The sequence below is a fragment of the Schistocerca serialis genome, chromosome 4 (assembly GCF_023864345.2).
Source record: "Schistocerca serialis cubense isolate TAMUIC-IGC-003099 chromosome 4, iqSchSeri2.2, whole genome shotgun sequence".
NCBI classification, from domain to species: Eukaryota; Metazoa; Arthropoda; class Insecta; order Orthoptera; family Acrididae; genus Schistocerca; species Schistocerca serialis.
This window is the reverse complement of record NC_064641.1, coordinates 128011781-128120098: the sequence shown is the minus strand read 5'-3', so window position 1 is coordinate 128120098 and position 108318 is coordinate 128011781. Positions and strand designations below refer to the sequence as shown.

Genomic DNA, 108318 nt, shown 5'->3' with positions numbered 1-108318 from the left:
AGAGGGCACTCTCATGATGTCAGGTGATGATGCAAGTACCGTAATCCAAGATGGTGGCACCCAGTGTGTTCACCATGAGATTAAGACTCCAACTGACTTAGTACATATCGTCGCCGCCAGAGGGCGCTACCGTGACGTCAGATGATGACGCAAGTGCCGTTATTCAAGGTGGCTGCATACATTTTGTTCGCCATGTGCTCTAGGACACAGCCACTGCACGATCCCATTACGTAATCCAAGATCGACGCTCGCAGTACATCAGATGCACGTCACCCCTGTAGTCAAGCACTGAGAGAGAGAGAGATGCTGTAATGCTTTCTCTCTCACATGTCTATAACAGCGTGTGCCGCGCGTGTAGATCCTGCGGGCGCCACAGATAGTCTTCTACTCACCTAGCGTATGTAACTGAACACATGTGACACCCACATCGCGCAACTAACGTATCAATTACCTAAGCACTTAATTCCAATTAAATTTTAATGATATTCCATACATGAATGTACTATTTGGATATTCAATTATCAAATGAGAATTTTCACATTTTCCTACTAGGAGTGCAGTGTTCATTCATGACATAGGACCCCCCACCCCTAGAATGCTGCACTCCTATTGGCTACTGCATTAGTCACGTGATTCTATGTCATAGAACCCCAGATGATGTCCTGGAGGGCGAAAATGGCGCGAAAATGACTCAGCCTGCTCTCGGTTGCTGTATAGAGTAAGGAAGGACTGCACTCTAATTATTTTGAAACAATTTATTTACGGATGGAGTATATTTATTACACTGACACAAAACACACGCTCTAACATGCTTGGGGCCATCTCACACAGCCCACAGACCTGTAAACTACTTCTAAATAAAGCTCTCCAGACATAGAAAAAACTCCTAAATTAACCAAATAATTTCAGTACACAGTTGCAGACTACACCTAAATAATGCAGCACAGGGATGTAGGGATGTGTGGACACGCTCAGTATTCGTAAACTGTCCAAATAGCACATGGCACAGCCTACAAGCCCACTCGCAAAATAATGCAATCAACACGCGCAAGCACCCTCCGCCAACCACTGTCCACCGGACCGCGAAGTAATGCGGCCATCAGCTGTCAAGCCACGCACAGGCCCCAGCTCAGGTCCCGTAAGCATGAGGCGACCACATCCGTTTCATACTTGCTTTCTGAGAAATTCCTATCCAAATACGTGTTCACCTAGACAGCTCCTGGAGCGACCGGCCAGGGACACACGCGCTGTCACAGTCGCAAGCTGCCGACGAACGCAGGCGAAAGTTGCATCTTGGCGCCATTGATGACGTGTCTGGATGGGAGCGAAGACTTATTTACAGACCGCATACGGTCCAAGCTTGGCCGCACGTGCGGGTTCGTCGCTACTCTCGCTCTAACTGCGGTCCGGTGAAGACACTGCAGAAATCCATTCCAGAGTAGCACAAGCTGCTTTCTGCTTAGCCATTCTAATAGACCATGCATGACGTGTGGTTAACACTTTGCCGCGCGTAGCTACTTACCATCGCAAGTGCATCTAGCAACGTTCTCAGTGTTATACTGAAGCCACATTGCTATCTAAAATAATAACCAAGTCGAACTCTAATAAATTGCATAGTCCCCCAGAAATACTTAACGTGCGCTTTTGTAGGAGTTTTCGTGTTGTCTCAGCTTGTATGCACGGAAATTCTTGCCCTAACAGAACCTCTTTACGAAAATAACGCACAATAACGTCGAATGCAGTCCTCCTCGCGGACCTAACGACGTACCCGCTCCATCACATGCTACCCTGGCTGCTCTCAACATACGCAAATGTTCTCACCCCTATGTAGAGGCTCTTATATCCCAGCATAAAGGATGTGAATAAATCGAGCATTATCATTGGCTATTATCGAATTTACTCACCGAATTACTGATACCGCAGGTATCGAAGCACTGTCCGCCTTTTTTCTTTCTGCAGACGAGATTTTACACAGATCGCCATATTGCACTGACAATTAAATCATACAAACTACCATACATATCGTCAAATACCGAAAGACTCTTACAATGCAATATACACCACAGTAACACACAATATACGCCACAGTAACTTTACAATACAATATATACACATTTTACACAAACAGTGCAGTTATCTTTAACATCTGTATAGCAACCAAAAAAATTACTGTATGCCTACGCTTACACAGGCTATATGTCACGATGTTCCCCTGTTCTAGGAAAGCACCATCCACCTTTCCTTTCTTTCTACAGACGTGGCATTCAGCCGCAATAAACTATTTTACACTGATCGCTATATTGCACCAACAACTAAACCTCACAAAGTGCCATACATATCGTCAAATACGTAGACACCTACTCATTTACACTGTCCTCCCACTCATGCCAGGAGCTTGAATATTAGTGCATGAAACCAATCTCCAACTCAGCAGTATATCAACACGTACCCTGTCGATGTAGTAAACATACAATTCGTATCCTACGCCATACAAAATCACCCCTTTTACATCAGAAAGCCCTCAGTCAATCGAAGTCACTCTTAGAACTGATGTGCAAAGACAGACTCGTTTCCCCCTCAGGACAAGCGCGCTACTATTTCTGGTCTGGACCTGGCTGCTTGCTTGCATTTCTACACCCATCTCCAGACTCTGGGATTACAAGAACACAAGTATTTCCGCATTGTCTGCCATAATATTATATCATTTTCGCTGTACTTCTCGATATCAAGCAACATAATTCCGAAGATATAGACTGGAAATTATTTCTCTACAAACCCTAAAGTATAGCTAAGTGGAGCATGCTCTATACCACTTACTAACTAGAAACAAACAGGTAAAATATGATATTTCCACCCGCGAATACCGATTTCGCTCATGTAACAGATTCCAAATCATCCACATAATTTACAATCCAACTAAGGTCTTTCCCATGTCTAGAGAACAGACAAACCTGTCTTCCACATGCCAGATGCACCCACCACAATCTATCTTCTCTCAACTAAATAAATGCCCAAAATGTGCAGAAACATTCAACCAAACAATTTACATGGGAGGGAATACCAGTTCAGCGCAAACGCACGTCCATACACAATCTTCTCAAATTTCCACTTGATCACGAAAGCCGCCAACACATACTAAGTATTAGTTCGCTATTCGATCGTCTAGAGACGTCAAGGTTGACTCAGATACTTTCCTACACTCCAACAGGCCTCCGCATTTGGACAGCTACTGCCGTTAATGGGAAACGTGAATCATTCCCACCACAGGCCACACATACACGCAATTATTCCAGAAAACCGGTCACATACAGGGCGTTTCAAAAAGAAAGAGCAGATTTCAAACATTTATTTCTCAAAAACTACAAATGATAGAAACACAATTCCAACGGTCCTTCACTCAATATGAGTACCAAATGTTACACAACAAATATCAAAACTGTACCTCAATATGAGCACCATTTGTTACACGACAAATATCAAACCGGTATCTCATTTCTTGCCACACACGACGCAACTGGTCTTTAGTTACCGAATTCACGGCCGCAACAATTCGATGTCGTACCTCTTGAAGAGTAGCGGGCATAGGTGGGACATAAACACAGTCCTTTATGTACCCCCACAAATAAAAATCGCAGGGAGTAAGGTCTGGTGACCTGGGAGGCCACAGACGATGACATTGATCTTGTGCTCCTGCTCTTCCAATCCACCGTCCTGGAATGGTGTTATTTAGGTACCGTCGTACAGGTTCAGAGAAGTGTGGTGGGGCGCCATCTTGCATGAAGATGAAGTGATTTGAATCTTCCTGAAGTTGAGGAAATAGCCAGTTTTCTAACATGTCCAGGTAAATGGTTCCTGTGATAGTTTTCTCCATGAAAAAGAAAGGTCCATAAACTTTGTTTACCGAAATTGCACAAAAGACGTTAACCTTTGGTGAGTCTCTTTCATGTTGAATAACGTCCCTCGGAGTTTCACTCGCCCAAATTCGTACGTTATGCCGATTAAATTTACCAGAAATGTGAAACGTTGATTCATCTGAAAAAATTAATCGTTCGGCAAAATTGTCCTCTTCCATGTCCTGTAGAATTGCAGTTGAAAATTCGAACCTTTTGTTGTGGTCGTCAGGACGCAATGCTTGCAATAACTGCAGTTTGTACGGCTTCATGTGCAGACGGTTACTCAGAACGCGCCATACCGTTGTTTTAGACATGTTTAGTTCGTGACTTGACCGTGCCGTGGATTTTCTAGGGCTCCTTTCGTAAGCTGCACGGACACGCTCGACATTTTCATCCGATGTGCGTGGACGACCCGTGCTTTTTCGCTTGCAGATGCAACCATCTTCTACGAATCTGTGATGCCACTCATAAATTTGCTTATGACGAGGCGGCTGTTTGTTGAATTGACGGCGGAATGCACGTTGCACACCAACAATGGACTCTAACTTTGCAAATTGCAGCACACAAAATGATCGTTCCTGTGGTGTCGTCGCCATTTTCCTACAAACAAACGCCAGCGCCACTGCGGATTTGCATGGAACTTCTGCGCGGACCATTGAAAAACTTTGAACCTTTCTCTGACAAGAAACGTTTGAATTGTGTTTCTATCATTTGTAGTTTTTGAGAAATAAATGTTTGAAATCTGCTCTTTCTTTTTGAAACGCCCTGTATATGTTTTATCATTATAGTTACAATTACATGTTACGATCGCGGTCTCAATTGAACGGCATTCGACAATGAGCGAAGTATCGGAAATACATCCTCTTGACGGCTGTGGCTCTGGAAATGGAAATTTCTGTACCATCCTTACGACTGGACATAGTCATTTCCTTTACACAAACACAAACAAAACCTGATGCTCAAATGCGAACATATCACACACCCACCAGTACTACTAAGTATAGAACTTTGTCAATAACTGATTGCCTACAATACAAAATAATACTGTCCAAAAATCAACAATGGAAGGGCATATCTCTTAGGTTTTTCTTGCAAGTGCTACCACTGTGTTTTAGAAAGAGAGACGCAATTGGCCAGATGTTAAAGAAAAAACCTGATCCCAACAACTACTGCATGTTACTGTCACAAGCTATCTTGGTTCTATAGGTGCACACAAGTATCCAGGTTAAAAGTTATACCCTGTTTACAAATCAAGGTACGACATTACTTCTGAAAGAGGTTGTTTCTTTTTTTCTGGACTTATACCATGACAGTTATTGTAGAAATGTGTATTATCAGCCCCCAATGCAAACTCGGGATAAAATTACTGCATTTTGAAAGTGATTCGGCTAAGGAACATAGTATGTAACCAGTGATTGCGACTCCCTCACACCGCCCCCAACTAGATAATTCTATAGTATTTGTAGCGCATTCGGTCTCAATACCATATCAGAGATTCTGCGATATATCCACTGAGTTATAGGCGATGACTGATTGAGAAGGAACACAAACAATAGAACTAGATGATGTAGTGATTGTGGTCATAAGAAGAAAAATGTACAGTGGCTTCTCAGATGTCTAGTGTTACGCTATCTGCTAGAAATGATGTCCATTATTTGGAATCAGATCTTTCCATTCAAGCACATACCTGTGTTGGATCACACCTACAAGTGAATCATATTTCTACATCTACATATACACTCCGCAATGTTCCACTCCCAAACAGAACAAGGAAAAAATGACTGCTTATATGCCTCTGTACGAGCCCTAATCTCTCTTATCTTATCTTTGTGGTCTTTCCGCGAAATGTACGTTGGTGGCAGTAAAATTGTACTGCAGTCAGCTTCAAATGCTGGTTCTCTAAATTTCCTCAGTAGCGATTCACGAAAAGAACGATTCCTTTCCTCGAGAGACTCCCACCCGAGTTCCTGAACCATTTCCGTAACACTCGCGTGATGATCAAACCTACCAGTAACAAATCTAGCAGCCCGCCTCTGAATTGCTTCTATGTCCTCCCTCAGTCCGACCTGATAGGGATCCCAAACGCCCGAGCAGTACTCAAGAATAGGTCGTGTTAGTGTTTTATAAGCAGTCTCCTTTACAGATGAACCACATCTTCCCAAAATTCTACCAATGAACCGAAGACGACTATCCACCTTCTCCACAACTGCCAATACATGCTTGTCCCACTTCATATCGCTCTGCAATGTTACGCCCAAATATTTAATTGACGTGACTGTGTCAAGCGCTACACTATTAATGGAGTATTCAAACATTACAGGATTGGTTTTTCCTATTCATCGGCATCAATTTACATTTATCTATATATAGAGCTAGCTACCATTCTTTACACCAATCACAAATCCTGTCCAAGTCATCTTGTATCCTCCTACAGTCACTCAACTACAACACCTTCCCGTACACCACAGCACCATCAGCAAACAGCCGCACATTGCCATCCACCCTATCCAAAAGATCATTTATGTAGACAGAAAACAACAGCGGACCTACCACACTTCCCTGGGGTACTCCAGATGATACCCTCACCTCCGATGAACACTCACCATCGAGGACAACGTACTGGGATCTTTTACCTAAGAAGTCTTCAAGTCACTCACATACTTGGCAACCAATTCCATATGCTCATACCTTAGTTAGGAGTCTGCAGTGGGGCACCGAGTCAAACGCTTTCTGGAAGTCAAGGAATATGGCATCCATCTGATACCCTTCATCCATGATTCGCAAGATATCATGTGATACATATTTCTGGCAATCTGATATCTCAAAACGAGTTCCCTTCCTCGAACCTGTCTGCTACACTAAAATTACAACCTGGTTTTAGCCACTCCCTACGCATCTTGCAGCCACGCCCATTTCTGCAGCTTCACGCATGTGATTGTTCCATTTTAAGTCGGAATTGAGCAGAAGTCGGAGAAAGACACACCCACCACCTTCCGCAACTCGTGTAGAAACAGAACGATCTGAGTTACTGCAACAGGACCGTGTTTTGACCATGTGGTACGTCTCCAACCTAGATACAGACACTACAGATCTGCGTCCAATCAAATCTATCACCCCAACATGCTATCATCGTTATTCTCTACCCCCAAACAGAGAAAAATTACGAACTATAAAAGCTCATTGGATATAGAACTCACCTAGGTGCCATTGCTCCGAATGAAGATGCAAAGCTGCAGGTGTGTCCAGCGCGGAGAAAGAGATTTCACAATGCTTCCCCAGAATAGTCCAGCATGCAGCCCTCCAAGCATTCCTAACGGCATACACTGTCCCTAACCGAATTTACACCTCAAACTGCTGCTACTGCTGCCAGTGTGGGCACGATCCTATTCAATATACGGGCACCGCAGAGGCCACTTTAAAGTTTGACCACCTATACTCTAAGCGAATGATCATATCCCACAGACTTTACTAAGTCGCAAAAGACTTTCCATCTGGTCCTGTTTAGTTGTTTCAAACACTGTTTTCTAGCACACTTTTGTACAATGCCAAACATTTCCTTTTTTGTGCCATGACTTCGAGACCTGTGTCACGTTCTAAACTGACATTAAGAAGTTCTGATCCATGGCCTTTTGCAGGAAACTAGACGTTGCATGGTGTAAATCATTTTCTTACGGCGGATAGCATAACATGTAACATGTCAGCTGATTTTAAATAAAAGACAGTTACAACGTAAGCAAACTGGAAGAGTTTTACGGTGTTGGCATAGGTTTCCAAACTACAGTCCGAAGGTGATTCACGAGCTCTACATTTAGACTCCTCTCTCACACTGACAGAATAGCTGATAGCTCTGCGTTCCCTTCCGACTGATTCCTCGTATTGCACTCATGTACGTGATCACTATTTCGCTGCTAGCAACCCCCAGAAGTTGTCACCAATAAACAGAACTCATTCCCCAACTCAAACAAGCGTTGTCAGTCAGTCATAATGTGGTAATCAACAGCGCACCAGTGAACAGATGGGGTGGAAAAGACACCGCCGATGTACTGTAATAATAAGCAACACAGTTGATAGCACGAAGAATTTTAGCAATTTTACAGCAGCTCCTACACAGCCAATGATGTGACAGCATGTCTCCCCTAGTTTCAATATCATAGCAAAACCACCCCTTCTCTACTTTGCGAGTACCATTGCGAATGTAGATAGATGACTTCTCAGTATGTCCATTCAGTGTTAATTCTCGAACACATAAATCATCAAAGTATACCAGACATTGCTCTACATATTTCTAACCCCTCGAGCATAGTGCCTAATTTACGGTCTACCTCTCTGCGTATGAGAGTCACAGAGCATCCGTGCTGTCTTAGGGTAAAATTAGAGAGTGAAAGACCCTCCTCACACTGTCACTGACCAACACACCCTGCAGCACCGTTACCAAATTAATCTGCATCCGATCAGAAGAAGACCACTACACTCCCTGTCCAAGTGCGCGAGATTGCTCGAGATGCAACCATGTCGAGGAGCTTAGCACTCCTTAACGATGTATAGTAACATATTCCAAAGTGCCATATTGTAATAGCACACAGCTAAGAAGAACAAGAAAAGATTAATTTTTATATGTGATGGAGCTCCAGATGGATAGAGTTCGACGCATTTTACGTAAATCAACCAAGCTATAAAGTCTAAAGTATTGTTATAGAGTCTAGGATCGGTACCTGAAAGGTTATTGGTAAGAGAGAGAGAACATAAACACAGGCGCTCCTAAGGCTACAACGTTCTGCACTTAAAACGGGCCTATAATGTTAGATGTATGGAATGTAGCGTTGTTAATATTCCATGTGAAAAATATATTTCAATCAAATGACACACATCCTTCTTCCCCGTTTCTCTACGATAAACTATATTCTCGAACCGTAAAACGAAAAACAAACTACTTACGTAAAACACTTGCCCTGCGTTACGCAACCACAATATAGCTTTCCAGAGACGTATAGTGTCCACTGTTCACATCATGGTTCAGAAATTATATGATGCCTGCATGAGATCTATATAAAATGATCGTTAGTAGCAAGGGACACATCCTACAAGGAAACATATAAACGCTTAGCAGCAGTGTCCGACATGTGAAAATTACAAGTCATTCGGTCACTAACTCTGTAAACAGCACATCAGTCAGGCAGATGTGTACATGGGGATTGCAGCGCCTCACAAACTCCTATCACTGACTTAGTTATGATGCTGAAGTCTTGACTTTACACCCAAGATACGATAGGGAGCATCGCATAAATCAAAGTTCGTTTAGAGGAATATGTCAAGTTTCATCACACATGATATAGAAGTCCTCTGATGACCGGCAGGTTTACCATTAATGATCGCAAGTAGACAGTGCTTTAAACCACATACAGAACACATGGCTGTATACGAGTAGAACACGGACTATGTCACATGACTTATGCATCCAGACAGAACAACAGAAAACAATAGACCTGCAGCAACTTCTCCTTCTCTAGACGGCATCAGTCAACTATTAAATTGTACCTCGTTACAGCTCCATCTCAATCGATCTCCCCATCCACTCTCTGTTACCCTTTAATGCCGATGCAAGTAAGTTTACAGATGAATGGTTCACTGTCCTCCCGAAACCATAAAATACAGCAGTGTATCACTGGTACCTCAATAGACATACAGTATAATACTGCCTCAATGCGAAAAAATTGACTCCCTCCCTAATTCCCCTCATTTCAATGTCGACGTTTCAGTTAGTGGAGGTAGCCCAATTTACCTTCTACCCACCAAAATTCAAACTTGCCGCCAACACCCGCCATCTTGGGTAAAGGTACTTGCGTCATCAGCTAACGTCATGGCCGCCATCATGGATGACGTCATGCGCTGTTGCTAAGTCTACACGACGCCATCTTGGAAGACATCATCGTCGCCATCTTGGATACATCTGGCAACAATCCAGAGTGTCCCAGAATGCAGGTTGCCCCAATACTCACATTTTCTGCTCTTGGCTTCCCTCCCGTACATCTGCACCAACATTCCTTGTGTCTCTATGGCAGTTTTCCACAATTTGTAACAGAACTTGATGCTTACACATTGCTCCTTTCCGCTGTGACACTTCCTCTCACACTGAATACGTTCAAATGGTCGCAATCTGTTTGCACAGCTAGTCACATGCAGTGTATGCCATGTGTCGATTCTCCTCAAATCTCTGAAGACCCATGTGCATGCATGCACACATGCGCCAAGTTGCCGTTCAAAAATGACACCATGTACCGAACTTTTTAGACACACCACATATACTGTAAGCCCTAAGGGTCCTATCACTCTCCCTTGGGTACTCCGGAAATTACTTTTACATCTCTCTATTTTTCTCTGTTACGAGAGACGTCCTCCCCACATGAACCATAGACCTTGCCGTTGGTAGGGAGGCTTGCGTGCCTCAGCAATACAGATAGCCATACCATAGGTGCAACCACAACGGAGGGGTATCTGTTGAGAGGCCAGACAAACATCTGGTTCCTGAAGAGGGGCAGCAGCCTTTTCAGTAGTTGCAGGGGCAACAGTCTGGATGATTGACTGATCTGGCCTTGTAACACTAACCAAAACGGCCTTGCTGTGCTGGTACTGCGAACGGCTAAAAGCAAGGGGAAACTATGGCCGTAATTTTTCCCAAGGGCATGCAGCTTTACTGTATGGATAAATGATGATGGCGGCCTCCTGGGTAAATCAAATAGGGGTAATGCAGGAGTAGGTTTAATAATGAATAAAACAATAGGAATGCGGGTAAGCTACTACAAACAGCACAGCGAACGCATTGTTGTGGCCAAGATAGACACTAAGCCCACGCCTACGACAGTAGTACAAGTCTATATGGCAACTAGCTCTGCAGATGACGAAGAGCTTGAAGAAATGTATGATGAAATAAAAGAAATTATTCAGATAGTGAATGAAGACGAAAATTTAATAGTCATGGGTGACTGGAATTCGGTAGCAGGAAAAGGGAGAGAAGGTGAATATGGATTGGGGGTAAGAAATGAAAGGGGAAGCCGCCTGGAGGAATTTTGCACGGAGCACAACTTAATCATAGCTAACACTTGGTTCAAGAATCATAAAAGAATGTTGTATAAATGGAAGAAGCCTGGAGATACTGACAGGTTTCAAATAGATTATATAATGGTAAGACAGAGATTTAGGAACCAGGTTTTAAATTGTAAGATATTTCCAGGAACAGATGTGGACTCTGACCACAACCTATTGGTTATGAACTGTAGATTAAAATTGAAGAAACTGCAAAAAGGTGGGAATTTAAGGAGATGGGACCTGGATAAACTGACTAAACCAGAGGTTTTACAGAGTTTCAGGGAGAGCATAAGGGAACAATTGACAAGAACGGGGGAAAGAAATACATCTGAGGGATGAAGTAGTGAAGGCAGCAGAGGATCAAGTAGGTAAAAAGACGAGGGCTAGTAGAAATCCTTGGGTGACAGAAGAAATATTGAATTTAATTGGCGAAAGGAGAAAATATAAAAATGCAGTAAATGAAGCAGGCAAAAAGGAATACAAACGTCTCAAAAATGAGATCGACAGGAAGTGCAAAATGGCTAAGCATGGCCGGCCGAAGTGGCCGTGCGGTTAAAGGCGCTGCAGTCTGGAACCGCAAGACCGCAACGGTCGCAGGTTCGAATCCTGCCTCGGGCATGGATGTTTGTGATGTCCTTAGGTTTCACTAGTTCTAAGTTCTAGGGGACTAATGACCTCAGCAGTTGAGTCCCATAGTGCTCAGAGCCATTTGGCTAAGCATGGATGGATAGAGGACAAATGTAAAGATGTGGAGGCTTATCTCACTAGGGGTAAGATACACTCCTGGAAATGGAAAAAAGAACACATTGACACCGGTGTGTCAGACCCACCATACTTGCTCCGGACACTGCGAGAGGGCTGTACAAGCAATGATCACACGCACGGCACAGCGGACACACCAGGAACCGCGGTGTTGGCCGTGGAATGGCGCTAGCTGCGCAGCATTTGTGCACTGCCGCCGTCAGTGTCAGCCAGTTTGCCGTGGCATACGGAGCTCCATCGCAGTCTTTAACACTGGTAGCATGCCGCGACAGCGTGGACGTGAACCGTATGTGCAGTTGACGGACTTTGAGCGAGGGCGTATAGTGGGCATGCGGGAGGCCGGGTGGACGTACCGCCGAATTGCTCAACACGTGGGGCGTGAGGTCTCCACAGTACATCGATGTTGTCGCCAGTGGTCGGCGGAAGGTGCACGTGCCCGTCGACCTGGGACCGGACCGCAGCGACGCACGGATGCACGCCAAGACCGTAGGATCCTACGCAGTGCCGTAGGGGACCGCACCGCCACTTCCCAGCAAATTAGGGACACTGTTGCTCCTGGGGTATCGGCGAGGACCATTCGCAACCGTCTCCGTGAAGCTGGGCTACGGTCCCGCACACCGTTAGGCCGTCTTCCGCTCACGCCCCAACATCGTGCAGCCCGCCTCCAGTGGTGTCGCGACAGGCGTGAATGGAGGGACGAATGGAGACGTGTCGTCTTCAGCGATGAGAGTCGCTTCTGCCTTGGTGCCAATGATGGTCGTATGCGTGTTTGGCGCCGTGCAGGTGAGCGCCACAATCAGGACTGCATACGACCGAGGCACACAGGGCCAACACCCGGCATCATGGTGTGGGGAGCGATCTCCTACACTGGTCGTACACCACTGGTGATCGTCGAGGGGACACTGAATAGTGCACGGTACATCCAAACCGTCATCGAACCCATCGTTCTACCATTTCTAGACCGGCAAGGGAACTTGCTGTTCCAACAGGACAATGCACGTCCGCATGTATCCCGTGCCACCCAACGTGCTCTAGAAGGTGTAAGTCAACTACCCTGGCCAGCAAGATGTCCGGATCTGTCCCCCATTGAGCATGTTTGGGACTGGATGAAGCGTCGTCTCACGCGGTCTGCACGTCCAGCACGAACGCTGGTCCAACTGAGGCGCCAGGTGGAAATGGCATGGCAAGCCGTTCCACAGGACTACATCCAGCATCTCTACGATCGTCTCCATGGGAGAATAGCAGCCTGCATTGCTGCGAAAGGTGGATATACACTGTACTAGTGCCGACATTGTGCATGCTCTGTTGCCTGTGTCTATGTGCCTGTGGTTCTGTCAGTGTGATCATGTGATGTATCTGACCCCAGGAATGTGTCAATAAAGTTTCCCCTTCCTGGGACAATGAATTCACGGTGTTCTTATTTCAATTTCCAGGAGTGTAGATACTCCCTACAGGAAAATTAAAGAGACCTTTGGAGAAAAGAGAACCACTTGTATGAATATCAAGAGCACAGATGGGAACCCAGTTCTAAGCAAAGAAGGGAAAGCAGAAAGGTGGAAGGAGTATATAGAGGGTCTATACAAGGGCGATGTACTTAAGGGCAATGTTATAGAAATGCAAGAGGAGGTAGAGGAAGATGAAATGGGAGATATGATACTGCATGAAGAGTTTGATAGAGCACTGAAAGACCTAAGTCGAAACAAGGCCCCGGGAGTAGACAACATTCCATCAGAACTACTGACAGCCTCGGGAGAGCCAGTCCTGACAAAACTCTACCATCTGGTGAGCAAAATGTTTGAGACAGGTGAAATACCCTCAGACTTCAAGAAGAATATAATAATTCCAATCCCAAAGAAAGCAGGAGTTGACAGATGTGAAAATTACCGAACCATCAGTTTAAAAAGTCATGGCTGGAAAATACTAAAGCGAATTTTTTACAGAGGAATGGAAAAACTGGTAGAAGCCGACCTCGGGGAAGATCAGTTTGGGTTCCGTAGAAATATGGGAACACGTGAGGCAATACTGACCCCACGACTTATTTTAGAAGCTAGATTAAGAAAAGGCAAACCTACGTTTCTAGCATTTGTAGATTTAGAGAAATCTTTTGACAATGTTGACTGGAATACTCTCTTTCAAATTCTAAAGGTGGCAGGGGTAAAATACAGGGAGCGAAAGGCTATTTACAATTTGCACAGAAACCAGATGGCAGTTATAAGAGTCGAGGGACACGAAAGGGAAGCAGTGGTTGGGAAGAGAGTGAGACAGGGTTGTAGCATCTCCCCGATGTTGTTCAATCTGTATATTGAGCAAGCAGTAAAGGAAACAAAAGAAAAATTCGGAGTAGGTATTAAAATCCATGGAGAAGAAATAAAAACTTTGAGGTTCGCCGATGACATTGTAATTCTGTCAGAGACAGCAAAGGACTTGGAAGAGCAGTTGAACGGAATGGACAGTGTCTTGAGGGGAGGATATAAGATGAACATCAACAAAAGCAAAACGAGTATAATGGAATGTAGTCGAATTAAGTCGGGTGATGTTGAGAATATTAGATTAGGAAATGAGACACTTAAAGTAGTAAAGGAGTTTTGCTATTTGGGGAGCAAAATAACTGATGATGGTCGAAGTAGAGAGGATATAAAATGTGGACTGACAATGGCAAGGAAAGCGTTTCTGAAGAAGAGAAATTTGTTAACATCGAGTATAGATTTAAGTGTCAGGAAGTCGTTTCTGAAAGTATATGTATGGAGTGTAGCCATGTATGGAAGTGAAACATGGACGATAACTAGTTTGGACAAGAAGAGAATAGAAGCTTTCGAAATGTGGTGCTACAGAAGAATGCTGAAGATTAGATGGGTAGATCACATAACTAATGAGGAGGTAATGAATAGGATTGGGGAGAAGAGGAGTTTGTGGCACAACTTGACTAGAAGAAGGGATCGGTTGGTAGGACATGTTCTGAGGCATCAAGGGATCACCAATTTAGTATTGGAGGGCAGCGTGAAGGGTAAAAATCGTAGAGGGAGACCAAGAGATGAATACACTAAGCAGATTCAGAGGGATGTAAGCTGCAGTACGTACTGGGAGATGAAGAATCTTGCGCAGGACAGAGTAGCATGGAGAGCTGCATCAAACCAGTCTCAGGACTGAAGACAACAAAAACAACAAGAGAGACGTGTTGAGTCCTATCTACAAGGAAGTGTTGAATCCACTCGCAAACTTGGTCCGATACAATATGATCCGTTGTCTACACCCTTTGGATATCATGGAGGAACAGAGCGAGCTGTGTTTCCCAATATCTCTGTTTGCGGGATCCATATTGATGTCTATAGAGATTTTCGTTCTCCAAAAACGTCATAATTCTTGAGCATAAAACCTGTTCCATAATTCTACACTAGATAGATGCCAACGATTTAGGTCTATAGTTACGTACATCTATCCCACGACCCTTCTTGAAAACGAGAATGGCTTGCCCTTTTTTTCCGAATGACCTGCGCCTTTTTCCAGACGCTAGGTACCCCTCGTTGCTCCAGCGAACTACGATAAATTGTTGCCAGAAGCGTAGCAACTTCTTGCGCATAATCTTTGTTGAATCTTGCAGGTATCATCTGGTTCTGATGCATTCACACTACTAAGCGATTGTAATTGCTCTCCTACTCCGTGAATGGGTATCTCAGTGCCTACCATTTGGACGTTCGTACGATGATTGACGTCTCAGACCGTATCACGATCTTCCGCGGTGAAACGATTTTGGAAGACCGAATTCAGTATTTTGACCTTCTCTCTGTTATCTTCCGTTTAGTTGCTAGTATGGGAACTGAATGATAATAAATGATTTCGGACAGCTTAGGGTTTTTACTCCTGTAATATGTTTTTCAAGTCACTAGCACTTTGTAGAAGCGGGAACATCCGTCTGGCTGCTCTCGGAAATGTACAAGGGCAAGTGACTGACTTCGAGCTGTCATTGCTCGGAAATAATGCGCTGCACCGTGAAGTAATAATCACGGAATATGTGATCGGAGACTCTTCGAGCGCCCATACTCCGATTGGTTGGGGTTGGTTGTGGAATTTGGGGAAGGGGACCAAACATCGAGGTCATCGGTGCCATCGGATTAGGGAAAGATGGGGAAGGAAGTCGGCCGTGGCCTTTCAAAGGAATCATCCCAACATTTGCCTGAAGCGATGTAGGGAAATCACGGAAAACCTAAATCAGGTTGGCCGGACGCGGGTTTGAACCGTCGTCATCCCGAAGGCGAGTCCAGTGTGCTAACCACTGCACCACCTCGCTCGATCCGACACTGGTTGTTCCATGCATCGTACGATACACGTGGAGGGAAATTTCAGGTCATCTAACGTGCCTAAAGAAAATTGTTTTATGTAAATGAAACAGTGCTACATCCGCCTCTGTAGTTAGTTTATCAATAAAACGTTTAGTGCTTATGTAAAAATATTAAAATATCTATTTTGGCGTTTGCGCATGTTCTCCGCTATGCACTCTTTCTCATTCGATTTTGAGGAAACTATTCGATAAAAAAAGACAATTTTTCACGTCTTAGAATCTGATATCACAGCTTGATAACTAACCGGATTTCATTTCGCTGTTGTCTATAATTACTTCGAAATTAAGTAAAACACAGTGCATGTTTTGACAAGTTTGCAGTTGAAAATGTAGTCGCTGGTCAGTATATCGGGTGCATGTTAGGTCATACAATGCTGCGTGCCAGATGAAGGTCAAGATACTTTTAACGCTGGCAGGCCAGACACCCCTCTGGAAATTCTCGAGTAAATTTCTATATGTAAAAGGCAATGTCCTGGCTAAGTGACTCTTCATCGCCCAGTCCAAACAGCTAAGGACAGAAACTTGACATTTGAAGATGTCAACAAAGTTCCTGGGTCTACTTGTTAATAGCAATCTAAACTGGTCCTTAAACATTCCTTACCTATATATAAAAAAAAAACTAAGCTCAGCAATTTACGCAATTCGTGCAATTGCTTGCTTCAGTGACTTAAATACCTTGAAAGCTGCCTATTTTTGTTATTTTCGTGCCCTGATGGCCTATGGAATTATATTCTGGGGAAACTAGCCAAAGGCAAGCAAAATCCTCATAGCCCAAAGAAGAGTCATTAGGATTCTGTGTGGTGTCAATTACAGACATTCCTGCTGGAAACTCTTCCAAGAGCTGAGAATACTCACAACAGTATCACAGTACATTTTCTCTCTCACGTGTTTCTTGTGTAAAAACCATTCCCTTTTTTAAATGAACAGCATGTATCATAACTATGACACTAGGGTAAAAAATGATCTACATCTTGAACAAAAGAATCTAAGTATGGTACAAAAAGGAGTACACTACTCTTGCACAAAAATATTTAATGCTCTCCCTCAGGCAATAAAAATGTCAGTTACTGATCCACCTACTTTTAAAGATCAACTTAAACAATATCTTCTAAGTAAAACCATTTACTCACTGGACGATTTATGTATGAGAATATGTGAATTGATTTTGATGTATTGTAAGTCTGTTCAATGTAATTTGTAACTTTTTACAAAAAAACAATTCTTGTAAACATTTTTTCTATGTAATATATTATTCATTGTACAACCTATTATTATAAACAAATGTCTCAAATCTATGTAAATGACACGTTCTACACCCAAGCGATTTATCGCTAATGGGTCTACAGAAAATAAATGAAATAAATAAATTATGCTGTAGGTGTCGTTTAAAAAGGGACTTTTCGAAATTCCAGCTCTAAGGGAGTGAAATAGTGGATGAAGTTTTTTTAAAAAAAACATCGTTATTAAGGCAGTTTTGAAGCTAGACCTACGAAAATTGGTATTCGATTTCTCAGTTAGAAATAAAATAATACGTGTTTCAGCATTTCTGGAAATTTAACCCTATGAGGATGAAATAGTGGGTGAACGCTTTTTTTAATATATCATTATTGAAGAACTACTGAAGTATTTTTAAAAACTCCGTCTATGAACAATGGCATTTGACTTCTCGGTTACAAATTAAAAAATACGTGTTTCAGTGTCTTTGGAAATTGAACACGTAAGGAGACAAAATGGGAAATGAGATATTTTATGAAAATATTTTATTATGAAACCATTTATAAAGCTAAATCTATGAATATTTTAAATTTGGCTTCTCAGTTAGAAATAAAAAAAATACGTGTTTCACTGTTTTTGGAAATTCGAGCCCTATCATCGCCCGGCCCAAACCGTTAACGATAGAAACTTGGAAGTTTGGAGAGGGTGTGGATCTTACGCTATAGGCATTGTTTAAGAAAGTATTGTGTGAAATTCAACGCCAAAGGGGTTAATAGGTAATGAAAGGCTTTTTGAAAGTATCTCACTATTAAGAGAATTTTGAAGCTAGAACTATGAAAACTGGTATTTGGTTTCTCGGTCAGAAATAAAAAAATAGGTGTTTCAGGATTTTTTGGAAATTCAACCGTTATGGGGATAAAATAGTGGGTGAAAGATTTTTTTGAAAATAAATAATTATTAAAGAACTACTAAAGGATTTTTAAGACTACATCTATGATAATTGGTATTCGACTTCTCGGTTAGAAATAAAAAAAAACCTGTTTCAGTGTTTCTGGAAATTCAATCCCTCAGGGAGTGCAATAGGGGATGAAAATTTTTAAGAAAATAATTCGTTACATTAAAAAAAAATTTAAACTAAATTTATGAAAATTGTTATTTCATTTCTCGGGTAGATACAAAGAAATATTTGTTAGGGGATGAAAGTTGCTATGCAAATAACTCCACAAGAACGCAAAAGGCATGATTAACAAAGACTGTGGACTTCAGCTAGCAGAGTCATTCGGGAAAGACTATGCTTATATGGCCTTAATTAGCGTGAATTCAATTAAACTAAAACAAAAAATCTCTGCAAGTCATACAGTCTACGCGAGCGAAGCAGCGGGCGCTGAGATAGTACGTAATATATTTGCAAATTGTCTGTGATTAAGTTGCCAGCGACGCGCCATACGCGTGATTAGTATTGCCGCTTGCTGAGACTTGTTGCTTGTGATTTGCTGACGAGTCATATTTTGTGAAATAATATTTTGTCGGCAAGTTTCGGCATTTGCTGTTCTTTGTATTGGACTATTCCTTGTCATATACAATTGCATATGCCTTGTTTTGTCCTTCAATAATGATGGTATTTATGTGATCGTTAATTTACTTTCGATAGCAGTGTTACAGTTTCTTTCTCTGTTTTGCTTTGTAGTCTATGTGTGTCTGGTTATGTGTGTACATCATCAATCTTCAACGAGAAAGGTAGCGCTTAAGCGTTCTTAAGAATTTTAGTCCATTATCCGTTATAGGACATGAAAGTGAAAATTATGCAGGTTATGAATAACTGAAATAAGCAACACTTTCGTACATTTTCCGTGAAAATGTAAACTGTGCGTCGTACAGAAATGATGAAAGACGGACGTAAAGTGCAATATAGGAATGCTAGACAATCGAATTTTGATCTTCTGATCTAAATAATAAAGCCGACAAGGATTTGAGCTCTGGGTAAGGTATAGCCTGGATTTTGAAAGGTCGTCACAAAAAACTAAAATTCATATAAAAGGGACTTACGCGCATGTTTTCGTAGCGCGAACTGTTAATATTTCCGCGCGGTCAGGACAGATGAATGTCGCAGGGCGTCAGAAATAAGCACGAAACGGGCCGCAATACAAGTTATTATGGCGGAAGGAAATGGGGAGAACGAAAAGCCGTTTTCCCATAGCAATCTGCCTCGTAAGAATGGAGAAATCGAAGGAGAGGTGGAAAGTGAAGAAGAAGAGAACCCTATTAAACTAGACCTAGGTTTAGGTAACGAACATAAAGTCGACAAAAGAGCTGTTTCGGAACAAGTTCGAGGGACAGAACATCATTCATCCACAACAGGTTGAGTGTGTCTTCTATCACCAAGATTTGTTTTATTTTGTTTCCGAAATAGTCACCAATATCGCGCAGTGTTTTAACCACTCCACTAACATTTAGTTTAGTGAAGAGAGTGTTAAGAAATAATGAAAAGCTTAAGACGGGAGCTGTCTAATCTTTATTAGGAACCCCCACGTAGGTTTACTATTGTGTTAATACACCGTTCTAAATGCTTTCAGGTTCTAGCGACACGCCAAAGAGAGAGGAAAATCCATTTTCGTTCAAGCACTTCTTGAAAAGAGACAGCGGAAGTACCAGTTACCAGAACACAGGAGCTAGACCGAAGATTTATAGAACAACTCCACCAAATAACTTCGAAGATAGAGGCCAAGAGGGGGTTTCGACAGAAAGAGATTCACCATCGTATAATAGAAATGCTTCATCAAGAAGCGTTGGTAATCCTGAGTTGTCATCAGTTTTACCTGACTTTGTTCAGGATCATTTGATCATGGAGCAATGTTATCTTAACCACAGCAGTAATATAAGTTCACCACACATTACTGCTAATCTAGAGAGCTTTCCAGATTTTACATTCAAGAATACTTCACCAAGAGAGTCAATAATATCTGATAGTGCAGGTAGAGAACAGAGAGAATGGGAAGAACCAAAGACTAATGAATCCAGTTTGGTGTCAGACATTCAGTGTGACCTGACTGGTATACCAGAACAGGCAAAATCCAGAATTTGTACGGTGCCTCTAGATTTGCCAAATTTTAGCCGGAATGTAGTGAATGGCACAAGTCGACCCCTAGTTCCTGGTGATGTGTTACCATTTGATTTACCTCTGGTTGGAGAAGCAAGTGGCGATTCATCTGTAGCAGCAGATTCATTATCTACTAGAAATGGTGCATCAGTTGCTGAAGTGGGTGTATCTAAAAGTTTACCAGACTTTCTTTCTGATGGTCCTATTCACAGTGGTAGGCATAATGATACAGAAGCTTCAGTTAGTTTGACATCTGAGTTTTCAAGAAACAGTATTTCAACTCCACATACACCTGAAGGACAGCTGCAGAGGGTAAGTTGCTTCAGACAAAACTGTTTATTGACAATAAAACAAATAAACTATTTCTGTCATTGGCAGACTGCAAGTGGAATTAACAGTTTGTTATGTAATTATTATTGCTCCAATTCAGGCTTGCTGTCGTTGAAAATAGAACAATTCCTGTAGTGACTGTAGTAGGTTGTGGAAAATAAATGAAAATTAACAATTTCCTTTGTTAAATATGTTTCAAATATGATTAAAATAGCATGTGTGATTGTGATGGTACCTTATGTAACTTAAGACTGAAGATACCAACTGCTGCTTTGTAGTTCTTGTGTGTGAAGGGGTTTTCCTTCCTCCCCTGCTCTCCCCTGGTGTGATCTGTAGCAAAGTCAGTAGATTTGTCATTGTGACATTTAGTACGGGTTCATGAAGCAACATGTGAAACCTACTTAGTGATTGGTTCAGCTGTTTCAAGTTTCAGACAGAATTCATCATTGCCAACATTCACTCCATATTTTATGTACTTTTAATTGTAAATAACTAAAATAACAAGGGGAGAAGGGCATAATGTTACTCACATATTTTATGTACAGCTTGGATGCAATATGCCCTATTGATAGGTAGTTTAAAGGAATCAGTGAGATAGAGCGAACAGCAATGTTTCTGATAATGAAGAATGTAAACTAACCTCCACAGGCTATTATCTTTCTCAAGCTGTGGTGCATTTTCTAAATTAGAGCAGTTAGCAAGTTGTAGGTACTACAGCAACATTATTATTACTTATTACTCAGCCGAAAAACCAATGTATTATTGGCTTTCTGGTTGCCATGCTACATTGCCAGTATACATGCAACACCACACAAATTAGCAATCACTATGAAAATTTTAGCCAGTTAATAGTTTGTGTAAGTCACTATTGCTGAAACCCTTGTAAGTAGTTTATGCATATTTTTTGTTGTTGTCTTCGGTCAAAAGACCGGTTTGATGCAGCTCTCCAGTCCCTTCAGCTCAGTTTTACCCCCCCCCCCCCCCCCCCCACACACACACATACACACTTCTCTCCATTATCAGATTTACTATCCCTTTTTTATCAGGATGTGTCGTATTGACCTTTACATTTCATTGTAGTAACGTAGTTAGTTACTGTAGTTAGTTTCATACTCCATGCATCATTTGCATGATAATAATGATGTGGAACGAGTCATCATCATCATCATTATTACTAAATATACAGATGTGAGTCAGTAATTCCTGCCCACTGCCTTGAATGCATTACAGTAACAGAAATTTTTCTGGGATTACAGAAGTGTCCGATTCCACCCGTCTGCTTTGACCCATGTCATCATCAATATGGCGGAAATGGCTATTCTAAGCGTCTCTATAAATAAGACAATAACATCTCCCTCCAAAAATACAATCAAACTAACAGGACAACTGCGGGAAATTGGGGGTTTTGGGGTGAGGACAAGTTAAATATAATATAAATAAAAAAAAGAACACAATGATCCCAAAACACAAAATGACGAACAAAAAGAAGGAAAAAAATGTGCTGTAAGAATAATACATGGTGCTCACTGATAATCATCTTGGAGATATTTGTATAAGGAGTTTGGCATTCTGACCACTGCTTCACAGTATATTTATTCTCTCAAGAAGTCTGTTGTAATAATCCACTGCAGTTAAAAAGGAACAATGATGTACATGATTAAAATACCAGAAGGAAAAGTTACATTCATTACTCTACATTCATGTTGTCTTTAGGAGTTCCAAAATGTAGGCCACCCTGTTTATTATTCCCTCACCGTGTGTTCTTATCACTGGTGCAGTACCTCAAAATGTGTGGAACTGATTGCGTTTCATCTTTTTAAAAGTGAGAGTGGGGTTATTCGCAGAAAAACAGTCACTGATACTTTTAAGAACTTTATGATGTCTTTTGTTTCTGTTGGTGTGCTTGGATTGATTACAATATTAGTGTCGATTGATTACGATTCAAGTGTCATCTGCAAAAGGAACTAATTCTTCTTTCGTATTAAATGGAAGATTATTTACATATATGAGTAACAATGATGGACCCAAGATTGAGCCTGAGGGAACTCCATATGTGATATATCCCAGTCAGAGGCATCTCCCCTGATTACATTGGAGAATTACTAAATACAACTTTCTGCATTCTTTTGGTGAGATATGCCACAATCCATTGGTTCACTATACCATCAGTTCCATAAAATCTCTGTTTGTCTAGGAGGATATTGTATTTCACACAGTCATATGCCTTAGATAGGTCACTGAAAATACCAACCAGTGCTATATTATTGCTTAATGCTTGCAAAATGTGGTGAGTGAATGTGTAAATGACATTCTCAGCCAAGCAACAGTTTTGAAATCTGAACTGTGATTTACTAAGGATATTATTGTTCCTTAGGTGGGAAACTATTCTAGACTGCATCACATTCTCAAAAATTTTGGAAAATGATGTTAGTGTTGAAACAGTATGGTGGTTATTGACGTCTTTCGCTATCACCTTACTTGTGGAGGGGTTTAATGACGACAGATTTTAGTCTCTCAGAAAATTGCTTCAAATAAGTTAAGCATTATATATTTCAGCTAAGACAGGGCTTATTAAATGGGAACAAACCTTTTGTACTCTGCTGAAGGCACCATCAAATTCTTATGAGCTTTAATTTTTGAGGCAACATATAATTTTCTTAATTTCAGAGGTAGAACTTTGTGATAAATTCATATCATCGAATTTTATGGGAGTTGCCTTTTTTCTTGAACTGTTCGTCCCTGTATTTTGTTCTATTTAACAACTTGTTGTTATACACATTTGCTGCCTGCAACTCATCATTTGTAACTCTTCCATATAAGTTAATAGGAATGTTTTCCTTTTCTTTGCTCGGTTGTCCTGTCTCTCGTTTCACTACATCCCGTATAGCCTTAAGTCTGTTGTTGGAATTAACTGATTTTTGACATAATGTGTACATTGTTTGATGTATTAATAACTCTTCTTAATGATTTTGAATAATTTTTGTAGATTGCAGCTACTATAGGATCTTCACTTATATTTCATTCCTCTCCTGATCCATGTTTTTTTACATGGCTGTTTAGTGGCCTTTGTGATTATCTTGTGCGGAAAGCTATTTCAAATAATGATATGAATTTTTGATGGAATAAATTAAATTTTAAGACAGTGTTTGGTTCGTTATAAATTTCATCCCAGGTCGCCTCTTGTTAAATGTTCTTAAAAACATTTGTTCTGGAGTCACTAATTCTTCATATTTCCACTGAGGCGTATCTATACTATAGGGCACTATCTCATTTAACATAACTGTTTATCAAAATCAGTGAAAGCATTTGTAACTGGATTACAATTATTTCCTTGCTTTGAACCTCATCAGAGGAAACATTGTCCGCAGCTCGTGGTCTTGCGGTAGCATTCTCGCTTCCCGCGCACGGGGTCCTGGGTTCGATTCCCGGTGGGGTCTGGGATTTTCTCTGCCTCATGATGACTGGGTGTTATGTGTTCATCATAACTGACTCGCAAGTTGCCCAAGTGGTGAGGTAGGGTTCTGCTGTCTTTTTTTTTTTTTTCCTTGTTGGAAAGTTAATTATTGATATTAAATTGAATAAAGTTTCCAGAGCATTTTTCCTATCATAACCCTTTAGAAAATTTACATTGAAATCGCCATAGATGATTATCAGTTTCCTGCTATCTGACAGGTAGTGCAGTAGTAGTGAATCTAAATTTTATATAATCAGTTCAAATTTTCCTAGTGGGGCTCTATATACAGTTGCAATTAAAACTGAAATACTTTTCAGCATGAATTCACAAACCAATACTTCTGTGTGTTGATGACTACAAAATTGACCTGCCTCACTGTTTATTAGATTAGATTAGATTTACTTTCATTCCAATTGATCCGTAGTGAGGAGGTCCTCCAGGATGTGGAACATGTCAGAAAAACAACAATACATGACAAATATCTACAACTAAAATAAGTAAGCTAATGTACCAATCCACAGGTCCCAAGTGGAATGATCGTCATTTTTAATGAACACTATATGAGAGTCATTTTACAAATACTAATGCACTGAATTTAAAATAAAGTTTTTTGTTTATTTATAAGGTAATAAACATGTAATACAACTACTATAATACTTACTTACAATGAACACATTACTGCACTGAAATGGTGCAGAAGTTAGATTGTATATCTGCTTGTGTCTGTGTATGTGTGGATGGATGTGTGTGTGTGTGTGCGCGAGTGTATACCCCTTTTTTCCCCCTAAGGTAAGTCTTTCCGCTCCCGGGATTGGAATGACTCTTTACCCTCTCCCTTAAAACCCAAAAAAAGAAAGATGATGTGACTTACCATACGAAAGCGCTGGCACGTTGATAGACACACAAACATACACACAAAATTCTAGCTTTCGCAACCAATGGTTGCTCCGTCAAGAGAGAGGGAAGGAGAGGGAAAGGTTGCGAAAGCTAGAATTTTGTGTGTATGTTTGTGTTTGTTTGTGTGTCTATCGACGTGCCAGCGCTTTCGTATGGTAAGTCACATCATCTTTATTTTCAGATATCTATATTTTTTTTCCCCACGTCGAATGTTTCCTTCTATATATGATGTGACTTACCAAATGAAAGTGCTGGTAGGTCGACAGACACACAAACATACACACAAAATTCAAGCTTTCGCAACAAACTGTTGCCTCATCAGGAAAGAGGGAAGGAGAGGGATAGACGAAAGGAAGTGGGTTTTAAGGGAGAGGGTAAGGAGTCATTCCAATCCCGGGAGCGGAAAGACTTACCTTAGGGGGAAAAAAGGATGGGTATACACTCGCGCGCGCACACACACACACACACATATCCATCCACACATATACAGACACAAGCAGACATATTTAAATATGTCTGCTTGTGTCTGTATATGTGTGGATGGATATGTGTGTGTGTGCGCGTGTGTGTGTGTGTGTGTGTGTGTGTGTGTGTATAAAACAAAGATGATGTGACTTACCATATGAAAGCGCTGGCAGGTCGATAGAAACACAAACAGACACATACATACACACAAAATTCAAGCTTTCGCAACAAACTGTTGCCTCATCAGGAAAGAGGGAAGGAGAGGGAAAGACGAAAGGAAGTGGGTTTTAAGGGAGAGGGTAAGGAGTCATTCCAATCCCGGGAGCGGAAAGACTTACCTTAGGGGGAAAAAAGGACGCGCGCGCGCGCCCGCGCGCCCACACACACACACACACACACACACACACACCTCCATCCACACATATACAGACACAAGCAGACTTTCCCCCTAAGGTAAGTGACTTTAAATCCTTGTGAAGATTATTCTTATTTCTAGTATTGATTCCATGAATTGAGCTGTTGGTTTGAAAAAGTGATATATTTTTAATGACATTTCATTAAGGAATAAATATATTGGGAAGCAGTAGTTAGTATCCCTAGTTCCCTAAACAGGCTTCTGCTGGATGTTCTTGAGTTCACACCACATATAACTCTTACTGCATGTTTTTGTGCCCGGAAAACTTTAGCTTGGCTTGATGAATTACCCCAAAAAATAATCCCATATGACATTATGGAATGAAAGTAAGCATAGTATGCCAGCTTTTTCATTTTTATATCCCCTATGTCTGACAAAATTCGCATTGCAAACAGAGATTTGTTAAGACGCTTCAGCAGTTCTGTGGTGTGCTCCTCCCAGTTGAATTTATTATGAAGCTGTAATCCCAAGAATTTAACACTGTCCACTTCTTCTATCTTCTTGTCATCGTATGTTAGACATATACTCTTGGGACACCCCTTATAAGTTCTGAACTGCATGTAGTGTGTTTTTTCAAAGTTTAGTGACAAATAATTGGCTAGGAACCAGTGATTAATGTCCACAAATATTTTATTGGCTGATCTTTCTAAGACTACACTTGATTTGCTATTTATTGCAATGTTTGTATCATTGGCAAACAAAACAAACTTGGCATCTGGTAATGTTACTGATGAAAGGTCATTGACATACACAAGAAAAAGTAAGGACCCCAAAATGGAACCTTGTGGGACCCCACATGTAATTAGTTCCCAGTTGGATGATGCCTGATAGCTTGATACATGTCTCTTTCCTAATAACACACTTTGTTTCCTGCCAGAGATTTAAGATTTGAACCATTTTGCAGCATTTCCTGTTACACAATAATATTCTAATTTATTTAAAAGGATATTGTGATTTACACAGTCAAATGCCTTTGACAGATCACAAAATATACCAGTTGCCCGCAATTTTTTGTCTAATGAATTAAGCGCATTTTCACTGTAAGTGTAGATAGCCTTCTCAGTATCAGAACCTTTTCGAAATCCAAACTGTGACTTTGACAGTATGTAATTTGAGATAAGATGGTTATAAAGACGACTGTACATTACTTTTTCGAAAATTTTTGAGAATGCTGGCAACAGTGAAATTGGACGGAAATTTGATGCTATTTCTTTACCTCCCTTCTTAAACAGTGGCTTAACTTCAGAATATTTCAGCCATTCGGGAAATATTCCACTGATAAATGACTGGTTACACAGATAGCTTAATATGTTACTTAGCTCAGAATCACATTCTTTAATTAACTTTGTTGATATTTCATCATACCCACTAGATGTTTTTGATTTTAAAGATTTTATGATGGACATGAGGGGTAGTGAGGGTCAAATTCATATTATGGAAGTTGCTTGAAATTTCTGGTCTGAGGTATTCCATAGCAGCATCTACCGAACCTGACAACCCAATCTTTTCTGTAACAGTTATAAAATGTTTATTAAAAAGTTTTGCAATGCTATACACATCTGTCACCAATGTATCATTTACTCTTAATGCTATTTGTTCCTCTTCATGTCTGGTTCTACCGGTCTCCTCCTTCACTATATCCCATATTGTCTTTATTTTGTTATCTGATATGACTATCTTTTCCTTGTAATATATTTGCTTTGACATCCGTATTGCAGTCTTTAATATTTTGCAGTATTTCTTGTAATGTGCTATAGCATCAACATCGGAACTGTTTCGGATTGACAGATACAGTTTTCTTTTTGTTTTACAAGATACCCCTATTCCTCGAGTAATCCATGGCTTTTTTGTAGACTTTGCTCTAACCTTGGTAAGTTTTGGGGGAAAACAGTGGTCGAATAAGGTAAGCACCTTATTAGCAAAAGTGTTATATTTTTCATTCATGCCATGAGCACTGTAAACATCAGTCCAGTGAATGTCTGTGAGGAGTGTCCCAAAATAATAAATTTTTGACTTATTGATTACTCTCTTGAGCTCAGATTTAACAGATTTTATATCCTGTTCAGTATTAACATTTAACAGAAGGAACTGCATGTCATGGTCTGAGAGGCCATTGATTATTGGTTTTGTAATATCATTTTGTTCATTGGACTTTTCTATAAAGATGTTATCAATGGCTGTTTGTGAGCAAGTGGCTACCCTAGTGGGGAACTTTACAGTGGGAATTAAGTTGAATGATAGTGTTACTAACTCAAATACAGTAGTTTCTGTTTCTGAACTTATGTTATGTCTTAATATATACAACTACTCCTCATTTTCCCACATTAGTTCTGCGTGATTAAGATGCTAGAGTGTATAATTTTCTATCTTTAGCTTCTTGAACATTATGGTTATGTGGTATTCAGATAGGCAGATGAGGTCCCTCTTTCCAGAGTTCTCTGAATTTTCTATACAAGCAAGCAGTTCTTCTGCCTTATTACCGTGGCCTCCAATATTATGATGACATAAGCTAACCTTATTTTTCTGTGCATTCTTAATCATTTTGTGTGACTCTTGTGTTATTTTAACTTCTTTCATTACAGAATATGTGAATACTGATTCTAACCTAAAAAAGATATCTCTGTAACCACAGAGATTTTGCATTGTGTGATGGTGGTCCCTTACACATTTTCTGCAAGATGCTCAGCCAATCTATCTGTCTCTTTCTTATTGAAGTGTAGGCCATGTGTAGTTCTGTTCTCTCAAAATCTTTTGTGTAGAACCTCTTAATTAGATATATGCCCATCAATCCTTCACCATTCTCCTGCAGGAGCACATTGCAAAAACCTTCTCTCTTCTTCTTGTCTATACTGCTGATTGTACAAGTTCACTTCTGTATAAATTATCCTCCAGCCGTTTCTGTTTTGCAAATTTGCCTTGTACTCTATTTGTATCTTCTTCATTTGTTGGATTTTTAAGTTTTCTCCTTTCATCAATTTAATTATCTCTTGTGTTATCCAAGGGTTCATACTTTCTATGTGCCTAGTTGTTCCTCTATACTGTCTTCAGCTCTTAAACTATTGAGTCCTCTTCTATTTCATTTCTTTCTCCTGTGCTGTTTCTGTCAGTCATTGTCTAATGTTCCTTTTGAAACTGTCAATAATGTCTGGTTGTTAAATTTTATCCTGGCCCCACCTCTAATTTCCTACTGGTGCACATTTTGTCAGCTTTAATCTGCTTTTAAAAACCAATAAGTTTCGGTTGAAGTCTACATATGAATCTGGAAACTTTTTGCAGTGTAAAATCTGGTTTCTGAATCAGTTACTGTTATGTAAACTATTTGAAACTTAGTGTTTCCACGCCTTTTCTGCGCACACAACCTCCTTTCAGATTTTTAAATAAAGCATTAGCAATGATTAAATTGTGGTATGTGCTCTTTGCCCGTTAATTCTTTTCCCCCTAACTATGTTCTCCTTTTACAAATCACATCTGGAGAGTATGGAAAGTGCATACATTTGGTGAACATATTTTTTATAAGAACTCTTGTCTTTTTGTAAGCAATTGAATATTTGTAGTTCAGGTCGACAAGCTTTGTATATCTAAGTTCCCACTTAAATCTGTATGAATGCACTTGTGTGACAAGATGAAACTACTTATACTGTAGTTGTCAAGGATCATTAACACTGATTTAAGAAATGCTGAATCGTTCAGTATAATGGCTAAGCCGTGACCCCCGACATTATCAAAGTGACTGACTTGAGCAACTTGTCATAAATACAGTGCAGCAGCTGTGAAGGGATTCGTGCAGCAGTAATAAACAAATACCAATTTTATCATTAAAATATTTTCAAAATAATCAATATGCAGCTAATGGAACAGCTGCATGAATTTGGAGGTTTTGTGAAGGGACAACCCCCTCCCCCATATATAAAAAGACCAAAAAATTAAAAAATTCCATTAACCTCTCATTATGTAAATCTTCCAGAAGACACCACAAAGTTGGCATCAGTACCTTCAGTTAACCTATATAGTTACAATGAACTCCACGATACTATCTATCAATGAAATAATGTTAACTGCAGCTAAATAAAGTGCTGGTACCTATGTAGTCTCTTAATCTTTGTAACTAAAATTAACTTCGTGGTGTCTTCTAACAGTAAAAAAAAAAAAAAAAAAAACCAATAATATTAGCAGAGAAACAAAATAACAGGCAATTATAAACATGCATCTGGTATTATTAAATGTGAATCAACATATCTTAAAAGTATAAGTAGCTACAAAAATGCCATTGTGCAAAAAAAAAGACAAAAAATAAAACATTGTTCAGTTACTATTAACTCTATTGATCCATTAGTCGTTTAACTTTGTCTTCTTTGAAAGTTGTACTGTTCAGTTCTTGTGATCCAGCCAATTTGTGATCCACTGTAATTTTGTCAGTTCATCTGAATTCTCCACAGCTCTTCTATATTTCATTTATGATGAAAATTTGGGTTTCTTAAGATGAGAGCTCCACCTTGGACAAAATATTTGCTTTCTAAATGTGCTCTTCTCACACACCAGTTTTGTCACACACTGTGCATATGTGACATCATACGCAATATTCATCGCGAGTCAAAGCTGACATCCAGTATCAGATTCTCTGTTTGCCCCTAAACCCCTAATTTAGATTCGGTGTATTGTGTGGTATTACGCCTAATTGTGGCAGGCAGCCTCCAATGTCTGACTGTTGTCATCATCACATATGGCCAAACATATCTTAACAAGATTCTTGACTAATAGTATTAGTATCAGCCACCAAAGCAGGATCAGATGGAATAAGAGTAACAGATATGCAATTTTAAATACAGGGTGAAACCTTTCATTTTCGATTTTTCAGAAAAGTTGTTCATCTGCAGAAAGGGTGTTTCTGTTTCAACAGTCACCTGACTGGTTTGATGTGACCCACCACAAATTCCTCTCCTGTGCCAACCTCTTCATCAGAGTATCACGTGCACCCTGAATCATCAATTATTTATTGGATGCATTCCAATTTCTGTCTTCCCATGCAGTTTTCACCCTCTACAGCCCCCTCTAATGCCAAGGAGATTATTCTCTGATGTCTGAATATATTTCTTCTCCTCCTCCTCATGTGTTCCTTTCTTCTGCTCATTTGTCCACAATTGACTACCTTCCTCAGACATTTTTTTCCTTAAATTAAGGCTTATGTTTGATACGAGGAGATTTCTCTAGGCCAGGAATGCCCTCTTTACAGCAAGGGATTGATCAGGTAAAAATAGAGATAAGCTATAAACAAGCTCAGGGAATAGAAGTGCCATTCTTGGTACACTATTTGGAGTTATATAGTGCAGGAAATGATTCAGAAGGGATAATACATAAATTGTAAAGTTTGTAATTATGGAGATATATTACAGAGCTGTTGGTAATCTGTGTCTCAAAGATGAGAGCTAATTCTAAAGAAATAGTAAGGTTCACTTGGAAACAAAAGATAAAGAAACAATATTTTGTGGAGTACAGGAAACTGAAACATTATAGATATTAGAAGGAAAAGAAGTGCTACCTAAGTACATCTCTCAGTTGGGCATAACAGATTTGTAATCCATTGTGCTCATCAGATACTCCCTGGCAGTACCGAATCCTCCAAGGAGCTGCCGCTCCCTGTATTTGCACTGATGATCCCTTCTTTTACACTTCAGAAAGGGAGAGGCGGCTCCATGAGAAACTGAGTTTTCTGGGTGCTGCTGCTGACAATTGCAAGTTATGCTATCAAACTGTTGTGCCAAGAAAACAGGAAATCCAGTGGCCTACCTAAGAAGATGAATGACAACAGAACTGTGAAACATATATTAAATTGAGGTCAACAGCAAATGCTGAATGTGTACTGGGAGCAGTCTTGCATCTAGAGAGACTGTGGGAACATAAATGACCTAGTAGATAGTGTCGGAAGTTCCATGCGGCTTTTTGCGGATGATGCTGTAGTATACAGAGAAGTTGCAGCATTAGAAAATTGTAGCGAAATGCAGGAAGATCTACAGTAGATAGGCACTTGGTGAAGGGAGTGGCAACTGACCCTTAACATAGATAAATGTAATGTATTGCGAATACATAGAAAGAAGGACCCTTTATTGTATGATTATATGATAGCGGAACGAACACTGGTAGCAGTTACTTCTGTAAAATATCTGGGAGTATGCGTACGGAACGATTTGAAGTGGAATGATCATATAAAATTAATTGTTGGTAAGGCGGGTACCAGGTTGAGATTCATTGGGAGAGTCCTTAGAATATGTAGTCCATCAACAAAGGAGGTGGCTTACAAAACACTCGTTCGACCTATACTTGAGCATTGCTCATTGGTGTGGGATCCGTACCAGATCGGGTTGACTGAGGAGATAGAGAAGATCCAAAGAAGAGTGGCGCGTTTTGTCACAGGGTTATTTGGTAAGCATGATAGCGTTATGGAGATGTTAAGCAAACTCAAGTGGCAGACTCTGCAAGGGAGGCGCTCTGCATCGCGGTGTAGCTTGCTCGCCAGGTTTCGAGAGGGTGCGTTTCTGGATGAGGTATCGAATATATTGCTTCCCCCTACTTATACCTCCCGAGGAGATCACGAATGTAAAATTAGAGAGATTCGAGCGCGCACGGAGGCTTTCCGACAGTCGTTCTTCCCGCGAACCATACGTGACTGGAACAGAAAAGGGAGGTAATGACAGTGGCACGTTAAGTGCCCTCCGCCACACACCATTGGGTGGCTTGCGGAGTATGAATGTAGGATGTAGATGGTATGGGTACGATGGATTCAGGTGAGTTGACTGATGGAACCAAGTCGCTACTCTTATATTCCTAGTTTATTCAGTAACTGTATTTTTTCTCTAGTGTAATAATTTGGCATGCACCATTGTGGTGTTGCAAAATAGTCAGATGTTTTCCGAAACCTACGACTATATTTGGGGTTTGCCTAAGAATCTGGTAGCAAATATTTAATAATGAAATATTCACAGTTGGGGTGGAGTAGCAGCATAGAGCTTTAGAAGACAGTGCTTTAATGGAGAGCATCACAGCAGAGTGCAGAAGAAAGGGATTGGTTGAAAGGAAACTCTCTTCATAGAAAAGCTCCATTAAAACTTAGATCCAGTGAGTGTATTGAATACAGGCAACATCCAGAGATTTTCTACTACTCAAGCATCTACAAAATTTGAATGTCATTGTAAAAAGCTTTTAAAAATAATTGCACTTAGAAAAGAAATTTGGGATGCTTTTACAGTTGGCAGTATATTGTTAGTTAGTTTTATGTTCCATGGATAATTTTGCACATTAAATCATTATGATGTGGAACAAACCATTTTACATCCAAATCACAAATTAATTTGTAAACATGGACTACGGCTACATGCTGAACGTTTGAGTTTTATGTATACTTGAAAATCCAGGATGGACTGTAACAGTATTAGGAAAAGGATATTGGCTACTCACCATATAATGGGGATGGTGAGTCACTGATAGGCACAACAAAATGACTGTCAGAAAGTGAGCTTTTGGACAACTAGGCCTCCCACTTTCTGACAGTTTTTTTGTTGTGCCTGTCTGCAACTTAGCATCTCTGCTGCATGGTGAGTAGCAACTATCCTTTTCACAATATTTTTATACTTATTGGTTTGGTGTATACGTTCTTAGCATTTTTCTGTGAGTATAATAAAGACTTCACTATTTACAATAGTCTGCCAATGCTGGGGTAACTTTGCAGTTCCACAGCTGTAGAAATCACATGGTTGTGAGGCAAAGGACTCACCAAGACATGTTTGGAGCACATTTTCATCCAGAAAAGAAGTTCCTTGATGATTATTCAATAGAGAGGGGAAAAGCTGAAAATCTGAGGGTAATAAATCAGGTGAATAAGGTGGGTGCAGAATGAGTTCCCAATCCAGCTGCTGAGTAGTGTTTTTTTGACAGCCTAGCAGAATGTGTGCAGGTGTTATCGTGGAGTAGCATTATTTAGTGCAGTCTTCCTGGTCATTGTTCTTGGTTTTCGTCTGCAGTATGCGTCTGTTGTTGACAGTAAATGTCAGCAGTGACGGTTACAGCTTGTTGTTTGTGCTCAGCCATTCTATTCTTTCCCTTACGTTAGCATAAAGAGCCCATTTATTGCCACCATTAATGACACAGGATAGGAATGGTCAGTGTTGTTCACAAGCCAATTGATGAGCAAGCAGAAATACACGTATGGTGACCCACTGATATTGGTGATTTTTGGTCTAGAGCATGTGATACCCACACATCCAATTTTTTAACTTTCCCATTACATGCAAATGCCGCACAATGGTGGAATGATCACAGTTGATTACAGTTGCCAGTTCTTGGTGTACTGACGTGGATCATTTTGGATTAATGTGTTTAAACGATCTTCATCCAACTCTAAAGGTATTCCTGAAAGTGGAGAGTCACTAATGTCAAAACGATCCCCCTTAAAATGAGAAAAACATTTTGTCTTTCTCTATCCAATGGCATTATCCCCACACACGGCACAAATGTTTCTGGCTGCCTGCAATGTTATTATTTGGATTTTCTCTGTGTCCTTTGTCAGTTCTTGTCTCTGGCTGCCGAAGGCAGTGGTCATTTTTGTGTGTGTGTGTGTGTGTGTGTGTGTGTGTGTGTGTGTGTGTGTGTGTGTGTGTGTTTTGTCCAATCCAGAAAAAGGCCTTTTTGCCAAAAGTATACTCGTTTAGCAGTCTTTCTGTTGTGGCTGTCAGTGACTCAGCATCTCTGCTATATAAGGTCTGTTCAAAAAATTCTAGAATTTTGTCCACAAAATTTTTCAGCATTTACCTTGTACTTAATGTGTATGGTCTCCCTCAAAATACTCTCCCCCGCAATTGATACACTCCTCCCAACACCATTTCTACTTCCTGAAGCAGTCTTGGTACATCTCTTACTGGATCACTTGAAATGCAGTCCACAAATTTTCTTTTATCTCGTCTATCACTGCAAATCTTCGTCCTTTCAATAGGGTTTTCAACTCAGGGGCCAGTCTGGAGAATATGGAGGATGAGACAGCACGGTGATTTCGTGTCCCCCCCCCCCCCCCCCCTCCCCCTCTGCAACAGAAACCCCTTCTGCCTCACTCTTGCTTTCTGAAACCACTGACTATTGGAATACACACTGCATCGGTCACTTTTGGAAGCCAGCTGGCTGTGTTTCACATCCAAAGCTTCTTTCATAGCCAGTCAAGAGCCAGACATCAAAGAAGTGGTGCGAGATATCTTCAAAATGATTATATGCTCTGCAGAAGCGATGACACCCTAGTCATCAGGCTTCGTTACCCCTGCTGGAAACCTGTGCCATGGCGGTCTGAAGAAACAGCTGCAGCAGTCAGAGAGCAAAGAATGGTGCTTCAACAACATGAATGCTGTCCTTCAACAGAATGTTCAATAACATTCAAGAGACTTCAAATGGAGTCATGGTGTTTAATAAAAAGGAGGAAGTAGGAATGTTGGAAACTGTACATAACATCTTTGAAGACCCATGCCCATCCATCTCGAGTATGGACTAAATTCTGCCACATTTATGGCCACCAACTGTCCATAGCAGTTTCTGGCATCTCCTGCAGTGGTGACATCTGTACTGATAGCATGTCAAAAATTCAGAGTAGGTATTAAAATCCATGGAGAATAAATAAAAACTTTGAGGTTCACCGATGACATTGTAATTCTGTCAGAGACAGCAAAGGACTTGGAAGAACAGTTGAACGGAATGGACAGTGTCTTGAAAGGAGGATATAAGATGAACATCAACAAAAGCAAAATGAGGATAATGGAATGTAGTAGAATTAAGTCGGGTGATGCTGAGGAATTAGATTAGGAAATGAGACACTTAAAGTAGTAAAGGAGTTTTGCAATTTGGGGAGCAAAATAACTGATGATGGTCGAAGTAGAGAAGATATAAAATGTAGACTGGCAATGGCAAGGAAAGCGTTTCTGAAGAAGATAAATTTGTTAACTTCGAGTACAGATTTAAGTGTCAGAAAGTCGTTTCTGAAAGCATTTGTATGGATTGTAGCCATGTATGTAAGTGAAACATGGACAATAAATAGTTTGGGCAAGAAGAGAATAGAAGCTTTCAAAATGTGCTGCTTCAGAAGAATGCTGAAGATTAGATGGGTAGATCACATAACTAATGAGGAGGTATTGAATAGAATTGGGGAGAAGAGGAGTTTGTGGCACCACTTGACAAGAAGAAGGGACCAGTTGGTAGGACATGTTCTGAGGCATCAAGGGATCACAAATTTAGCATTGGAGGGCAGCGTGGAGGGTAAAAATCATAGAGGGAGACCAAGAGATGAATACACCAAGCAGATTCAGAAGGACGTAGGTTGCAGTAGGTACTGGGAGATGAAGAAGCTTGCACAGGATAGAGTAGCATGGAGAGCTGCATCAAACGAGTCTCAGGACTGAAGATCACAACAACAACAACCATGCCCTTGCTGAAAGTTTTGCGGCACATGTTGCCAAAGTGTCCACATGCAGTAACTACCATCCAAATCTCTTGACCCGGAAATTTCTGATGGAGAAAAACTGTGCTAAAGGCCTCACATTGTACAATGTTACTTTTAGTGGATGGGAGTTCCACAGTGCTTTACCAGGGTGTTGAGAAACTGTGTCAAGACCTGATAAAATCCACAGTCAAGTACTTAAACACCGTACCAACCACAGGATAAAATATATCTTCAGGTGTTTTTGTCATTCTTGGTGAGAAGATTAATTTCCATCCTAGTGGTGGGAGAGTATTGTTATTCCTATCTTGAAACTGGTAAAAGACCCACAAATTTTGGCTAGTTAGCAACCAATTTCGAAATGGCTTTTGGGCACTCCAGCTCACCATAGACGAACTGGTACATCTAGAATCTGTAATGTGCAATACTTTTGTGCATTGCCAACACATGATCCTTATGTTCTTTGGTCTGCACCATCACAGCCTGTTTATACGGCAAGAGTGGAGCCTCCAGGATAGCTTACGCATATTTATCCAGAATTTCCTATCCCTCTCAATTTTCAGGATCTGGATAAATTTCAGAATGTTTGGCCTTTTATTTGACAATAAGTTAACATGTTTGCCAAAAGTGCATGTTACCTTTTGCAATGGCAAATTGTGTAAGGAAGTTTAACACCACCAGATTTCTCAGCAGCTCCTTGTGGGCTGCAGACTGCTCAGTACTTCTGCGATTGTACAAAAACTTTGATCTTATCCTGCTTTGACTATCGATAGTGCTGCCAACCTGTAAGCAACACATGGGTACTGAACTTGTTAGAGCCTGCCCACCACAGTGGTGTGCATTTGACAGTAGGAGCCTTCCGTACAAGTCCTGTAGATAGCCTGTGGGTGGAGATGGTATCCTACCTCTGAGTGCAGACGCTAGAAACTCTTCGTGAACTATGCTGTTACTTTCTTTCAGGTGCATGTTAGTTGAATTGGCTTGACAGCCAGTAATTCAAACTGTTTACAAATTGTCCAAAATAGGTAGATCAGCTGGGGTATGAGTGGAGGCTCTGTGCAAAGACTTCGAACTGCCTTCTCTTATTTGTGAACATAGTGTTCCTCTAGGTACCCCTGACGGTGTGTACTCAGTCCAGTGATTCTGATGATCCACTTCTGTGGCCCTAAGGAAAATACAGACCTCATCATTCTCAGAACTCCGTTCCATTCAGTTCTCCATGACCACGCCAATTTGAAATGCATCTACACAAATGGATCGAAAGTTACTGACAAGGTTGGCCCAACTCTTAAGGGGGTATGAGAACTATATGTTACTGCCAAAGTGGGAAATTGACCAAGCAGAAAGGGGCTGACCAAGTCAGGAAATGGCCAGTATCACTGTAAATTGACTGGCCAATGTTTGATCTTTTCTTGATTTTGAGATTTGACCAGCCAGTTCGTGAAATGGCATGGACCCGATGGCCAGTGTCTGAAGAAGAAGAAGAAGAAGAAGAAGAGCCGATCTGGAGCAACTGTATAGTTTCAAACTTTATACAATCTATTATTTGATTAATCTCACTTATTACAATCTGTCATCACTTAAACAACAATATGAACTTTTATGACATTTGGGAATTGCACAACTATTTCAGTATTGGATGAGTTCATATGATTTCAAACTTTATACAATCCATTCACGTTATCAATCTGATTTATTACAATTCATCATCACTTATTACAAAAAGATAAACTTTCATGACATTTGGAACTGTACAATAGTGTCATTTGCAGTGATTTGGTGCACATTTAGTAGTACCAAGAGGAACACTATGTACACCAGGGCTGGCCAAACGCTGCACAGTGTGCAGGCATGCGGAAGTGCTGCACATGTGCGCACGTGTGCGACAGCGACATCTGTTATTAGATATATGTCCTAAATGAACGGCGGGGCGCCACTTCCTGTTTATGTGGTACAAGCAAGAGCGCAACATACCCAGTCTCGTTTACCCCTGGTAACCGTAACCTTAACAGAGAAGTACTGTGAAATGGCAGGTACTGTGAAAAAAAAAAAAGGACGGGAGATCAATGTTCTCAGTCGTTTAAAAATGTTTTGTAGCCGTTGGTGAAAACTCAGTGTTTGCTATGGTGCCGAATAATAGGCAGCCAGCGTAAGTTTCCAATTGAAAGACACTACAATACATATCACAAAGACGAGTGTAGTGTACTCAACAGTGAAGAACAGCAAGCAAAATTAAATGTCCGTAAGAAAATGGATGAGACACGTCAACTCGATTATCATTTCTCATGACCAGTGATAAACGTGTTTGAATTTATTCCTTTTATAATTAAAAATTATTGTTTACTAACTGTGCATTGTTGCCTCATTCAATTCCTTCTTACATTATTATCAGGAAAGTTGGTCATTAAACCGATTGTTCCAATGAATACTTACATTTAGGTGTTTTGTGTGTGTGTGTGTGTGTGTGTGTGTGTGTGTGTGTGTGTGTGTGTGAGTGAAGGGCTACGCTCAGCTGAAGTCGATAAAACGTAACATTCATGTAATTGTCGGTTATTGTGCAGATTTCAGACGGAACTGATGAAAGATGTAGCAACAATGGTATTGAAATAACAGGTGCTCATCGAGAGGTCTGCGGTTATCATTCTGTTCAGAGGTCAGTAGACAGAAATTATGTGGGTGTAACTGAGGGCACCGAGAATTAGTTATAGGAAACCTTGCATTAAACTTCCTGGCAGATTAAAACTGTGTGCCCGACCGAGACTCGAACTCGGGACCTTTGCGTTTCGCGGGCAAGTGCTCTACCATCTGAGCTACCAGAGCACAACTCACGCCCGGTACTCACAGCCTTACTTCTGCCAGTATCTCGTCTCCTGCCTTCCAAACTTTACAGAAGCTCTCCTGCGAAACTTGCAGAACTAGCACTCCTGAAAGAAAGGATACTGCGGAGACATGGCTTAGCCACAGCCTGGGGGATGTTTCCAGAATGAGATTTTCACTCTGCAGCGGAGTGTGCGCTGATATGAAACTTCCTGGCAGATTAAAACTGTGTGCCCGACTGAGACTCGAACTTGGGACCTTTGCCTTTCGCGGGCAAGTGCTCTACCAACTGCATACAGTTTTAATCTGCCAGGAAGTTTCATATCAGCGCACACTCCGCTGCAGAGTGAAAATCTCATTCTGGAACCTTGCATTAGTTTAATGTTATTTGAAATCATGAGTAAGGTTTGTTGGAAGTCGCTAAGTGCTCTCTTTTTTAAATACTAGATCAAAAATATTACGCATATTTACGTGCTGTCAGTCAAGCTGCCTTAACCCATGGTTGTTAACTGTATTACTTGTCTTACTGGATTAAACTGTTAACATAAAAGTAGACGTCGCAATGAGTAGACTGTGATAGTGTTTTAAATGTTTAATATGCGAAATACCTTCCCATGGTTGGCTTGCAAGATGTGGAAAGAGCACTAGAATGCGCCGGTACAGAGTATCCCAGCAAGTGGATAAAGCGACATCTGTGCGTAGAAACATGCACTACATGAACGGTGACGGCTGCGGCGTGCACGCTGTGACCCGGAAGTTGCACATTTGCAGGAGCACCGCACGCGTGCAGAATTTCTGGCCGGCCCAGATGTACACAGATTAGAAAGGGAGTTCAAAGTCCTTGCACAGAGCTTTTGTACCCTTGGCCACCAGTCAGTGATTTGTAGGAAGAGATGGTTTGTAATGATATTACTCCTATAACCACCAATTCCAGCATGAGCAGTTTCCTGTGCAGAAAGAAAAACTCACTTCTGGAACACGATTCTTCATTCCTACCCCATAGAAAGCACCCTTGACATTCATGACAACTGCAAGAATGTTCTGGAATCACCGTGCCTATGTCAACATCTTGTATATAGACTCGAATATTGTCACCAACTTTTGCTGGTGGGAACTTTGCATCTGAATTTTTAAGTATTTTTGCACCTTGTATTTGCAAACTGACAGGAGATCCTGACCCCTTTTTCCTGCTTTCTTGTTTATTTTGATGTAGTCTGCTAGTAATTTCTTTCCGTACCTTTTGTCCACTTTGTTATTTAAACGGACATCTTTGATGCATTATGCACAACAGTGTGCTGCTCTACACTGTTTTTGAGACACTACACATGTTATTTTTGCATTGTTACTGTCAGACATTTGGTATGTAGATTCCGATGGTTCCACTGTCATAGCAACAGCTTTGTTATTGGGGGGAGTTCCTGCATTTATAGCATCCTCCAGTTCTTGTTCAAATTTTTCAAGATCTTCATCTGTCACTATGTTATCCATAACCTCTCTGAGTAGATTTGAGGTACTCAAACCTACCATTGTTTACAACTAAAAATGGCCTCATACAGCTTTGCTGGTAATCTCTTGAACACCCTCCTTATAGTACAAATTAGTCCCCATGTGATTACTAAATGTTTGGTCCACATTTCAGCAACTGGCAGAGAAGGTTGCGAAGGCCGGCCTTGCATGTGGGGTTTCAATGAAGCTCATAAGTTGCAGCATTGTCCCCAAAACTGATTGTGGCCCTTTGGTTCTGAGTCGAGTGAAAGGACTGAACCAGTGACTTCGAAGGTTCTGTGACGAGCTAGGCTGTGTCTTCCTGGACTTGGGCCATAAGGTTGAGAACTGTAAGGTCCCCCCTAAATGGGTCAGGTGTGCATTACACATTAGAGACTGCTACTCGGATAGGTGACTGTGTATGGGGTGCACTCAAGGGTTTCTTATATTATGCAACTCTCCATCCAATCCAGATAACAATAGCTGTAGGAAACCCAGAAGTATCAATATAAGATCGAAAGAAATGCCTCCAACAGGCAAGAGTTTTAAAATCCTAATGGAAAAGTGCCAAAGCGTTCACCACAAAGTGCCAGAATTTGAAGCACTCATGAAAAGCTCACAGAATACTAGGTACAGAAAGCTGGTTGAAACCTGAAATTGATATCAGTGAGATTTTTGGGTAAAACTGAAGTGTATATCGTAAGGATGAGCAAATGGGAAATGGAGATGGTGTATTTGTCACAGTAGACAAGAAAGTTAAATCCACTGAGATAGAAATTGAAGCTGCATGCGAGATTGTTTGGGAAAGACTTAGTATCAGATGTGGGCATAAAATGATAATTGGATCCTTCTATCGCCCACCAGACTTGTCTCCTGATGAAACTGAAAACCTTAGAAAAAAACCTCATTCACTTGTATGTCAACTTCGCCAATCATACTGTAATCATCGATGGAGACTTTAATCGTCCAACAATTAATTGGGAAAATTACGGTTTTGTTAGTGGCGGGCATGATAAGACATCCTGTGAATCATTACTACATCCACATCTAAGTGTCTTCTCTAAAAACTACCTGGAACAGATAGTTAGGAACCCCACTCATGATGGAAATACATTGGATCTAATGGCAACAAATAGACCTGACATCTTTGAGGATGTCCAGATCAAAACTGGCATCAGTGACCATGATGCAGTTGTGGCAACAGTGACTATCAAAGTATAGAAGACTCCTCAAACAAGCAGGAAGATGTATATGTTCAGTGAACTAGAGAAAAAAAAAATCAGTTGTGTCATATCTCAATGAGGAACTCGAAATGTTCAGCACAGGTCAAGAGAATGTAGAGATACTCTGGCTCAAGTTTAAAAGAATAGTTGACCATGCACTGGATAGACATGTACCTGGTAGAACAGTTCATAATAGGAGGGAACCTCCTTGATACACATTCATTGTAAAGAAACTTCTAAAGAAACAGAGATTACTGAGAATAGGTGTAAAATAAAGTGTAGGGCTATTGGTGGAGAGATGCTGAATGAATCACATTTGGCTGTCAAAAGAGCAATGTGTGACTCGTTTAATGACTACCATAGCAGAATATTGTCAAGTGATCTTTCAGAGAACCCAAAGAAATTCTGGTTGTATGTGAAGGCTGTTAGTGGCACCAAAATTAGTGACCAGTCCCTAGCAGATGAACTGGAATTGAGGGTAGCAAAGTGAAAGGTGATATGCTTAACTCCATTTTTAAATGATCCTTTACAAAGGGAAACCCAGGAAAATTGCCCCAATTTAATCCTTGTACCACTGAAAAGGTGAATGAAATAAGTATTATGTCAGTGATGTTGAGAAAAAGCTGAAATTGTTAAAATTGAACACAGCTCGAGGCCCTGATGGAATCCATTTCAGATTCTATACTAAATTTGCGGTTGAGTTAGCACCTCTTCTAACTATAATTTGTCATAGATCCCTCGAACAAATAAACTCGTGCCCAGTCCTTGGAAAAAGGCACAGGTCACACCCATCTATAAGAAGAGTAGTAGAAGTAATCCCAAATACTACTGTCCAGTATTCTTAACCTCAATTTGTTGTTGAATCTTAGAACATATACTGTACTCAAACAATTTTAATAGTAAAATCAAACTTTTTGCAGATGTTGCCGTTGTCTGTAATGAACTACTAGCTGAGAGGATCTGCATAAATATTCAGTCAGATCTTAATAAGATTTCAGCATGGTGCAGAGATTGGCAACTCGCTCTAAATGTTCAGGAATGTAAAATTTTGCACTTCACAAAATGAAAAATTGTAGTATCCTGTGACTATAACATCACTTAGTCATTGTTGGAATCGATCAACGTATACAAATACCTGCATGTAACACTTTGCAGGGATTTGAAATGGAATGATCACATAGGTTTAGTTGTGGGCGAAGCAGGTAGTAGACTTTGGTTTATTGGTAGAATACTGGGGAAGTGCAATCAGTCTGCAAAAGAGATTGCTTACCAATCACTCATGCAACTGGTTCTAGAGTATTGGTCAAGTGTTGGGACCCATACCAGATAGAACTAACAGGAGATATTGACTGTGTACAAATAAAGGCAGCTCAAATGGTCGCAGGTTTGTTTAATCCATGGGAGAGTGTCACAGAGATACTGAAGGAATTGAACTGGCAGACTCTAAAAGACAGAAGTAAACTAGCCGTCTATTACCTAACAAAGTTTCAAGAACCGACTTTAAATGATTACTCTAGGGATATATGACAAACCCCTACGTATCGCTCATGCAGGGATCGTGCAGATAAGATTAGAATAATTACTGCACACAGAGACATTTGATGAATCATTCTTCCTGCACTCCATACGTGAATGGAACGGGAAGAAACGCCAATAACTGGTACAGTGGGGTGTACCCTCTGCCATGCACCCCAAGGTGGTTTTCAGAGTATAGATGCTGATGTAGATTTAGATGGTTGACAGTGCACGAGTTATTGGCTACCGCAGGCAGCCAAGTTTTTCCTTCCATTAAGGGATCCTAACTGTTGGAGGTAATGTATTTGTGTTGATGGAAAATGTGTAGAAAGAAGAGGCACTCCATTTGTGTTGGTATGCATCTGCAGTAAAGCTGTGTTAAGATATGCCAAGAATTTTTTTCTTCTGGCAAAGCTTTCTTCTGTCCAGTGGTGTGACAGTATTAGATTTTAGAAGTTTCAATTTAATTTGTGGTATGTTATTAGATACTTTTCTGGAAATGTCTTACTAATCGTAATTTTGTGTTCCTCTGTGTGTGCCAAATTTATTTATTTATTTATTTATTTTGCATTTTTCAGGTAAATTATAGTTTAGTTTAATAAAAGTCGTTATATCTTTTCTTTCAATGTGAATATATTTGACTTATGTTCAAACTTGTCTCAATTGCAGTTGCAATTAGAAAATGAGAGGCTCCAGAGGGAAATAGAAACGTCAAGGAGACAGCTCTTGGAACAGACACGGAGGTAAATATGTATGTATGTTTACCTGACTTGCATTTGTGAAAAGTAAACAAACTTGTACATTCATTTGCTAGTGTACTAGAAAAGAGCTTTCTGTTTCAGAGAGCATCTATTGAATTTGTTATCCTACTGTTAAAGTTGAAGGCAATGATGGTTGTGTGGAAGTTAAATATCCCTTCCTTGATCAGTTAATGCAATCAGTACATTGCATTTAAACAGGGAATGCTTAGGATATAAAGTATGATTAACATTGCTGCTTTTAAATTCTGGTTACTTTCACAACAGTTACTACATTCTCATGTTTATTCAGTATGAGAAAATTGTGACATTGGATTGTACCTTTAATGTTAATTTTATTTATGTAAAAGAGTTAAATATGTTACACCATGATCTACAGAGAAATCTGAATTAAGAGCATAAACCTAAGTGTGAACTCATATGTGGAATTTATTTCCTTCATTGGCTAAATGATGACTGTCTGTGGAGATTGATTTCATTTGTCAGTAATGGTATCTGAAATGCAGCAGCATGTATTCTGGAATTTCATTATTATTATTATTATTTCTTTCTTGTCTCAGACGTTATGTCTGGTTAAAAATGGAAGGTGACGCGGACCTTTTAACTGTACGGTATATGTTACATTGCATTTAGGAACTTTCGGGTAATTGAACAAGTGTCAATAATTACAGATTTCTGTAGTTGTATATATAAGTTTGGATGTAGCTGTATTGCATTGATGTACTGGTGGATATTGTGTGGTATGACTCCTGTAGTTGATAGTATAATTGGTATAATGTCAACTTTATCCTGATGCCACATGTCCTTGACTTCCTCAGCCAGTTGGATGTATTTTTCAATTTTTTCTCCTGTTTTCTTTTGTATATTTGTTGTATTGGGTATGGATATTTCGATTAGTTGTGTTAATTTCTTCTTTTTATTGGTGAGTATGATGTCAGGTTTGTTATGTATGTGGGAACATGTTGTTTTATAAGTTTATGTTGTAAGGCAAGCTGTTGATGTATTATTTTTGCTACATTGTCATGTCTTCTAGGGTATTCTGTATTTGCTAGTATTGTACATCCACTTGTGATGTGATCTACTGTTTCTATTTGTTGTTTGCAAAGTCTGCATTTATCTGTTGTGGTATTGGGTTATTATTATTATTATTATTATTATTATTGTTTTCATCATCATTATTATTATTGTCATCGTTGTTGTTGTATCTGTTCTTTAGTTGACTTCATTAGACCTCATCCAAAATCCAACGACACTGTTGTGGGGGAGATTTGGTGCAAGCTCATCCATTTTTAATCAAGGAACCAACCAGTTACTTTTTAGTGTATAGTGTAGAAGCATACACTTAAGGTGGTAAACAAAACGTATATACCAATGATTTTACCTAATGGTTTTAAATTCATATGAGTATTATTGAATTTTAACATGTGAATCCTGTGACAGGAAGGAAGCACATTATTGATTCATAAGTTGTAGTTTTGTTTCCAGAACTTATCTCATTCATGGTACGGTTTAAAAACAAAGCCCCACAAGGTCTCCATGTCACATGTGTATCAGGTGTTGCGAAATTGTTCATATCATATTGTTGTTCATATTACAAACAGAGGTATTGTGTCCAAATTGCCGTATAAGTGCCTGTTGAACTAAAACTACATTCTCTCTTCACACCGAGCGAGGTGGCGCAGTGGTTAGCACACTGGACTCGGATTCGGGAGGACGACGGTTCAATCCCATCTCCGGCCATCCTGATTTAGGTTTTCCGTGATTTCCCTAAATCGTTTCAGGCAAATGCCGGGATGGTTCCTTTGAAAGGGCACGGCCGATTTCCTTCCCAATCCTTCCCTAACCCGAGCTTGCGCTCCGTCTCTAATGACCTCGTTGTCGACGGGACGTTAAACACTAACCACCACCACCAACACCTCTCTTCACATTTGTTGAAGTACACTCAAGTTACAGTCATTGGCAGTAACCCCAGCCTCAACAATAGTATACCCATTTCCTACAAGGTAGTGTGTGCAAACAATCAACTCGATATTGGAGCTCCACTCTTTGATGTGGTGGTAAAATTGTGTACTTGTGTTCAGAGTTGGTGAAGATAATAGGCTCATGAAATCTGGGAAAATAGAAACCCCTGTTCATACAGATAGTCTGTGATAAACAGTGTGAAGAAAGTCTTCTGATTTTGCAGATTTTAATAATATTTTGATAATCATGTCTAAGATACTGACTTTAAGAGTATAATACCTTTTTTTACCATGCTGGCTGTGGGCAAATTTAAATAATGTCTATGTATGTTTTTATTGTTAGGGTTCAGACATTGGAGAAGGAGCTGCAGGCTATGCAATCAAATGAAGCTGAAGGCAATGCTTCATTGGAAAAGGCTATTGAACAGGTGGAAGATGACTTGAAAAGAACTACGGTACAAGATTTTTCTCTTTTTGGATGATGTTACAAATTATTACTGTTGGACAATGCTTCACATACTTTTTAATCCATCTTCTTCTAGAGGAGAGCTGTTGCTGCTGAGAATGCTGTATCAAGACTGAAACAAGAAAATAAATCCCTACAGGTAAGTTTCAATATCGTAAGATAAACTGACAGTTCTAGTAAGAAATTGTATTTCAAATAAATGGATAGTGTCAACAACATTTTTTGCAACAATAACAAGTGTGTGTGTGTTTTTTTTTAAATGTTTGTCTTTATTCCAAAGCATCATCAGATATAATTGTAAAAGTTGTATTATGCATACATTTTGATTGGTTAGTTATTTACATTTTCTATTATTTTAGTTGTGATCTTTTGCTATAGTGTATAACGAGTCTGTTTTACAATCATAGTAAACTTTATCGGTAAATAATTTTGGAACATACTTAACACTTACATAATTTGTTAAGTTTTTTCCCCACTTACATCTATCATTTTAAATTTCTCTCTAATATTGCCATCCAGTAAATTCTGTACATCACAGTATATTTGTTGAATACATCTTTCATTTCTTTTCCACACTAAGGCTGAGGATGTATAATGTAAAGTATTTCTCGTTCATATTTACAAATGTTACTGTTGTTTTCAACCTGTGTTTGACGTTTTCAACAAACTTCATAAGGAAGTTAATGTTCTGTAAGGCTGAAGTCAGTGTGCCCAACCATTTAAAGAGCTGTTTACAAGAGACTCTGCAGGGGACACCACATATTATCCTTATACATGCTTCTGTGCAACAAACTGTAATGTTAAAATAGTAAGATATCTGTGTCTTCAGAGTTCTTTGGAGTACATTAAGAGGGAGTTGAATGGAGAGAGTATGAGTAATGAATTAGCATGAGTAATGAAATAGATTGTGGTCAGAAGCTATCAAAATAGCCTGAATATCAAGCAAATAAGAAGAAATCATAAGTTTACATTAATCATTTTCTGCTTAATGGTGAGTCAAGACTAGAGTGCTGAATGGAGTATTGTGATTGCTGGAAGTTAGTGCTAAATATAGGAACAAGAAGAAAAGGCGTATGTTTATATACATCATTTGTGGCCATTGGTAAGTGTTATGTGCAATAAATAGTTTGAGTTAACTGTTATGTGTGAAAAGCTTATTACTCTGAATATTCAGAGTATTGAATGATGGAATACATGATGAATCAGTACTTACTATCACACATTAATGCCATGCAAAACACTTCTCTCTTCAGGGACATGTTATCCCAGATTTCTTCTTCTTTTTCTTGTGCCTTTGTCTCACATTGGCACAGGGTCAGCATGGCTATGAACGGATTTGGCATGATTAATTTAAGAGGTGGTCAGATGCCCTTCCTTATGCCACCCTATTATCCCCTCACCTCCTCTGAATGGAATATGTATACCCAAACTGTCTACATGTTGTGTTATTCGTGTGAAAATGAGCAAAAGCTCTCTAAATGTTTGCGAATTGTGTAACTGAGGTGGGCTTGGGTACCAGCCTGGTATTCACCTAGTGGATCATGGGAAACTGTCTAAAAGCCACAGCCAGGCTGTTCGGCACACCAACCCCCACATCGTTAATCTACCGAGCGGGTTCAATCCAGACCCAGCACACCTCCTCATCCCAGTAGTAGTCCTTTAATGCACATGACTGTCCAGGTGGGTCATGTTAACCGATAATATAATACCACAAGACATATGTGAATGAAAATACAAAAAGTAATCAAAATTTTTGATATTTTGATATTTTCATCTCCAGTATCACATATTACCCAAAACTGAAAAGTTACGAGGTTTAAACATTTAAGAAAATCAATAATATGATTTCCAGTTCAGCTTCTAATCAAGCTCTAATAATTAACACAATGAGATGTATAATCTAGAATGGACTTCTCAGTGATGCCCAAAATATAGATGTACTACATTTTTCAAATTCACCACCAAAAATTAATGTGTGGGATGGATTCCAGCTGCTAAGCATGTAGTGACTTGTCTTGTTCGTATCCAAGCCCTAGTTTGTCAAATACATGTCAGTCTTATATGTGCCAAGCATCTATCAAACATGTTTAAGAGCTAAACATATTTCTACTACACTTTATTTTATTTTGTTTCATTTATTGATTTCACTTTGTGCATTATTTCTAACCATGTGGTTAGTCTTTGATCAGTTCTGAATTGCATGTACAGTGTTTTATATAAATTCGGTGACCATCCATTTGCAGAGAATCAGTCATTAATTTTGTAGAATATATTACTTACATTTTCAAATGCTAGGCCTGATTACAACACTTCTGTAATTAGCAGATAAAAGCATTCGTGGTTGTGGTTATCCATGGATTATCTGCGGATCGGCAATAAGTGTTCTGTTGTTAAAAATTAAAGGATAATGTTGATTGTATCATTTTATAAAATGATTTTATAACTCATTTTATAAAATTGTTACCTATGGTCAGTGAATGAAACTTCACAGATGGGCACTGCACATTTGTTGTAATGTTAGTTGAAAACTTGACATCTGTCAGAATTCTTGAATATTTGCAAGATCCAGGTAAAGCAGAAGTCTCTTTCTGCCCTTAGCTTCTGGCTATAACCACGTAAGCTGCACTCAAGGGTCATACACGTAGTGACTTTGTGTTGCTGCGACCATATCTTTAGTGCAGTTGCTGAAGCACGTTCTGGATGTGGCTGTGAATGTGAGGTTGGTGATGCTGTAAGGTTTGGCTGACATAACATAAGGCTCCACTGTGCCAACACATTTGATTGTTCAGGTCAAGTGACAAAGTGATGGCAAAGTGCCTGCCCAATTTATTTTTCACCACCAGACATCTGCTTTTCTAATGGAACTTTAAAATTACAGTTCTTTTATTTCTTATTTCCATCCTATAACCAGTTGCCATGCATCTAATTTCTGTTACTTTTGTAGCAGCAGAGCTCAATTACGCAATTTCAAAAAACAGCCACAATGTGATAATTGGCTCTCGTAGGACAGGCTATTCTTTACAATTTTCATTTCATAATCTCACTCCTGCTTGTTAATCACATATGAATCAGTCTTTTGTTCTCGTCCCATCCAGTAAGTCTTCCCTGACTCGGTGTTCTGGGTGATTTTTTTCTGAACTCAACCTCTTTTCCTAAACGTCACCAGTCCTTTTCCTTCACCCCTTTTCCTTCCCCATCAATTCTTCTGCCAGAAGGAGCCACAGGCTCTGAAAGCTAGCAAACTGTAATACCTTTTATGTGTGTCTTCTCCTGCCATCACTTGGTGAGTAGATTTCTTTCCTGTGTTTATTTATTTTCCTGTCCAGTTAAATGAGAACTTCTCATGCCAATCTTCAAGGAAGTGATTGTTAAATATGTTAGCTACTTGGCTGCTGTTATTTACTGTTTGGTTGTTTTCTTTAAAACATTTAACTAAATTCCTCGTTTATCTCTTAAATATTGACCATATAGATTTCATTTTATTATCTGAACCATTAATTCCCAACTTTATACAGACCTTTTTGGATATTTTTAATCAATTTCCTGACATCAGCAAAACATTGCTTGAAATATTTAATTGGCCCTATGTCTCGGTTTGTTCTAACCATTTCAAACAATTTGCTTTTCCTTGTACATGATATTTGATTTATTCCAGTTGTTAAAGAATTATAGAAACTCATCTATAGCTACATTAAATTTGAAACTGATATATCACATTATCATTACATACATTGCTTCAGTCAGTTTCCCATAAGCCTGCCTGGAAACTTTCTGATGACTGCTCATTAATTACTGTAACTGGTTGCATGGTATCCATGTAATCAGTTACTTATTATGGCTAAGTGTGCATCATGATCAGAGAGGTCAGTCACTACTGGATAAGCACTTATGTCATAAATTAGGCGTTCCCCCACAAAAATGTTGTCTATTGCTTTATTGTCTACTTTCTTTTGTCTGCTGGGTGGCAGAATAATAACTCAAATTTTTGAGATAATATCTGGAAGTTTCACAGTGGAGATCTGTATACTGTAATCCAGTGCCAGCAGTTCACAGACCCAGGCTTACAATTGTTGACCTGAGCATCAACTAAGAGTTTCAGCAGATTTTGAATCTGTTTTAACTGTGTTGTTTAGTTCTCTAACATTGTGCTATATCACAATAAGCTTATTCAGATGAGTTTCTTTTATGTGTGGCACTTCATCCATCTGTAGCTATTTTAAAGCAGTTTTAATGAGAGACCCATGTTTGAAAGGCTTACTCTCATGCCCTTAATAACAGAGATTCTACCAGTGGTGACAGTACCTCCCTTGTACTTTCAACTATTCATTAAGTTAACTATATTTTTCTGCGTACTAAGTTGTAAGCTGTGTCTCATTTCCCAGTAACAGCAACTGGCACAGAATCAATGCGAGTGACACCTTACGCCACTTTGTCCATACAGAGTAGATCGTGCTGTTGTGGAACCTTAGTAAATCCCACGTTTATTTGTGAGATTGCAGCGTCTAGCTTATCCTAGTCACACCTGATACTCTATTCTTGGCTGGCCAGGCAGTTGCCTCCTCCCCAAACTATCATTACCTGGTCCTCTACTCAAATCTCAAGTCAGTGTCTCAAAATCTTCTATTATCAAATCTTATAATCCTGATGCAGTGTAGCATGTTGCATGTAATTGTGGTACATTTGGAAACCATAGTATGAGAAAAGACAGCTACTCACCATATAGAGGAACACTTGAGAAGCAGACATGTCTGTAGAGAGGCCTGTGCCCCCATGCAGAAGAAGAAAGCAATTTGGGGGGGGGGGGGGGGCACGAGAGAGAGAGAGAGAGAGAGAGAGAGAGAGAGAGAGAGAGAGAGAGAGAGAGAGAGAGAGAGTGATGTCTGTGAGATGGACCAATATTTTGGCAAGTTGACGTACATCCACCTTTGAGCCGGTCCTGAGGATGGCAACAAGTGATCTTGCTGAAATATCGTTCCATCCACATGGCAACACCCAGCTGATTACCTAGGAAGAGTTTCAAGTCGTCATACATCAGAAAAATAAAAACCCGCACTAAAGGTAGGAATGTCTTCCTCAAGAAAACAGGAAACAAGGAAATAGTTGTATTAATGCAGTAGTTGAAAACCACTACATGCAGCCTCTACAATTGCTCATCTCAAATTGTATGGTTTCTGTATCAGTCCAGATGAATAATGAGGTGACTCCTTCCAAAGTCAGATCTTTGACCAACTGTTGTGAAAGATGTGCATGTGTCCCATTCCTTATGAGACCACTATTGTTAGCAGTACTGAAAAAATTTCTAAATGGACTGACATAGTTCAGATTCCACCTCACTATGGTGTTCAACATGTTCACAACTGTGTAAGTCTCTATATTTTTAATCTCGTTTGTTTGTCTTGATTGGGACCCTGTTAGTTGCAGGGTGAAGCACTAACTTTCAGAGTGGATGGTCACTTATTGAACTCTAGCCCATAGGTGTCATGAATTTAATTAATGACTCCATACCATCTTTAACTTTCAGTTTGTAGTTTATTTTCAACAGGGAGTATATGTTTCGTTATTAAATTCAATTTTAACCTCCTCATGCACCATCACACCAATGTTGTCAGTTGGAACCACTAACCCTAACCTCCAGTTTTTGAAATAATCAGACTGCCATGTACAAAACCCCTTCCTGATTCCCCCCTGCGGGTCCGGGGTAAGAATAGGCCCGAGGTATTCCTGCCTGTCGTAAGAGGCGACTAAAAGGAGTTTCAACCGTTTCAGCCTTCCATGTTATGGTCCCCCTTGGGGTTTGACCTCCATTTTTCAAAAGTCTACAGAAGTACAAGCCTTTTGGGGAAGGACACCTTACATGGTGTGCCACTGGTCCTAAGTGCACTAAGACCTTGGCACTCAGCCTTGCACCGGCATTGTAACCATACCCACTATTCCTCAAATTGGGCCTAAACGCCTGATGGGTTGTCCAAGTTACGCCCATAATGCATCTCCATCTGCACCAGCGATCATGATGGACTTTCCATGGCACCAGAAATCCAGCACGGTAGCCAGCCCGTTGTGGTGGGGTCGTCATGTACCCTCTAGGTTGTAGCCCCCTGACAACACAGGGATCGTACTGCCGATACCTGAGCTGCACCCTCCCCACGTCGGCCAAGGAGTAGATGCCCGTCTCCTTGGGGCATCAGGACTCCCAGCAATGGTCATCCTGCCAGGTGGCCCTTGCTGCGGCTGGGTGGCGCCCGTGGGGAGAGCCCCTGGTCGGAGTGGGTGGTATCGGGGCGGACGTTTCGCAGATGAAACGTCAACACGTATCAGGTCGCTCTGCGGCCGAGTCTTTCAAAAGAAAAGGTACCGTTTCTAGTTCTGGTTCTCCTGCCCTTTCCCCCTTGGCCACTCCATGGGAGGAGGGACAGGCCCGCCGGCTTGGGGCGAAGTACTTCCCCCGCTATTTGGTCTGTTCTCGAACTGATGGGGGGACGTTCGCCACCTCCAAGCCCATGTTCTTTGTTCAGCACATTGAGGACGTCTTCGGGGAAATCGAGGCTCTCAGCAAGATGCGATCCGGGTCCGTTCTTATCAAGACCACCTCCGCCACACAGTCGGCGGCGCTCCAGGCGTGCGACCGCCTAGGGGGCATCCCAGTATCCATTGTCCCACATCTGGCACTAAATAGGACGCAGGGGGTTCTTTTTCATCGTGACCTCCTGCTACAATCTGATGAGGAGCTCAGGGCCAACCTGGAGCGCCGCGGCGTGTATTTCGTCCGGCGAGTCCAGCGCGGCCCCAAAGACCGTCGCATCGACACCGGGGCCTTTATCCTCACCTTCGAGGGGGACGTTCTCCCGGAGAAGGTCAAGGTGATGTGCTATCGGTGCGACATGCGACCTTACGTCCCGCCTCCTATGCGCTGTTTTAGGTGTTTGCGCTTTGGGCACATGTCATCACGGTGTGAGGCTGAGCCCCTTTGTGGCGATTGTGGACGTCCTCTTCGTGAGGAACATACATGCACCCCACCACCTCGGTGCATTAATTGTCCTGGCGTCCACTCGCCTAGATCCTCAGACTGCCCCGCCTATCAGAAGGAGAAAAAGATACAAGAAATTAAAACTTTGGATCGGCTCTCTTATTCTGAGGCCAGGAAGAAATATGACCGCCTTCATCCCGTGCCATTGACCACTTCGTTTGCCTCAGTTGTGTCCACTCCTTCCGCGGTATCCTCACCCCTATCCTGTCCCCCCTCCGCCTCCTCCGCCCATCAGGGGGCTCTGCCTCTGCCTCCGCCTCCCAAATTCCTCCCTTCCAAATCCTCCTCCCCCGTGGCCCCCACCCCCTCTGCCCCAGGGGCCACCCTTCCTCCTCCTCCTCCCCCCCCCACGCCACCTGAGAAGCGATCCTCTTCTCAGGCGTCCATCGGGGAAACGTTCCGGACCCCAGCTTCCGAGGTCCGGCGTTCCAAAACGGACCCCGCGCGTGAGGACCTTCTTCGGGTCCAGCCCACCATCCCTGTGCCTCCTCGGCCTTCCAAGAAGGCCTCAAAGAAGAAGTATCTATCCCCCTCTCCACCCGGGCGCGTTTCGTCCGACGGTTCATCCGTGAGTCACTGCTCCCGGCCGTCCTCAGTTTCGCCGGGACGCTCTGCTGCCAGGCGCTCCGCCGGCCTTTCGTCGGCAAATGATGCAGCCCCTCCTACACAATCAGGGACAGCGGCCGCAGCTGGCGATGAGTCGATGGAACCGGATCCGCCTCCCGTCGGTTGTAGCGTTGTTCCCTCGCAACCTGGCCCTCCACGGCCGTCGAGGTGACCAGCTCTTCCCCCGTCTCATTCCCCCAACTTTTTGACTAGCGATGGCGTTGTTTCATTGGAACATAAGAGGTATTCGATCTAATCGGGAGGAATTACAACTGCTCCTCCGCCTGCACTGTCCGCTCGTCCTTGGTCTCCAGGAAACCAAGTTGCGCCCGACTGACCGTATTGCCTTTACCCACTATACCTCAGAGCGGTATGACCTCACCCCTGTGGACGGTATCCCAGCTCATGGTGGGGTCATGTTGCTCGTTCGGGACGATGTCTATTACCATCCCATCCCATTGACCACCCCACTCCAAGCAATAGCTGTCCGCATTACTCTTTCTGCTTTTACTTTTTCAGTTTGTACCATCTACACTCCACCGTCATCTGCTGTTAGTCGGGCTGACATGATGCACCTGATCGTTCAGCTTCCCCCGCCGTTCTTATTGTTTGGCGACTTCAATGCCCATCATCCCCTTTGGGGCTCTCCTGCATCCTGTCAAAGAGGCTCACTCTTGGCGGATGTCTTCAACCATCTCAATCTTGTCTGCCTTAATACCGGCGCCCCGACTTTCCTCTCGGACTCTACTCATACCTACTCCCACTTGGACCTCTCGATCTGTTCTACCACTCTTGCCCGTCGGTTCGAGTCGTATGTCCTTTCTGACACCTATTCGAGCGACCACTTCCCCTGTGTCGTTCGTCTCCTGCACCACACCCCATCCCCATGTCCTTCGAGCTGGAACATACTGAAAGCTGACTGGGGACTTTACTCCTCCCTGGCGACCTTTCCGGACCACGATTTTCCCAGTTGTGACAGTCAGGTCGAATACCTCACGGCTGTTATTATCAATGCCGAACGTTCCATTCCTCGTACTACTTCTTCTTCCCGTCCCGTTTCCGTCCCCTGGTGGAACGAGGCTTGTAGGGACGCTATCCGTGCTCGACGACGTGCTTTACGCACCTTTCGCCGCCATCCTACATGGGCGAATTGTATTGAATACAAACGACTCCGAGCGCAATGCCGTAGAATCATCAAAGACAGCAAAAAAGCTTGTTGGGCCTCTTTCACCAGCTCCTTTAACAGTTTTACTCCCTCTTCCGTCGTTTGGGGTAGCCTGCGCCGGCTGTCGGGCATTAAGGCCCACTCCTCGGTACCTGGCCTGACCTCAGGTAATGAGGTCCTTGTTGATCCTGTGGCTGTCTCCAACGCCTTTGGCCGCTTTTTCGCGGAGGTTTCAAGCTCCGCCCATTACCACCCTGCCTTCCTTCCCAGGAAAGAGGCAGAAGAGGCTCGGCGACCTTCCTTCCACTCGCTGAATCTAGAAACTTATAATGCCCCCTTTACTATGCGGGAACCCGAACGTGCGCTTGCACTGTCCCGATCCTCTGCTCCGGGGCCAGATGCCATTCATGTTCAGATGCTGGCACACCTTTCTCCGGCGGGCAAAAGCTTCCTTCTTCGTACCTACAATCGCGTCAAGTCCCCAGGCGTTGGCGTGACGCTGTTGTTGTTCCTATACCCAAACCCGGGAAGGATAGACACCTTCCTTCTAGTTACCGCCCCATTTCTCTTACAAGCTGTGTCTGTAAGGTGATGGAGCGCATGGTTAATGCTCGGTTAGTCTGGATTCTTGAATCTCGACGACTACTTACTAATGTCCAATGCGGCTTTCGTCGCCGCCGCTCCGCTGTTGACCACCTTGTGACCTTGTCGACATTCATCATGAACAACTTTTTCCGAAGGCGCCAAACGGTAGCCGTGTTCTTCGACTTGGAGAAGGCTTATGATACTTGTTGGAGAGGAGGTATCCTCCGCACTATGCACAGGTGGGGCCTACGCGGTCGCCTGCCCCTTTTTATTGATTCCTTTTTAACGGATCGAAAGTTTAGGGTACGTGTGGGTTCCGTATTGTCCGACGTCTTCCTCCAGGAGAACGGAGTGCCTCAGGGCTCCATCTTGAGCGTAGCCCTTTTTGCCATCGCGATCAATCCAATTATGGATTGTATTCCACCTAATGTCTCAGGCTCTCTCTTTGTCGATGACTTCGCGATCTACTGCAGTGCCCAGAGAACATGCCTCCTGGAGCGCTGCCTTCAGCGTTGTCTAGACAGCCTCTACTCATGGAGCGTGGCAAATGGCTTCCGGTTCTCTGCAGAGAAGACGGTTTGTATCAACTTTTGGCGATATAAAGCGTTCCTTCCGCCATCCTTACATCTCGGTCCCGTTGTTCTCCCATTCGTGGACACAACTAAGTTTCTAGGGCTCACGTTGGACAGGAAACTGTGTTGGTCTCCACATGTCTCTTATTTGGCGGCCCGTTGTACACATTCCCTTAATGTCCTCAGAGTTCTTAGCGGTTCATCTTGGGGAGCGGATCGCACTGTCCTGCTTCGCTTGTATCGGTCCATAGTCCGGTCGAAGCTGGATTATGGGAGCTTCATCTACTCGTCCGCTCGGCCATCCCTCTTACGCCGGCTCAACTCCATCCACCATCGGGGGATACGCCTTGCGACTGGAGCCTTCTACACTAGTCCTGTCGAGAGTCTTTATGCTGAAGCTGCCGAATTACCATTGACCTACTGGCGCGACGTACTGCTGTGTCGGTATGCCTGCCGGCTGTTGTCTATGCCCGACCACCCCTCTTACAAGTCCTTCTTCGCCGATTCTCTCGACCGTCAGTACAGGTTGTATGTGTCTGCCCTGCTGCCCCCCGGAGTCCGCTTCCGTCGCCTGCTTCGACAATTGGATTTTGCCCTCCCTACCACCTTCAGAGAGGGTGAGAGCCCGACACCACCTTGGCTCCAGGCTCCGGGTCATATTTATCTCAACCTCAGCTCACTCCCGAAGGAGGGTACTCCGGCTGCAGTGTATTGCTCACGGTTTGTCAAACTTCGTGCTCGCCTTGCCGGTCACACCTTTATTTACACCGATGGCTCCAAAACTGACGATGGTGTCGGCTGTGCCTTTGTCGTCGGGGCCGCCACCTTTAAATACCGGCTCCTCGACCAATGTTCGAGCTTTACGGCCGAGCTTTTTGCTCTCCATCAGGCCGTTCAGTATGCCCGCCGCCACCGCCATTCATTGTACGTACTTTGCTCTGACTCACTCAGTGCTCTTCAGAGCCTTGGAGCTCCCTATCCGGTCCATCCCTTGATTCAACGGATACAGCAGTCCCTCCATTCTTTCGCTGATAATGGTGGTTCTGTCAGCTTTCTGTGGGTTCCCGGACATGTTGGAGTGCCTGGGAATGAGGCTGCGGATGCTGCAGCCAAGGCTGCAGTCCTCCTGCCTCGGCCAGCCTCCCACTGTGTCTCGTCATCTGACGTTTGTGGGGATGTATGTAAGAGGCTTGTGTCGTTGTGGTGGGATGCTTGGTCATCCCTCCGAGGAAACAAGCTCTGGGCAGTCAAACCGCTCCCAACTGCTTGGACAACATCCTCCCGACCATCTCGGCGCGAGGAGGTCCTTCTGACCAGGTTGCGGATTGGGCATTGCCAGTTTAGCCACCGCTACCTGCTCTCCGGTGACCCGGCCCCGCAGTGCCCTTGTGGTCAGGAATTAACAGTGCGCCATGTTTTATTGTCGTGTCCCCGTTTTAGTCAATTTCGTGTTGTCCTGTCCCTGCCATGTACTTTACCGGATGTTTTAGCTGATGACGCTCGAGCAGCTGCTCGTATTCTGCGTTTTATAACTTTAACTGGCTTGTCCAAAGACATTTAACCTTTTTACTTATTTTATCTGCATCTTTGTCAGGTTCTTCTGGTGTCCCCCATCCCCTTGAGTTTTAACAGATTCCATGTGCTCTAACAACAGTGACTGGGCGCTAATGACCTCAGCAGTTGAGCAAGTCATTTATTGGTCTCTCTATCAAACACTGGGTGAGCATAATCTGGATAATTTGCACCCCTTTTTAAGAAAAGCTAGTTTTCTGCGAATCTCAGTGTTTATGGCATCATATCTACTGCACTGTGTGTTGTTCGATGACATAATTTTGCAGATACATTCAATGGTAAATGTGGATACTGTCTGAAAAATTTGTTGTAAATAGAGTTAGTTAGTAGTAAAGAAGTTATAAATTAAAATGCCATGCCTCATGCCGAAGTTTCACTGCATGAATAGCGAAAATGTTGTAAGGGGTAAACTTCATTTTTTCCATTCATTGTTTTGTGGGTGGTATCAGTGAGATAATGTTTTGGAAAGGGTTGAAATTGTGTGTGTTGTTGGAAACTAGGTTTTCCCATTCTCAAATACTGGATGAATACAGTCTGGGTAATTTACGCACCTGTAGTTACGCTGCCTGAAGACTTATACTGTTTCTTACTTCAGTACTTGTCTTATTGTGTTAAACCTTTATTGCAAGATTATACCTCTTAATGTCCAGATTATGACAGCATTTTGAATTTTTAAATTCAGTCAATAATTGTACAAAATACTGACAGTCAAATTCTTGTTACTCCTGGAAGCCATTAGATAAGTGACTGGCAGCTGCAGCTGCGCACCATTGTAGCCACATAGTAATATAGAGACATTTTAATTGTATCTGCACTCGGAAGTTCTAGACTAAATGATGTGCTGCATGTTACAACATGTACAAAAGATCAGTATGGCAATATTTGCTGTTTCAATTTTGTTATCACTAAACAGCATATGAATGTATGTAGGTACTTGAAAATGACCTGAGGTCAAAATTATGCCAACCACATTGCATTGTGCTGGGTAATATACAGATAGGCATTTGTTGCTTTTTGTTATATTTACTGTGTGCATGTATTCAATTTTAGCCATAAGAACATCGTTCCTGATTGATTTCTTTTCATACATCATGTTATACGATCTTTACAAATGTTGTTTTTATACTGTGTCATAATTGTATGTAAGTGTACAATACGTTTTTCTGTTTTTCCTTGTTTCATTCAATCAAAATAATTGATGGTTTCCTAAAATGGTGAGCAAAAGATCCTGACTCTTTTTGGGATAAAAATGTGAAATTCTTGAATCCAAAGAAGCTGCTAGGTGTCATAGAGGAGAAGATAATGTGCCTTCCTATTTATCATTTCCTTCAAAGTGGAAATAGGCACCAATGGAAGAACGTAATATGTGTGCCTAAATCAGTACAGGGCCACCGTTACGCTGCTGCTGCTGCTGCTGCTGCTGCTGCTACTACTACTACTACTACTACAGCTTCACACTGGAAATAACATGGTCCAGATACTATGTTTTCCCTGATATTCGATTCATCATACAATAAGGAACAGTGTCCAAATGAAATTGTCAGACTAAATTACATATGTTCATTCATGGACAGTTGAAGTTTTGTGCTGCCCACTATGATGAAGCCTCTCATTTGTACAGACCTCACGTACAAGAGATTTAGTAATAACAGCTTGCTACACCACAATGTTCCATTTATATAGTTCCCATCACGGTTTTGGTGAACACTCGAGTTCTTTGAGCCACATAGTGAAATCAACAGTCTCTTTTGACACTGTTGTTCGTACTAGAGTTAACAATTGCATTTAATGCATACCTACCTCTTATAAGTATATTTAAATTAGTTGATGATATTTTCCTATGCATTATTTATGCAGTCATCTCAATGGCTACTATTGCTTTTATGTGAGGAAGTTCAGTGAAGTAAACTGATCGTGTTTTGTAGGATGAGATTCTGCAGTTGAGGCAAGAGAACCGGGAGCTGAGGTACGGTGGTGGTGCGGCAGCAGCCAGTGCTGCCAGTTCTAGTTTTCTCAGCACGGAGGAACAAGCACAGAGGCTAGCGCAGGAACTCCGATCTGCTGCAGGTTCTGCTGAAGCATCACTTCGGTATGTTTAGGCCATTAATTATGGATATGCTGAATTGAATTTAGAAGTAAATAGAAAATTAATCATCTGTGAGTTACGTGTAAATTTATATTCCGCAAGCCAGCTTAAAAGTTTGTGGCAGGGGGAATTTCGGGTCCCATTATAATTTTGCCCTTTTTCCTTTGTCATTTGTGAATGACCAATCATCTCTACCACCTCTAATTCCGTAAAGAATCAAACTTTCATGTAAAAAACATCATAGGCCCATCTCCTTAACTATGTGTCACCCAATGATTGTTATATACGATCTCTGGAACTAGGCAGACGCGCGTATATGAAGCTCTCACTAAGTTAAGTGATTAATATTGAAATAAGAGCTAATTTAGTTAATATTACATTGTAGACTAGTGTATATACTTCTTCTGTAGGCTATCTATTGAAGGTTTCGCTTTTCTGACCATGTTTAGATTGAAATGGAAGTACGAGGGTAATCCCAAAAGTAAGGTCTCCTATTTTCTTAGAAGTACATAGACATGTTTATTTCTACAATGGTTTATATCTGTTTACAGCTTGAACATTTAGCTATTTTTTGACACAATCACCATTTCTGTTGATGCATTTTTGTAGACACTGTGGCAGTTTTTGTATGCCCGTGTCGTACCAGCTCGCCGCCATGCTATTCAGAAAGTTATGAACCTCTTCTTTCACCTCGTCGTTGGAGCTGAATCTCTGGGACCACACATAACACTGACAGGCACTGTGAGACTCTGAAAAAACTTAAACGGGCAATTCAGAACCAGAGAAGAGGAATGTTGAGCAAGGGCATACACATTCTCCATGACAACGCTCGCCCACACATCGCTCGGCAAACCGTTGCTCTCCTGCAACAGTTTCAGTGGAACATAATCACCCACCCACCCTATAGTCCTGACTTGGCGCCCATTGTCTACAACCTATTCCCAATGTTAAAAGAACATTTGGCTGCAAAGCGATTCAGCTCCGATGACGAGGTGAAAGAAGAGGTTCATAACTTTCTGAACAGCACTGGCAGGAAGCTGGTATGACATAAGCATACAAAAACTGCCACAGCGTCTACAAAAATGCATTGACAGAAATAGTGATTACGTCAAAAAATAGCTAAATGTTCAAGCTGTAAACTGATGTAAACCATTGTAGAAATAAACAGGTTTATGTATTTATAAAAAATAAAAAAAAAGTGACCTTACTTTTGGGATTACCCTGGTATTTCCTAAAAGGCCGGTAGTCGCTACTTCTGTTTGCGTTTTTAGGCATAAATTTCGTGCGAGTGTGATTTTTGGTTTTGGCTAGTTATCGCTTCAAGGTCAAATTAATTCATGTTGGTCATAGAGAGTTTAGGTAGTTAAAACTTTTGGAAGTAAGTTTAAAACTTTGTTACGTTAGTGTTTATTTATGGATTAGTAGGCTACAGGTTACGAAAGTACTGTGGTCTTGTGCCAACTTATTCTCTGCTTTTGTGTTAAGTTTGTCTATCAAACCATGTGCGACAAATGTGGTGGTTGCCGCAAAAATTTGAAAGAGGGAGTGTTCCGTGTAGACTGTAGAAAGGACAGAAAACTCGCTGAACAGGAGGCAAAAATTTGTGCCCGTAAGGCTGAATTAGTAAACATGAACTTGGAATTATTTAGGTTAGGGGAGGAAAAAGAGACTGGGAACTGGGAAAAGGTAGCAAGCAAAGGGCAAAAAAGGGAAACACTTGAAAATACTCCAGAAATTCAATTAGTAAATCAGTTTGGCTTGCTATCTGAAGTGGAGGAAGCTCCCCATCCAGATGTAGTTGAAAGTAGGTTGAAGCAGAATATTAGCTTAAAGAAAAAAGTCAGGTTGGAATCAAACCAGAATAGGAAAAGAAGAGTTCTTCTTATAGGCAGCAGTCATGAGAGGGGTGTGGGCCAGCAGTTTTGTGAAACCAAGTGCTAGCCTTAGCCAGGTGACAGAAAACTTAGGTCAGCTATTTAGGGACTTTGAGAAGGAAGGTCAGGTAACTATAGTTGGAGGAGCAGGAAACAGCCTGGCTATGAATCCAAGATACAGTATTAGGATTGACCTGGATAAAATAGGAGCAGAAACTGAGCACACAAATGTGGGGTTTGTGGAGGTCTTTCAGCACCATGATCAGCACTGGGTAAACACTGCTGTAAGGCATGTTAACACTGAGCTAAACAGGGTGCTCCAGACACCGGCAAAATCTCACATAAGTGTTGTTCCAGTAACTGCTATTTGTACGTGGGGATACACTACACATGGCCTGCACCTGAATAGGATGGGGAAAAAATAAGTTAGCTTCTCTATTAACAAAAACTGTAAGGGGGTCCACAGTCACACAAGGGGTGATCCCTGTGGTTAATGGGTCCAGGCAGACAGGATTTTTAGGTTAAAGCCAAAGTCCAGATAGATGACAATCAAGATAAATAGAATAAAAGAAACTTAATGTACAGTAAATAGGGGTAAAGCTAAGGGCAGTATCAACTTCCTTCATCAAAATATCAGGGGAGTAAAAAATAAAGTAGATGAGCTATTAGTGTGTTTAGATGACATCAAAAATAAGAATGAGATTGATATACTCTGTCTGAACACCATGTAACTGTGGGCATGGATAGTGTCAATATAAGTGGGTGTAATTTAGCATCTTACACTTGCAGATCTAGGATGGATAAAGGAGGAGTTGCCATTTTCATAAAACAAGGGTATAAATGCAAAACTAAGTAAGCAAATTTTGTGTTGATAAGCACTTTGAGGTTTGTGCATGTGAACTCTAGCTAGATAATGTTGTATTGATATTATCAACAGTGTACAGGTCCCAATTAGGAGACTGGGAGCTGTTCATAAAAAAAATTGACTCCCTATTAAGCTGTCTGTCAGACAAAAAGAAGAAGTTATTACTCTGTGGTGATTTCAGTGTAAACTTTCTAAGTAATTCTGATAGGAAAAGTGAACTAGAAGTGTTATTAACAATATATAACTTAGAATCAGTGATAAATTTCCCTACACATATAGCTCAGTACAGTTGCATGCTAATAGATAATGTATTTGTACAGAAAGAGGACGTAAAACAAATACATGCTTTCCCTGTGGAAAATGGATTGTCAGAGCATGATGCACAACTGATTAACTTACAAAACCTAACAGGGTGTACAGTTCGGAAACCATTAAGTAAAAGTATGAGATTGCTCAATCCGGTATCTATAGAGCACTTCAGAGAAAGCTTAAGAAATGTTAATTGGGGAGATGTATATAATGAGCCAAATGCTAATGATAAATGCAATATATTTCTTGATAAGCTTATATCCCTTTTTGAACATTGTTTACCAAAGAAAATTAGTTAATGTAATACCACACACTTTTCAAAGAAACCTTGGATTACTAGAGATATTAAAGTGTCTTCAGAAAGAAAAAGAAAACTATGAGACAGCAAGAACTAGTAAAGATCCAGAAGCAGTTTTACACTATAAAAATTATTGTAACATACTGAGAAAAGTTGCAAGGGAATCAAGAAATATGTATGTCAGAGAAGAAATTAACAACTCCGACAATAAAATCAAATCAATATGGAATGTTGTTAGAAGGGAGACAGGAAAAGTAACCAGTGGGGTAGGTAGTATTACTATTAAAGAGAATGTGACCATCCTAACCAACAGTACACAAGTAGCTAATTTATTTAACAACCATTTCTTAAGTGCAGGAGAAAAAATTGGTAAGAACAGGTCAAAAGAAAAAGCCAGGCACTACACGGAAGAGTCTGTTTCGAAAAAATTTTGTCAGTTTTACCTAACAACCTCTTGTGAAATAAGTAAAATCATTAAATCTTTGAAAAATAAATGTTGTGTTGGAGTAGATGACATCTCTAATAAGATATTAAAACAATGTGGAGCAATTACAGCTTATGTTCTGAGTCACATATGTAATGCATCACTAACCCAGGGTATTTTCCCAGACAGATTAAAATATGTCATTGTCAGGCCTCTCTACAAAAAGGGGGACACCACAGATGTCAATAATTGTCGGCCAGCATCCTTGCTTACAGCATTTTCAAAAATCTTCGAGAAGGTAATGTACTCGAGTGGTTAGCCATCTCAACAGTAACGGGATATGTAGTGCATCACAGTTCGGATTTCAAAAATGCTGTTCCACTGAGACAGCAATGTAAAGTTTCACTGTCCACATAATAGAGTCTTTAAATAGTAAAATGTCACCGATAGAAATTTTCTGTGACTTGTCCGAAGAATTTGATTCTGTGAACCATGACATTATGTTACAGAAATTACAATTCTATGGTATAAATGGAATAGTATATGAGTGGTTTAAGTCATACCTACAGAACAGGAAGCAAAAAGCTTCCTTATATGGGTCAAGTGATTTAAATAAGTTTGCCACTTCATCTAACTGGGGTGAAATTACATTAGATGTTCCACAGAGTTCAATCATGGGTCCCCTTCTGTTCTTGATATATATGAACGACATCCCTTCTTATCTGAAACAGGAAGCTGAACTGACAGTGTTTTCTGATGATACAAGAATCATTATTAATCCAGTAAAAGAAACTCCAATTGAAAATGATACAAATAAGGTCTTTGGAAAAGTCATTAATTGATTTTCTGCAAATGGGCTTGCTCTAAACTTGGAAAAAACACAGAACATCCAATTTTCTGCTGCAAAAAGTTCAGTTCCTTCAATAAATATAACACATAAACAGAAGTCAGTAGACAGGGTAGAACATACTAAGTTTTTGGGTGTACATGTAGATGAGAATCTTAATTGGAAAATTCATATTTTGGATCTTCTAAAGTGACTAGGTTCAGCAACTTTTGCATTCAGAATAATTGCCAATTTTGAGGATATAGAAATTAGTAAGCTAACATACTTTGCATGCTTTCACTTTCTGATGCCATTACAGAATAATATTTGGGGGTAACTCAACATTTAGACAAAAAGTATTCACTTCTCAAAATAAAGTGGTCAGAATAATATGTAGGGTTCACAGTCACCCATCTTGTAGGCATTTTTTTAAAAGATTGGGAATTCTTACAACGGCCTCACAGTACATTTACTTACTAATAAAATTTGTTCTCAACAACGTGGACCAATTTAAAAACAACAGTGACATTCCTGATTATAATAACAGAAAAAACAGAGACTTACACTATCCTTTACTCAACCTATCTTTGGCACAGAAATGGGTAAATATGCTACTATAAAAATTTTCGACAAATTACCAGATGAAACAAAATGTCTGACAGACAGCAGTAATAACTTCAAAAATAAATTGAAATCACATCTCCTTGACAACTCCTTCTTTACCATAAATGAATTCTTGAATAGGAATAAATAAATGTGTAAATATAGTATATGCATTTTGTGCCATTTAAGAGTATGGAGTAAATAATAGAAATATTAATCTTTAACTCTGTTTTGATAAAAAATCTTGTTTCATATGTGCACTTGACACATTCCACATCATAATAGCTACCATACCGTGTGATTGACCAATGGAACACACAACCAACTAACTAACTGTGGTGATTCAGTGGTATATTTGGATACTGTCTGCAAAATGAGCTGCAGGCAGTTGCTAGTAAAGAAGTAATAAATTGAAACATCATGTATTATATGAAGTTTAACTGTATGAATAGCAAAAATGTTATGAGCAATAAACTTTCTTCCTGGGGAGTGTTATTGAGAATGTTTTGAAAAGGTTTGAAATTGTGTATAAAGTTTCTTCGAAGTTGCTAGGTACCCTCATTCTCAAATACGGGATGATTAGTGTCTGGGTAATTTGTGCACCATGAGGTACACTACCTCATGACAGTTTCTAACTCTCTCTCTCTCTCTCACACACACACACACACACACACACACCACACACACACACACACATGACTGCAGTCTCAGGCACTGAAACCACAGGGAGGGGGAGGGATAATATAGTGGGGGTGGGAGACAGTGAAGTGCTGCACGTTAAACAGATGGCAGGAGAGAGCTGGGAAGGGGGGGGGGGGGGGGGGGGGGGGGGAGGGCACTGGAAAAGGAGAGAAATAAAAAGACTGAGAGTGGTGGTGGAATGAAAGCTGTGTAGTGCTGGAATGGGAACAGGGAAGTGGCTGGATGGGTGAGGACAGTGATTTACAAAGTTTGAGGACAGGAGTGTTACGGGAAAGGAGGATGAATTGCAGGGAAAGTTCCCACCTGCGCAATTTAGAAAAGCTGGTGTTGGTGGGAAGGAATCCATATGGCACAGGCTGTGAAGCAGTCATTGAAATTAAGCATATGTTTAGCAGCGTTTTCAGCAACAGGGTGGTCCACTTGTTTCTTGGCCACAGACAGCTTGGTGGTTGTCATGCCTACATAGAACGCAGCACAGTGGTTGCAGTTTAGCTTGTAGACCACATGAATGGTTTCACAGGTAGCCCTGTCTTTGATGGGATAGGTGATGTAGGTGGTGGTGGTAGGATGTATGGGACATGTCTTGCATCTAGGTCTATTACAGGGGTTGTGTAAGGATGGACAAGTATATTGTATAGGTTCAGTGGTCCTGTCTGTGACTAAGCTTCTCCACTATATGGTGAGTAGCAACTTTCCTTCTCTAACATTGTTACATTTCAGCCTGGCTTTTCCATTGTTTAACTTTAATACTTGATGTAAGCTTGTACATCTTAATGGGTAAATTATTGCAGCACTTTAAATTATTAAATTTGGTCAATAATTATATGAAATATTGCAAATCAAATTCTTATTGCCCCTGGAAGCCATTAGGTAGGCAACCTGCAACTGGGATCATGGACTGTTATGTTATGTGTTATGTTATGTGGTTTATTCATCTCATTACATACAATTTTCAAATCATTTGATTTGATGTACAGGAGACATGTCAAGGTTTACAAAAGAAACTTTTTTCACTTTTTTAAGAGAACTACAAAAGTTTACATTATATTTTACATTTCTAAGTTACAGCTACACATGTACATAAAATAATAAATGTATTACAATCCCTGTGTTCAGATTGTGAAGCTGTCCTCAATGAATTCATCGACAGAATAATAACACTTTTCCACTAGGAGAGTAAAGAGCAATCTTTTCAGTGAACCAATCTCCATTTTAAATATATTACTGCCTTTTATTTTATTGAAAATTTTTAACCCCATATACTCTGGCGTTTGGGCATAAAGTTTTAAACGATGTGTTGGAAGTTTGAAGTTATCTCTGTGGCGAGTGCTGTAGTTGTGGTCAAAACGGAAATTGTCTAGTGTATGTTGATTTCTATATAGGAACACCACCATCTCATATATGTAAAGTGAGGGGATAGATAGTACTTTTAAATTTTTTAACAGTGGTCGACAGGATTCCCGTTTTTTTGCAACACACGTTTCTAATTACTTTCTTTTGTAATACTAGGAGCCTAGTGACATTAGCTGAATTTCCCCAGAAGATTATGCCATAACGAATAACTGACTCAAAGTAGCAGTGATAAACTATCTTTCTGGTATCTATGTTTGTGGCACCTGACAAAATACACATTGCAAATGCTAAGTTGTTCAGTTGATTTGCTAAGTAATCTATGTGTACCTTCCAATTTAAATTTTTGTCAAGATTTAGGCCTAAGAACTTCACGTGGTTTGCTTCTGTGATATCCTGATCATTGCAAGTTATCTTTATTTCACTCCTTTCTACTGATTTAGCTTCAAATTGCATCATTTTGGTTTTAGTTACATTTAGTTTTAGTCCATTTTGATAGAACCAAGATTCAAGTTTTTCTAAAGTGTTTTTGGCTTTTTCTGGAATATTTTTCAGATACCTCATTTTCAATTAAACTGATGTATCATCAGCAAATAAGACTGTTTTAGGTGTAAAGTAGTGTAGATATGCAGGAGGAACTACTATTGGTGAGCCTCATTTTAAATTGTAATTTACAGTCATGGTCATTTCATAAGTATGTGGGAGGAAGTACATGCCTCATCATTTTTCTTTCATGTCATATTTTGTCTTGTGCAGCAGATTTGTGGTGAAAACAAAATTATTGAGCTTGGTAACAATTACTTAGGAGCATAATAGATGCCACTTTGTTTGGGGTAAATTGTTATAGGCGGAGTTAAATAAGTCAGTCATGGTGTGTATAAAAAAGTAAAGCTGTCAGTGTCCTGATGGTTGGTTTGAACACAGAAGTGCTTTACTAGACATGGTCCTATTGGACCTGGTATGCCATTGGCTTCTGAGGTGATTGACCCAGTCAGTTATACAACTCGATGCTTTTCCACGTGGGCAAACATTTATAGATGCGAAAGAAGTTATAAGTAAGACATGAAAATCCTAGGACTTACTGGGGTTGAACCCAAACAAAACCTTTGTAATTGTAGTCTGGCACTGGGCCATAGAGATCATGATACACACTGCCTGATGAAAAAGGTGAAGCACCCAGAAGGGGAGGAGAAAATGAAATAAAAGTTCATATGTTGAGAGGGTATGTGGTATTTCTTCGGATATTACAAAATCCAGTCAAATTAACAAAGAGCTTGGCTGTCTGAGCCCATTTATCAGTATGACATTGCACTCCCTTTGTATTTCATCTTCAAGAATATACTGCACTTCTACTGACAAATCTTTGTTTTTCCATTCAGTCTGTCTATGGATGTCCACACTTCCTTGAATCCTGACACTCATTTCTCATTTGGCTTCCCATTCACTGCTCATTATTCTGTAATGGCCAGCAACTTGATAAATTGCTTTTTGCCACATTAAATATTGCTTGTGTCTAACATTGGAAACTCCAGGTTGGAATAAAAACAATATAAGGAGCAGGATAGATTGCTATTCATTGTAAAGATGACCCTTTGATTTGCTGACAGGCACAATGAAAAGACTGATACACTTGCAACTATCTGCCAAAACCTTCCTCAGCAAACAGAACATGTACACATTCACACAAGGAGGCACACCTCATGCACATTTGGCTGCTACCTCCAGCAGGTCGACCACAATGCAGCTGTCACGGGAATAGCAATCTGGAGTCGGATGGGAAAGGGGGAGGGATAGCAGAGTACGGGTGGAGGGAGAGAAGAGCACACTGCTTGTCAGGGCATGCCGGTACTAGACTGCCAGGTGCAGCATCAGGAGGAGGTGTATATGGAGGGGGATTGCATTCAGTTTTACAAAGAGTACTCTACGTCATTGGCCCCTTACTTAGTTTGCATTTATCACGAATCTCTCGACCAGGGCAGAGTGCCAAGTGACCGGAGAAAAGCACAGGTGACTCCAGTGTTTAAGAAGGGTAAAAGAACGGACCAACAAAATTACAGACCAGTATCCTTAACATCAGTTTGCTGCAGAATTCTAGAGCATATTCTGAGTTTGAATATAATAAATTTTGTATAGAGTGAAAAGCCCATATTCACAATTCAGCATGGCTTTAGAATTCATCACTCATGCTTGCTGTTTTCTCACATGATATATTGCAAACTATGGATGAAGGGCAACAGGCAGAGTCCATATTTCTAGATTTCCTAAAAGCAGTCAACACGGTACCTCAATGCTGACTGTTAATGAAGGTACATGCATACGTAATTGTTTCCAAGGTATGTGAGTAGCTCAAAGACTTCTTAAGTAATAGAACCCAGTATGTTGTCCTCGACAGCAAGGGGTTGTCAGAGACAGGGAGGTGTGATAGGACCGTTGCTATTTTCTACATACATAAATGATCTGGCAGACATGTTGGGCAGTGATCTTTGATTGTTCGCTGATGATGCTGTGGTGTACAGGGAGATGTTAAAGATAAGTATCTTTAGGTTGATACAAGATGACTTAGTCAAAATTTCTAGTTGGTGTGATGAATGGCAGCTGGTTCTTGAGATAGAAAAATGTGAGTTAATGTGGCTGAGTAGGGATAACAAACCTGTAATGTTCAGGTACAGCATTAGTAGTGTCCTGCTTGACACAGTCATGTCATTTAAATATCTGGGCATAACGTTATGAAGCAGTATGAAATGGAAAGAGCATGTGAGGATTGTAGTAGGGAAGGCAAATGATAGACTTTTGTGTATTGAGAGAATTTTAGGAAAGTGTGGTTTATCTATAAAGGAAATCACATATAGGATTCTAGTGCGACCTATTCTTGAGAACTGGTCAAGTGTTTGGGATCTGCACCAGGCCCAATTGAAAGAAGACATTGAAGCAACTCAGAGGGGAGCTGCTGGATTTGTTACCGGTAGGTTCAATCAGCATGTAAGTGTTACAAATATTCTATGGGAGCTTAAGTGGGAATCCCTTTAGGGAAGAAGACATTAATTTTGAAGAACACTACTGAGAAAGTTTAGAAAACCGGCATTTGAAGCCGACTGAAAAGCAATTATACTGCCGCCAACATACATTTCATGTAGGAACCACGAAGATAAAAGAAATTAGGGCCCATATGGAGGCATACAGACAGTCTTTTTTCCCTAGGCATACAGTCTTTTTTCCCTCACTGTACCTGTGAGTGGAACAGGGAAGAAACGACGAGTTGTGGTGAAGGGTATCCTCTTCCATACATCGTGTGGTGCCTTGCAAAGTATGTATGTAGACGCAGATGTATAAGAGGGAGCAAGAAAGGAGGAGAGTGGAAAAGGAGAGGAGAGTTAAAAGAGGAGAGAGGAAAAGGTTAGGAGCGGAAAAAGAGGGGAACAGGAAAGGGGAAAGGACAGACAGGTACATTCGCTGAGACACAAAAAGTGTGGGGGAAGGTAAGAGGAGAGCAGGTGATAGCACGAGGGGGCAGAAACTGTTGGGTGGAGGGTGTGGTGTCAATAGGTTATCGGAGGTTGAGGCTCTGGTAATTTCGGGAGTGGGAAATGTATTGTAATGATACTCCAATCTGCGCATTTCAGAAAAACTGGTGGTGTAGGGGAGGATCCAGATGTCATGGGTCATGAAGCAGCCATTAAAATCAAGAAAGTTGAGCCACAGGGTGGTCTGCTGGGCTTTTGGCCACAGTTTGGCGGTGGCCGTTCGTCCTGGTGGACATTTGGTTGGTATTCATGCCAATATAAAAAGCTGTGCAATGGTTGCAGCAGAGCTGGTACACAACGTGGCCTGGCTTTTCATGGGGTAGGACAAGCTTGTGACAGGACTGGAATGGGAAGTGCTGGGTATGTGGGTTCAGCACATTGTGCACCTGGGTCTTCTACAGGGATATGCTCCTGTGGCAAGGGATTACAATTGGGAATGGCATAGGGATGGATTAGGATGTTGTCGAGGTTGGGTGAGCAATGTTACGCCACTTTAGGAGGGGTGGGAAAGATCTTGGGTTGGATGTCCCTATTTCAGGACATGATGAGAGATAATCAAAGCCCTGATGGAGGATGTAGTGAGTGACAAAGGGGGCACTGTTTTGTTGTTGGCTCTTACGTGTGTTGGGAGGATTGGAGGTATGTAAGGAAATGGCATGAGAATTCTGTTTGTGGATGAGGTCCAAGGAGTAGTGCCTGCTGTGAAGGCCTTGGTGAGACCTTCAGTATACTGGGAAAGGGAGTTTTTTGTCATTGCAGATAAGCCATGCCCGGATAGCAAGGCTGTATGGGAGGGATGGCAGCTGTCAAAATGTAGGTACAGTTGGTGAGTGTAATGTGACAGAGGTGTGGATGCAGCCATCGGAGAGGGTGCAGCCAGGTGGCCAGCTGGGTTGAGGAGGACAAGGTGAAATTAATGAGAGGTGTTGAGATTGTGAAGGAATGATGGTAGGGTGTCTCAGCCTAGAGTCCAGATCATCAATGCACCTGAACCAGACCGAGGGTTTGGGTTTCTGGGAGTCTAGGAAAATTTGCTCTAGATGGCCCGAAAACAGGTTGGCATATGAAGGTGCCATGTGGGTGTCCATGCCTGTACTGTGGATTTATTTGTATACACTCCCCTCGAAGAAGTAGTTTTATGTTAGGATAAAATTAGTTAGGTGCATGAGGTAGTAGGTTTGGAATCCAAAGGACATTAGGAATAGTAGTATTCAATTACGGTAAGACCATGGGAATGAGGGATGTTGGTGTATAGGGAAGTGGCACCAACAGTGACCAGAAGGTAAAGGGGGTGCAGATGGTGGATAGTCTGTGAAGGCAGTGGTTGGTATCTCTGATGTGCGAGGCTAAATTAGCGGCAGTTGGTTGGAGGTGTTGGTCAATGAGGGTCAAAATCCTTTCCGTGGGGGCTCAAGGTGAGGCCTTTGGATAGGACTGAAACTTATTTGGGGCTGAGGAATTTGGTGGAAAGGTTAACAACAATATTCCAGGATTGTTTGGGCTCTGGATTTGGAGTGTTGGTAGGGAGTTTTAGGTGATGTGGCAAGTTGAAAATATCCATTAGTCAGTATCTGGGTGTTACGAGGAGTTGATGAGGAGGAGCACTGTGGGTCAGATAGGGATTGGACAGTGGTGCCCCAAGGTGGCAGTAGGATGTCAGCAGGTTGGATAATGTGTGGAGATGGTATCTGAAATGATTTTCCAGTTGTTGGAGAGCAAAGCAGTTTCAGAAATGTGAAGTATGTAGTAGGGATTGCACAGTAGCAGTATCTTGTGGAGTGAGCTGAGATGATTCTGGGTAGCCTGTGTCATGGAAATGGGTTTTGCAGTACCAGATTTGTGACAGATAGGGTTTGCCGAAATCTGAAAAGCTGGAGGTCATTGTGAGGGTGGTATCCAGAGAAAGGAATTTTTATGCTTAAGCCATAGGGAGGGATTCCATGGTTTATGCAGCATTTTAAAGGAACAGGATGTGGGACTGGTTTTAGCCAAGGAGAGGGATACTGTTCTGAACTGGTGCAGAAGGATAGAGCAGGGTCCATTGTGCCAGGGATGGATAATGGGAAATGATGTAGGAAATGGGCAAATGAGGGAGTTGGGTGGTTGGGAGAAGCTGGATAATAGAAGATATGGCACAGCCATGCGCACCAGCATGGCATCCTCGTATGCCAACCTGTTTAGGGGCCATCTAGAGGAACCCTTCCTAGGCTTCTAAAACTCCAAACTCTTGGTCTGGTTCAGGTTCATTGATGATCTCTTCCTGATCTGAACTCAAGGCCATACAGCCTATCCTCATTCCTGCACAACCTTAACACCTTCTCTCCCATCCACTTTACTAGTCTTCTTCAACCGAGTGTGCCATCTTCCTACATGTTGATCTCCTCTTTTATGATGGCTCCATCCACACCTCTGTCCACATTGAACCCACCAACAGTACCTACACTGTGACAGCTGCCATCCCTTCCACATGAAAAAGTACCTCCCATACAGCCTTGCTACCTAGGGACGACATATCTGCAATGACAAGAACTCCATTTCCCAATATACTGAAGGCCTCACCGAGGCCCTCGCAGACAGACACTACTATCCCTCAGACCTAGTCCACAAACAGATTTCCCGTGCCGTTTCCACACACACACACACACACACACACACACACACACACACACACACTTCTCCCACAACCCCAAAGAGGCCAGCTACAAAACAGTGCCATTTTTGTCAGTCAGTACCAGCCTGGACTGGAACAACTGAACCATGTCACTCGTCAGGGCTTTATCTCTCATCATGCCCAGAAATGAGGGACATCATACCCAGGATCCTTCCCAACCCTCCTAAAATGGTGTTACATCACTCACCCAATCTCCACATCAATCTTAGTTCATCCCTATGCCGTTCTCAGCCCCAATCCCCTGCCACAGGAATCATATTCCTGTAGAAGAACCAGGTGCAGGACCTGCCGATTCCACACACAGAGCACTTCCTATTCCAATCGTGTCACAGGCTTATCTTATCCCATTAAAGGCCAGGCCACCTGTGAAAGCAACCACATTGTGTACCAGCTCTGCTGCAGGCACTGCACAACTTTTTGTGTTGGTATGACTACCAACCAGCTGTCCACCAGGAGGAATGGCCACTGTCAAACTGTGGCTAAAAGCATAGTAGACCACCCTTTGGCATAACACGTTGCTGAACATTAAATACCTGATTTCAATGGCTGCTTCACAACCTGGGCCATCTGGATTCTCCCTCCCACCACCAGCTTTTCTGAACTAAGCGCATGGGAGTGATACTTACAGTATATTCTCTGCTCCCAAAACTATCCCAGCCTCAACCTGTGGTACCTACTGTCCCCACTCCCTCCACCCAACAGTTTCCACCCCTTCATCCTGTCACCTCCTCCCCTCTCACATTCATCATTCTCTTTGTGTGCCTCCCTCAGCTGGTGTACCTCTTCGTCCTTTCTCCTTCCCTGCTCCCCCCCTGCTCCCCTCCTTTTCCGCTTTCCTCATTTTCCTCTCCTCCTCTTTTCCACCCTCCTCCTTTTTTGCTCCATGCCCCCCCCCACCCCCCTCCCCACCCTACACACACACACACACACACACACACACACACACACACACACACACATTCGGCACCTCCTGACACTGCACATGGCAGTCTCTAGTCCCAAGCACACCCTGCCAGACTGTGCTCTTCTCTCACCCCCACCTGTATCCTTCTATTCCTCTCCCTTCCCCTCCCCACTCCAGATTGGTATTCACATGACAGTTGCATGCTGTTCAGTGCTGCCAGTAGTAGCTGCTGAGTGTGCATGAGGTGCCCTTGCTTAAGTGGAGGTGTATATTTTTTCTTAGGGGAGGAAGGGTTTGGCCGATAGCTGCATGTCTCTTAGTTTTTTCATTGTGGCTGTCTGCATCTCAATGGGTCAGCTTTACAGTGAGTAGCAATCTGTCCTACTCCTTATACTGTATTTATGTAAATATTTTCAATCCAAGTACTGTGTTAGTTTTGTTCAAGCAAGTTGGTGCTGTGTTTAAGGCTCTGGACTCACATTTGTAGGGAATGAGATTAAACTTTCCATCAGTCAATCCAGATTTAGTTTCTTGATTCCTGTGAAAAGGACATGAGCAGAGTCTATTTCTGTTGGCCCATTGTGGATATGGGACAAGATCCAGTCAGATATTTTCCAAAGAAAAATCAGCTGTATTTTTCCAGCAGTTGTTATTTTATTTACACGATTAGATTTGGCATCTCATAAACGCCATCTTCGGGCCCCTATGCGCTCCATATATAGAAGATAAGATACTTCGAAGTTTGCATGGAGTTGTCGTCAAGCCTTTAGAAGTACACACTGCACAAAAAATTCACGGAATTCAGGTATCGATGGCTCCGGTTATGCGTGCATCAATTTATCTAATCCTCTATATATGAAGTGCATAGAGGCCTGAAGAAGGCATTAATGAGATGCCAAAACTGGTCGTGTAAGTAAAATAACAACCTTTGAAAATATACAGCTGTTTGGTGATTTTTCTTTGGTAAATAAGTGACTAGATTCTTGTTGTATCCTTGTGTTATTTGAGCCTATGATAAGTCTCTAATGTTATGATTGTTTCTTTATGACTGGAACTGAGTAATTAGTAAAATGTTAGACTTTAGTGGATATAATGATAGAGCAATCACATGCAAAAGATGTGAGAAGCAAGTTCCCATCCCTGGCATAAGTATACAATAATCTTCACGGTTAAAAGTTAACATACGTTGGGCACTAAAAAATCAGAGTAAACGGCCTTCATCTTAAATTAAAAGCAGTGCTTTCCATGCTCCGATCCATCCATCTCTCTCCTCCTACAAAGCATCCTCTCCCAACAGCCATCATAATGCCCCATTGTCTTGGACTCGCTAGGTGCCCATGGTGCAAGATACTACACCATGGCAAGTAACTATGTAAATTGGAGACTGTTTAGTATAACTTTTAATGTCTAATGGCCTCACTACTGATAAAAAAATTGAACCCTAATCTTCTTTCCCTAATTTCTTGTTAATTTTTGTGTGTTGCTGCCATATGTCGTTAATGCTCATGACAAAGAGTAACTGTTATTCTTGTAAATTTCTAGGCAGCTATTGACTGGTGTAAACAATCTTCGAATGATTGCGTCTACGGTTGAGAATATGCACAGAATTCATGACCGTACTGGTGATTTCCTGGATATTGATGATGAGTCTGGACCAGCATTGTAATTGTCTGAACCAGAAGAGTCTCAACATCATTTATCTCTGATTGTGGTGAATGGTAAGACAAGAATTAATTTTTATGTTAATACTTTAATTGTATGTTTTGACAGGATTTGAAAACAAGTAGTGTGTTTGTGTATTTATTTATATTGAAATAGAAAAAGTGTTAGGTATTTATGGTAGGGTTCTAACGATTGTATCTTTCAGAAGCTTTTAGCTTTATTTTATTTTTAGTTGATTTGTAAAGAGTAAGCAAGTTCTGTCTGACAATAATACTGTGGATATTATAGCTCTTTTCTGATTTACATGCTTACAAGGACACAAACAGTAGCTATTTTATGTATTGTAATTGAAATTGATTATTTTGACATTTGTGTAAATAATCTTTCAATCCTAGCTTTTATAAATCTCTTAACACAGCTGGTAATGATAAATGGTGTGTAGTTAAGTGCCAAAAATCCATAAAAGTGTGAAGACATTAAATACATGTTTCATAAGGGGATTGTAAACATTATCCCCATGTACGAGGTACGTTTGAAAAGTCCTTGCAGAGTTCGAGAGATGGCACCACCGGCACGTATCGAGGTCATCCTTAGTTAGTAGAATCTTTGGAAAGAACGCACACAAAGTTTCAGCCATATTGGTCTATTTCTTTGTGTTTGCCATTCATGTGAATCAAGGAAGTCGAGTGATTGTCAAAAAACGTGGTGATTAAACATTATTTTATGAAAGGCAAAACGCCTCAGGAGACTAAAGAGAAGCTTGATAAACATTACGGTGACTCTGCACCTTCAGTTAGAACAGTTTATACATGATTTCAAAATTTTTGGAGTGGCCATATGAGCACAAGTGATGCTGAATGTTGTGGACGGCCTGAGGAGGCTACAACTCCAGAAATCATTGATAAAATCCATGATATGGTGGTGAATGACGGAAGAGTTCAGGTGCGTGAGATTGCTAGTGCTGTGGGCATCTCGAATGAATGGATACATAATTTTTGCATAAACATTTGGGCATGAGAAAGCTATCCGCAAGACAGGTTCCACGATTGCATATGCTTGGCCAAAACCAGATTTGTGTGAAGTGCTGCAAGGATGGTTTGCAGCTGTTCAGGAAGAATCAGCAGGACTCTAAGCATAGTTTCGTCACTGTGGATGAAAAATGGATACATTACTATACTCCTGAGACCAAACAACAACCTAAACAATGCGTTACCAAGGGAGAATCTGCACCAAAAAAGGCGAAGACCATTCCTTCGGCCGGAAAGTTTATGGTGACTGTCTTTTGGGATTTGCAACAGATAATCCTCATCGAGTATCTGGAAAAGGGTAAAATTATTACAGGTGCATATTATTCATCATTATTGGACCGTTTGAAAACCAAGCTGCAAGAAAAATGCCGGCGATTGGACCGCAAAAAAGTCCTTTTCAATCATGACAATGCACCAGCACACACCTCAGCAGTTGTGGTTGCAAAAAGAATGGAAATAGGATTCCAACTCATTTCACATCTCCCCTATTCTCCAAATTTGGCTCCCTCGGATTACTATTTGTTCCCTAATTTGAAGAAATGGCTCGCAGGACAAAGATTTTATTTAACCAAGGAGGTGATTGCAGCAACTAATAGCTATTTTGCCGACTTGGACAATTCCTATTATTCAGAAGGGATAAACAAATTAGAACTGCTCTGTACGAAGTGTACAAATCTAAAAGGAGACCCTGTTGAAAAATAAAAAATGTTTACCCCAAACATGTAAGTAGTTTTTATTTTTGCACGGACTTTTCAAATGCCCCTCGTAGTACAAATAGTTTGTGAACATAGTTTTACAACAATAACAAAATCTCCAAATCCACTGTATATTGACATTTTTTACACTATAAACTGTTATCAACTGAATACAAATTTCTTTTAATTTAAGATATAGCATCTTATGAACTATAACAATAGGAAAGGTGTGTCTAATTGTGATGCAGTTGATGTGTCTTTCTAATAATTCGTTTCAGATCAGAATGTAGACATTTCTTTAAAATATGTAGTGTGATTGTGCCTTGCATAAGGAAGTCTTTCTTGATAATTTTTTCTGCATTGCTTGATCAAGTGAAAATGACACTTTTGTTGTTGTTGTGGTCGTCGTCGTCATCTCTTGAACTGGAAAAAATAATTGTAGTGGAAATTTAAATTTTTATATGCAGATTCTGTTCAAGGTTTCATATAAAATCATCATATGCCTTACACAGATAAAAATTTTTTATCAATATCGGAGAAATAATCTTATCATCAGCTTGTGTTCAGAATGAAGTGCAGCTAAATTTATTTTTCTATGGCAAAAATTAAAATCATTTGTAATTCTGGCATAGTGATGTAAAGGGGAGCAATTTATACCAGATACATTGAATGACTATTTTATCATAAACAGTATATATGAAGGTGAAAAATGAAAACAGACTGTACTATAAAGGAGGGAGAAAATATCTCAGTTGTGTCAAGATTAAACTGATAACACTGTGTTGCGACTTAGACAGGAGAGTAAGTATTTGTGCAAAACATCTCTGGACCTAGATGATGGACAAAGAAGAGGATCTTTGTTGTTGTTTTGTAACCTAGTAATTTTATGTAATTTCCTTGAAGTTTGTTCATTTCTTGGAGATATCAAGATTTCAAAAGTGATTACAGTAAAGACAATAAAGTTATGGAACCTTTTAATCAATTGTGGAGTGTAGTACCCACAAGTAGTGACCCCAACCATGGCAGAAGATAAATCAGTTAATAGTGGAACCAGTTTGGCTAATGGGGCAGGCTCTATACTCATGGGATGCAGGTCAGGAGTGGGAGAAGATTGTGAAACTGTTCCACAATCAATGTTTATGTCCCAGCAATTCATGGACATTTCACCAACAGGCTGCATCACATCATCCACATCATGTAGTAAATTTATTGTGCCACTTATGTACTGCAGCAGGCAGATCGATGATTCCAACTTCTTGAACACTCTTTCAAAGCCTGCTGGATCATGGACAGTACCACGCAAACCATTACCACTGTGGGAGCATTGAACTCGCAAACATTATTATTACTAACAGATGTGGTTTACAATATGCTCCCAGAAAGGAAATATACACACATCAAAACCAATGTACTCCAACAAGTCCACAAATAGGCGGACATTTGGATTTAGCTAGTGCTGCAAGGAGAAACAATGGGAGAAAATATTGCTTTGGTCTTTTGGGGCAATACCTGTGGTCATTGGTTTCTGCAGCTGAGGTTTCTGACACTGCACTTGGGCAAGTTTGGATGCGCTAGTTACCTTTTGTGGTCAAGAACAGAGTGATTCTGGCACTTACTCTTCATTTGACTCGCAGCTACTAATCACAGACCAAATTCATCGAGCTCTAGCACTCTGACACGAGAAGAGTTTCACAAAATGGACAGCACATAGGTAGGCGTATAGATGTATACGTTGACGATTAGGATTAGCAACTCCTGCTAGAGTAACAGGTGAGTGCGCTGCGAAGCAACTTAGACTCTCTGCAGTGGCAAATCTGTGTGGTTCGAAGCACTTCCATTGGCACACAGCCTGAAAGACAATGCAGGACACAAGTTGATGGTAGCCAACAGGCAGTATGTATGATTTGGGCAGTTGGCAGACAAACATAATTAGCCATGTGCTTACCAAAACGAGTACAGTGAATGGACTTAAACATGGCCAATCCCTCCAAGTGCGTAAATAACCTGAGTTATGATAAGAGCACTCCATTAAGCCACAACCGTGTGGCGCCTAGCATTGGCATGTATCTATCTCAAGATGGACTAACAAGCACTTTTTACTTCACAGTACCTCCACATCACATCAGCTTTACATCAAAGACAGGTACAATGAACTCGTGAGTGTAGTTGATACAGGCTCAGATGTCAGCATCCTTCAGACGTTGATAATGAATTGTTTTTCCATACAATCATGGCTAACAGCAGCAAATGAACTAAAGATTCCTATATATGGTAATGAAGAATTGACTATGAGTTTGGATTTTCCACAAAAATTAAGATGGACTTTCCTGATTGCTGACATCTCTGAACCCTTTCTCAGAGCTGATTTCCTTTACTGTCGTCATATCACTGTGTTTATACAAGACGTTATGTTGCATATGGACACTGAAGTGGTGCACAGACATTGAAGGATGCAGCGAAACGCTGCATTGTTGACAAATACCATAGCACAAGTTCATGTAAGGCATAATACAGTTCACCACATACTTACAATGTCAGAGCCCCTAGTAGCTTACAAGGCATATCAGTTGGCCCCTGATAAGTATGCAGCTGCAAAGAAAGAATTTAAGGAGTTACTTGCAGTGGGGGTTATCAGACATTCTGACAGCCCTTTGGCATCACCTGTCAATCTAATAAAGAAGAAAAATGGGTCATGGGGTCCATGTGGAGATTATTGTGCCCTTGATGCATGTAGCACACCAGATTGGTGTCCAGTTCTGTGCTTGCATGATTTTATGGCCACAGTGGCAGGCTCCAGGGTGAACAAAACAAACACAAACTGGTTTGCAGTATTTCAAGAGACCTTTTTTTCAGCATTATTGATTTTTAGAAGTTATATCATCAGATTGCGGTAGCACCAGATGTGAAAAACGTTATCAATGTGATGAGGTCGTACATGGCCTGAACTTCTGTTTTGTATATTTAGACAGTCTGTTTATCTCTTCTACTTCTGAGCACAAAAACCACTTACAGATGATATTTGTAAGATGTGCTGAATATGGGTTGCAGATAAACAAAGGCAAGTGTGTCCTTTGCAAAGAAGAAGTGGATTTGTTAGGACATTGAATAACTCCGGAAGGAATTAAATCCTTACAGTCTAAAGTAGACTCATTGCAAGCAGTACTGCTTCCAGAAACACACAAACAGTTATGCCAATTGTCGGGAACGGCCAGTTTTTACAGATATGATCTACCACAGGCAGCTGAGGTGCAGACCCTGCTCAGCGCAGTGTTTACAGCTTGCATTTCGAGGGCACAGCTGCGGAGATGTTAGCTGCATTTCTCAAAGTTAAATCATTCTTGCGAGAAGTGGTATTTCTAACTCATCCTACGCCTTCAGCACTGCTAGCAGTGGATGTCGATGCCAGTCAGACTGCTATAGGAGCAGTGCTACAGCAGAAGATAAATGGATTATGGCAGCCACTCAGTTTTTTTTCCTCTCATAAGTTGTTTGAGGCACAGATGAGATGGAGCACATGTGACCAGGAACTTCTGGCAGTCTATGAAGCAATCAAGCATTTCCGAACGTAAGTTGAGGCATGCCAGTTCACTAGATCAAAACCCGTTTCCTTGGCATTTAACAACCCACAAAACTTCTTTCTTCTTGACAGTTTTGTCACTAGAGCTTGTGGCAAAATTCACAACCTATATTGGTCATGGGCATGTACTGTTTCTCCAGAATCAATGCACTCTCAGGAAATGTGAATCAAACACAAATGGCTGTGGCACAGGAAACAAATGGAGAACTACAGAGGTTCTGGACAATACATATTATGGAGATGCAGTTAAAACGACCACCACTGGTCAAAACTCTGATTTGGTGTGACGTGTCTCAAAGCCAACCTCACCCCTTTTTGTCTCCAAGTTTGTGGGCTACCAGTTCAGTAGCTAATGCAACCATTAGCATGGGAGACAGACTTATACGTGTGGCCAGGGTAGGATAAGATTTCTGCTTATGGGTTAAAACATGATTACTTCGTCAAGCAGCCAAAGTAGGATGTCATGTTCATAAACTGTTTCATTTGTGTGGGAAGCCAGCAGGTCATCTTTCACATGCGCACATAGACCTTTTAGTCAGCCCTGTTGCTTTTGTGAAGCTGTGCAACTTCGTTCATCATCATTCTACCAGCTACAATCTAGCCAGCAGTGACATAGTGAAACAATGGCACCAAGCACTTAAGTCAGCTATTACTTCACCAACCGCATTGATGGTGTCAACCACCACAGACATTCAAATGCCTTCAGGATCTCCCAAATCTGATGAAGACCAGTGTGTGATGGCACCAGAACCATTTCCAATGTATGCAGGCAGAACAATTTGACTTCAGTACCCCTATAAACCAGGAACTCAGCTCTGCCAGAGGGGGCTGTGTGGCAATGTAAACAGGAGAACAAGTAGTGTGGTAGACTTGGATGACAGGTGAAAAAGAGGATCTTTGTTGTTGTTTTTGTAACCTCTTAATTTTATGTAATTTCTCTGAAGTTTAAGGGGCGTTCATTTCGTGGAGATATCAAGATTTCAGAAGTAATTAAAATAAAGTTACAGAATCCTTTAATGTATTGTGGAGTGTAGAATTTTGTTTTACACCAGAAATAGTGTAAATTAAGTATCAGCTGTTTAGTTGAAACTAATGAACTGGAATACCACACCATCATTAAACTATTTATTTGGAATGATAATCAGCAATAAAAATTCATCCAAAGTCTTCAAGAGATTATAAGGATTGAACTTGTTCAGTATTTGCAAGAGCACATGATGATAGCAACATGTGTGATCACTGAAATATTGTCCCCGTTGGATGCTATGAGCTGACAGTACTCCTGTGGATTGTGTGATTAACTAATATGCTGGAAGAATCGAATAGTCATACCTCTTCATTAGGTACTCGATCTGCCCTTCTAAGCTTCTACGAGGGTCACTCCAAAAGAAATGCACACTATTTTTTTTAAATCCATCTTTTATTCTATATGTTCGTAAGTTTTACGGTGTGTAGATACATCCTTTAGGAACAATATTTTCATTTCTCCACATAATTTCCATCCCTCTCAATTGCCTTACGCCATCTTGAAACCAGCGCCTGTATACCCGGACGGTAAGTCTTTCAGTTTCCCAAAGAGATGATAGTCACATGGAGCCAGGTGAGGAATGTAAGGCGGGTGTTTCAGTGTTGTCCATTGAGTTTTGTGATCGCTTCCATGGTTTTTTGACTGACATGTGGCCGTGAATTGTCGTGCAACAGCAAAACATCCTGCTTTTGCCAATATGGTCGAACATGACTAAGTCGAGCTTGAAGTTTCTTCAGTGTCATCACATATGCATCAGAATTTATGGTGGTTCCACTTGGCATGATGTCGACAAGCAAGAGTCCTTCGGAATCGAAAAAACACCGTAGCCATAACTTCTCCAGCAGAAGGTGTGGTTTTGAATTTTTTTATTTCCCCCCCCCCCCCCCCCCCCCCCTCCTTGGGTGAATTTGCATGATGCCACTCCATTGACTGCCTCTTCGTCCCTGGTGAAAAATGATGGAGCCATGTTCCATCACCTGTCACAGTTCTTCAAAGGAACTCATCTCCACCATTCTCATACTTTTCCAAACGTTCGCTGCATACCGTTTTTCTTGTTTCTTTGTGAGCCACTGTCAACATCCTGGGGACCCACCTGGCACAAACCTTTTTTAATGCCAACACTTTCAGTATTCTACGAACACTTCCTTCCCCTATCCCAATGTCACGTGTCAATTCGTTCACTGTGATGCGTCTGTCAGCAGTCACCAATTCGTTAACACTCTGCACATTGTCTGGAGTGTGTGCAGTACGAGGCCTGCCGCTGCGAGGACAATCCTCAACATCGCCGTGTCCATTTTCATCACGTAACCTGCTTGCCCACTGACTAACTGTACTGTGATCAACAGCACCATCTCCATACATGTTTTTCAATCTCTTGTGGATGTTTCCCACTGTCTCATTTTCACAGCACAGGAATTCTATGACAGCACGTTGCTTCTGATGAACATAAAGTGTAGCAGCCATCTTGAAGACATGCTGTGACAGCACCACTCACGGGAACAGGTTGAACTGAGTTTGAAAACAAGAAGGAAGGATGTATCTACACACTGTACAACTTTCACACATGCAGAATGAAAACTATTTTTACAAAAGTAGTGTGCATTTCTTTTGCAGTGACCCTCGTATATTCTTCTGTAATACCACATTTACAAATCTGCTACTCTCTTGTTTATGCTATTTATCAGCAATGTTCACTTTTGTATAAGGACCTCCTGTCACTAAAAATTATATTAGATGTTAAAATATTCCTCTTATTCAGAAAATGTTTTCTTGCTGTTGCCCATCTGTACTTTATGTCCTCATTACCTCAACACAAATAGCTAAACACATGTACTACTTTGAGTCTCATTTCCTAATCTGATTCCCTTGAGATCACATTTTAATTTATCTTCACTCCATTACTTCTGTTGATATTCATGTTATAATCCTTTTCCATGACATTATCCATTCCATTCAGCAGATCTTTCAACACTTTCGACATCACTGTTAGAATTACAATGTCATTAGCAATTCCGAAAATTTTATTTCTTCCCCCTGAACTGAGGGATTATCATGTATTCCAGTTGCCTTTTTAGACTTAAATCTTTCAATGCTCTGTCAAATTCTTCTTGTAGTATCACATCACCATCTCATCATCTATTTCTTCCTTTTTCACAATATTGTCTTCAAATTTCTTTCCTCTAAATATCCCTTCCAACTATCAGCCTTTCCTTCTTTGCTTCACACTGTCTTCTCATCTGAACTCGTGATGTTCTTACAGCTGCTTATGCTTTCTCCAAAAGTATCATTAATTTTTTTTTTTATAATCATGCAAACTTCTGCGGATTTGCATTTCTCCTATAGCCAGTCCCATATTTTATGTCCTGTCAGCCTCCATGTGAAACTTAATATGATGTCAAACAATTTCTATTGGATGTTGTCATTTTGCTAATTTTTTCCTCTGCTGTCTTCGCTGCCTCATGTCTCACAGGTACCCATTCATCTTCTGGACTATGTCAGAAAAAGTGCATGTTTTGGCTAAAAATAGTCTTTCATTGCCAGACTAAATCATTTTTTCCTGTCATGTCCACCAAAATTTTGAAGTAGTAATGTCCGGCATCTTAATTCAAAGAGAAAAACGTAAGAGTATAATTCAACAGCGATGATGAAAGCATCCAAAATTTCTTAAACTTAGTCATTCTCCTGAATTTTCATCCTATTTCTTTAGTCTTAAAGTGTTCTTGTTGTAAAACTGTTCTTATTAATAGGCCTCTATTTTTATCCCATTAACATCAACTGGCATCAGGAATTTACAAGCGATAGTTTGTTTGCTGTCACTCTGTTGCAGTATGTTCGTAAATTTCCCACATTACATGAGTATTTTATAGGTGTGAAATTTCATTGAGGAGAAGCACATAGTGAAATGCAGAGACCAATTTGATGCTGTTGTAATACACTTCATTAACCACACAGAGATGGAACTTGAACAGTTGTATACTAGACAGTTGTTCACTGAAAAACAAAAAGTGTCAAAAGATAGTTGCCACGTGGGAGTACAACTCACTGCCTAAAGAGTCTTCTTATCCACTCCCACTTGCATTATCGGTAGTGTAGTCCCTGCAGGTGCCCCCTGCAGGAGTGTGGAGCACTGAGAGAGATGTTGTCAGAGGGCACAGATATTTACATCTTCTTCGCGCGCATGTGTGCGTGACTGACCATGCTGTGGCTGACTGCTACACAGGGCACGACTGGGCTGTTTCTTGGTGAGGGAAAAGAAAAATAATGTGAAGTTGTGATCCTTGACCTGTCTCGGTGCTCATTATGTTGGCTGAGATAGGGTGGAGATCAGTGGGGGCAACTGTGGTGGAAATGTTGGTTCACGTGGAGCTAACTGAGTGAGTGGCAGTGGGAGTGTGGTAGGCTGAGGTGGTGATAGGGTAGTACTGCAGTGGCATCCAGATCCACTTGAGTGCTGGGAGTTAAGTGTTATTTTCTAGGAGTAGGGATTGTTAGGAACGTGTCAGCTGATGGTCTTGATGTAACTATAGCCAGTTGACATCACTGGAAAATTTGGAGCTGTGTGTAAACTGTTGGGAAATAAAACCATTGTCAAGTTCGTGTTCCTTGCGTTGTCCTTCGATCATGATGAAGTTATCTACCAGTTTCACTTTTATATCTTCCAGCTGAAATTGGTGCATGTCAGGTGTTGTATGAATGTGTTGGCCGGACTTGAAATATCTGATGGTCTGTTATGCTCCAGAGTGATGTGAGTAATGGTGTTAGTCCATGCAGCTTCTTCGTTCAGTGTGCCAGAGGTATCCCGGAAAATCTATGCAGGTTTAAAGCGGTTCACTTCCTCATTTTAGTGCCCAGTGAGGGTGTGAATATGTGGTGGCTGCAATGCAGGTCACTTGGTATCATCTCACAACATGATGTATTCACATTCTTTGTGTGCAGAAGTTTTTGTTGGGCTGTGTGCATGTGGTGGGGATATTGTGAGCTGTGCAATGTGTTGTTTCACTCTGCTGAGTCACTGTCATTGCTCTAGTGAAACAAAGTCTGCTGGCAGAGTGAGCAGTTTTACTGTACAGAATTTCTGCTAAAAAGGCATGGAGATCCTCCTTGCATGCATAGTGTACGCTTAAAAGCACCCAGACCAATCATTCTGTCCACAAGCCGCTGTGATATGTAAGTGCTGCCTTGAGCATCCAATGCCAGCATTTCACTAAATTGTTGCTTTGTGCATGGTAAGTTGTGGCAGGATAGCACAGGACGCCACAAAGGTTACAAATTTCGGAGAATAGTGCAGTTTCAACTTGGCGACCATGATTGGTTGTGATGGAGGCGGAGCAGTCAAAACATGATACCCGCAATGGAATGAATGCTCTCACCATCATTCGTGCCATTATGTTTGGCAAGGGACTGGCTTCAACCTTGTGGGTGATAGGGTCAATGGCAGAAAGAACGTCTTGGGCCATTAGGTATCTTGTGTCAACCATGTGGCTGTTTTGCGTACTGTCCAACCTTACATCATTGAGGTGTTGTACATCAGACGTAAACTGTGCAATGTCAGAAATAATGTGGAGAACAGTCCTTTGCTGGATTACGTATGGAAGCCACCAGTATTCAGTATAAATAGTAAGCAGGCTGCCCTAAATATTGTCTTCCTAAGCACTGCACCACTTCATATACTGCAAGTAATTCTCTATCATAAGCTCTCCATTTACATTGACATTCAATTAACTTTTGAGAGAAGAAACATTATGGTTGTTGTGACCTTCTTCTATCTGTTGAAAGGCTGCTCCAGTTGTAGTTTCACTTATGTCGGAAGTAATTGACGAGGGAGCTGTTGTGAGTGGATGAGCTACCATATTTACTCTAATCTAAGCTGCACTTTTTTTCCAGTTTTTGTAATCCAAAAAACCGCCTGCGGCTTAGAATAGAGTAGAAATTAAGCGAAAGTTCTGAAAAATGTTGGTAGGTGCCGCCACAACTAACTTCTGGCGTCAAATATATGTAGCGCTACACAGGTATGCTTTGCAGGTACAAAGATAAATACTGGCGCCAAAACCTCTGCGTCAGTAAATAAATTTAAAAAAAGGTGGAAGACACGCTTTTTCCTCCGCCCCGAATTTCGACCACTGCATTTCCATACATTATCCAACGAAGTAAATAGCAATTCCTTATTGCTCATCTTCGAATGTAGCATAATTTCAGTGTACTACAAAAATCCGACTGGCAAGACTGTTTGGGATGTTTGTCAGTATGGCCAACTCTACGTTCTGAATTTTTTCCTACCTGTGAGAAGAGATGGTTGCTAATAGGAACTTTTATGAATTGTGAATCGCGTGCAGTTTTCTCTTCACCATAAGAATAATACGAATATAAACGTTTTGCCATGTATTTTTTTGTGTTTGCTGCTATCTCATTTAAATCCTGTCAGCCTAATAAACTACAAAACTAGAGTGAGACAACAGAAAACGTGGAAGAATATACATATCATGTCATGTTTATATTCGTATTATTCTTATGCCTAATAGTGATACAGTCAGAAATGAAGCGCAGCAATTGACTAGATTTTTAAATCTAAGATTACTCTAATTTCTGTGCAGACTGTAATGTACTAAAGATGCGTCTGCAAAGATTTTCAAATGGAGAAAAATTTTCGCTAAACTCTCGTTCAGAACGTCTTCTATCATACGCAGTCTATTATTTGGTTCTTGTTGATCATTATCAAAGAAAGCAGCAGTGTAAGTAACAACAGATAGCAGTCTCTTGCCATTGTTTCGCTAATGAGACGATTCCTCTCTCTCTCTCTCTCTCTCTCTCTCTCTCTCTCTCTCTCTCTCTCTCTCCTTTTTTTTTTAAAAAAAAAAATTGTAAGCGGCGGTAGCGTGCACAAAAGCAAGCCATGCCACGAGCGACGACACTCACTATCAGAACGCGACATACAATGCATGACACAGTACAATAATGCATTTTCAGCTTAGAGTGACATAAACACTATAACAAAGAGAACGGCGCTTAGCAGATCAAAGAAAAATAAGCAATCAATGCAAACCAGACGAAGCACGTGAAAAAGGAATGGTACCCGTATAAATACGGACGGAGTGCCTGACGCATAGCAATGGCTATCTGGTAAAGCTTAACTGCTAAGATTACAACTCGAACCAAACTACTGTAGCTGTATTGTCATTCATTCGACCTAAATTGTGTCTCATATTACAATGGACCAACTTTGTTTCGATTTGGAGCTGCGGCCTAAAACTTTTCTCTCCCCTTGAATTTCGAGTCTCGGATTTCAGGTGCGGCTTAGATTCGGGAAAATTTTTTTTCCTTGATTTTGAGTCTCATTTTTCAGGTGCGGCTTAGATTCGAGTGCGGCTTAGATTTGAGTAAATACGGTAATGTTGTAGCATGTGATAAACTGAGTTTAATATGATTAAATGCTCATTGCATTTGAGTGGTCCATTCGAGGTGATGCTTGCCGCAAATATGCTTGCCAGCCAATGCATTTGTCAGTGGTGCCTATGCTGCTGGTTGAGATAAGTGATGCCTGTACATATTTTATCATGCTGAGAAATTGGTGTAATTCTCAGATGAGTTCGGTGTGGTGGTTCATGGGGCAAATGCCATTATGTCTAACAGAGTGGCACAGAAACGTTATTTCAGATTTTGTAAGTTGGTATTTGTCATCGTTTATCACTACACCCCAAAGTGTTCAAGAGTTATGTTCCTTGTGTTTCTGCGATGTGGCAGAAAGAAAGCAAAATATCATCCAAGTGTGGATAACAGAAACGAAACTTGTAGAGTATACTGTCGATGAAGCATTGCCATGTTTGGGCTGCATTTCTCAAACCGTAAGGCATTAACAAAAAATCATAGAACCAAAACAATATGATGACTACTATCTTCGATGTGGCTTCAGTAGTCATAGGACTTTGCAGGTAAACTTTTCTGAAGTCTAGAACACTGAAAACAGAAGCACCTGCTAAGGTATGAAAGTCTTTAATGTTCAATATTGGGCATCAATAGAAATTGTGCATGCATTGAGAGCCTGATAATTGCCAAATACTCTAATCTATAATTTCTGTCTTTTTTGGGAACAACATGTATGGACGAAGGCCAAGAGCCGTCAAACTGACAGAGGCCAGTCTGTGCACTTTGTGGCAGACTGGGGGCCAGCTGTAGTACAGATTTTATACACAGTTTTATGCTGAATACCTCTATTGAAATTTCACACCCAAGTCCTGGGAGGCAGGGGTAACAAACACACTGAGGACTCATGTGCACTGCAAGAAAAAATTATCGTGCTGATCTGTGTGAGCAGTGGGTCATAAGTAGCATTCTGCTTCTGCCTCAACTGCATGGGCATCTGCTGCCAATGCTTTGCTTGTTGCTGTCTCATTTGTGTTAGTTATGCTGGAACAGTGGCACTTCTCATGTTTTAGGTGTTGCAGATAGGAACATCTGGCATCTAACTCACTTCCTAAAAAAAAAGAAATATCGTGCACAGTTTCAGATTCTCATTGAATAATCTGTATTTCTCCTTTCTCACTTACTCATGGACACTGTGACCTTCTGTAGCTCTGATTCTAATGTCTGGTAGTCATTCAGTAGTTCTACACGATTGTCATGTGTGAAACACTGGAAAAATGTTTGCCGAGTGATCTCCTCTGAAGCCGTTTGTGCATGTAGTGGTGAATACCAATGACCCCTTGTGGTGGAGGCTTATAGGTACATCAATCCCATAAGGGTCCAGAACTCCTCAAGTCTTGTCAGCTGCCTATGGTTGTGGCCAGTGTCCTGTTTCCAGCTCCAAGCTGGCAGCAACATCTGGCTGGCAGGCAAAACAACAAGACCCCACCTGTGTTTGTTCCACACTTGTTTCGGTGACTAAGTGGGCAACTGAACTACACCATGCAATCACCGAAACATAAATCATGATCTGCGGTAAATGCTTCGGATCGCCACAGTCGCTCAAGTCGCATACAATTTAAAACGTGGGGTCACACCAGTTTTGCCGAAGTTCTAACTGACAGTGGCAGACTATGTACAAGACCACTTAACAAATCAGTACAAACTGGTCAACTTCGGCTCAGCAGTGAGGACCATTCCAAGGGAGAATCCAGCAACACAGATTCCAACACCAGCCATCCAACTGCATGCCACTATCAGCTCTCCTATCAAACTTTATTGAACTGTAACACACACCATAGATCTTGGCCTCCACAAAAAATTGTTGTGGCAGTTCTTGGTCGTGGATGTTCACGAACCAATCTTGGGCACGGATATCCTCTGTTACTTCAATCTCTCACTGGAAATGAGATGAGGAACCATTCACCAAACCAAGAGTGGAGAATTTGTACAAGGGGTCATTGGTATTCACCACTACATGCACAAACGGCTTCAGAGGAGATCACTCGGCAAGTATTTTTCCAGTGTTTCACACATGACAATCATGTAGAACCATTGTTGTCAGATACATTTGGGTATCGTCGATGTTGACAAATAGCGAACAATCTGTCAGCCAGAAGTAATCTGCATTCCATCATGTCATTCTCATGCGAGATCATTGGCAGTTGTATCTCCAATGGTAGTTTGATGAGCCATAGCATCCATAGCACATTATCGGGCATGAGATTTGAGTTGAAGGCATTGTCAGAGCTGATGGTGTCCTGTTCCCTAATTGTTCATTGTAAATTATTTCTTGTAACTGTTGGTCCAGTATCAAGCAAGCCAACGAAGCAATGGTGCTTTGGCAACAGTGTATATGCTGTCAGCTGGAGATTGTGTGTGTGTGTGTGTGTGTGTGTGTGTGTGTGACGTCACTTATGGTGCAGGCATGCTCTCTTAAGTTGCTTAATAGAGCGATGAACGTGGAAATGCCGTCAAAGATGCCGTTGCTCTGTATTCAGTAATTGTGATCCATGTTGCTAGTTGTTCTGGTTAGAAGGGTGGCGGTTTAGAGTAGAAGTTCTGTTGTACATATGTTCCACAGAATCTTTGTCATAGAGGTGGCTGTACATGTGGTCGGAGGGTGATAGCAGATTAGATCCCTGGTAAAATGACTCTTCTTGTTATCAAAATGAATGAGAGAATCAAATGTCAGTGCACACACATAACCACAGTCTCTGGCTGCCAAGGCCAGTTTTTTTTGCAAAAACTTTGTGATTTTACGTGGATTTCAGTGCAAAATGTTGTGCAAGCTTTAGGGCAGCTTTGGCCAAATTTATGAAAATTGAAACTAGTGGTAATGTAAGTGAGATAGTTGTATGAGATATGCAACATTTAATGTTCTTCACACTGTTAAAATTTAAAGGCTGATCCGTTCTCTGTTTCCCTGCAGTGTGTGGGCAACGTTGGGGGGGATCAATGACATGTTGAAAAGTAATGCCTTTGAGTTTTTTATGTGAAAACTCTTAAAGCTATTTAAATAAAACAGCTGTCATTAACATTCTACATCTTGGTACTTCATGTCTACGTATTTATTTATCAACATAGGCACCATGGCGATGAACACATTTCTCCAAACAAGAGTTGGATGATACATCACAGTAGAATGTATGACTTTGTTGAGGAAGCCACAAGCTCACCTCTGCTTGTGCCATTTCATCATTATCCAAATGAAGTCCTCTAATGTTTTTTTAAGTTTTGGAAACAGTTGGAAATCGGTTGGGCCAAGTTGGTACTGTATGGTGAAAGGTCGATGACAGTGAACTCAAGGTGTCAGATTGTTGAAGATGTCACAGCGCTCGTGTGTGGTAGAGGTGCTTCATGTGTGGATGAACTCTTCGAATTCGAAACTTGATTACAGCATGCTGTTTCCCATGCACCGACATAGATACATTGCACGCCGCTATGTTACATCCTACAATTTGGAGCCCTCTAGCAGCAAGAGACATGCAAATATGTTGACATGAAGGATAAAGATGTGGAATGTTAATAGCATTTGTTGTATTTATAAAGTTTTAAAAGTTTTCACATAAAAAATTCAGAAGCATTACTTTTCACCACACCCTCTTATTTTGTGATTGCAATTTTTTGTAAAGAAAGTATACAAGTGTCCTTTAGTACTTCTGTTGGAAGGTTACTTATTGTCAACTCTACTGAATTGCAGCAGTTCTTTGTTGATACTGCAGAATTTTGAATATGTAAACATGCCATCGGAAATGCTTGCATCAAATTTGTTTCGTCCATACTTCATGTCATGTCAACTTGAATTTGTAAACTCTTGGCTACTCTTCTCCAAAATTTCAGAAAGTCTCATAATAAAATCAGAAGATTATATAAAAAGTAAGATTTGTGAAGCACAAATGAAATTTGCAGGTAAATGAAGTTTCTAGTGGTTTTAAGCCAGATACATTTGTACAGCAAAATTCTAATGATCAGCAATGCTGATGCTCTGTGGATGCTATGGCCTACAGTGTTGAAGAAAAAAACTGTGTGTTTATTCAGATGCTGAGATTTTCAAATGCTAAAACTTGCTCCAAAAACGTGGTTGTTACCACAGATGTCTTCCGAATTAACAATTTCAACCAGAATGATCAAAAAAGTGAAATGCTTGAGCAGTAGGGACTTAGGCCGTTGATACCTGGCAAAAAGAAGAGAGAAGTTGTTTCTGTTATCATAAAAATCAGGATTTTAGTTTTCTTTAGGTACAACATATTTAGCTGAACTAAAAATGGATTAAGTTAGCTGTTATGTCTAAAAGCAATAAAACTCTTTGTGCAAAAAAACTGTACTTCATAATCAGATTATAATATGTAACTACCATACAAATACTAAGTTCCCCACACAAAATGCATTGTTAAAATGATAGTTTTCAAATATTTGACAAAGGTATTTTAAGGCTAATTTTATCAACCTTATTTGTCGCTTTTGTATTAAAATTGGTTCCATTTTATGTATCTCTGGTGCTTAGACACGCACTATTGGGTAGCAGTGCATTCATTGCTGAATACAGATGTTTTTGAGATTGATGGCAGAACGGGTTTTGGGAGCTGAAACATAAATAATATTTACAATCTTTGTTTTTGTGTACGTGTACACAGGTTTTGCTGCTCTCATTCCCAATTTGTCATTTTCTAGGTTTTAAGTACTTGCTTTGGCATAACACAGTCTGTTTAGTTTCATGGTTGTAATGTAGCATTTGCTTTATTATCTTTTCATTCGTGTTTCTTTTTATATCAATGAGATGTTCACTTGAACAAATAACTCTGGCATCCACTCATTTTCATTTGTGACCAATGGAAGGAGGAAAACAAAAAATATTATTTGTTCTTCATGTTCTGGTAGCTGTTGTAGCAACTGGATGCAAACCAGAAGTGTTGCTACTACTGTTCACATCTTATCGTACTCAAAAAACTGATTTTGCCTACATCATTTCACACATCATCAGAAATATGATGTTGTTATGCATTAAAAAATTATCAGTTTCCAGAAAGCAGACAGTGTGTGGAGAGCAGATTTCAGATCTGATGATTCACTTTGCTTGATCCTTTTTTCCTTGATTTTCTAAATTGTAAAAAATGTGTGCTTAATAATGTCAACAATGTAAGGAAAAGATAGATTGCTACTTACCATAAGGATGACATGTTAAGCTGAAGACAGGCACAATTGAAAGACACTGATATACAAGCTATCACCCACAGCCTTTGTTAGAAAAAGAAAAAGGAGGACACACACATTCATTCACACAAGTAAGCCCACCTCATGCTCACATGACTGCCATCCCTGGCAGCTTGGGCCAGAATGCCATTGCTTGCTTGTCTGAATAAATGTGTGTGTGTTTCTCTTTCATTTTCCAACGAAGGCTGTGGCTAAAAACTTACATGTATCTTTTAATCATGTGTATCTGGAACTTAGCATGTCATCTTTACGTTAAGTACCAACCCATCTTTTCCTTAAGTTGTTGGTATGCCAACCTGGAGTTTCCATTATTTGTGGTTAATAATTCATTTTTATAGCATCCAACTTATTCATTGTATGTTGTTATAAACTATGTTTGAAACTAGCACATTACATTCCCAAGCAGTACATGGTATGTCTCTCCATGTGAAAGATTCCGGAGTTAAAACTTCCCCTCATTCGGATCTTCGGGAGGGGAACACATTGAGAGTAGACATATTTGAAAGGAAGAAAGGGACAATGAAGGGAGGAAAGATACGGATTGGAACATGGAATGTGAGGACACTTCTGCAAGCAGGAAAGCTAGAGAATGCAAAACAGGAGATGAAAAGGAACAGATTAGATGCCCTCGGTTTGTGTGAAATGAGATGGGGAGATAGAAAGTGGAGATTATAAACTCTTTTACTCAGGAGAAATCAAGAGTGGTGAAAACGGAGTAGGAATATTGATAGGGCAAAAGTTGAAAAATAAGGTAATGAAGATACAATATATTGATGGAAGACTGATGATGATACGACTGAAGGGTAGTTCAAAAGATTTGGCATTAATACAGGTATATATGCCAACCAGCCAGCACAGAGATGAGGAAGTGGAAGAATATTATGAGAAAATACAAGAACTCATCGAGAAAGAAAATAGAAATGCCTGCATTATCATCATGGGGGACTGGAATGCAGTGGTGGGTGAAGGAAGAGATGAAGATACAGTAGGAAAATTTGGATTAGGAATAAGAAATGAGAGAGGTGAATGACTAATTAGTTTCTGTAAAGAAAATTCATTAGTAGTTGATAACACATTATTTGAACACCACAAAAGGAGACGTTACACATGGATATCAACTTTGAATAGGGAAAAATATCAGATGGACTACACCCTGATAAAAAAAGGTTTAGGAACTGTTTGAAGAATGCTAAAGCTTATCCAGGAACGGATATAAATTCAGACCACAACCTAGTGATGGGAGAAATACAAGTGAAGTTGAAAAAAGTATGGAGAGGTAAAGCAAAGGAAAGACTAAACATGAAAGACTCAAAGAGGTAGGAAAGGCATCAGATTTGGAGAACAGATTTATGGAAAAATGGCAAAGTCTTGCTGAGAGTGTTGAATAGAAGGTTATATGGCAAGCTGGATAGAGGGATTGCAGAGGAGCAGTTTGGATTTAGAAGAGGAAAAGGAACAAGAGATGCTATTGGCCTGCTAAGAACTATAGGGGAAAGATATATGGAAAAGGGTAGGGAAATCTGTGCTGTTTTTATAGATTTAGAAAAGGCTTTTGACAGAGTTCAGTGGAACAAGCTGATGAATATATTGAAGAGGAAAGGAGTAGATTGGAAAGAGAGAGACAACTGATACAGAATCTATGTTTACACCAGAAAGTAAGGATAAGGATTGGAAATGAAATGTCAGAAGGAAGCAGCATTGGACGAGGTGTTAGACAAGGTTGTTGCCTTTCCCCACTGTTGTTTAACGTATACCTTGAAGAGATTATTGCGAAAAGTTTAGATGGGAAAAGAGGAATATGTATAGGTGGAAGGAGAATAGAATGTATAAGATTTGCTGATGACATGGTATTAGTGGCAGAAAGTGAGCGGACAGTGAATAACATGCTCAGAGATCTGAATGAAGCTTGTGTGGAATATGGGATGCAAATAAACACCGTAAAAACAAAGAGTATGGTCATCAGTACAAGACGCAGACTGTCCAATATTAAAATAGGACAATCTACCATTAGCCAAGTAAGTGAATTTAAATATCTCGGAAGCACAATAACTGAAGACTTGAGATGTCACCAGGAGGTGAAAACTCGTATTGCCATAGCGAAGGAGGCATTCAACAGAAAGAAGAGACTCTTATGTGGCAAATTAGATAAAAGACTAAGGAAAAGGCTTGGCAAATGTTTTGTCTGGAGTGTGGCACTATATGGGGCAGAAACATGGACACTGAGACGAGAAGATGAAAAGAAACATTAGAAGCATTTGAGATGTGGATGTGGAGGAGAATGGAGAGAATGAGCTGGATGGAAAGAGTGAGTAATGAAAGAGTATTGGAAAGGGTTGGTGAGAGATGTCTGCTGAAGGTTGGAAGAGAAAGGAAAAAGAACTGGTTGGGACATTCATTGAGAAGGGAGTGCTTGCTAGTAGATGCTTTAGAAGGATTGGTTTGTGGGAGAAGACTGAGAGGAAGGAGGAGGTACAAGATGATAGACAACATAAAGGGAAGAGTAACCTATGCAGACCTGAAGAGGATGGGAGAAGACCGGACAGCCTGGAGAACTACCATGTGAAAACCTGCCTTTAGGCAGAACACTGGTGGTGGTGGTGGTGGTGGTGGTGGTGGTGGTGATTGAAGTGACAAATGAGATTTTTGATTGCCAACATGCGAACATGCTGCTTATAATTGTCTGTGAAAAAAAATACAATCCTTTCACGTTCACTCCATAATACTGGAATGTTTGCCCTTTTGCTTCATACCCAGTCATACGGTTTACTAATCTTACTGGATGTGGGGCCTTGTAGAGCTGAACGGTAAGTTTGTTGAAAAGGGTGGAATGTGTGATATGAATACTGACATGGATTTTTCTTTTCTGAATAACATTTCTGCTCTATGGAGTTGGTTAGAAGCTTTTTTCTGAGAGGATACGGGGTACATTGAGCAAATTTAAGAATCCTCTTGGAAGTGTGCTTTTTCATCTTTGTTCTTATCCTCTGGTATCTTATTCTGTATTTGCTGATTAGTTTGTTGAACTAAAACATTTTTTGTGGCTAAAATTGTTCACTCAGACAACCATTCTTTGTTATCATAGTTCCTCACTATAAGTGGATACAGGTTTTTGATTAGTTGTTCCTCTATCTTTACCATGTTGCGCAAGTTTCATTCTAGAACATTTGGGAATATTCTAGTGCATTAAAACACTTGTTAACATTCGAGAATATTCATAAGAGCTTAAGAACTTTATGGAATAATCTTGAATTCCCCCCCCCCCACCCCCACCCCCTTGAAAAATATGTTGATTCAAAAGAGAAATAACATTTGCTGGTGATCACCACGATGTGAACACTCATACCTCCACAGCCAGTACTACTATCACCGTACAGGCATTATAACGTGCATGAGAGGGAACCAAGGGCACCACCAGACACAAAAACCTGTGTTTGATGGTGTTTGGTTTTCCAGGAATTGTCAACTGTACCCACACACACTTTACTATACAGGGTGAAGCAAAATGCGCGCACTCGAGCTTCGCAGCGTGATACCTCGCATGCCAGCAATAAAAAAATGTCTCTCCCAAAATTTCATCTGGCGAATACATCTGACAGAAAAAGGATGTTAAAGAGTGACAATCTGGCAACACTGTAGCCACATGTATGATGACTACCTCTGTCAGCACACATTGGTTGTACTGTGCAGTGTATAAAGTTTTGGGTTAGTATGCAGGAAGTCGAGGGTTCAATCCTGGGTTGAGCCATACGTTTTTATTGGTAAATGTAGTCCAAGTGGTATGGTATCTGGCACGTTAATTGTCAACACCGATTGCAGCGGGTCCTCTAGTAAACATTTGCACTTACATACTACAGTCGTAGAAATGGAAGACTGGTGAGCTTTGGAAGAAGCCCTTTCCACATCGTGGGCATGAATTTGTTCACACCATTTCATCTACTAGATGTGAAACCTGTTTTCTTTGAACCTTCCTCCATTACAATTCGTTAGGGCCTTATGTTACCAGTAGGACTAGCAACACTATTTATATGTGTTATCACCATGGTCCCATTAATTATGCCTTTCAACATTGAGTCTGGTAACTGCATGCTGTTTAGTGCGTATCTCAATGCATTATTATTATTATTATTATTATTATTATTATTATATCAATAGGATTGTGGAAACATCACATCTGTTACCATTAGGGAAACAGTGTAATTTAAAGCCGAACATTTCACAATTAGCAGTGTCAGGATGAATCATGCAGAACAATATCTGTCAGAAGGGTAATGTGCATTAGTTGGAACAGCACACAGGACTGATGGTGTGTTTATACTGTATGCACTGTCCACCAGACAGGGACTAGTGTGGCAGACATATAGCATAGACAAACAATGTATATATGAATGAGATTTTCACCCTGCAGCGGAGTGTGCGCTGATATGAAACTTCCTGGCAGATTAAAACTGTGTGCCGGACCGAGACTCAAACTCGGGACCTTTGCCTTTCGCGGGCAAGTGCTCTACCAACTGAGCTACCCAAGCACGGCTCACACCCTGTCCTCACAGCTTTACTTCTGCCAGTACCTCGCCTCCTACCTTCCAAACTTCACAGAAGCTCTCCTGCAAACCTTGCAGAACTAGTACTCCTGCAAGAAAGGATATTGCGGAGACATGGCTTAGCCTGTTACCTGTGCTTGGGTAGCTCTGTTGCTAGAGCACTTGCCCGCAAAAGCCAAAGGTCCCGAGTTCGAGTCTCGGTCCGGCACACAGTTTTAATCTGCCAGGAAGTTTCAATGTATATTTGGATATGCTTCTGGTCCTTGGTGCATCTGATAACTGGGCTGATGTTGCTGCTCGTGAATATGCACCCCAACCTGGGATTGAACCCTTGATCTCCTGCATGCTAACCCAAAACTTTATACATTGCACCAACTGCACAGTACAACCCATATGGCTGACAGAGGTAGTCACCATACATGTGGATACAGTATTGCCAGATTGCCACTCTTTAACGTTCAAAGATCAACTCTCAAATATAGCTGACTCCCACTCCCATTCTTTATTTTCCAATAACACTTTACTACTGACATCTGTTGTTCAAGTGATAACTATACCTTCACAGTATTTGTTTACAGTCCCATAACAAAGAGTTTACTCATTATTCTATTTTAAAGAATGTACACATTGTTCTGAGACAAGAAATTATGTAAACACAGTCTAGTATATACAGTTGCGACACTCATTGCTGTGAAAATTGTTACTATCTGACCGTTGAAATGGCTCTAGTGCTCCTAGAAAGCAATCTTAAGATTAACATTCATTTTTAATCTTTTGCTACTTCATTAATGAAATAGTTATTATGTTTCTGTATTTACTAATGCTTCAAGTTATCAAGACTTGAATGATCATGAAAGAAATGTAAAAACAGCTAAACCTCACAGATTCAGATCCATAAGCTACAACTTATTCATGGAGAAATACTTTCAAATGTGTGTATAACTGCAGCTTATACTGCTGAAATCAGGAGAACATAAACACACATTTCATCCACGAGAATCATATACAGGGTGTCCATAATTGAAGTTCCAGTTTCAAAATACTGTAGAAAGAAAACCACTGCTCGGAATGATGTCAAATTTGAGCAACATGTTATTGACGCGGGGCAAATGTCATGGAAAGAAAAAGATAAAATTAATGAAAATTTGACTCGTAGGTGGCGCTGTAAGCGTTGGAATATGCACACCAACATACACACAGCATATGGGTTTTCCTCAGTTTGCATTCAAGATGCCGAATGTGACTCGCCATGAAGGGTCACGTGCTGCTGGTAAACCTTTTACAAGAGTGGTAACCGTGTGCTAGTAGCCCTGCAGAAGCTTCGGCTGATCAGGGGTATGAGAAAAGGTGTGGGAGAAAATGATTAAAAAATTTGAAAAGACAGTTTCTTTTGAAATGCAGTGTAGCAGAGGTTGGAAAGCAGGATCCGAAGTCTGTTAAAGATGTGACTGCAGCATTCCAAGAGTGGTTGAGTGGTGGTGTGCAAACATTGCTGTGCAAATGGAATTGCCCGAATTTTGGACATGCCTGTGAGCGTGGTGCATAAAATCCTATGAACCACCCTGCATAGCTATTGATACAAGATCACCCAGGTTCAGCAGTTGCTTCCTATTGAACTGCCAGAAAGACTCTGGAATTTCTTGCTCGTAGGGAAGTGGAAATTGAATGGTTGCAGAACATTCTGTAGACAGACAAAGCCCATTTCCATGCCAGAAGACATGTCAGTACATAGAATTGCATAATATGGGCAATGGAAAACCTGAACACACATCAACCAGTGCAGCAAAGGTGACTGCATGGGGTGGGTTAACAGCATCATTTATCGTATGGCCGTATTCTTTCTAGTAGAGGAGTCTTGCGGGTCCTGTTACCTGTGCAATCACTGGCGAATGCTACGAGAGTCCAAATAACTTACGGGAATGCAGGCGGATGATGATGTCAACAACAGCCAATATTTCCAAAGGAACACATCCTGCCATTTGCAATGCATGATTGCCCAGTTATTCCTTGAAAATGGCAAGGTGTGCTCCTGTTGAAATGTCAGCAGTTGTCATTGACGTCATTTTGCTGCATTCACATAAGTTATTTGAACATTGTATAAGCTGGGAGAACCTCAAGTCTCGCCATGAGTCTTTTGTGCACCATCATCATTCCAATCTTCAACACTGTGGATGTGTGGGTAGGATCATTTTTATGCAAGCTCATACTCCTCTGCACATTTCACAGCCAGTGAAGTGACTGCTGCTGGAGCATTTTGGAAATGGTAGAACTACCAGCTGTCATTTTCTTACAGCCTGGCTGTCTAGATTGCCTGATCATAACACCACAGCCAGAAGTCATACAGATTATCTGAAAGATTTTGTGTTCTGTGCTCCAATTACGAACATAAGTGAATTGAAGGCACACATTGCACATGCATTCTGAATGTGACCCTCAAAGACACTGATATGTTGTGGAACACACTGTTTCTCGATTTCAAATTTTGGTGGACAACAATTTGAAACCAATTTTTAACGCAGTTTTTGGCCTCAGGACAGTTAAAAACTGATTTTTCCTGTCCTTTCTGGTACAGCCTTGCCTTGGTGGATGGGCGTATCTAACTTAAAATGCCACAAATGTTGACTGTCGAACTTGTGCAGTTGTGCACACTGAAGAGTACAGATGGTGTAATGTGCAACCTCATTTATGTTAACACTTGTAGTGCCATCTATCCTCTTTTCGTCTTCATCATCATCATCATCATCATCTTTTTTACATGTCCCCCTGCATCAATAATATGCTGTTCAAATCTGACATCGTTCTGAGCAGTTATTCTCTTTCTACAGCGTTTTGAAACTAGAACTTTTATTATGGACACTCAGTATTTCTGATGTCAGTTCTTACTATGAGAGGTGCTTTCCTTGACATGTAACAATTTTATATGGAGTCTTATGATTTGCACATCCTTACACTTGTCTCAGCTTTTCAAAGCATATATATAGAGGGAAACATTCCACGTGGGAAAAATATATCTAAAAACAAAGATGATGTGACTTACCAAACAAAAGTGCTGGCAGGTCGATAGACACACAAAACAAACACAAACATACACACAAAATTCAAGCTTTCGCAACCAACCGTTGGTTGCGAAAACTTGAATTTTGTGTGTATGTTTGTGTTTGTTTGTGTGTCTATTGACATGCCAGCGCTTTCGTTTGGTAAGTCACATCATCTTTGTTTTTAGATATAATTTTCCCACGTGGAATGTTAAAGATGATGTAACTTACCAAACGGAAGCGTTAGTATGTTGATAGACACACAAACACACACACACAGAATTCAAGCTTTCGCAACCCACGGTTGCTTCATCAGGAAAGAAGGAAGGAGAGGGAAAGACGAAAGGATGTGGGTTTTAAGGGAGAGGGTAAGGAGTCATTCCAATACCGGGAGCGGAAAGACTTACCTTAGGGGGAAAAAAAGGACAAGTATACACTTGCGCGCGCTCACATCCATCCGCACATATACAGACACAAGCAGCTTGTATATTCCACGTAGGAAATATATATCTAAAAACAAAGATGATGTGACTTACCAAATGAAAGTGCTGGCAGGTCGACAGACACAAACACAAACATACACACAAAATTCAAGCTTTCGCAACAAACTGTTGCCTCATCAGGAAAGAGGGAAAGATGAAAGGATGTGGGTTTTAAGGGAGAGGGTAAGGAGTCATTCCAATCCCGGGAGCGGAAAGACTTACCTTAGGGGGGGAAAAAAGGACAAGTATACACTTGCGCGCGCTCACATCCATCCGCACATATACAGACACAAGCAGCTTGTATATTCCACGTAGGAAATATATATCTAAAAACAAAGATGATGTGACTTACCAAATGAAAGTGCTGGCAGGTCGACAGACACAAACACAAACATACACACAAAATTCAAGCTTTCGCAACAAACTGTTGCCTCATCAGGAAAGAGGGAAAGATGAAAGGATGTGGGTTTTAAGGGAGAGGGTAAGGAGTCATTCCAATCCCGGGAGCGGAAAGACTTACCTTAGGGGGGGAAAAAAGGACGGGTATACACTCTCTCTCGCGCGCGCGCGCGCGCGTGCACACACACACACACACACACACACACACACACACACACACACACACACACATATAGACACAAGCAGACATATTTAAGGTCTTTAAATATGTCTGCTTGTGTCTGTGTGTGTGTGTGTGTGTGTGTGTGTGTGTGTGTGTGTGTGTGTGTGTGTGTGTGTGTGGGCGCGCGCGCGCGCGAGTGTATACCCGTCCTTTTTTCCCCCTAAGGTAAGTCTTTCCGCTCCCGGGATTGGTATGACTCCTTACCCTCTCCCTTAAAACCCACATCCTTTCGTCTTTCCCTCTCTTTCCCTCTTTCCTGTTGAGGCAACAGTTTGTTGCGAAAGCTTGAATTTTGTGTGTATGTTTGTGTTTGTTTGTGTGTCTGTCGACCTGCCAGCACTTTCATTTGGTAAGTCACATCATCTTTGTTTTTATATATATATATATATATATATATATAATGGAAGGAAACATTCCACGTGGGAAAAATTATTATATATATATATATATATATATATATATATATATATATATATATATATATATATATATATATATAATTTAACTACTTTTGCTTCAGAAGTAAATATATTGAAGATTCATGCCTTTTGTGGCTCAGATGTAGCAACAATAGTGGAATTGCTTTCTTCTGTGTTGGGAAACAGTTTAGTGGTTTATTTGAGGCATAAAATGCTGTAGGTATTGCATTCCATACATGTTTTTTTTTATCCACATTCACATATGTGCCTGGAAGAGTAGAGAACAAACCTTCACATTGTTGAGTAGATACATGACATGTTTCCCCAAAAGGTCAAGTTTCCTGCTGTTTACTACTCAATTTTTTTGTTCTTAAGAGAAAACGTTCAATAGATGTCTGTAGGTTGCAAGAGGATAACTGTCCTGTAAAATACCATTTCAACCTCCCAGGGTCCTATGGAAACTATGGAAAGACCAATGTGGTGTCATTTTTCAGTTGTTGTCAATTTTTCAGTTATTGTCAATTTTTATGGCACTAAATACGCTCTCCATTGTAAAAACTATGTTACAAATCAGTGTAAATGATACTATTTACACTCATCCAATGTCGTATTCAGAAGTGTAGCTTGCAAGCCGCTTGGAGTATTGATGTCACAGAGTATAACAAGGAAGAAACAAGTGTTGTGACTGTATGGGTTAGACTGTCATAGTACAACTTAATTAAATTGCATTGCTATATGTTTCAAAGAATGTGCACATTATTTTGTTACACTTTGTATGAAGAGTAAGTTCATGTGTGTTCTTTTTCCTTTGGCAGCTTTTTGATTTATAGGAATGAAAACACTGATCCATAATTGAAAAACCTTGTGGTTTGCTAGTCATCCTAGAGTACTGAAACACAGACTACTTGTTGTTTTTACAGTATATTATATAATTGTTTTGTTTTTTCAGATCAGCAGCTGATCAAATGTTTGTTCCAGATGGTAAAGATACATACAAAGTATCATTTGAAATTTTTGAGATTTCTAGGCCAGTAACTAAACATTTAACAAGGTGGCCTGTTCCTCGCATCTCATAAAAGTTTCAGAATTTTGTTAATTGCTGGCATCTTACATTTCATTGACACAATGTGAAGCACTGTTGTTTGTAAGCTGCAGATACGCAAAAGTTTGTAAAAGATATTTTTAGAAGCTTTAATTCAAGTTTAGTGGATTCTTTTGATGTAACTGATTATTCTGCTTGTATTTTTTGTGACACTATGGTTTAAAATTTTGTATCCGAAAATAATAAAACACCCACTTGCATTATTAGTGTTTTAGAATGAATGAGAGTGTATTTTTTGTAACATAGCTCTTTTCTATTTTTTCTATTTATATGTTTTCATAAGTGTGCTGTACTTTATGGCCAATGTAGTAATTGTATTTAAAATTAAGACTTTGATAATGTATTAAAATGTAAATAAAATTACTTGATGGAAACAGTAAGAGGTTTTCTTGAGTGACATATGAGTAACAAGTTAACAGTCCAAAAGTTCTGTTCCACTATCACAGTTTTGGATAACCTGGTAATAAGTCAACAGTGCTTTTTATTCCAGCGATGGAAGTTTAAAGGCTTTAACTAATAAACATGCAGAAATATTGGCAGTTTTTCATCCAGTTTATATGTGCAAACCAGTCTATAGGTGTAGGTAAATGCTTTAAGGTTAGCAGGAGAGAGGCAGTAACAGATTGGCCCTTGAAGGTCATTTCTTTAAGTGTATTAGAATAGTTTAGTTGGAAAATAAATCCCTGCACCAAGCAGGATTGGTGCCTTCTTCACGCAGAAAATTTTAAAATGCCTTGAAGATTCTAAACAGCTAACAATTTGCCAGAAATAACATTTCAGCTGATAAATAATTGTCTTTTGAATTGCTTCATAAATCAGAGGAGGATGAAAACATAACATTTAAAATTCATCTGTGGTGCTCTTGTGATTTTATGGTTTATGGTGAATACGGATAGAATTTGGCTTGCCACTGTAGCAACGCGCAGGGTGGGAGTGGTCGGGACTGGTTGGTGAGCATCCATTGTGATGTTTCATAAATAAAAGACAAAAAATTTGTTCAACAGAAACATGTTTATTAACCTGAAAATTGGTACATAAGCCCACCTGGCAAAGTGCCGACTGTCTAGAGGTTCATTGCAGCCATAGTGTGGAACACAAAAATATTTATGTTTTCAGGAAAGCAGGAAAAGATCTCTGGTCGAGTCAGGAGTCTGTAACAGAGAGCGACCTCATATCAACTTGCCACTCTGCCACCAGCGTCCAAATGCCTATGTCAGTTCTCTGTGAGCTCCTATTGGTCGAGGATTGCTCTCGTAGCTGCCTCTCATCAGTAACCCTCACCCCGGGAATGGTGTTTACACCAAATGCAGCTGGGCACCGATGACCGCACAGTTGAGCACCCATCAAAACCAACCACCACCACATGCTGTGACTGTGGCTGTGGGAGCTCTCTCTCCACAGGCAGTAACATCAACTAAATAACTCAGGGCAGTATAATTTCTTCTCCCCTCCTCCCCCTTATACCCTCCTAACAGGTAACCGACCACACATCCATCTTCCTTCCCACAAGAGTCGTGTTTCATGTTCACAAAAGTTACAAGCTAAAGGAGAGTAACAGTTTTCAAATAATTTTGTGTTTCGAGGGATATGTATGCAATAATCATTTTGCCTGATTGAATTGGGGTCACAGGGGCTAAAAGGGGGCTTGTATATTTTTTCTCTTGCATCTCAGTTAGTCTTATCTTATAAATGTTGCCATACTGACCCTGAGGCAACAGAGGTCATGGTAGGTTGAAGCAGCAAAGCGAGGGAGTCATTTGCAGCAGCGAGGTCAGAGTACAGCTGCTAGTGGCAGATGGCATGCTTGTGAGCCACAAGGCAGGTAATGAAAGGGATGTAACACTCCAGCAAGACAGAGGGGCATTTTTACATAATAAAATGGGATAAAGTTTGGAGAGATTTAGTATGGACTACAAACCTCTTTCTCATGTGGATACAGGCTAAAATTCTGACTGGTATACCCTTAATAACATTAAAAATAGATTTGAGAACTTAGTCTTGAGTTTACAAAAATATGGATGAGAATTAGGACGAGGTCAGTTTAAAACTCCACATGGTGGTTATGTCACCAAACATCCTATCTCAGCTATTTACCTTTACCAACTTACCATAAGGGTGTTGCCACGAACCCTTGCCCTGCTCAATCATCAGATCAGTCTCCAGTCGAGCACATATGGAACTTCATCAGAGATGACTTCAGCATCATCCACAAACCGCATTAACCATCCCTGTATTGACTGCCAAATGCTATACTCATAGAACTCCATTCGACAAACTGGCTTCCAGCACCCGTAAAACAATGCATGCACGTTTGCATGCTTGCATTCAACATTTTGGCAGTTAATCAGTTATTAATGTACTAGTATTTCACATTTACAGTGGCTTATCTCACATTTACATTAACCTGTGACCTTGCAGTGTTAATCATGTAGACAAATGTAGTCTTGAAATTTCATTACCCAGGATTAATTATTTGTTGGCATTGCAATTTTTTCCATCAGTGTATATTCATATTGTAAAGACAGTGGGGGGCAGCACTTATTTTCTCAACACTGACTACTGTAAATGATGTAGCCGACAGTTGCACACCTGCGTTTCACAGTTCTTTACTTTCACTGTTCACGACCCCCCAGTATTACACAGTTAATATGGCCTGATCACTATTGGTTAACTTTTGATAAGCCTCATTAATAGTTTGCAAGCTAACGGCAGCATACTGCTACGATAGTTTACCGTTGAATATCTATGCGCAGTAAAAACCTAACCACTCAGATCTTGCAGAATAATACAGTGTGTGTGACACCACTGAACAGACACTGTCATTATTTTAACACACGGCCTATTTGTTACACTTATTTCACGGCTAAGTTGAACCAATACAGGTTTCTCGTTCGAAAATCGGCCGTGGACTCACTGTCTCAGGACCAAAAATTGGGCCTTTATATATCCTCAGAATAATAGGTACTGAAACCATACATTGGTCAATGTTTAATTTACAGAAACTACAATTAAAAGATAACTCATTCTATTGCCTGAATATATAGAAAAACTCCTTCTTTTTAAAAGTTTCTTCTACTACAAGAGTTAGGCCAAATTATTTGTTTAAATGATGAAATTAACAGATATAGTTATATAAACAAAACTTTTGAAAAACTGGGTAATTATTTTGGAATTAATTACGCGCTGGCTTTGCTAATATGTTTTCAAATGGAGCCAAATAAATACTTTAATAATGATAGTAGTTCTCCCCCAAATATTTATAATTAGAATTTATATTTGTTTATGAGTCAACAATAGAAATGTTCAAATGCGAGTGAATTCCTAAGGGACCAAACTGCTGAGGTCATTGGACCCTAGGGTTACACACTATTTAAACTAACTTATGCATACTGCTTATGCCCAAGGGAGGACTCGAACCTCCGGCACAAGGAGCCGCGCAATCTGTGATGTGGCGCCTCAAACCATGCGGCAATCAACAATAAAATGTAAGTCATGAAATAATTACTGATTTCACCCTATAACAAAAGATATTAACTAGGAATGGTCAAAATAAACTAGGAAATTGATGACATACACAAAACTAAGCACAAAATTAGATTTGGTGCTATGTTCTTTAAGACTGAGTGCCAACCTTTCTCTTTTATGGAAATGCAGATTACACTCATGTATGTTAATGGTTATTAGTCAAAAATGAAAATAAAATGAATTTAAGGAGGCAGATGGCAAAACAAGAGAGGAACTAAAAAGATCCCAGCTTGCTTCGTCAAAATCTGAAAGATGACCTCTATTAAAATTTCATGCCAGTCAGATAAGAGTGGTGCTACTAGTGCCAGTATTAGGATGCAAATCAGGTTTGCTTTAAATACTTCCTGTAATGGTCATGGGTGTTAGTTGCCTTTGAGACTGGAGGTAGTGATGATGTTAGTCAAC

The 108318-nt window shown here is 40.7% G+C and overlaps 1 protein-coding gene across 1 annotated transcript; it reads left to right on the top strand.

Moving 5' to 3' along the window:
* Positions 1-19422: 19422 nt before the first annotated feature.
* LOC126474126 (uncharacterized) lies at positions 19423-104762 on the top strand. The gene is made up of 8 exons (XM_050101561.1): positions 19423-19647; positions 19863-20698; positions 44119-44192; positions 46512-46623; positions 46711-46773; positions 60084-60247; positions 76134-76309; positions 104236-104762. The coding sequence occupies exons 1-7, from the start codon at positions 19443-19445 to the stop codon at positions 76255-76257; spliced, it is 1578 nt and encodes a 525-aa protein (XP_049957518.1). The 5' UTR covers positions 19423-19442; the 3' UTR covers positions 76258-76309; positions 104236-104762.
* Positions 104763-108318: the final 3556 nt, after the last annotated feature.

Bases quoted from the DNA above. Each gene is read 5' to 3' on its own strand.
- LOC126474126 (XM_050101561.1), top strand. From the start codon at position 19,443: ATGGCGGAAGGAAATGGGGAGAACGAAAAGCCGTTTTCCCATAGCAAT. The intron at 46,624-46,710 runs GTACAAGATTTT...ATCTTCTTCTAG, and splicing joins ATGACTTGAAAAGAACTACG to AGGAGAGCTGTTGCTGCTGA. The intron at 46,774-60,083 runs GTAAGTTTCAAT...CGTGTTTTGTAG, and splicing joins AAGAAAATAAATCCCTACAG to GATGAGATTCTGCAGTTGAG.